A 123,303-nucleotide genomic window follows, 5' to 3' on the forward strand; every position below is an offset into this window, starting at 1 on the left:
GAGTTGCCTATTGGCCACCGAATAATAACATTACAGTGGCACTGGCAATAAACAGAGAAATATCTGAGGTATGTAAGAATGGAACAGCAGTTATCGTGGGGGACTTTGACTTGCACATAGATTGAGTGAGTGAAGTTAGTGGAGGCATTCTTGAGGAGGACTTCATAGAGTACATCTGTGATGGCTTTCTTGAACAGCATATTACTGAACCTACAAGGGAACATACTATCGTAGATCTAGTCCTGTGCAACGAGACAGGTAAAATTAGTGATCTTGTAAATACAGAAAACCTACATCACAATACAGTACAGGTTCTTCAGCCCACAATGCTGTTCCGAACATTTGCTTACTTTAGAAAATACCTAGAGTTACTCATAGCCCTCTATTTTTCTAAGCTCTATGTACCTATCCAGGAGTCTCTTAAAAGACCTTATTGTATCTGCCTCTACCACTGTTGCTGGCAGCCCATTCCACACGCTCGCCACTCTCTGCATTAAAAAACTTATCCGACATCTCCTCTGTACCTCATTCCAAGCACCTTAAAACTGTGCCCGCTTGTGCTAGCCATTTCAGCCCTGGTGAAAAGCCTCTGACTATCCACAAGATCAATGCCTCTCTATCTTATACCCCTCTATCAGATCACCTCTCATCCTCTAAGCTCCAATGAGAAAAGACCGAGTTCACTCAACCTATTCTCGTAAGGCATGCTCCCCAATCCAGGCAACATCCTTGTAAATCTCCTCTGCACCCTTTCTATGGTTTCCACATCGTTCCTGTAGTGAGGTGACCAGAACTGAGCACAATACTCCAAGTGGGGTCTGACCGGGGTCCTATATAGTTGCAACATTACCTCTTGGCTCTTGAAGTCAATCCTGCGGTTGATGAAGGCCAATGTATGCTTTCTTAAACACAGTCAACCTGCGCAGCTGCTTTGAGAGTGCTATGGATTCTCACCCCAAGATCCTTCTGATCCTCCACACTGCCAAGAGTCTTACCATTAATACTATATTCTGCCATCATATTTGACCTACCAAAATGAACCACCTCACACTTATCTGGGATAAATGCCATCTGTCACTTCTCAACCCAGTTTTGCATCCTATTGATGTCCCGCTGTAACCTCTGACAGCCTTCCACACCATCTCCAACACCCCTACCTTTGTGTCAACAGCAAATTTACTAACCCATCCCTCCACTTCCTCATCCAGGTCATTTATAAAAATTATGAAGGGATGGGGTCCCAGAACAGATCTCTGAGGCACACCACTGGTCACCAACCTCCATGCAGAATATGACCTGTCTACAACCACTTTTTGCCTTATGTGGGCAAGCCAGTTCAAGCCAGGTCCCCTTGGATTCCATGCCTCCTTATTTTCTCAATAAGCCTTGCAAGGGGTACCTTATCAAATGCCTTGCTGAATTCCATATACATTGCATCTACTACTCTACCATCATCAATGTGTTTAGTCACATTCTCAAACAATTCAATCAAGCTCGTAAGGCATCAAACTAAATACGCGACCATACAAAGTTGCTAAGAGTGGTGAGAAACTGGAAGATTGAGAAAACTTTAAAAAGCGACAAAGCCATTTCGTGAGCAATAAAGGAAGAGAAGCTAGATTATGAAGATAAACGAGCACAAAATATAAAAACAGATAGTAAAAGTTTTTATAATTATATAAAGTAGAAAAGGGTGGCTAAAGTGAATGGAGGTCTCTTGGAGGAAGAGAAGGGGGAATTGATATTGGGTAATGAAGAAATGGCGGAGGCTTTGATTAACTATTTTTTGTCAGTCTTCGCAGTGGAGGACATGTCTAACATGTCAAAGGGAAATGTTATTGATAGTCGAGGACCTCGATACAATAGCTAACACTAAAGAGGTTGTGCTGAGCAAACTTATGGGCCTGAAGATAGACAGGTCCCCTGGTCCTGATGGAATGTATCCCAAGGTACTGAAAGACATGGCAGAAGTTACAGTAGAGGCTTGGGTGATAATTTACCAAAATCCTCTGAACTCTGTGCAGGTCCCAGTGGATTGGAAGATGGTGAACGTTATGCCACTGTTCATAAAAGGATATAGGCAAAAGGGGGGGGGGGAAGTATAGGCCAGTTAGTTTAACATCTGTTGGGAAAATGCTTGAAGCTATAATTAAAGAAGAAATAGCAAGGCATCTGGAAAGAAATGGATCCATCTGGCAGGCACAGCATGGATTCAGTAAAGGATATAACAAGCACAGTGGATAGAGGGAAACACATGGACGTTATTTACTTGGATTTCCAGTAGACATTCAATAAGGTGCCGCATAAAAGACTTATCCAAAAGATAAGGATGCACAGAGTTGGAGGTGATGTATTAGCATGGATAGAAAACTGATTAATTAAAAGAAAGCAGAGAGTTGGGATACATGGGTGTTACAATCGGTGGAGAGGCGTGTGCCACAGGAGTTGGAGCTGGGCCTGCAACTGTTCACGTAATACATTAACGATCTAGAAGAGGTGACCGAGTGTAGTGTATCCAAGTTTACTGACGATACTAAATTGAGTGGAAAAGCAAATTGTGTAGAAGATACAGAGGTTCTGCAGAGAGATATAGATAGATTAAATGAGTGGACAAGGGTCTCGTGGATGGAATACAATGTTGGTAAATGTGAGATCATCCACTTCGGAAGGTAAAATAAAAGAGCAGATTATTATTTAAATTATAAAAAATTCCAGCATGCTTCTGTGCAGAGAGACTTGGGAGTGCTTGCGCGTGAATCACAAAAGGTTGGTTTGCGGGTGCAGCAGGCTATCAAGAAGGCAAATGAAATATTGGTCTTCATTGCTAGAGGGATTGAATTTAAGAGCAGGGAGGTTATGCTGCAACTGTATGGGGTACTGGTGAGGCTGCAGCTGGAGTATTGTGTGTAGTTCTGGTCTCCTTACTTGGGAAAGGATATACTGGCTTTGGAGGCGGTGCAGAGGAGGTTCACCAGGATGATTAAAGAGATGAGGGGTTTTGACTATGAGGAGAGACTAAGTCGCCTGGGACTGTACCCGCTGGAATTCAGAAGAATGAGAGGAGATGTTATAGAAACATACACAATTATGAAAGGGGCAGATAGGCTAGAGGTAGGAAAGCTGCTTCCACTGGTAGGTAAGACTAGAAATAGGAGATATAGCCTTAAGATTTGGGGGAGTAGATTTAGGATGGAGATGAGGAAGAACTGCTTTTCACAGAGAGTGGTGAATCTGTGGAATTCTCTGCCCAATGAAGCAATGGAGGCTACATCAGTAAATATATGTAAGACAAGGTTGTTTAGATTTTTGCATAGTAGGGGAATTAAAGGTTATGGGAAAAGGCAGGTAGGTTGAGATGAGTCCCTGTCAGATCAGCCATGATCTTATTGAACGGCCGAGCAAGCTTGATGGGTCAAATGGCCTGCTCCTATTTCCCTATTTCTTATCAGAAATAGGCCCTTCCAGCCTAAGAAGCTGCACCGCCCAGCAACCAACTATTTAATCCAAGCCTAATCACATGACAATTCACAATGACCAACTAACCTACTAACCCTTTGGGATGTGGCAGGAAACTGGAACACCCACAGGAAACCCATGTGCTCATAAGAGGGACATACAAATTTCTTACAGAGGACGTCAGAATTGAACTCTAAACTCTGGAATGCCCCAAGCTGTAATTATGTTGCACTAACTGCTATGCTACCCTAGCACTGCAAAATTGAGAATGTATGACAATAATTTTGTGCTGAATGGTCATTTACCAGGCAGTAATTCAGACTCTTAATCTCTGGGGAAAGAGATGTTGGATATTTGAGAGTAGGCTGATTAAATAGGGTAAATGCAATATTTTCTAGGGGCCAGGTGAGGAGGAAGATGTGTGGATGGGGAAGGGGGATGAACTAAGAAGCTGGGAGGTGATAAATGGAGGAGGTAAAGGACTGAAGCAGGAATGTTAGAATACAGTTTGCCATGGAAAAAAGGGGAGGAGGAGGGTGTTGTGATGGAAATGAGAAAGATTCTTCGGGTCTCAAAGGCAAGAGCTCTGGACACAGTGTTAATAATGAGTTTATTTACAAGGGGAGAAAAAGCTTGGGAACAACACAAGCGGCTACAATATTCACACAAACGCACTTGGAATAGACGAGCATGGGAAAAGTCGGGTTGGCAATACAATACATGGGAAAACAGTGTGGGGACAGAGTACAGGTACACATACAAGCAAGGGAAAAGAAACTACAATACCTGCCATCCCTTGACTATGGACAGGCATGGCTCTTTGCTAAAGGGACAACAATAAACGCTACCATAACCCTATTCAATGCACACCTTACCATGTTTCTCCAGCGCTGTTCTGCAGTCTTCAGCCTGGAGTGAAGCACGGTGGTCCCTTGAGGATGGCAAAAAGAGAGGGAGAGCCAAGCACATGTAGCACCCTTTATAGGTCAGGGGGCTGGAGGGTCCAGCCTGGGTGATTCAGCAGGGGGCCAACGGCTTGGTGCTAGATGGGTTAATCCAATTAAGGTGGCCAATGGTTAAGTGTGCATTGATTAGTTGGGAGGGGCGAAATATTGACTGGCAGGTGGTGTGACTTCCGACCAGGTAAGGGCAGTGCTATCACGTGACAGGCACGGCTCTCTGGATACAGAGGGAAACCAGAGGGTGGTGATGAACAGGTGAAAAGAGAAGGGGTAGCCAGAATAAGGAATGGAAAAAAAAAAGGTCAGTGGGAGAAATTTCTGGAAGTTGGAGAAATCGATGTTCATCCCATCAGGTTGAAGGCTACCCAGACAAAATATGAGGTGCTGCTCTTCCAACCTGCATTTGGCCTTATCATGCAGAGAGGAGGCCATGGACAGACATGTCAGAATAGGAATGGGAAGTCAATCTGAAATGACTAGCCACCAGGAGATCCTGCCTTTTGCAGTAGATAGAGCAAAGGTGCTGGACAATTTTGGAGACCCCCAGTCTTCCTGATAGCTACATCTGCATGAAGTGAATCGAGCTCTACCTCCTCAGAGACTGTGCTAAGAAAATGGAGCTGCAGCTCGATGACCATCGACTCATACAGATGAAATATGAATGTAAACTAGCCAATAACATAAAAGAGGAAACAAAGATATTTCAGATATACTGTATAAAGAGTGAAAGAGAGTCAGAGTAGATATCAGACTGCTGGGAAATGACACTGGAGAGATAGTAATGGGGGAAATGGTGGAATAAGTATGGAATGAGTATAGAGTAAGTATTTTGCATCAGTCTTCACCGGGAGACACTAGCAGAATGCCAGAAATTTGAATGCCAGCAGGCAGAAGCAAGTGTTTATATTACTAAGGAGAGGGTGTTTGGGAAACAGAAAAGTCTGAAGGTAGATAAGTCACTTGGACCAGCTGGACTACACCTCAGGATTCTCAAAGAGGTAGCTGAAGAGATTGTGGAGACAATAGTAATGATCTTTCAAGATTCACTAGATTCTGCCATGGTTCCTGAGGTCAGCAAATTGCAAATGTCACTCCAAGAGGGAGGGAAGCAGAACAAAGTAAATTATAGACCAATTAGCCTGACTTCAGTGGTTAGGAAGATGTTGGAGTTTATTATTAAGGATGAGGCTTCAGGGTGTTTGGAAGCACATGATAAAATAGGGCAAAGCCAGCATAGTTTTCTAAACGGGGAAATCTTACCTGACAAATCTGTTGGAATTTTTGAGGCAATAACAGGCAGAATGGACAAAGGTGAGTCAGTGGATGTTGTTTATTTAGATTTTCAGAAGGCCTTTGACAAGATGTCACTCATGAGGCTGCTTACCAAAATAAGAGTCTATGGGATTATGGAAAAGCTACTAGAAAGGATGGAAGATTGGCTGACTGGTAAGAGGCAAAGGGTAGAAGTACAGAGGGCCTTTTCTGGTTAGTTGTTGGTGACTATTGGTGTGCAACAGGAGTCAGTGTTGGGTTCATTTAGTTTCACATTGTACATTTCATTCTACATTGTGACCAAGTTAGTGGACAATATGAAGATATGTGGAGGGGCACTTAGTAGTGCAGAAGGTCTCTGCAGAAGGACTTAGACTGAAGGAATGGGCAAAGAAGTGGCAGATGGAATATAATGTAGCAAAATGCATGGTCATGCAATTTGCAGAAGGAATAAAGGCATGGACTATTTTGTAAATGGGAGAAAATCAAAAAATCAAAGGTGCAGATAGAGGGGCTTCGGAATCCTTGTACAAAACTCTCCCTAAAGGTTAACTTGAAGGTTGATTGAGTGGTGAGAAAAGGAATTGCAATGTTAGCATCCATTTCAGGAGGACTAGAATACAAAAGCAAGTATGCAATCCTGAAGCTTTACAAGGTATTGGTCAGACCACACTTGGGAGTATTGTTAGCAGTTTTGGGCCCCTTATCAAAGAAAGGGTGTGCTGGCACAGGAGAGTTCAGAGGAGGTTCACAAGAATGAAAAGTTTAACATATGAGGAACATTTGATAGCTCTGAGCCTGTATTCACTGGAGTTCAGGAGAATGAGGGGTAATCTCATTGAAATGTATTGAATATTGAAAGGTATGGATAGAGCGGATGCAGAAAGAATGGTTCCTCTAGTGGAGGAGTCTAAGATTAGAAGGCACACCCTCAGAATTCAGGGATGTCCATTTAGAACAAAGATGAGGAAACATTTCTTTAGCCAGAGGGTGGAGACTTTGTGGAATTCTTTGCCACAGATGGCTGTGCAGGCCAAGTCATTGGGTATATTTAAAGTTGAGGTTGATAGGTTCTTGAATAATTGGGGCCTCAAAGGTTGTGGGGAGAAGTAGGAGAAAGGAGATTGTAAGGAATAATAAATTAGTCATGGGATAAATGGCCTAATTCTCTCCAAGATCTTATGGTCTTTTGGACAAAGTGGTCTCCCAATCTGCATTGGGTTTCACTGATGTAGTGGAGACCACATCTGGAGTGAAGTGTACAAGTGCTGGATATGAATCAGCAAAGGAGGTGAAAATGGGAGTCATTAGAGAAGTGAGAGGTGAATGGCTGTTGGAAGTGGGTGAAGCCTGTACTTTTATTCTTTTTGATATAAACTCCAAGATATGTTAACATCACAACAAGTGTAAAGAGACAGAATTAGAAAATTGACCAGGTTGTCAATTCCTTGCAAAGTTGAACATCTTGATAAAGAAAAAATGCATAACTTTTTTTAAAGAATGAAAATACTTATAAACCAGGCCTCATCCGTAATGTAAAAAAGGTGTTTTCTGAGACTATCAAAATAAAATGCAAGCTGGAGGACTAAAATCCTTGGAAGGGGAGGTTTTCTCAGCCACTTAAGACAAATCAATGGAAAAATACTTTTCACTCTTTGTAAGCAATTGGCTCTGCAAAATTTCAACAGTCTGATTTAAGTCCAATTTGATATTGCACTCGCAACATTAGAAATTAAGTGGGCACTATGGTCTAGTTTTAACTTTCTTGCAGGTGATCATTTCCACATATCTAACCCTTCATGTTAGTGCAGAATTTTTAAGTATCTTCCACAATTCATAGAGCACGCTGCAACTAAAGGTAAGCACAAATTTGAACAGTGAGCTGCTAAGATATGCATTCATTGGTGCTTCAAGTGGCAGTCCAATTTTCTACAAGCTATTATTCAAGATTGTGGTAGGGCAAGACTAATCACTCAGGCTGGATTAGGGATCTTGGGGCAAGAGGTGGAGATGTCTTCATGAATTGGGCATCTACTACCAGTGAGTCTTCAGAGACACCATAAGCTCACCTGATTTCTTGGATGAGAACATATATTGTCAGATTCAGGTTTTCCAAGGCTGTCCACTTTAACCAACGGTTCCCAAAATGGGCTAGCATCACGTTAGTGGCATCTTACTCATTACAATACAGCACCTCCACTTGGACTACAAACAGCAGCCACCTGAAAGCACAAGGGAGATGGCATCCAAGGTATCTCTGCAAGCTCTTGGGAGGACAAGCAAACCAATATCAGTGTCCAGGACAACATTTTCAATTTGTTTCAATGGGCAGGGTCCAGCACCTTTTCCACCTACCGAGATCAATTCCACAAGGGATTCTGTTCTCCATCATAAACAGGCCAGGCTGAGGGCTGATTGCAAATCTGGCCAAAGATTATTTACAATAATACTAATTGTAGGTCCCATAGCCTGCACTTTCAGCAGTCCTAAATATTGTTCCATTTTCTGTACTATTTTCTCTATTCTCCTAGACTCACCTCTACGTTGTTGTGTCTCCATAATCTTTGACCAATTAGCCTTTTTAGGAAAGGCAGTATATGATGCATTATACATAGTTTTATAAAATCTTCATTTGGCATGGTGGCATTCCTGGCCTGGCACTATTATGATCGATATACACCACTTGGTTCCCCCACTGCCCCAGCAAGGAAACACCTTAAGGGGAACACGCACACCAGGAACTGATCCCGGTTGATCCGATTGTCCTTCCTGATCGTAACCTTGACCAATGTTCAATGCACTCCATATTTCCATATCATACTGAGACTTGGAAGGATGTGGTTTGGGTTTTTGAGGTTGCTGAGTGACAGGTTATTCAGGATAAACTGATCGAACATCCACTGGGATTTGGTTTGCTGAATTGGAGGAGTTTTAGGACTAGGTGACGTCACTCCTCAACTTTGTGTTTGGGGAGACATATATAGAGGAGGAGCGAAATTCCAATCATCATCCTCCTTGGGAGCAGCCAATGCCATAGTAGCCAACCTTCCCTTCCTTCTTCTCCAGTTTTCTAAGCTCACTGGCATTTATACTAGAGCCTGCTTTTCTCATGATGCTATTGATTCTTTCTCCCAGTCCTCAAACACTGGCCATCTCAAACACTGAATTCTTCTCTTAAAAGGGTCCCTTTTCTCCAATACAATTTTTAATTGCTGAATCTTATCCCAATTTAAAGACCCATCTGGTGGGAAGGTTTTGTCAGTATCCCTTGTGAATTGAACCCATCTAGACAGTTCTTCCACTAATCCCTTCCCATAATTATTAAACATATATCATGCTTATTTGCGACAGGGAAGGACCCCCCCTTGTCCCATTACTACCAATTTCTAGTCTCTCCTCCGCAACCTACTTTTTGACCTTCTCTTATTCGCTACAGCATCATGTAGGGATTAAACTTATGAGCTCAGTTTCCACAAATTTCACTCTTTCTTACCGATACCGTTGCATCCCATAACAAGCTTTGTTCACAGCAATAAATAACTAAAGTGAATGAAGGAAATGATTGAAAAATAAAATCTTTAAAAAGTGTTGACTTTGCCAGCTACACCAGGAGCCCCCAGAACTGCAGTGAAATCCAGACTTTCTTGATGCTCTACAGGTCCACTTGGACAGTTCTCAGAATAAGAAGAATTAAGTAAAGTCCCATCTCTTTCCATCAGGTTTGATATTTCTTGAGTGGAGTTTTTAGGGGGCGGGGGGTGTTGTCAACTAATGAATTATACAGGCTAATCAATTAGAAGTAACAATTGATCTGCTTTACCAATGCAAATTCCAAAACATGTCTGAGTTACATTCCTTCTTTCAGAGAGGTTGAGGTAACAAGTAAAGGCATATCTGAGTATTGCCAGCCACTGCCTGAGAAAGTAATGACTAACTGCACATTACACAATTTTTGGAGATAGGAGTATTCCTGATGGGCTAGGGCATACAGTACTGTGCAAAACTTTTAGGTGTATATATAACACACCCTAACTATATATGTGCCCAAGACTTTTGTGCAGTACTGTATTTGTCAATGTGGAGTGGAGAGCAAGTTTGTTAATCTGGCAGGAACAAAGGATGTTGAGAATGGTGAGGGTGGAGTGGTGTGGGAGGAATATGGGACAGGTGGCAGAGGAGGAGCGCCGGGGGTGGAGGAGTGTTGTGGGTGCAGACATACCCAGCCCTGAGACACCAGGCAAGGTCATTCGATTCCAAACAATTTATTTATTGATCACTACGGAATGTCCGTCTGATGTTTTCCACTCTCAGTCCACAATAGAAACTTATATCAGAATTAGGTTTATCATCACTCACATATGTCATGAAATCTGTTTTTTTTGTGGCAGCAGTACAGTGCAATACATAAAATTACTACAGTACTGTGCGAAAGTTAGACACCCTAGCAATATAAATGTGCCTAAGATGTTTGCACCATACTGTAGAACTACTCATCTGGAACGTAGCAAGCAATGCATTGCTGCTATGTTTCTGACCACAACATAAGCACAAACATTATAATGGTTTCATCAAAAAAGTGTTGAGCTGATACAGCACAGATGATGTTAAATTATGTGTATGAGTGAATGTCTGCACAGTAGCTTTGAGAGCGTGATATCCAGCAGTTGAATACAAAATTATTTAGTGTAATGAGGAATTCTCGTTTATTCAGGGGAGCATGTGGCCATGACAACCATTCACAATTATCAATAAACTAAGATTTGGCTGAGAACATGCTAGAAAGAATTTAAAGAAAGATGTCTGTTCTTGTGGATGATAAATGGCAGTGCAGACTGCTTGCACCAACCTACCCCCTAAACTTCACCTTGCATGCAATAAATGCATAATAATGGGGAGTTGCAGAATTTTGATGTCCAAGAATGATGATGATACACCCAAGTTAGGATAGTCTGGACATAGAAGAAAATTTGGGAGTGACCATGTATTTGTACCTTGTGCCCTTGTCCTTCTAACTGGTGGTGAATATAAGTTTGAGGAGTATTGTCAAAAAGGAACACTTGCAATTACAAACCTTCAAGCATGATGATCTCAAACAACCAATGAACTTTGACAACTACAGTAAGGGTGGCTTCCACTTCGCATACAGTAAGGTTCCAAAAATATCATTAATAATAACCATATAATTCTTTTTTGCCAGTGAAAGACTCCTTCAATATGATCCTGTATTGTAGACCTAAAGTATACGTTCAGGTATCTGGAATGGGACCTAAACCTAAAAACTCGTGCTTCATTTTGTTGTTGCCAGTGAACAATAGCTACTACCAAAATAAAATCCAGAATAAATGGGGGAAATAGCAATTTTTTTTCTATTACTATTGGTGCTGTTAATCTGTAATGTATCCTAGAGCTAGGATACATTGTATTTACCACTGGACATCACGGAGGGATGGATATTTTGCACTGTGGATGAGCTGGTGTGTATGAATATTTTGTCCCGAAACTACACAAATTCCCATCATACATACGTGGAGTTAGGAGAGTCATTCACTACAACAGTGTCCAGCCTGTTTCAGAGACCATTATGTTTATCTGATTGATTCTATTGGCCATCATACAGGATGTGTGTATATCTGATGGTGTGGTTAATACCGATGGATGCTCCACAGAACAAGTACATTTCATCCAAATATGGTTTATGTGTCAAAAATTATAAATTTAATTGAATTTCAGACAATTAACAACCAGAAAGAAAGAACATGGTCAAATGAGCTGAAGGATTGAGTCCTAAAACATAGCCTCAGTTCCTTGCTGTGATATCCCAAGGCTTCCAATTGTATCCTGATCGACTTTCAACAAATGTAACCATTTTTAATTCAAGTAAACCTTGAAGAATAGCTTGTCAGCTCTTCATCCCAATAACTCTTACAGACTTTATACTCAAGTTCCATTTGTGATATAGCAGTTGATTGTTATTTTGATTTCTGGGCTGTTACCTATCACCCATGACATTCAATTATTTTGTCCATATATGGTCCAAGGCTATAATAAAATCTGTAAGAAGACATCCCAACAAGGGTTTAGTGAACAAATTGCAAGACTAAAGGACTGCCATTCTCAGCAGCCTAAAATCTTGCAAGTTCATCAAATTGTTTGAATGACATTTCACCATTGCATGTTCCACAACAGATAAGATTCTCTAAGTAAACATAAGTTTGCTTTCTGACTGCTGTTACTTCTGAGCAGGTTTAGATGTGTTTTTATACTGACGTGTACTTTCTGGCAAAGGCATGAACCCTGCAGGTTTTTTTTCCTGTCAGCTGGTTCAACATGCAAAATTTTAAAGTGACTTTTGCTTAAACACAGATTGATTCAAATATATATACTTCAAGTTTTGTATTCATCAATTTTAAATTGTTCCATGAAAAGTTTAAAAATGAACCCATCTGCAACTAGCTAACACAGGATAATGCTAACTATATACATCAGTGTGATCACTTTCACATTAGTGCAAATTAAAATTTATATTCAGATTTATGAAATACTTAAAATAACGTTTAAGGCTCACATTATGATCAATTTTACTTCTACACAAAAGGTCTGCTCTCTACTCATTCAGTATAACAAAAATTGCACTTAAATAAATTACATTTATATAGCAGCTCTAATAGAATGAAACATCCCACAAGACAATGCAGAAAATGTCCTTAACTGCTCCAAAGCCATCAGAAGATAAAGCGAAGAATGGGGATGGCAAACTTTAAATAAATATGCATGTTTTAAAGAAAGTTTTGAAGGAGAAGGAATTTCTGAAAGTGAAAGTTAGGTAGCCAAGGGTTAATTATAGTAACATTAGTCAATCAGTAATTAAATAACTCTGGGATTTATTATACAAATAGGTGAAATAGGGACAAGAGCGTGGAATGTTGATAGCTTGGAGACCTTGAATAAGTATAGGTTATCTGGGAGAATGATAGGGTTGAAAGAGACGGTCGGGGAATGTGGAAGAGGTTGGCACCTTTACAAATATATCCATAATAGGTAATAGGTTGTAAGGTACAGGAGTATTGGGAAAAAGGTTACAGGGCATGCTGAGTAAAAAGGTGAGGGTAGGAGGTGGGAGCAAATGACCAAAGAACAGTGGTCTCAGTTCAAGGAAAATATTTGTGCTCGGGTGAGTGCAGTATTAGGGCCAGAATGGGGTTTTTATTCCAGATGGTTCAATGTTTAGTCAGTGGTTTAGAAACGGTGAGAAGATTAGGTGTGCCAGTTACAGCAGATATCTATATTGGAAGGCAGGATGGTACAATCTAAAGTAAATGACCCTGTAGAGAACAGTGCCAAGGAAGCAGGTTGTTTATCAACATAACAGTAAATATGCTTCACAAATACAGTCTAGTTGTCAAAACTGCTTTGAGATATTGAGATTTAAATCCATGATGGTCATAAATAAAATTCATCATGCAAGATTGTTGTACTAAAAACAGTTATGGCCGGCCAGTAGTGTAGTGGCATCTGCACCGGACTTCGAAGTGAGTGGTCCTAGGTTCTAATTCAGCCGGCTCCTTGCACTCTTTCCATCCGTTCTGGGTTGAGCATCAAGCTAGCAACTTGGCCTTGTATAAAACAGCCACAAGGCCCAACAAGGAACAACAAAAACAAACAATGATGCCTTGACCCCTTCCATATAGTTACTATGTGCATTCATTCATGAGGAAGGGCAAAAATCAGTAATGAACATGTACAGAAAATTGGTTACACTTGAGTACAATACTTGGGTCCACGTATTCTTACAGGAAAATGTCAGTTTGTCTGACATCACTTGCAGTAATCCCTCACTCCAACTTGGTTTTAGCCTCTGTGGTTTTGCAGAACTTTGAGCGAATAGAAATCATATGTAAAATAGCCAGCAACGCCAAGACTGCCCCGAGCATCGGTGGACCACATATGCTCACCTCCTGAACAAGTCCAGAGAGCAACGGGGCAAGTATGCGAGCAACCGCAGTCACTGACTGTCCAGCTCCCATCAGCGTGCCTCTGGCCTGCCTCTCTGTCCTGCTCAGTTCCACAACAGTGACGCACATACGGCCAGTAGCAGTTGAAAACCCTAGTAAAGTTGTGCACAGTACAATGACCTGAATGGATGTAGCAAAAGAGTAAACTGCCATAGTGCAGCAGGTGAGGATGCTGGAATGCAAGAGCAATAAGGAAGTGTTATTGTTGTACAGTCGAGCAACAGAGCCTGCTATAAAACCCGACAGGGCTCCCATTATTCCACCATAACTGATGAGATATCCTATTAGGCTTGGTGGCACACTAAATCTTTCTTCAATGGCCAGAACAAAATTGCTGAAATACAGGAGGTTAGCTAGAGCCATCAGAAATCTTACCAGAAAGACGTCCCATAAATTAGAACAGACAAGTCCTTTTATCTTTAGTCCCACAGATATACACTGACTCCAGAAAGGATCTGATGCTTTGTGTCTCGCTACTCCATTGCTTGCTGTGTCCAACAGTTTCCTGTTGTCTTCTTTACTGAGACTAGTGCATGTGCTTTCACAACTGGTTTCTGTCCTTAAATGCAATTCTTTTGTTGGAATGTACAACCGTTCTTTGTAAGGCAACCAACAGACTACACCTATAATGGAAAAACATGAGAATAAAGACAAAATACACTACTGGAATCTCAATAAGTCAATTTATACACTTACAGCAGTCCTCAGATACAGATAGATATCACATCAGAAGGTAAAGAAGAGAAAATCTGAGCAACACACACAAAATGCTGGAGGAACTCAAAAGGCCAGCCCCCATCTATGGAAAAAAAAAGTACAGTCAATGTTTCGGGCCGAAACCCTTCAGCAAGTGGGTTGCTGCTGAAGGGTTTCAGCCCGAAATGGCAACTGTACTTTTTCATAAATGCTGCCTGGCCTGCTGAGTTCCTCCAGCATTTTGTGTGTGTTGCTCACATCAGAAGATGCCGAACCCTGAACAATTACAGCAAGTGAAGGCCATAAGACCTTTTTTAGGATAGGTGAATGCAGATTTGTGGTTGTACTGGTTACTACAAAAGGACATGGGTCCAATGTCAAGTGGTGAATAAACACTCTGCCATCAGTTTTAATGTGAAATAGAGATTCAGAGACAAACGGCTAAGAGTTTCTTCAGAAATGCAGTGCAGTTTCACCTGTCCACAGTACAGTGAATATGATTTTCAATATACTCTAGACCAGGGATTCCCAACCTTTTTTATGCCACTGACTAATACCATTAAGCAAGGGGTCCATGGACCCCAGGTTGGGAACCCTTGCTCTAGACATACAAATCCACAGTGGGGGCCCCATTAGTATGTCAACAGTTACCTTTGAAAGTGTATCAACTCAGCCAGACCCCAATACTAATTTGATACAGTGAAACAACTATAGAGAAAATGTTGGAAGTACTCTGCATCTGTGGGAAGAGAAAAAGAGCTCATGTTTCAGGTAGAAGACCCTTTGATAGAACCGGGAAGGAGCTGAAAGAAGTCTGTTAAACTGAAGAAAGGGTGAGGGAGGATGAGTCTCTGATAGGGTAAAACCAGGGTGACTATGGAGAAAAGCCGTAAAAAGGGTTATCTGCTCAATAAGTGACTGGGAGCAGCAAGTGAGTGGAAACAGACAAAAGAGGTTTATTTAGTTGAACCCTAAATATTTTGAGGAAATTATGTCAAGGGTCTTACCGGACCAACAATTGCAAGAGAAAGGTTAGAAGTGATGACTTTATTTGAGAATATGCACGATGAATATACCATGTTACACACAGTGGAAACATACCTGCATTAAGCAAGAAAATGAAACAGCAAATGAAGCATGTTATGTAGAAACCTCCATCCAGCTCAACAAGATACCCACTTAGTATTGGGCCCAGGATGAATCCAACACTGGAAGCTGCACAGAACCTTCCAATTACATGTGGGCGTTTATACCCAGGAACCAGGTCTGAGAGAAGAGCTTTTAAAATAGTCTGTGTATGCTTGAAGATACCTGGAAAGTACACAAAACATCAAGACAACGGATAGCATAGTACTAACTGATACAAGATGACAATTCTGTCTGACAACTGTCTATATATTGGATGCAGATCTACAGGTTCAATAGTAAGTGTAGTGAGATGTCTATCTAGGACAAGATCTGAGTGCAGCCCAGACCAGTCAGAAAACAAGTAATAACTAAAGATTTCCTGGTATTTATTAAGGACTTGATACACTATATATTGTAAGCTAGGGAGATTATTCAATGAAATGAAATACTTACAGCATGCTCATGTAGAAGTATACGATAAGGATAGCTATAGGAATCAGTTACTGGAAAACTCTTGCAACTCTTATGTAACCTGGGGTCTGCCTGTACTTTTTCCTCACATTGTACTTCTCAGAATGTACAATGTACTTATCGGGTACATCTGTAGACATTCCTCTATTAGTTTTTAGATACAATCTCAAGAAAATTCCTTGAATGACCCATGCTTTACAGATTGGTTTAGTCAGTTGATTTTTCTCAGGTGCTCTGTCCTCAACTGTTTTTTGTAATTTCAAAATATATTGCACAATGAGATTTCATCTCTTAAGTGGATCATTGCTAATACAATATCTTAATCTAAAAGAACAATTCTTCAATGAAAGCAGATCTGAAATTTAGAGTGCACCTTCACCAATCCTGTTTCTTTAGCCTGTCTTCAGTTATGTTTCCTGCTGTGGGTGCAGTTTCATTTTTCAGCATTGTCCTTTCAAGCTGAGGATGTGGTTTTGTGTGGTGTTTCTTTAGACAACAGTTCCCCCGTATTAATATAAAAGGAAATGAACTGGTTAGCAACGCTCCCTCTATTTTTTTTTTTACAGCTACTCTGAGCAGGAAATTTTTACAAGTCCTGAAAACTGAGTGGCACTTTAATTTTTTTTGTAATATGCATTCCACGAATATTTAGAAGGAAAACTGAAAAATCATATTCTTTTGATTAACACTTAGCTACTGACTTCCATTCTGGTGTTTACTGTTACAATTTGTAACTGAAACACTGATAATGTAAGTATGTTGAAGCTCTAAAATGTTTCAAAGTGCAAGTTGTGGTACCTTTATTATTTAGAAAATGTATGGATTATTAAGATATAATTAATATACTGGGAATTTCACAATTATATTAGCATACTTTCAAAATTATGTTAACATTATACATATATAAGAAAATTCCTGCTGCATGGCACCAAAGGCTCTGTGCACAGTTACAACTGAGCAGCTTAGAGGAATGGTATTGATCAGAAATGTAGAGATTTCTGCCTGCTGTGGAATGTGTTTTGGGCTACCCACATAGGCAGGTGAGGGATTTGTAAGCACAATTACCACAGGCCTGGCAAGAATCCACTCATGCAAATCAAATCACAGCTGGATTGTGACTAAGAAACGGCAACAGGAAGAACACAAAACAGCACAATCATAACATGCAGGACATAAGGCACATCTTTGAAACTAATTAGTTGTGATGCTTCGTCACACCTTCCTTTCATGGGTTTTGAAAATAAGTTGCAAAGAGCTAAGAATGTAATGAAAAAGGAGCCTATTTTATAAATTATCTTTCACCTCTCTATACAGTTCGACTATGTGGTTTACAAAATTCAATGACATAATCTATTCAGTTTCTGACTATTCATGATATGGACTAACGTACCATCAGATTTACACAGTTTGCGGTTTGTAGAAGTTACCATTTTGAGACTAAAAGTCAGAATAACTATCATAACTTGCTCACTGTGTGTGAAATGGAAACACACATGTAAATTAACATGATGTGTGAGCAATTTTATATTTCATTTTTGTGAAATACAGTTCCATTAACTTCAAAGGCTAAATGTGGTGTGCCGCACATTCAACTTTGAAGAATCACACTGATTTAAAGAAACAAGCAGTTTAAAATCAAAATTTCCATTACACTATTGGACTCACTGTCACAACTTACAAGCTATTAAATCCTCTTTATCTCCAAACTATCTAAAGAAAAGAAACAGTTCCTCATGGACTGGGTAGGTCAAAAGGCCTGTTTCTGTGCTGTAGTATTTTATGACTCTATTACATGCATAGGGCAAATAGTTTGCAGACAATGAAGTTTTATGATGACATTACAAGCTTACCTGTGGGAATCCTAGCCAGTGTAACCAAACAGATATTACTGGAGAAACCTAGCAGGCCATAGCTAAATCCACTAAGAATCAAGGTGACCAATAATATGCTCTGTCTTCCGACAACATCGCTCCAGGAACCCTAAGCAAATAGAAATAGAAATTTAACTGCTTATAATTTAAATTAATGTCTTGTACTTAAATAGATGATAGTTTCCTCACTGTGAATATGACTTTAAGTTTCAAGAAATACAAGCTCCTGTGAGGCTGGTCCCGAATGAGAGTGGCCAGCAATTAAGGAACAAACTATGAACTGATGATGGCTATGTTCATTTACTACCCGTACTCCATCACTGGAGTTATACATTAAGGAAAAAATAGATCAGTTTAAATCAAATATTCATAGCTTGTAATGATAATCTTTCAACATCTTGAATAAAGTTTTCAGCAATGCTTTCTCACTAGCAGTACAATGTTTGTTTGAGAAACAGTGGCTTATCAATGGGGCCCTCTGCTGGCTAGCTGACAACTTACAATACCTGAGAACAGCTACATTAAACATACATGTCAGAACTCTTAAGCAGTAACAGTAAATAAATATATGAAAAGGAAGAATAAGAGGTATAGTTTGAATGTTATTGCGTGTAGACTGAGGGGTATTGAGTGTTATGAGCTTAAATCCTTGAACGTGGAAGTATATTTTGGGAAAGTGATTACTAAAATATCTGCGATTCATGAACAGAAACACAGATTATAAATCCAGGCAAGTTAGATTCGAACTGTACTAATACCAATTAGGCCACATCTAAAATACTGTGTTCGATGCTGATTGACACACGTTAGGGATAATGTCAAGGCTCCACTCAGAAAAGATCTGTCCCCAGCTGTGTCCTGGATGTGTTAGTTGGAATTCAGACAACACATTTCACTGGTATGTTTCAATATACATGTGACAAAAAAAACTTGAATCTTAATTGAATATTTCGAGAGGTCAGAGATTTCAGCAAAAATCTTAAAATGAAGAAATAGGGTGGTTTTAGAGCTAATAAAGATTGAGAGGTGAGGTGTACAGGATTATGAATGATTACATTGGGAAAACAGAAATGCAGATTTAAAGTTTTAGACAATAAAAACAAAAGAGATATGGGCCTCTCATAAGGATGATGAAACCAGAAGGACCTTGATATGCACCTCAGAACAATTTCTGAGTCTTATAGGAAAGAATGGGGAAATTGGTTTGATGGAATTGAGCTCATCAGGCAGTGATGGCTTAGAGAGATTTGTCATTGCTAGAGTTAACTTCTGCTCGAGCAAGGAGCTGGACCTGCTGTAATTTACCAACTGCCACAACAGGTCTACATTTGACGCAATCTCACTAGCTCTCTACTAAGCTTTGGACAACCTGGACACCAGCAATACCCATGCCAGGCTGATGTTTGTTGAGTACAATTCAGTGCTCAACTCATCACTACTGCAAGTGACTTCCTCATTGGGAGACCACAGTCGTTGTTACCTATAGCCCACTATTTTTCTAAGCTCCATGTACCTAGGAGTCTCATAAAAGACCCTATCGTATCCGCCTCCACCACTGTTGCTGGCAGCCCATTCCACGCACTCACCACTCTGTGTAAAAATCTTACCCCTGACATCTCCTCTGTACCTACTTCCAAGTACCTTAAAACTGTGCCCTCTCGTGTTCACCATTTCAGCCCTGGGAAAAAGCCTCTGACTATCCACACAATCAATGCCTCTCATCATCTTATATACCTCTATCAGGTCACCTCTCATCCTCTGTTGCTCCAAGGAGAAAAGGCCGAGTTCATTCAACCTATTCTCATAAGGCATGCTCCCCAATCCAGGCAACATCCTTGTAAATCTTCTCTGCACTCTTTCCATAGTTTCCACATCCTTCCTGTAGTGAAGTGACCAGAACTGAGCATAGTACTCCAAGTGGGGTCTGACCAGGGTCCTATACAGTTGTAACATTTCCCCTTGGCTCTTAAACCCAATCCCACGGTTGATGAAGACCAATGCACTGTATGCCTTCTTAACCACAAAGTCAACCTGCACAGCAGCTTTGAGTGTCCTATGGACTTGGACCCCAAGATCCCTCTGATCCTCCACACTGCCAAGAGTCTTACCATTAATACTACATTTGGCTACCATATTTGACCTACCAAAATAAATCACATCACACTCATCTGGGATGAACTCCATCTGCCACTTCTCAGCCCAGTTTTGCATCCTATTAATGTCCTGCTGTAATCTCTTACAGCCCTCCGCACTATCCACAATGCCCCCCCAACATTTGTGTCATCAGCAAATTTACTAACCCATCCCTCCACTTCCTCATCCAGGTCAATTATAAAAATCACAAAGAGTAGGGGTCCTAGAACAGATCCCTGAGGCACACCACTAGTCATCGACCTCTATGCAGAATATGATCTGTCTACAACCACTCTTTGCCTTCTGCGAGCAAGCCAATTCTGGATCCACAAAGCAAGGCCCCCTTGGATCCCATGTCTCCTTACTTTCTCAATAAGCCTTATATGGGGCACGTTATCAAATGCTTACTGAAATCCATATACACTGCACCTACTGCTCTACCTTCATCACATTCTCAAAAAATTCAATCACACATGTAAGGCACGACCTGCCTTTGACAAAGTCATGCTGACTATTCCTAATCATATTATGCCTCTCCAAATGTTCATAAATCCTGCCTCTCAGGATATTTTCCATCAACTTACCAACCACTGAAGTAAGACTCACTGGTCCATAATTTCCTGGGTTATCTCTACTCCCTTTCTTAAATAAGGGAACAATATCTGCAACCCTCCAGTCCTCCGGAACCTCGCCCGTCCCCATTGATGATGCAAAGATCATTGACAGAGGCTCAGCAATCTCCTCCCTCGCCTCCCACAGTACCCTGGGGTGCATCTTGTCCGGTCCCGGTGACTTTCCAAAAGCTCCAACACATCCTCTTTCTTAATGTCTACTTTCAAATTAATGGAAGTGTTCTGCAAAGTGGTCACCCAATATCTGGTTATTAAAGGAATTAAGGGATAAGTGGACACTGCAGGTAAATGGCACAGGAGCAAAAGGCTGGCTATGATCTTGATAAATGGTGAAGCAAGCTCAAACACACAGATGGTTTAAGATTATTTAATGTCATTATCAGTACCCAAGTGCAAAGGAGAAAAAAAAATTGTTAATCTGGATCTGATGCGGCAGAGAAAGAAACACAATAAGATAAAGAACACATAATCATTTTAAAAAGCACAATAAATAAATACACAAGATAGTTTACATACATAGATTGATTGTACATCTGTAAAGTGATGTACATCAGCATCTGTACATAAGGTAAATGACATGCTTCAATGTCTGGCAGCGATGACTCCAGGAGATTCATCATCATGGATGTGAGATGCCCCATGGGAGATTCCAATCGGGACTAAGAGGAACATATGACCAGCACCAAAGACTTCATTTTAACTGGTATTCCTTTTTCTATTCTTAGACTTGCATGGAAGGTCAGGAAAACTTAGTAGATGTGCAAAGGTATTTGGATATGTAAGTTCATGTGTTCTTCCATTGAGACATTAAAGGTACTTATCGGCAGTGACAGATTCTTTCTCTGCCTCCCTGATCATTATTACAAAGGGCAATTCTTGTAACAGGAACCTTTAATCTTTGATGTGTATCAGCTACCTGGCATTAAAGGAGGTTGAAACATTCATATAAATTTTCTATTCTGAACATAACCCAATCAGATTGGCACATCTGGGTGGAATCATGACCAAAAAGAACCACGATATTTTCACATAACGAGGCCGTTAACACCTCTCACCGGAAGGTGATTTCACAAATAAGTACATCCCCCCCCCAACTGAATGATTAAGTGTATTTAGTGGGGTAAGTTCTATTAACCGAGTAATTCAAAGTAACAATTCAATCTTTTAAAAAAATGTTAATTTCAACTTAAATTCTTGTTGCAATACCATGACAATGTGATACTTACAATTAGTAAACTGGAAAACAGTTGGAGTAGTCCATACAGAGAACCTGAAATAAAGATATACCATAAATACTGAGATTCTGCGGATACTGGAAATCCAGAGCACCACACACAAAATGTTAGAGGAACTCAGCAAGTCAGGCAGCATCTATGGAGGGAAATAAACAGTTGATGCTTTGGGCAGAGACCGTTCATCACAACTGGGTCTCAGCCCAAAAACATTGACTGTTTATTCCTCTCCAAAGATTCTGCCTGAACTGCTGAGTTCCTCCAACATTTTGTGTGTTGATGAAGATATAACATTCAGTTTTAATGAAACAAGCTGTAACTTCTGTATATCTGGACTTACTTAAAAGGAAACTACTTGATCACATTCATGCAAAAACAGATTGTGATGGGTGTGGGTGTATGAAGGGGGGGGGGGAAGAGTAAGGGGGAAGGTTGTGAGATAGAGAAGTAGCCACATATAGAACAATGGATTCCCTAGGAAGACTGGATGAATTGGGATTGAGCTTATGGACCAGATGGGACAGGTGTGCTTCCTCAGCACCTCCTCCTCCCCAAGTTAACCAGCAGACATCGTCATGATCTGGCCTTTAATCAGCCTACCTCATCTCCCAGGCTGTGAAGTGACTATGTGACTCCCTACACTCAAACTTCATGACTTTCCCTCAGATTCAGCACACACTCTGCCCCCCAGAATTTCAATCAAATTTAACACCTAGGTCATTACAATTATTCTGCAGCTTGGACTGCTGGTGCTGGGCACCATTAGGCAGTGACTGGTTGTTACGTTGCACAGCACTCGGAGTTGAGCAAGGGCCTGATGAACGTAGGGTGAAAGACCGTCAGGTGACGGAGGTGACTCAAAGATGGGAGATAACAGGAAAAAAGTAGACATCAATGCCTACTGAATGGCCAGCTATTACCATTCCGCCATCATCTTCTTCGCTTTCATGGATGAGATCACAACACTGCCTTGCACCACAGGTTGTTTTTAAACTGGAGTTTTAAAGTAAATGCCATGCTTTACCCAACAACTGGGCTGTTGCGTGTTAAGCCAGACATTAAGTAATTAGGGCGGCACAGTAGTACAGCAGTTAGCTCAACACTTTACAGTACCAGCGATCTGGGTTCAATTCCCACCACTGCCTGTAAGGAGGTTGCAAGATTCTCAATGTGACCATGTGGGTTTCCTATAGCTGCTCCCACAGTCCAAAGATGCACCAGCTGGTAGGTTAATTGGTCACTGTAAATTGCACCATGATTAGGTTAGGATTAAACTGGGGCTTGCTGGGTGGTGTAGCTCAAGGGCTGGGTGGGCCAATTCCACAATCAATAATAAATAAATAACCATCAATAGTGTCCCAGCTGCCTTGTACCTCAGGCTGCATATGAGGGTTACACATATGCAGGGTTATACATTATTTATTTATTTTTTTCTTTATTTTAAAGAACAAACATTTCTAAAGTGAATATTTACACAATATAAACATGCTTAATAACCATCTACTAAACATTTTACAAGGAATGCTGCATGAACACACTGACCTATTAGTCCTGCTACAGTTGAGCTTCCTCCAAGAAGCTTAATGTGTCGACTTAATAAAGGAACTACCAAACTCACACCAAATAAGTCCTAAGAAAGCACAGACATAATACAAATAAGTCTCACAAAGGATATCAGTATACACAAATATAAACACATCAACAAGGATTGAGAATCTGGAGTTTCAATACCTCTTTAAACCATTGCCAGCTGATACATCAAGAGTGGACAGGATCTGATTCTGATCCTCACAGAAAATTTACTGATCAAAATAATTTGAAATTAAACATTTAAAACATTAAAAAGTTGTCTTTTTGATTCTTTTTTTTTGTAAAGCTATTGAATATTGAAAAGCCTAGATGGAGTAGACGTGAAAGCAGTGAGTCTTGAACCAGAGGGCACAACGACGGAATAGAGGGATGTCCATTTACAACTGAGTTGAGGAGGAATTTCTTCAGCCAGAGGGTAGTGAATATGTGGTATTCATTGCCACAGACATCTGTGGAGGCTAAGTCATTGAGTATATTTAAGTGGAGTTCGATGTTCTTGATTAGTCAGGGTATCAAAGGTTATAAGGTGAAGGGAGGAGAGTGAGAATGGGGTTGAGAGGGTTAATAAACCATCAATGATGGAACTGCGAAGCAGACTCAATGGTCCGAATGGCCTTATTCTGTTACTATGTCTTTGAGAATCAGTAACATTTAATTATAGTTGTAAGGCATCTAAGGGAGTAAGTTCCCAGAATCTGACAGTTAGTAGTCACACACAGCCAGTTCCTCTCTGCTGGAACTGTGGGTTGGCTAAGTTAACCCCTACAGCAGGCACCAGAATTAGTGAGTTTGAGCAGCAGATCAGATCTAAGACAGTCATGCTCAACAAGAGTCTGATGTCATTGCCACCCCATCCCCAACCATCTTTATTTCTCATCTTCACTAGTTCACTTCTACAACTTACTGTTTGAGATAAAAGGAGCTGGCTTCACACTCCATTTCACATCAAGGTAATTTCAGAATCCTCCATAACCAATATGCCACTTCTTTTACTCTCTTGCCCAATTTGTTGGTTTACTTCTCCATTCCACTTCTATATGGTCTAATCAAATACTGTACCTCTGTGCGCTTAATGGATACAAAGATCTCCAATTTTAAATTTTATTTTTGTTTTACTTCATCACATTATTCTACTTTCATTACATTACCTCAGATACTCTGCTTAGCTCTGATTTTTGTTTTGCAGCTCATCTCTTTGAAAGATACTATACCCTGTAATAATTAATGCCTTAAGTAGATACATGCAAGAAACAGAAACGTTCTTGTACAAGGTAATTGTAACATTTTAGGAAGAGTTAATGACAAATAGGTCAAGTAAAACTGGTTACTTTTGGACAAACTAACTTACATAATCTTTAATTGTTTTCACTCTTTCTAAAGACAGCTAATCATTAAACATGGGGCTAAAGTGATATAAAATGCATTTGTACCCCGTAACACAGAGCCTGTAACACACTACAGAAACATGTTAGTTTGAGATTAGTGCACATCACAATGCAATAAACTTTAAATTTAGTATAGCTTTTCAATGTATTCTGTAAACATCGAATTTTAAGACATCACTGCACATATATACATGCACACACAAATACACAAACGGTATTACCTGCACTCCACACAAACATACATACACCCATATACAGTTGCAAGAAAAAGTTTATGAACCCTTTGCAATTACCTGGTTTTCTGCATTAGTTACTCATAAAATGAAGTCTGATCTTCATCGAAGTCATAACAATAGACAAACACAATCTGCCTAAACACACAAACAACTGTATTTCTCATGTCTTTATTGAACACATTACTTAATCATTCACAGTCCAGGCTCAAAAAACTATGCAAACTACTTAATAACTGGTAGAACCTCCTTTAGCAGCAATAACCTATACCAAACATTTCCTGCACAATGGCAAGGAGGAATTTTAGACCATTCCTCCATACAAAGCTGTTTCAGTTCATCAATATTTCTGGGATACCTTCCATGAACGGCCCTCTACAGGTCATGCCACAGCAAATCAATTGGTTTAAGGTTTGGACTCTGACTTGGCCATTCCAAAACATGAACTTTCTTCTTTTTAAACCATCTTTCTTGTAGTGGATATGTGAATGGACACAAGTTCTAGAGCTCTCTGCAGATCTTTTGCAGTTAACCTTGGATTCTTTTTTACTTCCTTTAACATTGCACATTGGGCTCTTGGTGTGATCTTTGCAGGAAGCCCAATATTAGGGAGAGTAGCAACAGTATTGAGTTTTCTCCATTTGTAGACAATTTCATACTGTGGAATGAAGAACACTCAGGTCTTTAGAAATGGTCTTGAAGCCTCTTCCAGCTTCATGCACCTCTACAATTCTTCATCTAAGATTCTCTGAAAGTTTTTTTGATGAAGAAATGGCGCACATAAACAGATCTTTCTTGAGAAGAGCAGGCTCTGTCAGTTTGTATGCCTTTTATTTATAAATAGGGTAGGACACATCTACACAACAACTCCAACCTCATCTCATTGATAGGAACACCTGACTTCAGATAGCTTATGTAGAAGACATTATCCCAGAGGTTCACATACTTTTTGAACCTAGACACTGATTGTTTAAATGGTGTACTCAGTATTGATGAGAAGTACAAATGTTTGTGTGTTACTAATTTAGGCAGATTGTGCTGTCCATTATTGTGACTTAGATGAAAATCAGACCATATGAGTAATTAATGCAGAAAACCAGGTAATTACAAATGGTTCACAAACTTTTTCTTGCAATTGTATTTTCACACATATTCCCGCTGCTGCCTTTAAGGAGTTTGTACTTCTCTCTGGGTGCTCTGAATTTCTCCCACAATCCAAAGACATATGGTTGGTAGGTTCATTAGTCATTGTAAATTGTCATATATTTAGGCTAGGATTAAATCAGGGGATTGCTAGGCCGGGTGGCTTGAAGAGCCTATTTCTTTCATTCTCTCCCTCTCCCCCGCACCCCCCCCCCCCCCATGATTACGTGGGTATCCTCTGGGTGTTTTGATTACCTCCCACAGTCCAAAGATATACTGGTTGGGAGGTTAATTGTAAAGTATCCTGTAATTAGGCTTGGATTAACTCAGGAGTTGCTGGGTGGCATGGCTCAAAAGGCTATAAGGACCTATTTCGGGCTGCATCTCAATAAATAAACAAACACACACACACCAATACATACACACATACATAGACTTAATTGGAATGCAAGTTGATATAATCCAAAGCAAGAAAATAATTATCCAGAAAGCAAAGAGCTGCAGATGTTGGAAAACTGAGGAACAGGTCTGTCGGCATTTGCAGGAAAAACAAACCTGGTATTTTAGGTTTAAGATATCTCACTTCTCACGCAGAAACCTACGCTTGTCTTCTGCAACAGTGGAAGGCCGCAAATAGAAATGCCATCTACCTTACGTCCCACTGATCAAAAAGGGACCACATAGAAGGTTTTTCTGAGGGTGGTGGTTGCTTGGAACAAGTTGCCAAAAGACATGGTTGGATAAGCTATAATTATGTTTAAAAGTCATGTGGATAAGTATGCAGTTAGGAAATGTCTAGGGGAATATAAGACAAATGTAAGCAATTGGGATTGGCATTGAAGGGCACCTTGAACAAGTTGGGCCAAAGTTCTGGTTTCTGTGCTGTCTAACAATGAATTTATGGATTTCCTTTGACTCGAGAAAGACAATCAGATGAGCTCCAAGAAAGGGTGAAACTTTATATATCACTTGTCTAAACCTCATACATTATGTCCTGATGTCCAAAGGAAGGAACAATTGTACTGATTATTTATATCCATCACTTGAGTGTCAAATATATTCTCTATAGCCAAAACCACCAAAAATATTCGATCACCCTTCCGAAGTTTATAACACTCTTTGCTTCTGACTTTTTGATCATTAGTGTAGTGCACAGAAATCCATCTTAAATAGTTATTTCACATCTAAAGCTGAACTCATGAAACTGCATTCTAGAGTACAGGTCAAGCAGAAAATTCTCAGTTGATTGCCTTTCTTCTCATAATTATCTTTATTACTTAAAGTTCAGAATGTCACGAGGGACAGAAATTAATTTCTTAACACTAGTCAGCTTTGAGAAATTTCTGAATCTAGGCTTTTATTTGCTATTCCTGCTCCAAGAACGAGCGAGGACAGTGGAAGTTTTAGTCAATAATCAATAAATAATGACTGCATAATTATTAAACGTGCATCTCATCATATGGGAACTTCAAATTAAAATTAAATGTAACTGTTCAAATCCAATTTGTAAATTGATTTAAAGTGCTTGCCTGGCTGAGTATTGAGACGTCCTTGAAATGTAAATAATGCTTTAACTTCCTCCTGTATATTGTTCTTCACAGTTCCCTTCGATTTGAGCAAATAAAGACTTCAAATCTCTGATCATAGTCTGTGTAAACAATACTTAACAAGGCATTTCAAGAATCATGAAGAAACTTCACGCGTTTATATTAACTGCTCATTAAATGGAAATCAATAAAAAGCAATATTAGCTTTGCCAATTGTAGAGCTGTGATGTATTGATTTAAAAAAAACTTGCATCTCTAAAGCTGTAAGGTTTGCAGTTTATTCCTACTTCAAATTTACAACCGTTCAGTAGTTATATCAGAATGTATGAAGAGTGCTTGTTTCTAGGACCAAAGATTAGAGATGCTGTTAAAGGAAGAATCTACATCCTTAATTTAAGTTCCACTTCCTGGAAGAACAGCAGCGCAAGGTGCCGTTCATTGAAGCAGAAAGGCAAACCAAGCAGTCACAAAGCAGGTGCACCTTACCAGAAAGCCGACCAGATACACACACGGTATAAGAGGCAGACGGCCGGGAGAGCGCGAACGGCGACAGCATTCCGCCTTCATTAAAGCGGCCTCCGGCCCCGGCACGGCGAACTCGCCGCCCGACGCTCGCGCTTCTCGCGGCCACCGTAACCCGGACATTCTACCGCCAGGAACTGCGCGTGCGCACTGCTCTCTCCCCGCGCCGCTGCTGTTGCGGGAGCGTAGGGACAATGAAAAGATTCAAGATTGATCAATGTCTTTTCTGTCTTACACAAGTGTAAAGGGGAACGAAATGATTGTTACTCCAAAGTCGATGCAGCACCGTAAAAAGTAATAAGATGCAGAACAGTTTAATAAAAGAACACAATAAATACTTAAGTAACTTATATATATATGGATAGATTGTATGACCATAAAGTAAATCTAGGTACGTAAAGTGGCTGACAGAAAATGATAAAGTAGTGGCTGTGGGGGAGAGGCAGTCAGGCCACGTAACCTCCTTCCTAATGGGAGTGGGACCCTTTTTGATGTTACTGGCCATTTTCTGACACCTTTCCGTATATATTGTTGTGTATTTATTGTTTCAGTAATATTTTGGTAATATTCCAAGCATATTATTTGATTAAGCATTCTTTGTTGTATACATAACGCATTGCATGTTTTATGTAAAAGTATGTTAATGGCATGCATCATCATGCCACCGTGTGTTACATGAACTTTAAGTAAAAAAACAAGTACATGACTTACATGGGGCGGCACTGTAGCGTAATGGTTAACACAACGCGGTTACAGTACCAGTGACCCATGTTCAATTCCTGCCACTGTCTGTAAGAAGTTCATACAGTCTCCCCACGATAGCATAGGTTTCATTCAGGTGCTGTAGTTTCTTCCCATCGTCCAAAGTCATACCAGTTTGAAATCTTGTCCTGTGATATATCTGGGCAGTACAGCTCGAAGGGCCGAAAAGGCCTACTCCACACTGTATCTCAATAAATAAATACATTCAAAAGCATACTTGAAATTGCTGTATCCATTGAAACCGCAGACAGTGATGCAATTGAGTTGCAGTCAGGAATGAAAGTGAGTGTAAACAAAATTGCGGCATCTGAACAGAAACCAATCTGGCTGAACAAATTGTGTTACCATTGTGGCAGGGGCTCACATAAGCAGAGCAATGCAGGTTTAAAGCCAAAATTTGCAGAAATTGCCACAAAGTAGGAAGCATACAAAAAGCATATCTGACACACAAAAATAAGTGGACTACATGGAAGAGAAAAAGATAAAAGGTCAAGTTGCAGTTTCAAAAAGAGCACCAATCTGCATGATACTAATGAAAAATCTAATAATGATGAGTAATGATTTCAGGATTATTTGAGTAACATTGTAAATATATTATTTGATTAAGCATTCTTTGTTGATAGCATAATGCATTGCAGGTTATATGTAAAAGTACATAAACGGCATATGTCAGCATGCCACCACGTGATACATACTCTTAAAGTACAAAACAAAGTACACAACTCCTTCCTTGTTTTCCTTTTGATTAATTTTTAAGTTTTGGAGTTACAAATCAAATCATAACGGTGGGTAGGCTGATGTGTTGGACAGTTTTGACTATACATCATAGAGCCTCCCTGGCTGCCACAATACATTTTCCATGCTGTGCAGTGATGCAGCATGTTTGGATGCTCTTTGCTGTGCATCTGTAGAATGGTGAGTACAGATGTGCATGGTCCAGCTCTCTTCAGCCAAGTAGGGGTGAGGTGAGCTCCACTGATTGTGTGGAATATGTTCTGAGACCATGAGGTGTGCACTCTGAAACTGGTTGCAGATGTAAAGAATGGTGTGAGAAGTACGAGTTCTCCTGAAGTTGATAACTATCACCTTTGTCTTGCTGACATTGAGGAAGAGATTATTTGCCACCAGGCCTTCCACCTAGTCTCTGTTAGCTGTCATCATCTTTGTCCTGTCCCGTGTTGGCCATGCAGTCATGTGGGAGCAGTGTACAGTGTACAGCCCTGGGAGGCACCAGTGTTGACGATGATGGCGTGGGAGGAACACTTGTGCATCTGACTATCTTTGTACAAACTGTCCTTTTACTGCCGTTATAGACTTTAAACGTTAACAACGTTTTCTTTATTCCAAAACAATTACAACACGCCGCTTTAATATACGGACGCCATAGAGTTATACATCGGGAGACGATATAGCTCTAAATGCCTCACATTTCAGAAGATCAGTTGACCCTTCAAGCTTGCTCGGAATTTGTGTTCCTATACTGACACGCACTGCAGCTGTCAACATTGCACAAATTGTTCGATGTTAGAAATCAGAACAACTGTTTTTCAGAACCCAGGGGACTTTCAGTCGCCCCATAAACAGTATTATCCAGAAAATTCATATATTCTGGGACTACATTTTAACATAATGAAATGCAAATTTGGGACATTCCTATTTTAAGATACCGCATTTGTTTTTCTCCATTCAGTCGGGTTAGTATCTCATTTGCGCGTTCATCGGGGGCGGCTGCTGCCGGGTCCTCCAGTTGCTGTCGCATTAACACAACACAGCTTTGTACTCTGATGAAGAGTTTCGGCCCGAAATGTCCGGCAGTTTATTGCCCTGCATGGATGCTGTCTGACCTGCTAAGTTCCTTCAGCATTTTGTGCGTGTTGGTCACAGTGGTCAGCTGATACTGCAAGTAAAAACTTCAGTTGCTAAAGCAAGGGTGACATTTGGAGATCCAGCAGATCCAAGGCTGAAATAAGCGGCAAATCAATTTCAATGGAAATTCGAATCAACCAGCACATTAATGTTTCATTGTTTGGATATTTATTCAGAATTCAAAATTCAGGAATTTGGTTCTCCTGACGTGTCAATAAATTAAAACGCTGATTTTGTTTCTTCGTCCATAGTTGCTGTTTGACTGGACAATCCAAATCTCCTTCAATATGCCTCCATGAAAAATGGATCTACTGAGGACACCACAAGCTTCCTTGCAATACTTACAGCTCTGAACTACCTGGAGAATAAGATGTGATATTGCCAGGATGTTATTCAACACCATATACCTAACAAGCTCATCACTAAACTTATGGACGTTGTCCTTAGAAATTCCAATCTGAAACTGACTTCTGGACTTCCTAATCAATAAACTTTAATTGGTTCAAATTGATTATAATTTCATCTACCCTGGCCCTCAGCACTGATGCTTCTCAGGGTGGCTTGCTCATTCCCTCGCTCTGCTCTCTGTACATACATGACCCCTTGGCCATATAGAGTGCTAACCTTGATCTTGAAGTTCACCGATGATGTTGTTGTTATTGGATGGTTCAAGAAAAACAATGATGAGATGGAGTACAGGAAAGAGATATCAAATATTGTATCATGCTGTCAGAACAACAACCTAGCATTTGAAAGATGAAAGAAAGACGAAGGAACTCATTGTTAACCTGCTTACAGATATGGGGAGGGGTTGTTAGAGGAGGGAAGGAATGATGGGGTGAATTCAGCCCTCTCTATGTAATCAAAGATGTGGAGAGCAAGAAAGTATATCAGTGTATGTATTTTCTTAGGTATTTGAGAAGGTTCAGCTTGAACTACTGCAGATGTGCCTTATGCCATATCCCATTGTAGCCTGGAAAGAGTGGTAAACACAACTCAGTCCAGCATAGATATCACATCGTTCCACCATCTAGTCCATCTTTATGGCATGTTGTACCAGGAAGCATAACCATATTGTCAAGGATACCTGACAGCCTGAACATTCCTTTTCTTTCTCCTACCTTCTAGTAGATACAGAAGTTTGAAATGTTGGATAATTAGACTTTCAAATAGCTTCTTTCCACGCTTATCAGACTTATCAACCAATCACCTTTTTCACATCCACTTCCCTCTCGAGGGGAGAGTCTCAAACCTGTAATTCAACATTCTCTGTTATTATCACCTTAGCATTTCTTTTTTCACTCCTTCAGTTTGTACTAGTTTACTAGTTCTTGTGCCACTTGGTGTATTTATTGTATTTATTACTACTTTGCATACTGTTTACTCTGTGAGTTTCATGTGAGAAAAAGAATTTCATTGCCCTGGGGTTAATGACAATAAACTAACCTTTCTCACCTTATAGGGTGTGTGCGTGTGTGCGTGTGTGTGTGTGTGTTTAATAAGGAATTGAGATTCTGTGCTACAGCAGAAATGGTGGACTTCAAGCAGACTTTAGATTAACATGCAAATTGATTCTGCTCGAGCTAGCCAATAAGCCAAGGAGCTTGTTCTTGTAAATTTTGCCAGATACTGTTGATAAAAAAAAAATCAAACTGAAAAGCTAGTCTCGAGACCAGCTCTTTCCAAACATTATGACTAATGGAATGAGGCAGGGCAGGTGACAGAAGTTTGTGTAGGGGAACACTTTGCATCTAATGATCATTAGTTTCAAAGTAAATTTGGAAAAAGAAAGGTCTGGCCTGTAGGCCGAGATTCTAAATTGGAGAGAGGCCAATTTTGATTGGACCAGAAAGAAACTGGCAAGTGTGGATTGGAGCAGGCTGTTTTCTGGCAAAAGTGTAGTTGTTAAGTGGGAGAACCTTAAAAGTGAACTTTTGAGAATATAAAGCTTGTATGTGCGTGTTATAATAAAAGGTAAAGATAACAGGTTTTGGGAATCTTGGTTTTTCAAGCAATTTTGTGGAACTGGTTAAGAAAACAAAAGAGGTGTATAGCAGGTATAGACAGGTAGGAACAAATCAGGTACTTATGGAGTAAAGAAATGTATGCGAGGTTTGTCAAGAAGATTCATTCGCTTGGCATTCAAGAAGATGTAGTAAATTAGATTAGACAGTGGCTTTGTGGAAGAAGCCAGAGAGTGGCAATAAATGACTGTGTCTCTGACTAGATGCCGGTGACTAGTGGAGTGCCGCAGTGATTGGTGCTGGGTCCATTGATTTTTTGTCTTCTGTATCAAAGATATGGTTGATAAAATGATGGCAACCATATCAAAATTTACAAGTATTTCCAATTCAGAACTCTATAAGATTGAAACAAGAGTAAACCATCAATGTGCTGTCTCGACCCTGTCCCTACCAGACTTTTGAAGGACTCTTTGAATAGTGCTTTCAATTTTGACATATCAGAGATAAGTTTTTCACACGAAGAGTGGTGGGTGCATGGAATGCATTGACAGCGAAGGTAGTAGAGGCGGATACAATAGGGTCTTTTAAGAGACTCTTAGATGGGTACATGGAGTTTTGAAAAAAAGAGGCCTATGCGGTAGGGAAATTCTAGGCACCTTCTAGAGTAGCTTACATGGCTGGCACAACATTGTAGGCCATGCTGTAGATTTTCTATGTTCTATATCCATTGAATCTGGAGTTTTTCCCAGTACCTTCAAAATTGTGGCTATCAAACCCCCAGTTAAAAAGCCAAACCTTGATATTGAGGCATTATCTAACTACAGACCTATATCAAATTTTCCTTCCGGGACAGGATTCTTGAGGAAGTCACTTTCAACCAACCTAACAACTTCCTGAATGAGAATAATGTTCTAGAAAAGTCTCAGTCAGGTTTTAGAGCAAACCACAGCACGGAGACTGCCCTTACCAAAACTGTCAATGACCTTAGACTCAGCACTAATGCCAACAGATCCTCAGTTCTAATTCCCCTAGATCTAAATGCTGTTCTCTACGCAATTGACTACAACATTCTCCTAGATTGCTTTGAGAACTGGGTTGGCTTATCTGGTCGTGCCCTTAATTGGTATCACTCATACATCTTAGAGATAATTTTTTTTCTCTCTTTTGTAGATTATTTTCCTAAGAGAGACAATATACCTTTTGGCGTTGCTCACAAAAGTTGTCTTGGCCACCTACTCTTCTTCTATTCCTTTAGAAGATGTCATTAAAGAGTATTAACTTGATTTCCACAGTTATGCAGATAACACACAATTGTATATCTCAGTTGAACCTGGTGATGATAACACCCTATCTTCTCTGACTCTGGTATGGCTGAAATAAACAAATGGATGAGCAACAGTTTCCTAAAACTAAATGAAGATGAAACTGAAATAGCTGGTCCTAAAGCCAAAGAGATAAACTTCTGTATAAACTTGGGAACTTGGCTCCTCCTGTAAGTTACAAGCTTGGGCATTATCCTTGATTCAGATGTGAATTTTAAATCCCACATAAAGCAATTGACCAGAGCAATATTTTTTTCTTAACAGGTATTGCAAAGGCACATCCACTTCTGTCACATAATGATACTGAAAATGTAATTCACGCCTTTATATCAAATAGACTAGGTTACAGCAATTCACTCTTTACTGGCCTTCCAAAGCAATCTATTGACAAAACAATCTATTGACAATCTTCCGGTAAGATGGTGGAGCAGCAGCTGCTCAGGGGCCAAGCAAAGGTGCACTTGTCTTTTTAAAATGTGTTTTTTTATGACCGTAAGACTATATCAGACTCCAAGAACTATGGGTACAGCAGATGTACCACATCAGTGAGCCGTTCATTGTTCACAGCAGCTGCCGGGGCATCGAAGGAGCCAATGGACGTGTCAGAGGAGAAGAAGCCGGCACACGGGTTGGAGAAGTAGAAGTGGGTGGGAGCGGTCTTCATGTTACAACTTTCCAGGAATATATCAAGATGAGTCAGTCTGTCCTTCCATTAACGTTGGCCTGCCTTCATCGTTTGCTACAATGATGGATGACTAAATTTGCGGCCTGTTGTGTAGCTCTGCACACTCCGTAGAGTCATGGAGTCATAGTAAAGTACAGCACAGAGGCCTTTTGGTCCATTGAGTTTATGCTGAACATTGAAACTGCCTTCTCCCATTGATCTGCACCTGGACCATTGCTCTCCATACCCTACCATTCATGTACCATACCTATCCAAACTTCTTTTAAAGATAGAAATCGAGCTTGCATGCACTACTTCAACTGGTAGTTTGCACCACACTCCCATGACCCTCTGAGTGAAGAAGTTTCCCCTCATGTTCCCCTAAACCCATTACCTCTGGTAGTAGTCCCACCCAACCTCAGTTGAAAAAACCTGATTGCATTTACCCTATCTATACATCTCATAATTTTGTATATTTCTATTAAATTTTCTACATTCTAAAGAATGAAGTCCAAAATTATTCAATCTTTCCTTATAACTCAGGTCCACCAGTCCTGACAACATCCTTGTAAATTTTCTCTATTCTTTCAACCTTATTTACATCGTTGCTATGGTACTATCTATGACCTCCAATTCATTCACCCTGATGGTTTCTTTATTGTTGCTGGTGATTTCAATCATGTCAACTTAAAAACAGTCTGGCCAAAGTTCTACCAGCATGCCAACTTTGCAACCAGAGGAGAGAATATATCAGACTTGGTCGATACCAACATTTGTGGAACCTACAATGCTGTCCCATGCCCCCACCTCAGATAATCAGACCATATCTCCATTTTACCAATCTCTTCATACAGATCGCTGGTTAAAAGAGTCAAACTAGTTTACAGGACCTGGCCAGGAGTTGCGAACTCAGCACTGCAGGACTGTTTCAAAAGCACGAACTGGAACATATTCAGGGAGGCAGCTACCTCCGAACACCACGTCAACATGATGGATATGTGGGATGGGTGACTGGCTACATAGGAAAGTGCATCAGCGATATTAACATGATCTAACACTACACTGCCAAGGCAAATCAGAAACTATGGCTGACTGTGGAGATTCATGCACTGCTTAGGGATTGGGAGCTGCTTTCAGATGGGGAGATAAGATGACTCCAAGGTTGGCAACTCTCCCATAGCATCAGGAAGGCAAAATGAGAAAATTCACAGGCACTTTTGTGACACCAGAGACACGTGCTGCATGTCGCAAGGTGTACAAACCATGACAGAAAACAGGTACACCCCGCGTGTCAATGACAGCGACACCTCCCTTCCTGATAGGCTAAAATCCTTCCATGCATGAAGTGATGCAATGAATGATATTTATTTTTGGGGGATACAGCATGGAATAGGCCCTTCAAACCATACCACTCAGCAACCCCCAATTTACCCCAGCCTAATCAAGGGATAATTTACAACAAACCAACCAGTACATCTCTGGATTGCGGGCGAACCTACAGTACCTGGAGGAAAGCAGCGGTGGGAATGTGCCATTGAAGACGGCCCCTCTCCGCCTGAAGAACTGGCATCCGTCTGGTTGTAGCCGAGGTGAGGAGACTACTGACCGGGGTAAACCCTTTCACAGCTGCAGGATTGGAAACATACCTGGTCAGGGACTAAGGAATTGTGTGGTCCAGTTAACAGAGGTCTTAATGGACATCTCTTTGCAACAGCCCACTGTCCCTACCGGCTTCAAGGCAGCCCCTATCATTCTGTGCCCAAGGGTAGCAACTGGTCTAATCTATTACTGACCAATGGCGCTGACCTTAAAAATCGTGAAGTGCTTTGAGCAGCTGGTAATGGACGATATAAAATCCCACATTTCAACTACATCAGACCCTTTCTAGTTTGCCTACCACTCAAACTGGTCCGTGTATGATGCCGTTGCCTTGGCGCTCCACCTTGTCCTGTCCCACCTACAAAACGATAGTTCATAAGCCAGGATGTTGTTCGTCGACTTCAGCTCGGTGTTTAACATGATCATCCTTCAGAGGCTGGTAAGTAAACTGTCCTCACTGGGACTCAACATCCCTCTCTGTAACTGGATCTTGGACTTGTTGATGAAAAGATCTCAGTCAGTCTGAGTTGGCAGCGACATCTCAAGCTCCATCACGCTGAGCACTGATGCCCCCTCAGGGCTGTATGCTCAGCCTGCTGCTGTTAATGCTGTCTACTCACAAATGCACTGCCAGTACCAGCTCATACCACACCATCAAGTTTGCTGATAGTACGACAGTGGCTGGCCTCATCGACAATGATGTGCCAGCGTTCAGAGAGGAGGTAGAGAGGCCTATGAAATGACGTGAGAACAACACCCAGTGTCTCAATAGGGACAAGACAAAAGAGATGATTGTGGATATCGGGAAGGTGCTGTCACGGTATGCACTCACTGGATTGGACCCAAGTGCGGAGGAAAGCAGACTCTCTCTGTCACAGGGGTAGCTGGTATCAGCTCAACCCAGGTGTGGCAGAACAACAGATTCTGTCACGGTAAGCACTGGCAATGACTAGACTCCATAAACAGAGGACAACAGACTCCCTGTGAAGAGACAGAAGCAAGAGATTTGACACAAGAATAACAAGAGAGCATCAGAGGCACAACAGATGCAATACTGTGAGACATTCTCCAACACACTGTAGGACTCCGTGTCCAGAGCACAACGAGAGTCCCCTTTAAATAATCATAGAGTCTGGGAAATGTGCTGGTCACAATTCTCCCTGACAGGACCAAACAGAAAGCTCCTGGACTTAATGTCTGTAACAATTAATAAAGACAGGTGCTATAGAAACACAGAAGCCCAAAGTTCTACGGCAAGCTGCAGAGTCATGACAGTACCTTCCTCCCTAAGGTCGACACCCGATGGCCCAGGGAGCCCTGGAGAACTAGAGAGAGGACTGGAAAACCCAGAATAGACTGGGCTGGAAAAACCAGGAACTGCATGCGTATAACTCGGGAACAGTGTGCATAAATTTGGGAATATTTGCACTACAGCTCAGAAACATTGATTTCAGCACACAGCTTGGAAACTTGGCATATAACATGGGAGATCCTACCAACCTTGTCGACCTAGAGAACCTCAGAAAAAGTTGTGAATGTACTGGAGAAGCTTGGAACAATGCCTTCGGGAAGCCCTTGGAACAAAGCCTTTGGGACATGAACTGAGTGAAGAATGCATCCTAGCCTCCAGCTAACCAATGTCCAAGCCACTGTAGTACTTCCACTGAGTCCAATAGACAGGGAAGTCCATCTGTCACAGAGCACTCTTGCCGGACTGGACCCAAGTGCGGAGGAAAGCAGACTCTCTCTGTCACAGTGATAGCTGGTACTGACTCACCCGAGGTGTGGTGGAACGGCAGACTCTGACATGTTAAGTGCTGGCTACAACTCAACCCCAGGAGCAGAGGTAGGCAGACTCCCTATGAAGAGACAGAAACAAAAGGTTACACATAGGAATAACAACAGAGCCAGGGAGGCACGATCGAGTGATACCGCAAGACAAATCATTCTGCAACACACAGTAGGACAGGTGCGGGTTGATCACTCTCCATTGCATGTCAGTGGCTCTGCTGTGGAGAGAGCGAAGAGTACAAAGTTCCTTGGTGTGCACATAACAGATGATCTAACCTGGACCACATCACCACCTCATTATTCAAGAAGACACAGTGCTGTTTACACTTTCTGAGGAGACTGATACATGCAAGGCTCCCCATGCCTATTCTAACAACTTTCTACAGGAGTTCCATCGAGTGTCCTGTCCGGGTGCATTGTGTGTTGCAGAAGCTCTAAGGCAAGACCCCACAGATAATAAAAACCTTCAAGAGAATCACCACAGTGTCCCTCCTCCTGATTTGTGATATTTACTGGGAACATTGTATATGAAGAGCCCAAAGCATTATTGAGGATCCCTGCCATCCAACCCACAATCTCTTTGACGCACTACCATCAGGAGGAAGGTATGGGAACATCAGGATTAGGACTGCTATTCTGGCTGTGAATACCCTGTCACCACCAAGGTCTCATCACTAGGACAGTGAGCTGTTTACTGTACTGTTTACCTGTGCTGTGCATTTCATATGCATTTTCAATTCTATTTTCTTGACATTTATTTTTTACGTGCTGTGTGTGATATATGTATTTGGGTACACAGTAGTCAGGAGGAAAACTAGTTGCAATATACGTACAGTCAGATGACAATAAACTTGAATATTGCTGAATAAGCCTATATGCAAAGGAAACGTTAGTATCAGCTGATAACAGCAGATGTGGAGGGCGACTAATCTTTCACTATGCAACAAAGGACTGCTTTGCTGTCAGAGTCATTTGCAAGTAAATATTTTCAGAAAGCACTTGTAGACTTGTATGAACAGGGAATGGCAGTTTCCTGGTCAGACTGATAATCACTCAAAGGAAATCAAAGACTCTGAAAACTGGTTTTGAGTAAATTAATTGCTGTTAATTAATGGGTATGTTAACCATTTTTCACAGTTTCTTGAATAAAAGTGGGGTGGGAAGTTGGGTACAACAATAAACGTGGGCTTGCTTTCTCTCTGTATCCATTTTGTGTTCATACTGTGATTTCTATTAGACAGCAGAGTCATGCGGCCCGTGTCGGTAGAACTCAGCAATGTCACAGAAACATTTTATTTCTCAACTTAATGTCTTGACATATAAATATTAAAGTGTGAGACTTGCATTAAACCAACAGGTGCCCTAATATATTTCTGAAGTCTACAAAAATTAAGAAAATCTACTATTATAAAATCATGAGAAGTGAAGATGGCTAAATTGCAGATGGAAATTTACTTCTCATTGGCTCTCCACTCAGCTTTAGATCACCTGGACAATAATAATGCCTACGTTATGCTGATGTTTATTGACTACAGCTTAGCTTTCAACATAATCATAGTCTTGGTTCTTATCAACAAGCTCAAAAACCTAGAGATCTATACTACACTTTGCAAATGGATCCTTGACTTCCTCACTGGGAGATCACATTCTGTGCAGATTGGAAATAAAGTCTCATCCTTGCTGACAATTTACACTGACACACCTCAAGTATGTGTGCTTGGTTCACTGCTCTACTCCTTCCACACCCATGATTGCCTGGCTAGGCACAGCTCAAATCCCATCTATAAATTTGAACCCATGAACATGACCCCTCTCATTTTGCACTACGTATTTAATTTTGTAGATATAGTTTTTATTATTATGTATTGCAATGTCCTGCTGCTGCAAAACAACAAACTTCATGACCTCTGCCAGTGATATTGAACCTAATTCTGACTGATGCTTTCCATTGTTGTTACAATTTGGTGGCAGATCTTTGTTTTATTGGGAAGTTGAACATTTTGAGATACTAGAAGGACCATATGGAGGTCATTACATACCAATAGAATGGTTAGAATGCTTGAATAATGATTAAAATGAACATCTGAAGCCACTTAATTTATATGCCCTTGTTTCTATATTAGGAACAGTTAAGCTTTCTTCTTGCTTCCTTCTTTTTTTTTACACATCTCTACATTGTTGCACATTCTTATTCTTTATAATCATACATTTTGAATCTCAGTTTGCAGGTTATCTGCAAGCAATTTACTTTATTAGTTGAAATACTATTATCAGTTAGAGTTGGAGTTTAAGAACTGAAGATAGAGACTGTGGAATTGATAATTTGCTATGTTAGCATGAAGAAAATGTTTTTCTTTTGGACATACTCAGGAAATCATAGCACACATTGAATTCTTTTTCAAATATGTGGACATAAAACTAACTCTATTTTAAGTTCATCTTCAATCAAAAGGAAGGATTAAAATCATTATTTTATATAAGACATTAATAATTGTTTGTAAGGATCAATACTTTCACAGTACATCAATACATTGACTCTAATATATATTGCAACAGAGAGTCTAGAGCTTACATGAATTTGGTCAAACATCTATTTTCTAATAACACTATTATATTAAAACTAGCTAATATAAAATAAGCCATATTTGTAACTAATAAATTGGCATAGAAGGGACCTTTGAGGATAATGGTTAATATTTTATATCTTCTTGATTTTTAAAGAAAAAGGTGGATTTAACAATTGGTATAATATAAGAAAACAGACTATGGTTTGGAACAGGGCAGTACAGACCCTCTGATCCATGATGTTATGCTGACCTATTCCACAATCAATCCAACCCTTTACTCCTCCACAACCCATATCCCTCCATTTATCTTACATCCGTGTGTCTATCTAAGAGTCTCTTAAATGTCTCAATTGTATCCGCCTCTACAACTATCCCTGGCTGTGCCCACCACTCTCTGTATAAAATGCCTATCTCTGACATTTTCTCTGAGCATTCATCCACTCACCTGAAATGGATATCCTCTGACATTGGCCATTGCTGCCCTGGGAGAAAGGCGCTGGCGTTCTGTTCTATTTATGCCTCTCATAAGCTTATACATCTATATCAAGTCAGCTCTCATCCCCCTTCACTGCAAAGAGAAAAGACCTAGCTTGCTCAACCTTTCAACATAAAGGATTGCAATGTAAAATGATTAATACATTAGTGATCTCTCTGTTTCTTACTTACTTTGAACTATTCAAGTACAGACTACAAGTACAGACGTATGTATTTAAGCAATGTGGAAAAGACAAACCAGCTGCTAGGAAAAGAACTAACCTGCAAAATGCCGTGTAGATCAAATTACTGGGTGTGCACAATATCACAATCAATAGCACTGGATGACCTCATGCTTTTAATTGATAAATTAAGAAGAAGAGAAAAAACAAATGTTAAAAGAAATAGCACATTAGAAACTTACAGCTAAGGCAACACTCAATGTGAGAACATCATATGACTTGCTTTTCAGTATAGCCTCTCTCAAAGATGTAAACACTACTTAAAGAAAGATTAAGTTGGAGAGGACATAGGAAAAGACAGAATGGCTTTAGAATTTGTAAAATCGGAGCAGGAAGAAATTATATATGTGTGAAGGAAAATGAAACACAATCAATTAATTTAAATTCAAAATCACACATGGAAGACTGAAAGGAAACTATTGTTTCTGAGTGGGAAGCTTCATGAGGAGATCTGGCCGACTGCACCACAGCTGCCTGACTAGAACCAGCATCCTTAGGCTGTTTAAAGCTCTGGGCCTGTAAAGATCAAGCTGCTCAGAGGTTATCACATCTACGATGAGAGATTTTTTTTTTGCAGATAAGGCTTTGGCAGAGTTTCATAGTTGCAAAAATAAGAGCCTGGAGAAGAATTGAGTGGAGTTGCTTGGAACCAGTCTGTTTGGAATTCAGATTAATATGTTGAATTCACAAACTGATTCCAAAATGGAAAGGCCAATGGACATGAGGAGCTAGCACGTTGAAACTTGAAATATAAAATAGCATGGCATAACAATAGGTTTCAATAGGTACATTTAATGTCAGAGAAATGTATACAATATGTCACATGGTTTGGATATGGCAGAAGTGTGGAGTGAGAGACACTGAAGCAGGTCAATAGTTCACAGAGCTTAATGCAAACAGTGTTAAAGGGAAAAGAAAACAATAAATGCTAGGCCAAACAAGGCCATTAACTAAAACTCTCAAATGGAAAACGAAGCCTACACTGCAGCTGAAAAGAACCACTAAGAATAAAAACGAATATCACTGGTCTTCAGGGTCAGTTGACTTGACAGTCCAATTTCTCAGGCAAGGCAGAATGCAAGCAGGCAGCAAAGTGTTGCTGTGTTCAAGTCTCAACAAATACTATGATGGAATAAATGGAGTTAAATACTATCACAACTAAATAATAATTAGCTGACACATGCATATTCACAAGCATAATTGCCGTATCTGCTGCGCTGCCAAATCTGTGGTTGTGACACATTCTGCATCCTGGAATTTTTTTTCTTCACAAACATCCATGAAAACAGATGAAATTTAACACAAGCATGTGTAGAATGATGCATAGTAGAGTGTTTGCATTGCAATTGTGGAGCTTAAGACTGTTAATGAAATGGCAATGGATTAACTTCAATAAATTAGAAATCATACTAATCTCATTGTTCACATATCCAAATAATTCAGTTATTTTTAGAAACAACTGAATGGAGAATAGACTTAAAAGTCATCTTTTACTTGCTCAGCTACATAGAGAACAATCTTTCATCATAAGAGCAATTTGTAAAGTTTTGTTGTGAAATGACTTTGCAGTAAATATGAGACAATGGTACATGTTTAGAGCAGGGTTAGTACATGTTTAGATATCTATTCTGGATAATATATTTGCCATACATGGAAGGAGGGTTAACAACATAGTGAGGTCACTGTGTTTTAAATTTTATAAATTAGATTTTGAAAATGGCTTGAACCAAATGAACTTTCAAGGGAATCTCATCATTTCTGAGACTCCAATGTCTAATGTCTGATTGGCTCCTACTGATCACAATATTATTAGCAAACATGAGGAAATCTGCAGATGCTGGTAATTCAAGCAACACACACAAAATGCTGGTGAAACACAGCAGGCCAGGCAGCATCTATAGGGAGAAGCACTGTCGACGTTTCGGGCTGAGACCCTTCGTCAGGACTAACTGAAAGTGTCTCCTCCAGCAGTTTGTTTGCTGCTGTTGAAACAAGTATGATGTTATAAGGTGTTGTTCCTCTAACCTGATTATTATTTCACTTTTCATATATCCAAGTATTGTAACTTAAGAGAAAATGCAAAGAATAGTCATCGTTCTTTTTCCTTTGATTTTCTTTCCAGTTTATCTTACTATTTCTAAGTAACAATCTACTTTAAGGGGTTCTGGAGGCAGATTTGATATTAATGCATGAACATGGAATCGGTTGGAATAGGTGTGATAAAAAATCAGGTAATGGATAATTCTTTCAAAACTGAATGGCCCCTAACCATGTTGCAAATTTCTATGATTCTATAAATAACACTTCATATGAAGTCTATTTATTCCAATGTAGCTGGACATCTTTTACTATGTTTCTGTGCAATGAACTCCTGAATTTCTTCAAATGTCTTATCATTGCTACGTCTTATCATATGCCACAAGATCAAGTAGCTTTATCTTGTTCATTTTGGATCAGTAATGTTCTATCTGCCCATTTTCCTTTTTTTGTAATTTATTTTTTTATTGAAGTTTATCATCAAACAAACATTTCCATAAGATGTATTTCAGACGTTGTACATGTATATCATATAATCATATGTCACAAATCTCCACATAGTATTTATCTGAAGTATACACTTATAGAAAAGAGTGGAAAGAAAAAACAAGCAAAAGGAAAAAACTATGCACAAGTAGGGAATGATTTTTTTTACAACATATTCACTGATTTGTGAGAGTAAAATCAGGCCTGTGAGGCATTATGTAGTTAAACCATTTTTCCCAGTATGAATCAAATTGTTCCAGCTTATGATTAACAGATGCTGTTATCTTCTCCATTTTGTAAATGTCCATTGTAATTTCCATCCATGCATTTAAAGTTGGGCTCTCCTGTGATAACCATTTCCTAGTAAGAGTCTTTTTACCAGCCACCAACAGTATATTCATTAAATATTTATCTCTTTTCAACCATTCTTGAGGTATATACCCAAAATATATGGTCTTACTCTCTAAGGGTATTTCACATTTAAAGATGTCTTGTAGGGCATTGTGTATCCCCCTCCAATAGTCTTTGATAACAGGGCAGTCCCAAAAAATATGATAATGAATTGCATTTTGATTTCTACAATTTCTCCAGCAAACAGGGAGGTTACTATCATAATGGGATTTCTGAGAGGGTGTAATAAAATATCTTATCAAGTTTTTCCATCTGAACTCCCTCCATTATCTGCCCATTTTCCAATGGTTAGGAGAAAGTGAAGTTTATCCTTCATAAAATCCAGAGAATAACATTTCATAGACCAGATGGGCCAAATAGTTTCCTTTTATGTTGTTAGAACATTTGGGATATGAAGTAAATATGACATAAACAGGGGTTACTGTTAATCATTGGCTCGCAGGTGAATTAAAATAAAGGACAGACTTGATTTTTTTATTGGTAGTTATTAATTTTTCTCTGGTTGTTAATCATTGGACAATTCATAAAAAAGTCAGATCAAGCTTAATGGGGCAAAGGCGTTGATTTTACCCCCGATTCCCATTTGCGTATTCTCTACAGTTTATAACCCCAGCTTCGCACACAGAATCAAACCTACAGTAAGTGCATGCTACCGAAAACCGAATTTTGCTTACAGGTTCGGATATGTAACAGTCATGCCATTGTAATTAGTTACACTTTGGCACGTCTGTTGTTGATGTTGATTGTTTCACAAACTGCTAAATGCAACTCGTTGCTGAGATGTGGGTTTTCAGGGAACAGCATTCTCTCGAATTCTACTTTTGATAAAATAAAAAGTGAAAGGTGGGCAGCCCCTTCCAAGCACGTGGGAATCGGTAATTAGTCCCTCTCATGGTTACAAGAAGGTCGGTTATTTTTGAATCACCGCACCCGTGTGCAAAGAGGAGGAGTGTGGTATCAGATTCCTGAAGAGGACGGAGACGGAGAATGAGAGTGAAAGAGGGATCTTCCTGGGTAACGTCCTACAGGCAACTAGACAGAATTTATTAATTTTGCGTAAAGCAAGTGGATAACCATGAAACTCAGTTTAGCTTTGTTCTTCGCTGGAATATTTGGAGCTCTCAGCGTTCTACTCTTTCTTCTGGCTTTTGGCACGGATTACTGGCTTCTAGCCACTGAAAGATGTCCGTCAGTCCAAAATAGAATGGAATCGGTCACTGCAGAGGTTAGTGTCAATCTCCGTTACTTTGCTGCCTGCAGCAACTAGAACGAGTGGAGTGACAAACAATGCGAACTTCCAGAGAGCAAGGATATTAGTGCCTGGTTTAAGCATCGACAGCAAAAGACAATTAAATCAATGCATTTAGTTATTCATGATCTTTTTAAAAAAAAATTCGAGGCAACTAAATAAATTTTGCCCAGGAAATCACCAAGTTGTGCGGGAAAAAATGAGTTCAGTAAATGGTGCGGCTTCAAACGGAATTGTTCAGCATCCCATAGATGTGCACGCATATCGTTGTTACGCCTTTAAGATTTAAATAACAGAAACATACTTAGGCAGGTGGAAGAAGATTTGTATTCTTCTTCAAGAGGTCTTTGCGTAAGAGTCATCATGTTAATTCTTACGATTTTATAGCAATCCAATAAAAGCACTAATCGTGGGTCTTCAAATGTATGGCAGAAAACCGGTATTCATACTGTGGTATAAAATAACTGGATATATTCAGAAATTAAACCAGTTTATTTTGCGTGGCTAACCATCCAATACTGTATTCAACTTTCATTATTAACTTTTTTCGAAATCTTTATGGTTTCAGCCCACACACAAAAAACTTATTGCATTTTACTCTATAAAATGAGTCCTGACGAGGGGTCTCGGCCCAAAACGTCGAATGTACTTCTTCCTATGTGTGTTGCTACATTTTACTCTCTCCCGCGTTATGGACATTTCTCCAAACAGCGTAAAATCATCAGTTGATCGCTCCGTGCCCTAGTCCCACCTATGAAATATTAAGTAGATCAGTAAGTATACAGCACAGTACAGGCCCTTCGGCCCACGATGTTGTGTCGTCCTTTTAACATACTCCATCATTCTAACGTTTTCCTCCCGCATGTAGTACAGCATTTCCAAGTCTATTAATCAAAAGTTGTTCAGAGGTCTGGCGAAGTTTTGAGGAGGTCGTGGTGCTGGGAGTTCAGCTCCGAGTGAACAGTGGCTTTGAGGAGGCAAGCAATGTGGAGCCGACTGAGTTAACGGTTGGGAATTGCAACTAATGTTTACCAGGCTAACACCCTGACAACAAAACAATATTGAAAACTTGGGTAGAAGGAAAGGTTCCAGCCGCCTCTACAAAATGATCTTACGAAGGTAAAGAACCAAAGGGACAATTAGCTGCCAAGCGTAACGCGAAAGTTGCTCCGGCCACTTTCAGATAAAATCAATTGAGGCAGTAGAACTGACCTAGACGATGGAAGAATAGTCTTGGAGGAGAATAATGTGGTAAGCATTCTCAAAAACTGCAAACAGATGGAAGAAAATTAAAGCTCCATCAAAGTGTAACATCCAGAATGAGTTCTCAGCTGTTCAGCTTTCGTTCAGCAGTATATTGATAACTTTGGGTAGATAACATTGTTTTTTTTTGCCAATGTTACATTAAAGTTTGAAAAACATCCCACGGAAACAATGGAAGAATTGTATCAAGTCGCATAAAATCAATGTAAAAGGTACAGTGTATGTATTTAGATGTTACTAAGGACTACATGATTCTCTTTAAAAATGAAAAAAGTATGTGAATCCTAATTTTCAAATGGGTAGGTTTGGCAAATATTATCACAGCAGAAGTTTAAGTATGTAACAAAATAGAGGTTTAGGAAGTAGCTAAAGCATTGTGAGGAAACTTATCTTCCAGCATAAAGATTAGCTTTATTTGTCATATGTATATCGAAACACTGAACCATACAGTGAAATGGGTCGTTGGCGTCAACAACCAACACCGCCCGAGGATGCGCTGTGGGCAGCTGCAAGCGTTCCCATACTTCTGGCGCCAACATAGCATGCCCACAACTTACTGACCCTACCCCTAACCCATACATTATTTTTAAACGTGGGAGGAAATCCACTCGGTCACTGGGACTTATTGACAGTGGTGGTGATTAAACCCCTATTGTTGATCGGTTGCGCTGTAATATCAACGATATTACTGTGCTCCTCTCTTAGATAGTTGAGGAAGTAGAGTGCGGAAGGATGTCAGGCACACTGCATCAGAGAATGTAATCATTTTCCAAAATTCACATGTAATCCAGAGACGTTTGCTAATTATGAAAAATCGATAGAGTATATCATAAAATAAACGAAATATTGAAATGCAGATGATGGTGTAAAATTGAAATACCCACCAAGTTGTGCAACATTTATAGAAAGAAACAAATTATCATTTCCCATGAATGCCCTTTCAAAACGGCAGTTTTCATTTTCACAGGACCAGGTTCATTTAGGATTACACAATTTACTTAAAAACTTATTGCAATGCATTTTTGTATCCACCAATTAATATGATTTATGATATAAAATATAGTTAATATAATGAAAACATAATTCAAGCATATTGATTGAATATGCTGCATTTCAAAACTGCTTTTGAATTTTTTTTGAAATGTTAACATTGATTTTTCTAGTTTATATATTCAGTCTATTAGAATTGCAATTGAAACTTGAGAAAATATAAATATAATAAACTTGAAATTATGAACCATACATATGTCATAAATGAATAGTCCATAATTGTTGATACAATCACATTTTTCTGTTTGTGTTTAGAAGGGAGATATCATAATTTCTCCTCATGAAGTTGGTGGAATTTTCCATCATGAAGGATTTTTCTGGCGATGCTGGTTTAATGGAGCAGTGATCGATAACTTCTGGAAGTTCTGGTTCAGTGAGTAAAACAATCTTTGAAATGGCAGAGAAAACTATTAAGTTGTAATTGAAGGCTCCGTATTTCTCAAGAGCGTATAACAATTGATGTCTATATGTTGGGAGACAGCAGTACTGAAGGAACCAATTGAGATCTAGACAAAACTAAATCAAGAATAATAAATAAATTCCTTACAAAATTAGTTTGCAGTTTATTTATTGAGAGAGACAGCAAAGAATGGGTCCTTCCAGCCCAATGAGCTGCACAGCAGAGCAACCCACCTATTTAACCCCAGCATAATCACAGGACAGTTTACAATGACCAATTAGCCTACTATCCAGTACATCTTTGGACTGTGGGAGGAAGCCGGAGCACCCGGAGGAAACCCACGCACTCATGGGAAGAACGTACAAGCCTTCTTACGGAAGACACCAAACTGAGCTCCGATCTCCGATGCCCCGAGCTGTCGTAGTGTCATGCTAACTGCCACGCCCCATGGCACCACCATTGTGTAGCAAAATCAATTGTAGACCCACAAGGTATTAAAATGATTGAAACATTGATGAACCAAATGCAAAGAAAAGCTTTTCAATTACTGCAAAGCAGGCTACAGTCGGAGCATGGACAAGCCATTGCTATATTTGTATACTTCCCATTACCTCACACCCAATAAGATCAGAAGAACTTCTCTGAATGTAAAAATGATCCTTACAGAGTGTGGCATTTCAATGCATATGTCACTTGTGAGCAATTAAACCTTTAATCCAAAATGTCAAGCAATTGCATGCTATAAGGTGTTTTTTTAAAATGTTGCTGTTTGAATGTCTACTGTGTTGGAAAAGGCACATTATATTTTCTCTCACCCGATGGTAGTTATTGTGTTTGGTCGCTATTGTGAACCAGAAAGTGATGTAAATGATGAGGAGTCTTCACAACAGTGAATCTTTTGAAGAGCTCAGCGTCAGAATGTCATTGATCATCTTATACTAAACTGTGTAGGATGTTATCTTACAGTCAGTAACTTAGGAGATGTTGCTAAACTCTGCAGTTTTTGTCAACATTTCCTCATAAAATCTGGGTACTGTTTCTGTCACCATTTACTGTCCAGCTGCCATCTTGCTATCTTGCATCCATCCTTTGAACTTACCGTATATTCCAGAGTATAAGCCGACCCCCATTTTCAAGGTTAATAAAGTGACTTTTTCATGTTACCTTTGTATAAGCCGACCCCTTTTGTAGAGGTTTTTGATTTAACCAGAAAAGATCACAAGATCTCACATGCCGGTACTCAGCTTTGCCGGATCCGGAACCTGGAAATTTTGTGAACCAGTACTTGCTAAGAAAACAGGGCCTACACATTGATGAGCATTATAAGCGAATTCTTAATAAAAAATCAGGGAGGGAAATTTTGGATTAGGTTTCAAATGGTAAAGAATCCTCTGAAATGTAACCCCTGTGAAACTATTTAGCGCCCATCGTAATCTCGTTAACATATAACATGGGGTGGCGGGATCAGTATGTGTACTCAGTATTGAGTTTGTGACCACCATGTACAAAAGATTAAAACAAATGCGATATGATGCTGGCTTCAAGCTGAAGGTTGTTGATTTTGCTACAGGAACAAATAATCCTGCGGCTGCTAAGAAGTTTAGTGTAAACGAGAAACAAGTGAGAGAGTGGATGTTATGGTCTGGTCTGGAGCCCGCGGTCCGGTTCTTGATCCGGTCCATGGACTTTAGACTCCGCGTCCTCTGACCGTCCCTCGGTTTGCTTTGAGCTCAAATAGTCACACCTGAGGATCATCTTTGCTTGTTTGGGCTCAAGGAGGCGCACCTGATGCCTATCGGTTGACGATGTATATAAGGGACTCTGGGACTGAGTATAGTTGTTGGGGCTGAGGGTGTTGGTGTTGGTGTTGGTGTTGGTGTTGGTGTTGGTGTTGGTGTTGGTGTTGGTGTTGGTGTTGGTGTTGGTGTTGGTGTTGGTGTTGGTGTGTTCTGTGAGTGAGTCTGGAAGTCACCCTGGACTGAGCTCCCTTCCTATACCTTGCCTCTGTTGGGTAAGTCAGGCGGGACTGCCGTTGCCTGGTGGGGGACTCTGCCCCTTCCTATCCCTTGCCTCTGTTGGGTAAGTCAGGCGGGACTGCCGTTGCCTGGCGGGGGACTCTGCCCCTTCCTATCCCTTGCCTCTGTTGGGTAAGCCAGGCTGAACTGCTGTTGCCTGGTGGGGGACACTGCCCCTTCTGATCCCTTGCCTCCTATGGGTTGTGCCCTGTGACCTGCCCAGGTGCCCTGCGACCTGCCCAGGCCCCTGTGTCCTGCCTGAGAGGTCTGGGCCCTGCCCAGGAGTTCTGCAGCCCACCCAGGGGGCTATCCTTCCAGCATTCCTAGTCCCAAGAACCAATCCTCCAGCCTAGCCTTGTGACAACTCTGAACTCCAAGATCATCTCTGAGCTCCGGGACCATCTCTGAGCTCCGAGATCCTCCTCTGGACTTCAGGATCCTCCTCTGGACTCTGGGATCCTCTCTGAACCCCAGGATCACCTTAAATGCCACATTCCTCACACACGCCACGGTCTCCACGTCTTGTTCTATCGTTTATCTGTTCCCGTCTTGCCCCTAGTACTTCAGTGCCTGCGTCCTGCATTTGGGTCCAGTCTCATGTCCCCCTATGACAGAAAGGCAGAGGTCACGCTAAGGGAAACGCCAAAGATGAAATTTGGAAACAGCGGGAAAACATGCCAGTGGCTGGAACTGGAAGAAAAAGTTTTAGAATGGGTGAATCACCAGCAATCGTCTGGATACGTCGTTACCAGAGAAATGATTTGAGTTCAAGAGTTGAAATGGGCTGAAAAACACCGTGAGGTCAGTGAAAATTTCAAAGCTATGCGAAGTTGGTGCACCTGATTTATGAATAGACGTGATCTTGTGTTGGGACAAAAAACAAAGATCGCTCAGAAAATTCCCGCGGGGTGTTGTTGTTTACGTTCAAGAATGCTGCTGGATTGACAAAGCGGGTTGCTTGAAGTGGGTTAAAGAGGTGTGGCATCGACATCCCGAAGGTTTCAGGAAGGAAAAGTCGCTACTTGTCTGGGACTTGTTCAAAGCGCACTTGTCAGGTGAGACAAAAGCAGCACTGAAAGCTGAAAATACGGACATTGCAGTCATCCTCGGTGGTTTGATCTCCGTGCTCCAGCCACGAGATGTGAGCTTAAACAAACCATTCAAAGAATTCATGCATCGACAGTGGAACAAATTTGTCTCAAAAACAGCCAATAAATATGACCAGTCTTCCGTGTATTTGTTTTTCCAAAGTTGGCACCCTGTGTATAAGCTGACCCGCTAATTTTAGGACCAAAATTTAGGGCCAAATTCTCAGCTTATACACCAGAATTTACGGTAGTTAGTTAAAAGAGAGTCTGGTATTTCTTTGTGTTTTCTACTAATTTTGGGTGCTTTTGCATATTTTGTATCATTTGCTGGTTGTTACTTTCACATGACCTCCTCTCTTTTTGATCTGGTTGCCAAGGGAAACATTCCACGTAGATGTTTAAAGGAAGAAACAGCATTTAGATGTCAGACCCAATGCATCAGAGAGTTATTTTTGAGAACACACATTTTAGGCAACATCTTCTCAAACTTGGCTGCCTGTAGAAACTTGTCTCTTTATATTCACTTTGTGATAAATACAAATCAAGATTCTAACCAACAAATTCAGAAAAGAACCATTCTCACTGAGGGCAGGTATCAGGTAACAGCTGGGGTATTTTAGCCTTCCTAGTCAAAATATGTGTCATCTCCAACAAGTCTTCTATGGGACAAATAGAACATTGTTCAGTTTATGGCACTGATATTCCAAAACCAGTTTCATCCCAGCCCCAGTAATCAAGCTACGATATGAAGAAATACTTGTATTTACACACCTTAGGAGGCTGGATTCCAGCTCATCTATTTGTAAAGAAGCATAGCAGAGGGTAGACCTTGCACTCAGCAAGGCAAAGATACTCATCCAATCTACCATGACCAATTTGTTGAAACTATGGACTAATTTTCATATCTCAGGGGTCACTGATCAGTGAGAGCAGACATTGATGATCTCTTTTACTTAACCAACTGAGGAAATGGACGTTGGGAATTCAAGATCCCAAATGTGGCATAAAACTTAAGATCTGTAAAGGAGCAGTAATCCCTGCCCTTCAAAATGCTACTGAGACCTGGACTACCTACAACGATCACCCCAAAGCTCTATAAAGATGCCATCAATGCTATCTCCATAAGATCCACCAAATCCATTGGAAGGATGTGAAAAACTGTCAGTGTCCTTTCTGAAGTTAACATTTTGCATAATGAGGATCTAACCATGCTCAGTCACGCATGCTGTGCAGGCCAGTAGTCTGTCATGGCAAGATGGAACCAGCTAAATAGAGGAAAAGATTCAACTCCAGTGACTACTGGTAATCCCTAGCCCATGGCCACTCAAAACAGAGGAACATTGTGGATGGTAAGCAGAATCATGCGTCCATGAATTAGAAGCACACATTAGCCCGCCATAAAAAGGGAAGGAGTTCATCATTTCACGAAATTCTCACAATCTGTCTCGTCAGATACTTTCTGTCCTGACTGTGGTTCCTACATCGGCTTCATCTGTCATTAGAGATCTTAGCGAAAGTGCATCTCTCTGGCACTACATTCCTCCTTAGAACACCTGGAGAATAAAGACGCATATGTAAGGCTCCTTTTCATTGACTACAGCTCTGCCTTTAATACCATCATTCCAAATAAACTGATTCCTAAGCTCCGGAACCTAGGTCTTAGCACTCAGATCTACAGCTGGATCTTCAACTTCCTCACAGACAGGACCCAGGCTGTAAAAATAGGGGACAAGCTCTCCTCTACAATCACTCTGAGCACCAGTGCCCCACAAGGCTGTGTACTCAGCCCCCTGCTGTACTCACTGTACACCCATGATTGTGTAGCCAAGTTTCCTTTGAACTCAATATATAAGTTTGCTGATGACACCACAATTGTAGGCCATATCTTGGGTAATGATGAGTCTGAGTACAGAGAGGAAATTAAGAACCTGGTGGCATGGTGCAAAGACAATAACCTATCCCTCAACATCAGCAAGACAAAGGAATTGGTTGTTAACTTCTAAAGGAGTAGCAGACCGCACGACCCCATCTACATTGGTGGTATGCAGGTGGAACAGGTCAAACGCTTTAAGTTCCTCGGGGTGAATATCACAAATGACCTGACTTGGTCTAACCAAGCAGAGTCCACTGCCAAGAAGGCCCACCAGCGCCTTTACTTCCTGAGAAAGCTGAAAAAATTGGCCGGTCCCCTAAAACCCTCACTAATTTTTATAGATGCACCATAGAAAGTATTCTTCTAGGGTGCATCACAACCTGGTATGGAAGTTGTCCTGTCCAAGACAGGAAGAAGCTGCAGAAGATCGTGAACATAGCCCAGCACATCACATAAACCAATCTTCTATCCTTGGACTCACTTTACACCGCATGCTGTCAGAGCAAGGACACGACCCACCCAGCCAACACACTTTTTGTCCCTCTTCCCTCCGGGAGAAGGTTCAGGAGCTTGAAGATTCGTATGGGCAGATTTGGGAACAGCTTCTTTCCAACTGCGATAAGGCTGCTGAATGGAGCCTGACCCGGATCTGGGCCATCCTTCCAAATATCCGGACCTGACTTGCACTACCTTACTTTTCCTTTTCTATTTTCTAATTATGATTTATAATTTAAATTTTTATTATATTTACTTCAATTTGTACTTCAGGGAGCACGAAGTGCAGAATCAAATATCACTGTGATAAATGTATGCTCTAGTCTCAGCTGTTTGGTGACAATAAAGTTAAGTATAAGTATCATCAACATTCGCAACAGACTGCTTAAGAAGAGCATCAAAAGACTTGCAGGCAACAATTTGTATGGACTTTTCTGAGGCACAGAGTATGTGTGGGCTGGCTTTCACCCAGGGGACTGATATAGAACAAATCCATTTGCTTTCAAAGCACAAATCTCTGAAGATTATGCCTTGGGCTCATTCAGTCTTGTTATCAGCCACATCTCCTTGCTGAGGAAGTATATCAGGTGAATAGACAATTGAATGTTTTCTGAAGTCACCATCTTCATTACTTTCACCATTGGCAATCACCAACAGCATGCAAGGTCTCACTTTACAGTGTACCTACAGAACACAGTTGAGAGTTTCACAGTAAACCACATCATGGAACTATAAAACTGAGACTCTGAAATCTAAACAGATGCAGGTTGTCTGATCATGTGGCTAAATCACTGTTTCCTCACATTTTTATTACCTACAGTGGTGCTGCAAGAAGTGCTGGTATCTCACAGAACTAGTAAATTCCTCTTTATCTCCATCCTAAATAAGGTGAATTCTTTATTGTGACACTATTACCTTGGTTCTAGATAATCCCCTGAGAAGAAACACCTCTTGAGTATTCACCCTGCCAATTCACATTAGAACTTAAAATGTTTCAATAAGTTCACCTCATTCTTCTAAATTCCAGTAAGTATAGGCCCAACTTGCCCAACTTTTCTTTGGGGATCTATCCATTCATTTTAAGAATCAAACCAGTGAATCTTCTCTGTACTGATTATGTCGGTCACTTTCATACCGATTCATGCCGCCCCACTTTCCCTCTTGATTTCCTTAATGTTAAATATCCACGGATATCAACTTTGAATATGTTCAAAGCCTGAGTGTCCATAGACCTTTGGAGTAAGGAATCATTACTCCTCTGTGTAAAGAAATTGCTCCTACTTGTTTGTAAATGACCAACCTCTTATCCTGACCTTAGTGGACCTTATAACCCCAGTTCGAAGTGTTCGCTAGCACGTGCAGTCATTACTGGAGTAAGAAGAGGAAAAGGGAGGGTGGGTCGGAGCACATCAGAGTGCCTAAATGTTATCTTATGATGCAACATTTTGAGTCAATTTTAGTTATGTCCGTGCTTCTGTGAAGTGCTTTGAATTTCCCACCGTTACATAAAAAGAAGATGGCATGGCATTATTGAGCTTCTCACCATTGACTGTTTTGACATGATCACAAGATGAAAAAGGAGACTGGAAAGTGGAGGCCATTCCTGGAGATGGAGTACTGTCCTGTGTGTGGAGTGGGAGGGGAGAAAGGGGCTTGTTTGACTGCTGTCTTCTGTTGCTCATTGTGCTCTATTTTGTTATGTTCTGTGTTCTGCTGAGCATCGTGGGAAAGTTATGCTGGTGCCAGAATATGTGATGGCACTTGTGGGCTGACCCCAGCACATCCCTGGCTGGTTTGGTTGTTAATGCAAACAACGTATTTTACTGTAATATTTCGATGTACTGCATGTGTGATAAATAACATTGAATCAGAGGAGAAAGGAGCAGAACGTTTGATGGACATCAGAGTCCAAGTTCCTTATGGAGTAGATTACAGACTCACCAGCAATATTCTGCACCATAAAAATAGGGAAGATGCCAAAGCTGGCTTAAGGATCATAGAGGATCCTTGCTGTCCTTGCATTAGCATAGCTCAGTTGCATGCAGTGAACTTTACTTGGCCATTCTTGATCAGATCTTTTTGTTTAGACAGACCCTTGGGATGATTCGCTCCCAATTCATTTCTATAGGTTTTGATTTGGTAACTATAAACTTTGCACAAATGGAGCAGGGGTATTTCATAGGGTAGAAGTGTAGGTAGTTTGGGAATTGCTGTGTCCTTTCCACAGTTTGCACCAGACTTCTGTTTGTTAACAGAAGTTTAGTCCATTTGCTACTGCCACCTTGTAAATTTCTTTTATATTTCGAGCAGTCATAGTCCACGGATTCCAAGGAGCCTTTGTGAATATTACTCTAAGGACCCTTTGTGAACATCCTTGAATCATTTCCTTTGTCCAGCTGAAAATTTCTTGTCATGATGGAGCTCAGAAATGAGTCTCTGTTTTGAGAGATTGGTGTTGGGTCTGTGATCTGCCCAGCAAGAAGGTCTGAGGTTAAGTAGCACCACAGTGTCCTAGGATTGTGCTGAGCTCATTGGGCTTGTGCAGGGAGCTAGACAGCATTGGGATCTGATATTTTTAGAACACCTGAATTGGTTAATTGTTGTTTAATAAGAGTCATTAATCAATTCAAGTACTTTGTTTTTTTCTTGAGTTGCATACTCTTTGTAATGTAGTCTACTGGTGCTTTTGTTTAAATTTGTTAAGGTTTTTTGAAAAGCTTGGGGATTCTGTGCTACTTGTATTATTTAAACAGATACTTGATTACCACTAATTGAGGTATCTTAGTTTTGAGAATGTTACATCTGGCAGTGTTGCTTGGCCATCTATACTTTGGAGTCTGTCTTTCCTCTGGATTTGGTTTCTGATCATCTCAGTGCACATCATGACAGAAGGACCCCATCAATTAGTGGACCCATCAGAGGCTGAACTACAGCGTTTTGATATTGGTTGGGTTGGGTGAGAATGTCATCTATTCTGAAGTCCACATTCCGAGTTTTTCAACTTTGCATTCCAAGTGTCTCTAGTCTATATTCAGAGTTTCTCAAGTACATGTTCTAAGTCCACATTTTGAGTATCTCTAGTCTACATTTCAAGTTTCTCAAGTCCACGTTCTGAATATACCTTCCAAGTTCTCAAGTCCACGTTCCCAGTATATAGACTGAGTTTCTCAAGTCCCTTTCCAAGTCTACATTCTGAGTGGCTCGAGTTCACATTCCAAGTTTCTCATGTCCACATACCAAGTCCCATGTTCCAAGCCTCTCTTTCTTCAAGGCTTTTTCCACATCTAAGTGTGCTGGGTATAAGTATCCTTGGTCATCAAGGTTCTCTCAAGGACTTTTAAAGGTTTTCCAAGGACTTCCAGATCTACCATGGCTCACCACATCTCCCATGACCCTCTAAATCTCTCTTGAGTTCCCCAGGCCTTCCTCGGCTGTCAGCTACCGGCCACCGGGGGGTAATGAACTTTTCAGGCCTGTGCAGGGATCCAGAAAGTATTAGGCTCTGAGGGTTTTAGGGCACCTGAATGGTTAATTGTTGTTTAATAGGAGTCATTAATCAATTAGCATTCCTTGTGTGTTTTCTTGAGTAACTTGCTCTTTGTAATGCAATCTCCTGGTGCTTTATGTTAAGCTTATTAGGCTCGGGAATTCTGTGTTCCTTGTATTTTTTAAGCAGGCACCTGATTAGCGCTAATAGTGGGGTCCATGCTTTTAGAATGTTATGTCTCGTGGTGTTGCTTAGCTGAGCCATTGATATTTTGTTGAAATTCTTATGAATAAGCTCTGGTTGCTTCTCTACATTGAAGACTATCTTGCTTCTGCATTTGTGTTCTGGCATTGCAAGCACATATTCTGACAGGGAGAGTATGCTGCTGTTTGTTTGCTTATTCCCCCAGTGGGTTTGAAGAATTTTGTGGTGCTCGTGATGTGTCAGTTTAGCCTTTGAGTGTATGTTGAAAATAGTCCATGACTCTGAACTGCACATAAGGGCAGGAATCAGAAATGTACTGTAGATCATGAAAATTATCCCTAGTTTGAAGTCTTGAGATTTTCCTCAGATGGAAAAATCCTGTACTGTTCCACTAAAGGTACTGATGAATTTCACTGCCAATTATGTTTTTGTAAAGGCATGGCTCCTATGATGTGGGAAGCTATTATGTTTCTAAGCTCTAGTCAGGGACATTACTATGAGAGTGCAGTGTGCACAGCCAGAGAAGTAAGTTGAGGACTTTCGTTTTGCTGATGTTAAGTGTAATGTTTGTTCACTTGCATGTAGCTGTATCTTTGCATGCTCAATGAATGAGTCAGATATCATGTGGTGCACCCTGTCCATATATTTGCATAAACATGCATCATCTGTGTACTACACTTCAGTAACTAAGGTTAGGGTGACCTTGATTCTGGAGTGAAGGGACAATAGTTGACATTTGTCTTGCACATTAGCTCCAGTGGAAACATGTTGGATTAGAGGTTCAGGTTCAAAGTTAGAGTACATTTATTATCGAAGTACGTATACATTACCCAACCTTAGATTCATCTTCTAACAGGTGGCCACGAAACAAAGAAATCCAAAAATACCTATAAAAAAGGATTGTCAGATACCCAATGTGCAGAGAGAAAAAAACAATTTATTCAGACAATAAAAACAAGAAAATAGCATTCAGAACTGAGTCCGTTCTCAGACCCTTAATTCAGTGCAAAGCAGAGCAGTGAGCTGAACCAGCTGCCCCTCACCTCAGGCCACAACATCCTGACACCTTTCAATCTGATCTGGCACCTAAATCATTGTTCAAACACAGAGTTCAGTCACTTCAATAAGCTCTGGGGCCTGAACCCCAACACCTCAATTCAGTCTGTACCCAACTTTCCTGATTCGGCCCGGCACTTACATCGATTGAACCTAGGGCCTTCCTTACCCTCGGTGACAGGCCCACTGCCTCACCTTGCCTTGGTTCTGCCTCATGGAATTGCCTGCATGTCCAAAGGGAAGTTACAGACTATTGCTTGTGACATATTAAAGTGTATTGCAGTATTACAGTGAGAAGGATTGAGAAAAGTAATGTGGTGACAATGCTGCCTGTGTGAAATGTATTTTTAGGAAATAGGAGGGAAAATTAATCTCTAAATGGAAACCCATGGACAAAATGCCTGCAAGAGGAATTCTCCCTTAATTCATAGAATTTCTATTGGGCTTTAATCATTTGATACCTACAGTGATGTTACCTTTCAATTGAGGCAAAGTGAACTTTCCAATTCAAGAATGCCTTTTGATTGAAATTAATTAACTCCTGGTTTTCATGTTCATTTGCATCATGCCAGGCCTGATGTATTCTGGTAAAGAAGCCATTCTGCTTCAAATACCCTCCCTCTAAGCCAGGCACCTTCTGTTTTGCTCCCTGTTCCTTCATCCCCTCTTTTCTTCCCCACTTTGAAAAAGAACTAAACACATAATATTGCAATCTTTTTTCATTCGTCTTCTGCTGTTGTCTGCAACTTCTCTCCTCTGCCTACTATTCATCACATCGTCCAGAGTTATTCCACATCCTCCCTTATTCTATGGCTCTGAGGGGAAAAAAATCAAACTCTGTGAGTGGTGTTCAGCAGTAGAGTAGGGCAGCTGATGATGGTGCACCCAGGTTAGAAACCAGAACAATGGATACCTCTGGGGCATCTGCTCTTTGTGTCTTTTTCATTCACCCTTTCCCTCTAAGATGCATTTTCTTTCTTTTCCACTCTGTTCCCCAGCTTTAGCCCCCTGTAGTGTTATTTCCCAGGTGTTGGCTGCCGGCCACTTAGCCCGCAGGCAACTCTGGAGACTGAACCCAACTTTCATTTTGTACCAACGAGACAAACTTCTTCTGCCTTAATCTTGATGTCCACACTGAGCAGAGATAACTGAATTTACTTAAGTGACATTTCTTAGGGTATGATGCCCAAATCATTGGGTAATTAACAAAGAACTTGGATCATAGAACATAGAACAGCACAGTATGGGGCACTTCGGTTCACGATGTTGCGCTGATCTACATAAAATATACTCCACAATCAACCTAACCCTTTCCTCCTACACGGCTCATAATCCTCCATTTTTCTTATATCCATTTGCTTATCTAAGCCTCTTAAATATTCGTTTTATATCAGCTCTATCACCATGCTTGACAGTGGATTTCCAGCAACCAAAATTTTGTGTTTAAAAAAAAACTTATCACTGACATCTAGACTTTCCTCCACTGAATGGATGTGCTCTAGTATTGGCCATCGGCACCCTGGATGAAAGGTGCTGACTGTCCACTCTATCTTTGCCTTTCATAATCTTACACACCTCCGTCAAGTCACTTCTCATCTTCTGTCAGTCCAAGCTTGCTCAATATTATCTCATGTGACATGTTCTTTAATTCAGACAGCATCCAGTAAATTTCCTATGTACCCTCTCTAAAGCTTCCATACTCTTCCTATCTTGCGTTGACTAAAACTGAACCCAATACTCAACATCTAGTTGAACTAGAGTTTTATAGAGTTGCAACATTACCTGACTGCTCTTGAACTCAATCACCTGACAAATGAAAGCCAACATCCATATGTCTCCTTAACTACCTATCAACTTGTGCAGCAACTTTTAGGGATCTATAGATGTGGGTCCCAAGATCCCTCTGTTCCCCTACACTGCAATGAATCCCTGCCATTAACATTGTATTCCAACTTCAAGTTCAATCTTCCAAAGTGCATCATTTCACACTTTTCCCAATTGAACTCCATCTGCCACTTCTCTGCTTAACTCTCCATCCTCTCCATATCCCTTTGTAATCTACAATTGTTTACACTATCCACAACGTCTCCAACCTTTGTGTCATCTGCAAACTTACTCACCCACCCTTCCACTTCCTCATCCAAGTTATTTGTAAAAACCACAAACAGTGGAGCTCCAGGACAGATCTGTGCAAAACACCCATTGGTCAGCACCCTCCAGGCAGAATATGCTCCATTCACTACCATCCTCTGCTTTTTGTGGGCAAGCTAGTTTTGAATCCATGCAGCTAATTTTCTCTGCATGCCATGCCTCATGACTCTGGATTAGCCTACCATGGGGAATCTTGTCAAATGCTTGAATAAAATCCACATTCACTGCTCTACATTCATCAATTTGTTTTGTTATCTCTTTGAAAAATACAATTTGGCTTGTGAAGCATGACCATACCTAATAATACTTTGCTTCTCTAAATCCTTATAAGTCCTGTCTCTAAGAATTATTTCCAGTACTTTCCCACAACTGACATATGACTCACTGGTCTATAATTTGCAGGATTATCCCTATTTCCTCATGTGAACATAGGAACAACATTTACCAGCTCCAGTCTTCTGGTACAGTCATGTAGCCAGGGAAGACACAAAGATCATTGTCAATATCTCAGCAATATCTTCCCTCTCCTCCTATTGTAACTTGGGTCCATTTTGTCTGGCCACAAGGACTCATCTAAATATTTTGCACTACCTCTTTCTTAACATTGACTTGCTGTAGCACACTAACCTGTTCTGAGATGATCTCCCATTCACCACAGTCCTTCTCCCTGCTAAACGCTGAGGCAAAGTATTCATTAAGGACCTCCCTACCTCCTCCACCTCCTGTCACTTGTTCCCCTTTTATTCCAGGGTGGTTCTATTCTTAATCTAGTCATCCTTCTATTTTTCACGCACATGTAGAATGCCTTGGGTTTTTCTTAATCCTGCTCCCCAAGGCCTTTTTATGTTCACTTCTAGCTCTCTGAAGTCCCTTCTTAAGCTCTTTCCTGGCTACCTTATAATTCTCAAGAACTCTGCACTATTTTTGCTTACCAAACCTTAAGTATGCTTTCTTCTTCCTCTTGATGAACTGTTCCAACTCTCTCATCAACCATGATTCCTTTATCCTACTATCCTTCCCAGTCTCAGTGGGACAAACCAATCCAGAACAAGATGAATAAGACATAGGAGCAGAAATGGACTAATCTGCTCATTGAGTCTGCTAAGCCATTCCATTATGGCTGATTTGTTATCCCTCTCAACCCCATTCGCTGGCCTTCTCCCCATAACATTGATGTCTTTACTAATGAAGAAGCTATCAACCTCTACATTAAATATACCCAATGACATGACCTCCATAGCCATCCATGGCAATTCCTTCTTCATCTTTGTTCTAAAGGGAAACTCTTCTATTTTGAGGCCGTGCCCTCTGGTCTTAGACAGTCCCACTATAGGAAACGTCCTGTCCACGTACATTCAGTTTAGGCCTTTCAATATTCAGTAGGTTTCAGTGATTCTTCTAAACTCCAGCGAGTACAGGCACAGAGCCATCAAACATACCTCATATGTTAACCCATTCATTCCTGGGATCATTCTCATTAACATCCTCGGGACTGTCTCCAATGCCAGCGCATCCTTTCCCAGATAGGGCTTCCAAACCTGCTTGCAATACTCCAAGTGTGGTCTGACCAATTCCTTATAAAACTTCAGCATTACATCCTTGCTTTTATATTCCAATGCTCTCAAAATGAATGTTAACATTGCATTTGCCTTCCTTACCACTGACTCAACCTGTAAGTTAACCTTCAAGGAATCCTGCACCAGGACTGCCACATCCCTCTGATTTCTGAATTTGCCACCCATTTAGAAAATACTCTACCCATTTATTTCTTCTATCAAAGTGCATGACCATACACTTCACTACACTGTATTCCATCTGCCACTTCTTTATTAATTCTCTCAATCTGTCTAAATCCTTCTGTAGACTTCAAGCTTTCTCAACACTACCTGCCCCTCCACCTATCTTCGTATCATTTGTAAACTTGGCCACAAAACATCAATTCCATCATCCAAGCCATTGACATACAACGTGATTAGAAATGGTCCCAACACAGGCCCCCCATGTAACACCACAAGTCACAGGCAGCAAACCAGAAAAGGCCCCCTTTATCTTCAGTCTTTTCCTTCTTGTTAGTCAGCTAATCTTCTAACAATACTCGTATGTTTCCGGTAACACCATGGGCTCTTATCTACCATCTCTCCTTTGTTCTATCTGCCTGTTATTTCCTCAAAGAATTCAAATAGAATTGTCAGGCAAGATTTCATCTTAAGGAAACCACGCTGACTTGGGCCTGTTTTATCATGTGTCTAAGTACCCTGAAACCTCATCCTTAATAATGGACTCCAACATCTTACAAAGCACTGAAGTCAAGCTAACTGGTCTATGATTTCCTTTCTTCTGTTCATCCTTCTTAAAGAGTGAAGTTATATTTGTAATTTTCCAGTGGTTTCATTCTTATTCTGGCACAAAGAAAGGGAAAGATAAAGAAAATAACTGTTACAATGTTGTCCTTGTAAAAACCCTGTCAGTTTTGGCTGTTGGAATGTCACAGGATTTGGTCTCGACTCCAGTATTGCTGTGAATTCCAGGGAGAAAGCGACTCCACAAGAGAAAGGAACACAGGAGAACTTTTATATAAACCTGGGGAGTGGCAGTGCTGCTTCTTTCCTCACTTCTTTCCTCTTTTCCCAATAGCTCCTGGAGCTGACTCACTGCCGGGAGCAAGCCATACTAAGGGATAGTTCATGCCTTCGCTGCAATGAGTGATAGCTATAAACGTAGCTCCATCTGGAGAATTATAGACGTAATTACAAGTGAACTGATTCTGTCATAGAATAGAGTCATAGAACAGTACAGCACAGAAACAGGCCCTTCATCCCTTCTAGTCCATGCTGAATCTGCTATTGACCAGCACATGGACTACAGCCCTCCATGCCCCTCCCATTAATGTAGCTATATGAACCCACATCCACAACTTCCGCTGACAGCTTGCTCCACAGTCTCACGACCCTCTGAGTGAAGACGTACCCCTCATGTTCCCCTTAAATATTTCAGCTTTCACTCTTACCCCATGACCTCTAGTTTTAATCTCACCCAACCTCAGTGAAAAAAGCCTTCTTTCATTTACCCTACCCATAACTCTCATATAACTCAGATCCTCAAGTCCTGGCAACATCCTTGCAAATTTTCTCTACACTCTTTCAAATTTATTGATATCTTTTCTGTAAGTTGGTGACCAGATCAGTACTCCAAATTAGGCCTCACCAATGTTTTATTCAACTTCAACATAACATCCCACTCCTGTATTCAGTACTTTGATTTATGAGGTCTAATGTGCCAAAAACTCTCTTTTTGACCCTGTATACCTGTGACACATTTTCAAGGAATTATGGATCTGTATTCCCTGATCCGTCTGTTCTACCACACTCCTCAGTGCTCTACCACTCATAGTATAAGTCCTATGCTGACTTGTCCTTACAAAGTGCGGCATCTGACTCTTGTCTGCAATAAATTCCATCTGCAGTTTTCAGCCCAGTTTTCCATCTGATCCAGGTCCTTTCCAGACAGCTTTTCTTCATGTCCACTTACACCCTCGATCTTGGTGCCATTCACAAATTTGCTGATCCAGTTTACGATATTATAATCCAGATAAAGCTGACAAATAACAACAGACCCAGCACCGATCCCTGTGGCACACCACTGGTCACAGGCCTGCAGTCAGAGAGGCAACCCACTGGCTTCTCCTGTGGAGCCAATGTCTTATCCAAAGTACTACCTTATCCTGAATGCCAAGCAAGTGAACCTTCTTGACCAACCTCCCATGTGCAGCCTTGTCAGAGGTCTTGTTAACGTCTATGTAGGCAACATTCACTGCCTTGCCTTCTGCAACTTTCCTGGTATCTTCTTTGAAAAACTCTATGCGGTTGGTTATACATGATCTACCATACACAAAGCCATGTTGACTATCCTTAATCAGCCCCTCTCTATCCAAATACTTACAAATCTGGTCCCTTAGAATACCTTACAATAACTTAATGATGTCAGCCTCATTGGCCTATAATTTCCTGACTTATTCTTAGAGCCTTTCTTAAACAATAGAGCAACATTAGCTATCCTCCAATCCTCTGGCATCTCACCCATGGATAAAGGTATTTTGAATACTTGTGACACTGCAGTTTTCGCACTAGCCACCCACAATGTCCGAGGGAATACCTTATCAGATCCTATGGATGTATCCATCCGAATTTGCTTCCAGACAGCAAGCACCTCCTCCTCTGTAATCCATATATGGTCGATGAACTCAGTTGTTTTGTCTCAGCTCTATAGACTGTGTCCGTCTCACAGGTAAATACAGATGCAAAAAATCCATTTAAGGTTTCCCCAGTCTCTTTTAGCTACATGCGTAGATGGCTAGTTTGATTTTCAAGGGGACCAATTTTGTCACTTACTATCCTTGTGCTCTTAATGTATCTGTAGAAGCCTTTAAAATGCTCCTTCATTTGTCTAACAGAGCAACCTCATGTATTTTTTTAGCCTACCTGGTTTCGTTCTTAGTGTTCTCTTGCAATTCTTGTATTGTTCACATCCCTCGTTTGTTCCTTGCTGCCTATACCTGCTAGGAGCCTCCTTCTTCTTCTTAACCAGGGCCTCAATATTTCTCTGAAACCAAGGTGCCCTAAACCTGTTATATTTGCCTTTTATTCTGACAGGAACATAGAAGCTCTGTACTCTCAAAATTTCTCTTTTGAAGGCCTCCCACTTATAGAACATAGAAAAGTATAGCACAGTATACACCCTTCGGCCCACAATGTTTGCTGACCTTTAAACCCTGCCTCCCATATAACCCTCCACCTTAAATTCCTCCATATACCTGTCTAGTAGTCTCTTAAATTTCACTAGTGTATCTGCCTCCACCACTGACTCAGGCAGTGCATTCCATGCACCAACCACTCTCTGAGTAAAAAACCTTCTTCTAATATCCCCCTTGAACTTCCCATCCCTTACCTTCCTCTTGTATTGAGCAGTGGTGCCCTGGGGAAGAGGTGCTGGCTGTCCACTCTATCTATTCCTGTTAATATCTTGTATACACCTTCAAGCACACCTTTTCCAGAAAGCAACTTGTTCCCATCCACACTTGGCAGATCCCATCAAAACTGGCCTTCTTCCAATTTAGAATCTCAAACTGAGGACCAGATCTATCCTTCTGCATAATTGCATTATGATCACTAGATCCAGTGTGTTCCCCACATACACATGTCACCTGCTCTGTCTCATTAGATGGGACATCAAAATATTGATGAAAGAAAACATTTCAAACACATTTGACAAATAATCCTATGCAGTATGGGAGACCCACTCAATATGTGGGAAGTTAAAATCACCTAGCATTCCTATTTTATATTTCTAGCAGCTATCTACTCCTTCAGCTTAATCATGCTCCTTTATTTTCATTTATCTGGTCATATAGGCAGTGAACTATTTATATATTTAAACTATTTAATACATACAGAACAACCAATACCCTTGTACAATGATTTTGTGTGTGAAACCATTGAAGGCATGATTAAGCTAAAGCTTTATTATAACTAGTCAATTTCATGTGTTCTGTTGAGTTCTAGCTATACTACAGTATAAGAACACCAATTAAAAGCTGTTTTAGTTCTACGTATTACAAAAATGAACAAGAGCTTAGGAAGTAGTATATACTTGAATTATCTACTTTGTAGATGTGTAGCAATGACCTGACACTTTGTCAATATAGCCCAGCTTCTGCCCCTAATTCCAGGTCACCCACATTGAAATGATCTAGCTGCCAACTCCGCCAAGCATGTCGCACAGCAGCCCTCTGCTGGAAAGGCCCAGAAGAGTCAATAAGCGTAGTCGGATACACGTGTAACTGCATCTCCACACTGCCAGTTATCAAAAGGAGTTTTGAAGCGTGTGGGAGAAAAACTGGACCGAGTAGGACGACTGGCATGGGATTTCAAATGAGTGGCTTCATGGAGCTCATGCAGGACACCTGCACTTGGACAACAAAGGTTCAAAGTACGTTTATTATTGAAGTGTGTATACCGCATACAAATCTGAGATTCGTCCTCCTGCAGGCAGCCACAGAATAAAGAAACATCATGGAACCCGTTCAAGAAAACACCAAACACCCAATGTATGAAAACAGAACAAATAGGGTGTTACATACCCTGTGAGTATCTTGTGACTGCCTTATGACCATGATGTAATTGTCTTGTGATGGTGGGGTGATGTAATTTTCCCACCAGTGTGAGGTCACATGATGTAATTTTCCCGCAGGTGTGAGGTCACGTGATGGCATGTTCCAGTAGATATATAAGGGGAAACCCCTGTTGTCACACGGTTAGTTTGTTAGTTAGTTTTGCTGCGTATTCATCTCTTGACTCAGTTTTGTTTTAAAGTGGAGTTTTACCTTCTATTTTAAGGTGCAAAGGTTGTTGCCAGCAGTTTAGCCAATCGCTGCCAGTTTTTGTTTGCTGCCCCTTTGTTTTACCTCCACAGTCTAGTATTAGAGAGTGAAGATCTTACCAAAGTACGGGAACCTAAAGGATTGAGTGAAGTTGGTGTCATTTGGTGGTTTTATAAAGGAACGGCCTTATTGAATCTTCGTTCAGGAATAGTGGCCTGCATCTGAGATAACCCTGCAAGATCAGGAAGGCTTGTGCAGTGTTCACCCTCCAGCAGAAAGGTCAGTTACTTTAAGCTGTTTTATTTCCCTCATTGTGAATTCTTTGGACAAGGCATCTCTCGGCTGGGATCAGCAGTAACGTCACGTCTTCGAAGAAATCAGTTTTCAAGGAAGTTTCTCCTTACTGACTGTATAAATCACTTGGACTTTCAAATTTACAACTTTAAGACCGTATTTGAATTTACCACTTTAAGAACTATTCCAGAGTTTGGCTGTTTGTTAAATTGCGGTATAGCAGTTAACTTCTGGACTTCCGGTTAAGTTAGTTGCTTGTTTACTTCTCACTTTTGTTGAGCCGAGTTTAATAAATGTTTATGTTTGTTTATAAAACCTGACTCAATTCTATATTCATTGTTGCCAACCACATAACAGAAATCAAACAAAAAAATCGGGTATTTCCCTTTTCCAAATCAGATTAATAATTAAACAAGCACTTAAGCTCAAAATAGGAAGAAATCGCAGACAAGTCCCCAATTTCTGTTACATGGGCTTATCTCAGATGCAGGCCACTATTCCTGAATGGAGGTTCAATAAGGCCGATCCTTTATAAAACTGCCGAATGACACCAACTTTACTCAATCCTTCGGGTTCCCGTACTTTGGTATGGTTTTCACTCTCCAGTACTAGACTGTGGAGGTAAAACAAAGGGCAGCAAACAAAAACTGGCAGCGATTGGCGAAACTGCTGGCAACAACCTTTGCACCTTAAAATAGAAGGTAAAACTCCACTTTAAAATGAAACTCTGTCATGAGACAAATACGCAACAAAACTAACTAATGAACTAACCGCGTGACAACAGAGATTTCCCCTTAAATACCTGTTGGAACATGCCATCACGTGACCTCACACCTGCGGGAAAATTACATCACTCCACCATCACAAGAAAATTACATCATGCTCACAAGATACTCAATTACATCATGGTCATAAGACAGTCACAAGATACCCATGGGGTATGTACCATAGGGCAAGTGGCATTCGCTGAGTGAACAGTACATAGAATATCAAACATCAAACCAGGAGTGCAGTAGTATTCATTTTATTTCAGTTCAGTGCCATGCTGCTGGCCCAGTGCAGGCCACAGTGCCATTCTTCACCAAAGCACCCCAGTACACGTTGATCAAATCGCACAAAAGCAGCAAAACAAAAGAGTACCAGAATTGAGAAACACACGCAACATGAACCTCAAAGTCCTCCAAAACAAGTCCGTAGCCTCGGTGAAACTCCTGCATTTTCCTCTGACAGAAGACCAGTCAAATGTAAGCAGATGGAGCCGAACACCTGCCCAATCTTCACTCTCCTCGTTGCCGACTTCAACCTTGTTTGGCACCTCAATCAGAGAGAAGACATCATTAGTATTATTGGAGTAACTGGCTGGCACCAACTGCAGTTCAGATTCCTGAGTGATGACAGAGTAGAAGTCATCCAGACCAGTGGGTGCCAGTTGCTTTTTTTAAAGGAAGTAAGTGATGACCATATACCTCTTGTAGAAGAGTTTTCAGTGACCATCCTGAAGCTTCAGTGAACCGGAAATTATGACTTCCTAATTTCTATCACTGTAGCCTGGAAGGAGGCCTTACAAATAACTTGAAATTTTGGCTAAAACTGGTAAGGCACTTCTTGTCTTCTGTACCCATAAATGTCTCTCCTTTGTAGAGAAATCTTCTAAGCCATTACTTCTCATTTAGACACACATCTGAGGACTTGATCCTTACAGCTCCTGTAGACCAGGTTTCCTGCTCAGAGTTCTTCTCCATCTCTTTCATTTTCAACAGTTGCCTTGTTTGTTGGGGCTTCAATCTGATTCTCTCTATTATGCCACACTCCTAATGTCAACAAGTTCCCTTATCTGTCATTCATAGGGTATGGATGAAGATTTCACACAAGACTCACTAGCAAAAATTAACACCTCTGTCCATCAGCTAAATATCCACATGTTCCCCAACAAACCTTTCTCTTAGTCCCAAATGGCAGGCTTCCTGTATACATAACATGGTGTATCTGTGGATTGCCTCAACCCATTTGGCAAGTGCTGGTGTCAAATCAGCATTGCACAAAGAATTGGTCCCAGTATTTACTATGCATGCTTCTGCAGTCCATGAATTTGTTGCTATTTGTGTACTGAGCAAAAGGCTTATCAGCATCAAGAACATTGCATAAATCTGGCTATTGCAAATGTTCATCAGTTAGCTGTTATTTGTGCATTAAATAGAAGGGTTATCAACTTTCTGACACCGACAAAAACTGCATAAAGGAGCACAAAGTGAGTAAAATCTGCAGGTGCTGGAAATCCTATCAACATACACAAAATGCTGAAGGAACTCAGCAGGCCAGACAGCGTCTTTGGAAAAGTATATAGTTGACGTTTTGGGCGAGACACATCGGCAGGAGAGTGTTGCCTGCACAAAGGAGCCTTATTTTTACATCACTTACCTACCTCTCCATTTACTCTTTCCATGTTTTTTTGTGGTAGCATTTTATTTTGGCATGTACTTGTGTATAACACAGTTTTGAAAGTATAAAGAAGTAAGCACGGAACATTTATTGTCATAAATAGACCATAACTATTTTTTGTTTTGCCTAAGAGCAGGCAAATTTCTCTTTAATTTACTCTGAGAGCTAAGTGTGGTGGGGGGGGGGAAATGCAGTGTACAGTATTTAATATTTCAGTAATATTTGAGTAATACTGTAAATATATTTTTGATTAAGCATTTTTTATTTGTTTACAAAATTTATTTTGGGTTTCAAGTAAAAAGTACGTGAAGGGCATCCAGAATCTCATTACATCACCACATCATATGCAAGTGCCTCACTAAAAAAAAAAGGAAAAAAAACTGAGTAGATAAGTATCCTGACTCCTCTGTTTCTCTTTCAGTTAGTTTCTGGAGTTACAAAACATAATGGTAACCATGTCAATGGTGTGTGCTACCTAACAGACTAGCCAGATCTGAATGCTCTTGGTATTGACTGGATGGACAAGCTTGAACTCTGGAGCATCCCTCTGGGTGATGTCTGTACGAAGACATCGGCAGTTCAAGAAATGTCCATTGATGCCATACCACCACATGTATGCGAGGCTGTAGAACAAGTGCAAGAAATTCCTATGCAGTACTGTTTCAAGAAGGTTTAGGTTGCCACACCAAAATACAGGCAGAACTCCATTTCCGTCCAAATGCAAAGCCAATCTTCTGTCCCAGAAGACCAGTACCGTACTCATCCTCACCAATTGTGGAGCAAGAGCTGGATGACCTGTAACAAGCTGGTGTCATCAAAGCTGTCAGCTACTCATGTTGGGCAGCTCCGACTGTCATTATCAAGAAAACCAACAGAACAGTGAGATTGTGTATAGATTTCTAAACTGGTCTTAGTGTGGCCCTATAGACACCAGTACCCATTACCGGGACCAGCAGATAGATCTCTTTGCAAAATTGAATGGTGGTTGCGACTTTGCGTAGTTGGACAGCTAAAGACTACCTTCAGGCAGAAGCGGCAGAAAATTCACAGGAGCTTCTCATTATTACAACACATGAGGGGCTGTTTTCCTTCCTCCACCTGCCTTTTGGGGTAAAGGCAGCTCCTTCAGTTCTCCAGTGGCTCATGGACCCCATGCTGAGAGGTGTTGATGATGTTGCTGCTTGTCTCGACGACATCAGGGTGATGGTCACAGATCAGACAGACCTTTGCCAATGTCCGGACCACATTTTCCACAAGCTGCAAGACCGTGGATAGCAACTTCAGACAGAAAAAGTCAGCCTCCTGATGTCTTCAATCGAGTATCTGGGATTCATCATAGGTCAGCATGGTCATTACTCAGATCCTGAAAACATCACTGCTAGCTTAAGGATGCCTCCACCAGCAGATGTCAGCACTTTCATCAGTCAATAATGATCAGTTATTATTCAGCATTTCTCCCAGCAATGCACCAGATGAGGGAGCCACTCAATGCCTGCTCAACAAGGGTGCCATGTAGAAATGGTACTGAAGCAATTCAACCGTGATCACTCAGGCATCAATCACGTGAATGATCGAATCAAATGAATGTGCTGGCTGGGCATAGATGAAGATATTCAATCTCAGTACTCTATGGCAGGAAGATTCCAAGTAGAAGCAATGCATAACCATGGCCTCAGGCTGCCAGATTTTAGAATCGAGTACATATTGCATTCATGGACCTAATTAACAGGTGTATCAATGTCGTCTTGGATGATGCCTATTCCAAATTAAGTAAAAAAAAAAGGCTACCATTCCATAGCTGCTGTAGATCTATCTGCAGCTGCTTTGGGATGCCAGACATGGTTGTTTCCGACAATAGCACTGAATTCCATTCACAGCAGTTGCTGCCTTCTGCCAGAACAGCAGAATTATCCACATCCATTGAATCCCATACCATCCACAGTCCAAAGGCCAAGTAGAGAAATTTATGAATAACTTCAAATGGTTGCTTCTGAAATCAAGAGGGGAAGGTTCACCAAATTACACCACATATACAATGGCTATAAAAAGTATTCACGTCCCTTGGATGTTTTCATGTTTTATTGTTCTTCAGCATTGAATTGCAGTGGATTTAATTTGTTCTTTTTTGACACTAATCAACAGAAAAGACTCCCTTGTGTCAAAGTGAAAGCAAATTTCTACAAATTGGTCAAAATTTATTAAAAATATTAAATACAAAACAATTGATTGTATAATTACTAAGTCAGTATTTAGAAGATGCACCTTTGGCAGCAATTACAACCTTGAGTCTGTGTGGATAGATTTCTATCAGCTTTGCACATCTGGACATTGCAATTTTTTGCATTTTTCTTTACAAAACTGCTCAAGCTCTTGTATGGGGATCGTGATTGAACAGCCCTTTTCATGCCAGCCAGCCACAAATTCCCATTTGAATTGAGGTCTGAACTCTGACTTGGCCTCTCCAGGATATTAACTTTGTTTTTAATCCATTCTTGTATAGTGTTGACTTTATGCTTGGGGTCATTGTCTTGCTAGAAAACAAGTCACAGTTGTCTTGCAGAATGCATTTCCTCTGGAATTTCCCTGTATTTTGCTGCTTTCATTTCCCCCTCTTCACAAGCCTTCTGAGGCCTGCTGTTGTGGAACATTCCCACAGCATGATTCAACCACCACTATGCTTCATTGTAGGGATCATCTGTTTTTGATGTTGTGCCTTATTTGGCCTATGCCAAAAATTGCATTTTATCAGATAGCCAAAAAGCTAAATTTTGCTTTAATCAGACCATAAAACCTTCTTCCAGCTGACTTCAGAGTCTCCCACATACCTTCTGGCAAACTCCATCTGAGATTTCATGTGAGTTTTTTTCAACGCTTCCTCTTTGCCACTCTCCCATAAAGCTGCGACTGGTGAAACACCCGGGCAACAGTTGTTGTTTGTGCAGTCTTGCCCATCTCAGCCACTGAAGCTTGTAACTCCTCCACAGTTGTCATAGGACTCTTGGTGGCCTCCCTCACTAGTCCCCTTCTTGCATGCTCACTCAGTTATTGAGGATGGCCTACTCTAGGCAGATGTACAGCTATGCCATATTCTTTCCATTTCTTGATGAGTGACTTAAATGTACTGCAAGGGATATTCAATGAATTGGAAATTTTGTTGTGTCCATTTCCTGACTTGTGTTTTTCAATAACCTTTTTGTGGAGTTGCTTGGAGTGATATTTTGTCATCATGGTGTAGTTTTTGCCAGGATACTGACTCACCAGCTGTTAGACCTTCCAGATAGAGGTGTATTTTTACTAAAATCAATTGAAACTCCTTGATGGCATGTAGGGCTCCAGAAACAGATCTCCATTTAACTAATTATGTAACTTTTAAAACCAATTGGCAGTACCAGTGATGATTTGTTGTGCCATATTAAAGGGGTGAATACTTACGCAATCAATTATTTTATGTTTTATATTTGTAACTAATTTCTATCACATTGTAGAGATCTGTTTTCACTTTGATACAGTAGTCTTTTTCTGTTGATCAGTGTGAAAAAAGGCCTACTATGATTCAATGTTGTTAAACAATAAAACATGAAAACTTCCAGGGGGTGGTGAACACTTCTTATAAGCACTGTAGGCCTCAAGGGGAAGTCTCCATCTGAAGCACTTTTGGGAAGAAAAAATATTCACATTACTGGATGTAATGCTGCTATAGCATCCAACATCCAAGACAGCAGATGGTCAGGTGCACAAATGCAGCCACACTGACCTTGTTCGACAGGTGAAGTCACTCAAGCCCAGAGCCGCAGTATGGTCCAGACAGTGTCACAGTCAGTAACATCTCTGCATACCAGGTGAGATTGTCATACAGACAGGGAAAGTGTTCTACAAAGTTACCATAGATGGATGTTGCAAGTGTCGCCACATCAACCAGTTGTGGCATGTTCTTCCAAAGTTGCAACAAGTTCACCAGGCAGATCATTAAACAGAGTTGGACTTCCATCTGCTCCTGGAAGGGCTCGGTTTACCCTGACTGAGCCAACCACCAGCACCAGTGTAGCCACAAGCAACATCGTGATGAGGAAGTGACAGCCTGCAACCATCAAGGACTGATCAACAGTGTAAGCTAGTTGTTCCAATCCAAATCAACCCTCAGCTCAAATCCTAGAGGCAATCATCTTCAAGAGGGAGGTGTTACAGTGGGAAAAAAACAACACCTATTGCTTAGTGGACAACCAACCCTAGACTGACTTTTACTGATTTGTCATTGTTCCTATCAACATCTTGAATGTTCTTGGATAAATCATGTAAATAAATGCACTTACAGATGCACTGTTGAGTTTTGAGATTTTTGTAGTTACGTTGTTTATACTGTATAAAGGTTTATTTCATGTTCTGACTTTGTTCTATCTCCAGGCATTAGTTCTCACAGTAGTTACAGGTGAGGCAACACAGCAACATCTCAGAAACAGAAAGCTACCATTAGATAGCTCTTTGTACTCTTCCATAATGAAATGAAATGGAGTTTTGACTAATAACATGAATGACTAGCATAACTTTAAAATTTTTAACAAATGTGGTCATTATGTTATCAGGTATGATGCGTTGAAATTAGATTGTGGGATTAAAATATAATAAGATTGTATCAGGGAATAACTGAAATATTTTAAATGGTTTATGTAAAATAACATATCTGGCAATGCTGGTCTCAGATGCTTCTATTTCAAAGCTATAAATCATTAACTGGATAAACCAGTTTATCATCAATGGATGGGAGACCTTGGCAGGCAGATGTTATAATCACTAGATGTTACTCAGACTCTTGTATTTTCTTTATTCCTCAGCTAACAAACCTCCTTCAAAATACTGTACACAGGCTTACCTTCTCCCATTCCCTTTGACAACAGAACCTCATAATTCCACAGTTTATGAGACTGCAATCAGTAAGTAAATACAAACAATTACACTAAATTTTAGCAATTTCTTAGCAAATTTCAAGGATAATGTTAATGTAACAGTGGTTATAAGAGACTCAGGAATTTGGCTTGTTGAAATCGCAAAGCGACTCGTTTTTGTTTATTGATACTAGAAAAGTTGTTAAGTAAGAGAGATCAGAATGATGAGATAATTCATGTAAATTTTATATTTTTCATGGATTGGTTTTATTGTTTTTGTACCAATATTGGGACTAACAGCAACCAGTCTCAATTCTACATTTTTAGCACTATCATCACCCACCATCAACGTCCAGGGTGAGAGGCTAAGCAAGAAATTTAATTTAAATTGCATCATGGATACTGTGACAACAATAACAGGCCAGAATCTGAGTATTTTATGCTAAGTGATTCCCTTTCTGGCTCTCCTAGGCCCTTCTACCATTTACAGAAGTTTTGCATATAATTAGTTTTTCAAGTGTATATTAAACAACATTCAAAAAGCTCTCGGCCTAAAGTTGACAACCAAATCATTATAATCAGAAGAAAAGATGCTCCAAATAGGATTTCACTTATAATTATATAACCTTAGCCTGAATAAGTATAACACAAATCAGGTCAAATATTTATTACATGCTCCTTGGGAAATGGGGAACATTTCATGAATTAATATAATGCCCAATAGTGTTTATGATCTATCTGAAAGATTTTACAACTCTCACTGGTGTTTAATGGGAGTTTGCACCAAACAAAAATTTCATCTTATGCTTCACTCATAAATGATCTGTTCCAACTGATTGTCATTGCACTAATGGCCTGATGTTACCATGACAACAGCATCTCATTAGATTATAGGTTTCCATCCTTTAAACTGGTTGAAAGCTTTTATATTCCTCACGAGCTAGAACTAGGTATGGCATATTGACTCGGCTTCAGTCATGCAAAGATAAAATTCAGGAAACTAAACAATTCTGGCACAAAGAATTACATTTAACTGCCACCGTTGTTAGTACTCTGAACACTCATTCCCCCCACCACCAGTGCATTATAACTGCACTACAGTACCACCTACAGTAAGTACTTCACTAACTTGTCAAGATTTATTTAGTCTCATCTTTTTGAGCTGCTGTGATAGGCTAATGGTAGTAGATATATGGTAATTCTAACAATTGTAGATCCCCATCCAAACTTCACATGATCCTGCGTTAGAATTAGATCAAAGTCCTTCATTGTTGCAGGGCCTAAATGCTTTGGGAATTCCTTCAATGCTTGGAGCTGCCTATCACATTTTCAAGAGCAATTAGGGTGTAGTTGCAAATGTAAACTGTTTAGAATTACACATACCCCTTAAATTAATAAAACAAAAGAGCCACCTACTGTATCATTGAAATTTAAAAAAGGATTATATCTATGAGATCATCCCAGGGATGTTTCATACTTTCCATGGACGGATATTATTTGGTTCAATGTCAAAAAATTGCTGACATCTTTTCACATTTCTTTTTATGTATAAACAAATCATTACATGCCAATGAAAAGCAATATGGCCAAATATGAGTTTTGCATTACCATTGGAAAAGATCATAACTGAACTCTCCAACCAAGTGCTTAGGTATTTTGTCAAAATACACTAGTTTTCACTTCTTGATTCCGTTTACAACAATTTTTGGTGATAAATTGCAGTAGATAATACTGGTTAAAATTATTATATCAAATTATTATGTGTGATTGTAAAACATTTGGAGAGAAATTTGTCATTGGTCTCCACAGCTATGTGAGAATATCTGACACAGATTGTTGTGGAGGTGAGTCCAACTGGCAGTACATGTACATGTAACCATTCAACTCAATGTTGAATTTTTGACTAGTTTCCCCTTTATCTTGAGACTGTCTTTACTTTACCCTATCGGTAAGGAATGTGATGGGAAATGATCAAGTTGCATCAATGAGTTCAAATCCAACAGCTTTCAGTTTGACTACATCCAGAGAGTCATAGCATGGAAACAGATTATTTGGCCTTTCTCATTCATGCCAACTAACTCAAGTCCCTGCACTAGACCCATTTGCCTGTCTGTGGCCCATACTTTCCTATCCATTTACGCATCTGAATTTCCTTTGTTAATTTATTTGTAGGGCTTTATCACTTACTTTGGCAGTTTGTTCCAAATACTCACTAACCTCTGTATGAAAAACTTGCCCCTTAGGACCCCTTTAAATCTTTTCCTGCACATTTTAATCCATGAGCAAACAGCCCATTAAATCAACATCTTTTCCGCTAACTTACACATGAATGTCTGCAATCATTGGTGCATCTTTCTGCAATGTGACCAAGTCAGTATCATGAAATTCCCATGCTTCCAACCCTGTGGATAAAACAATACTACACTAAATATTGTAATATTCTGGAACATAAGAGATTCTGCATATGCTGGATATCCAGAGCAACATAGACAAAATACTGGAGTTACTCAGAAGGTCAGGCAGTATCTATGGAGAGAAATAAAGATTCAATCGTTTTATGAGTTGAACTAATGCACATGCTGTTTGTGCTTTTAGTTTACCGTGGTTTCTGGTCTGTATTCATGCTGTTGGGTGTCATTGCTGCCATAGTAGGAGGCTTCATTATCATCTGTGCTGCTCCGTTTTCCAATTATAACCTCTACAAAGCAGGTGGCGGACTATTTCTATCTGCTGGTAAGTGGAATCTTTTGTAAATATTTTATAGGACCAGGCTATTTTGTGTTTATGACATAGCAAACACTCACTCAGCTCCAAGTTTAACAATGAGTAGTGTGGCAAGAATTTCATGTGACATGGATGTTATTAGATTGAATTAGATAATGAATTTTTTTTCCATTTATGGGGCATCAATAGCTCAAAACATTATAAAATATTACTTCTGTCATCCATATTTTGATTAAGTAGTTAAAATAAGCTATGTGCAGTGGCACAGGCAGTGGAGCTGCTGACTAGATTTCCAGCACCCTGAGTTCAGTTTTAGCCTCCAGTGCAGTTAGTGTGGAGTTTACAAGTTCTCTCTGTGGCAGCACGAGTTTCCTCTGGCTGCTGTGGTTTCATCCAACATCCCATAATATGCAGGCTGATAGAGTCATTGAGTGCTACAGCATAGAAATAGGCCCTTCAGCCCACCTAATCCTGGCTTGGTCTTCTGCCTAGTTCTACCTACCTTCACTCGACTGAAGTCCTACCCCTCAGGCTCCCCCGAATATCTCACCTTTCCGCTTAAACCTATGACCACTAGTTCCAGTCTCACCCTACCTGAGGAATAATGTCTGCTTGCATTCACCCAATGGACACCATTAATAATTTTATATACCTCATTCTCCTCTAATCCTGGGAATATAGTCCTAAACTATTCAACAGTTCCCAATAATTCAGGTCTTTAAGTTCCAGCTCTAGCATTTCTAATATTTCAGTAATATCTGAGTAATATTATAGATATATTGTTTGCTTAGCATTCTTTGTTTAGATAGCACATTGTGGGTTATAAGTAAGAAGTACGTGAATGGCATAAGTCATTATGCCACCATGTCATATGTGAACACCTCACTTGGAAAAAAAAGAAAGAAAAGGACTAAGTAGGCAAGTATCCCAGCCGCTAGGATTTCCTTTTGATTAGTTTCTTGAGTTACAAAACATAACAGTGGTGGCAAGAAAGTTTTAAAATGAACCTGAACCAACTACCTCCCTGTTTTGCTTCAGAAGGGGCTAGAGATGTTCAAGTACAAAAATGTAGAAGACAGACAAAATTAACAAGCAACAAGTATGTCCGCTTGTTGATACTGAACAAATTGAGCAGCATTTTGAGGCAAATGAAATAGCTGATGAATAATCATTGCCAGTGTTGCTGAGTACAATGGGTGGAAAAGCATGCAATTTACTAAGAACTTTAATTGCTCCAACTAAACCAGCCAAAATGAGTTTTGCTTCTATCCTGAACATAGTGCAGGAATATTTAGAACCAGAGCCATTGTTGACTGAAGAATGCTTTAGGTTTCATAAACGGAACCAAAAGGAAGGAGAGTCCAATTCAGCTCACATGGCTGAATTGAAGAAATTGTCATTTCAGTGATGGACATAATGTTGCACTGAGTGATTGCTTAGTTTGTGGAATTGTACACAAAAGCATTCAAAAATGGCTATTAATTGAAGCACAACTCACTTTTAAAAGAGCAATTGAAAATGCTGTATCAAACAAAACAGCAGCCGGAGAATGAAAGTGAGTGTGAACAAAATTGCAATGTCCAAACAGAAACCTACCAGACTGTACCAACTGTGTTACCATTGTGGCAGGGGCCCACATACACCAGATCAATGTGCAGGTTCAAAGATAGGAAATGCAACAAAGTGGGACACACACAAACAGCATGTCAGGCATACAAAATTCAATGGACTGCACAGGGAAGAGAAAAAGTTAAAACGTCAAGTTGTAGTTTTTAAAAGAACATTAATCTGCATGCTGTTGATGAAAAATCTGATGATGATGAGAGTGACATAGGGCTCCATAGCCTTAAGGTTTACAATGTGAAAACTGACAATTGACAGGCAATATGGCTTGCATCAGAAGTGAATGGAAAATTAATTAAAATGGAATTGGGCACTAGCTTGGCTGTTCCAGTCATTCCTCAAAATGAGCTTGGCGGCATTTCAAAGATACTGAAATGAAGCCTGCAGATATCCAACTAAGAGCTTATACTGGAGGAAAGATACAACTGTAGGAATGACATTTTTAGCAGTGAAATACAACAACCAACAAGCCTCATTGTGCGTCTATGTGGTAAAAACAGGAGGGCCAGCATTTTGTGGTTGTGATTGGCTGAGACAACTAAAGTTGGTTGGAGATCTATTTGCATACCATAATCCTGAAATAGTGAACTGAAAGTGAATTAAGAAAGGCACTAGATATACTATACACAACCTTGAGAATTATTTCCTTACAGGCAGCCTCGAGACAAGGAAACCCTATATAACCCATTAAAAAAAGACTGTTAAACATCCAACTTGCAAAAACAAAAAATCATTCAAACAATAAAAATAAGCAAATAGCAATCAATACTGAAATTCACTAAAGTGAGTCCATAGTCATGAAGCCAGTCAGCGGATTCAGGGACCCATTTAGTTACAGATCACAGCCTAAATTCAGTACAGAGACAAGTGAATCTTGCCGGTCAGCAAGCTGAACACTAGCCCATCCACCACCTCCGGACCCGACACCCTGACCTTTTCAATCAGACCCAATGCTAAAATTGGCCAAACCTCAGATTGTTCCTTGCTCTTGGTCCCAGGCCCCGCCACTTCAATGCACTCTCAGCAAGCTTGACTTGAAAAGTTAAGGCCATTGACAGGGTTTGCCTAATGTGGGGATTGAGAATTGTACTCTCCAAGCTGAGAGATAAAGTGTTGAGGGAGCTACAAGATGGTTATCTAGGAATGGTCAAAATGAAAGCATTAGCTAGAAGGTTTGGTGGCCTGGGATAGGTCAAGAGTTTGAGTAGCTTCCCATACACAGTTCAGAATACCAACACTTCCAGGAGATGCCAAGAGCAGTACTTCTCCTTACCGTGGCAAAGAATTCATGTGGATATTCATGGACACATATTTCTTGGTGGTAATGGATACAGCTATAGTGGTTAGAATTGTTCCACTACAGTCTTGCCCACTGTTGATGTGTTGAGAAGCTTCTTCTCAAGGACGGGTCACTTAGCCAGTGACAGTGTCTGTTGAGGAACAGTTTCGGCCTTTCCTGGAATAAGGTATATGCCATCTGCACCGTACCACCCAGCTCTACAAATGGCTTGGCAGAAAGGTTTGTCCAGAGTCTAAAGAACGCACTGCGAGCAATGTCAGTAGAATCAGAAGCCCACCAGTTTCCTCTTTGCATATTGCAATACAACACACTCCGTAACCAACAGTTCACCAGCTATGCTGTTCCTGCGTTGTTCTTTGCACTCATATTGCATCTCCTCAAACCCAGTTTTAGAAGGAGTATGCAGTCCAAGCAGTTGTGACAAATTGAGGGCTCCTCAAACAAGGATGTTTGATGTTTCACTCCTGGTCAGGACTACAGAGATGATCAAAAGTGGGTACTTGGAAAGATTAAGGACAGAACTGGACCGTTCTCCTAAACAGTGGAGTTTGTTTCCGATGTCATCTGGAGATGATATATCAATCAGTTGAGGAGAGCAGAATCAATTGCTAGAGAAAGAGGGATTCCACACTGTCAAAACCACTTTCTGTAGACCCGGAATCAACTCCTACAACCACCATGGAGGAGGCCGCACAGCCTGAGATAGTTTCAAAGCCACAAGCCTCACCTGCCGAGCAAATTGACCATCCTTTTCAAGGAAGACATTATCCGCCAAGAGTAGTGTATTTAATATTTCCATAATATTTGAGTAATATTGTAAATATATTTTGATTATGCATTCTTTGTTTACATAATTTATTGCTGGTTATATATAAGAAGTACGTAAATGGCATACGTCATTACACCACCACATTATATGTGAGCACCTCATTAGAAAGAATAGGGAAAATAAAGTAAGAAGGCATGTATCCCTACTCCTGTCTTTTTCTTTCAATTAGTTTCTGGAGTTACAAAGTATATCACTAGCAACATCCTTGTAAATTTTCTCTATGCTTTCAATATTATTGATATCTTTCTTGTTTGAGGTAATCAATACTGCACACTGTACTCCAAAGTTGGCCTCGCCAATATCTTATATAACATCACACATCCTGTACTCAACGCCCTGACTTATGAAGTCCAATGTGCCAAAAGTTCTCTTTATGACCCTATTTACCTGCAATGCCACTTTCAAGGAATTATAGTTCTATATTCCTAGGTCCCTGTATTCAGGGCTTTACCATTCACTGTGGAAGATCTACTCTGGTTTGTGCTCTTAAAGTACAGCACCTCACACTTGTCTGCATTAAATACTATCTGCCATTTATCAATCCATTTTTCCAGTTGGTCCAGATCCTGTTGCAAGCTTTGATAGTCAACTTCGCAGTCCACTACACCCCAGTCTTGGTGTCATCTACAAATTTCCTGATCCAATTTACCATATCATCATTCAAATCATTAATATAGATGATGAAAAACAATTGACCCAGCACCAATTCCTGTACACACCACTAGTCACAATTCTACATTAATTGTGCACTGAAAACCACCCCGGATGTGTAGAAGACTGATAGAATCAGTAATTGATGGGAATCTGAATGAATAACATAGGATTCATGTACAAATAATGAAAATGAGATCTTGGTGTTCAGTCCCGACTCAGTGGGGTGAAGGGTCTGAATTCACCTTTTTTCCAGTCACATTTACAGTGTTTAACTTATAGTGGTGAATACTCAGTCCCCCAGTTCCATCTAACAATTTTTTGATCATTTTATAGAATTTAAAGAATTTATTCCTGACAAGTACATTTTTGAAAGGTCACATAGCGTAGGGCATAGTAGGCCCAAGGGAGTGTTGATGAACCTTGGGGTACAAGTCCATAGGTCCCTGGAAGTGACAGGACAAGTAGATAGAATGGTAAGGAAGGCATAAAGGTTAATTGTCATTATCAGTTGTGACAAAGGATAGCAGAAAAGGGATGCCATTGGTTAGGCCACACAAGGAGTATCGTGGGCAATTCTACCCCTCACAATATAGAAAGGATGTGATTGTTTTGGAGAGGGTACAGAGGAGATTCATCATTAGTTATATGAATTGAAATATTTCACTTGTAAGCAGAGATTTGATAGGCTGGGCCTGATATCCCTGGAGTAAGAGGGGCTGTGAGGTGACCTGATACAGGTATGTAAAGTCATGGAGTAGATATTAAGAATCTTTTTCTCATGGTAGAATGTTGCAACAAGACAGCATAGGTATGAAATGAGAAGTAAAAGATTCAGTGAGACTATGAGTGTGTTTAGAATCTGGAGTGAGCGGCTAAGGAGCTGGTAGAGGCAGGTTCTCATTCTTTTTCTGGCAGTTCCACATCAGACATGTGGACACTGCATGGAGTACCAGAAAGGTATGTTCCTGTTTGAAAGGAGGACAGGGATGGAAAGATGAGAACTTTGGATGTCCAGAGAGGTGATGAATTTAGTCAAGAAGAGAAAGGAAAAGTATGCACAGCTTTGGAAGTTAGGATCAAACAGAGCACATGGGGAGTATAAACAAAATCAGAAAAGAACCCTGAAGTGGTGTAACCTGGGTTCAAAGATTCAATGAGTGGAACAGGAGACACAGATTTAAGAACATGTACATTAAGTTTTTATTTCAAAATGAACAGTGAAACACTAAACCATTTGTCTAGCTAAACAGGTGTTCAGTTAAGGTAACTAAAATCAATACACTGCACATTCAGTTACCCTTTAATTGAACGGATATTCTGCTAAATCTTTTCAAATTATAAAACCCAAGAAGTATGCATACTACAAACAGATACTTAACTGAACAAACCATGGGGGTGGGGGGCATCTACACCTGTAATGCCCTTTCTCAGTGATCCTTCAGTGGTGGTCACAACTTCAGCCTGAATTGGGCCCTGTGGATGACGGGAAAGAAAGTGGGCATACCTCCAGCACGTGCTACCTTTATATTCCCGAATGTGACCAGAACTGGAAATATGCACAAGCCATCCAATGGGAAACAGCATTATAGAACTTAAACCAACCAATCACTGACTGGCATGACAGAAGTGGTTTTCAACTGGCAAATAAGCCACGCCCCTTCACCCCTTCACACTTCACCCCTCGAAAGTCGTGGCATTGTGACAATCTGGCCCTCAGGCTAGTAAACCCCTCACAGATCCCATTAAAATAGAGGTACAAGACAAAAGTATAATACCCAGTATTATGTCCAATAGTTACAACTCAGTGTATTATAGTAGTCCAGCAACTTTCCAGTGCTCCAAAAGGCCACCAACTTCCCCCTGGAGCAGAAAGGTTATGGAACTACTCCTCTGCTTTCATAATTTTGTTCACCAACTGTCTAATATGGTTAGCCAAGTGAGTGATGTTCCCTGACTCATCAGGAATGTATGCATGGCATTCTTCACCAATGACAGCACAAGTGCTACCTTTCTCTGTGAGGAGGTAATCTAAGGCCATGCAGTCCTACAAGGCAACCATTCAATTAACTATTACCTTGGCCTATATCCGAGTCAATGCTTCCTCAGTATCTTTGTGAGCTATGGCCGTCTCATTAGCCAACATTTCCATCGCAAAGACCATGTGTATAATTACCCGGGACAACCTAGAGGCACCATACGTGTGAAAAACTACCACCCAAAACCATTCTGTCTCTTTTACTATGCCAACCATCATAGGCAGGGTGCTCATCCAGAGCGCTGATGTGTATGTACGACACCACGTATGGATGGCAGCAACCATACCACCCCGTTGGAAGCTACAGATAGGCCCGAGAGCTGCATACCCACTAAGTGCCATTCAGTGTCCTAGGAGTACCCAGCTTTACAGTACCACACAGCATAGACATGGCCATCCCGGGGTACCGTCCCTGCTCCCACTCACTACATCCGGCCGACTGTGCTAAATGTAACGTGGGAGAACAGGTTTGAGGATCCAAAGAGTGGAACAGGAGACGCAGATTTAAAAATGGGTATGTTAAGTATTTATTTAGAAATGAACAGTGGAACACTAAACTGGTCATCTAGCTAAACAAGTGTTCATCTAAGCTACCCGAACCTCTCCGCTGGACATTCAGTTACCCTTTAATTGAATAGATATTCCTGAATTATAAAACCAAAGAAGTAAGCATACCACAAACTGATACTTAACTAAACAAACATGGGGGATTGTCTCTGCTTGCAATGCTCTTATCTCAGTGGTCCTTCCGTGCTGGTCCTGACTTCAGCCTGACCAGAAAAGAAAGAAGGTGAACCTCCCACACGTGCTACCTTTATATTCCCAAAGGGCCATGAAAAGTCCTTGCCAAGTAGGATTAAGGTGAATCCCAAGGCATTCTATACATACGTCAAGAGTAAGAGGATAATTAGGGAGAGGGTGTGACCACCCAAGGATAAAGAGGGGAACATTTGCTTGGATGCGGAGAATCTGAGGTACTTAGTGAGTACTCTGATTCGGTAGCTACCAAGGTAAAGGAAATGAAAGACCTGGAGATCAGTGCTGAGTGTATAAATATGCTTGGGCATTTGGAGGTCAAGGAGGAGGAAGTATTGGGCTTCCTAATGAGTATTAAGGTGGATAAGTCCCCAGGGCCTAATGGACATTACCCCAGGTTATTGAAGGACACAGAAGATGAGTTTGCTAGGGCCTTGACCAGTATCTTTGTGTCCTCTCTAGCCACAGGTGAGGTCCTGGAGGACTGGCAAATAGCTTATGTTGTACTTCTGTTTAAGAAGGGAACAATTGAAATTCCTGGGAATTTATAAACCAGAAAGTATCACGTCAGGTGTTGGGAAATTGTTGGAGAAATTCTTCGGATACATTTGATATATGTGGAAGCCCATGGTCTAATTAGGCAGAGCCAGCATGGCTTTGTGATTGGCAGGTCATGGATAGAGTTTTTTGACAGGGTGATAAGAGAGCTTGATGAGGGTAGGGTAGTGGATGTTGCTAACATTGGATTTTAGTAAGGTGTTTGACAAAGTTTCTCATGGGAGACTTACACAGAAAATTAAGATGCATAGGATCCACGGTGAATTCAGAACTGGCTTGCACATAGAAGGCAGAGGGTAATGGTGGAAGGGACTTATTTGAGCTGGAGGTCTGTAGAAAGTGGTGTTCTGCAGGGAACTGTGCCAGGAACTCCCCTATTTGTGATGTATGAGTGGGTTAGAAAGTTTGAAGTAGATACCAAGATTGCTGGAGTTGTGGATAGTGTAGAAGACTGGCAAAGAATACATTGCTGTATAGATCAGTTGCAGATGTGGGCAGAAAAATGGCAGGGAGTTTAACCCAGGTAAATGTGAGGTGCTGCACCTTGGCAGGGCAAATGCAAAGAGACAGTACACAGCTAAAGTACAGTAAACAGGCAAGACCCTTAACAGTGTTGCTGAGCAGAACGATCTTGGAATCCAAGTTCATAGCTCCTTGAAAGTGGCCACACAGTTCAATAAGGTGGTTAAGATGGCTTATAGAATACTTGCTTTTATTTATGGAGGCATTGAATTCAAAAGTCCAGAGGTTACATTGCAACTTTTTAAAACTCTGGTTAGGCCACATCTGGAGTATTGCATACAGTTCTGGTCGACCCACTATAGGAAGGTTGTTGAAGCTTTGGAGAGGGTGCAAAAGAGGTTGCTGCCTGGTTTAGAGGGCATGTGCTATCATGAGAGGCTGCATAAACTTCAGTTGTTTTCTCTGGAGCGGCACTGGCTGAGGGGAGATCTGACAGAGGTGTATAGGATTCTGAGAGGCGTAGACAGAGAAGACAGGGAATATCTGTTTCCCAGAATGAAATTACTAAAACCATTGAACTTTGGGGGGGGGGGGGGGGTTAGGTTCAAGGAGTTGTGAATAGGAAGTCTTTTACTCAGAGGGTGGTGGATGCCTGGAATACGTTGCTTGGTATGGCCGTAGAGGCAAATACATTAGAAGCTTTTTAGAGATATTTAGATAGGCCCATGGATGTAAGGAAGATGGATGGATATGGACATTGTGTAGGTAAGAGGGATTAGTGCTTGGGTGTTTTCGATTTGCTTTTTAGCTGGGTTGGCACAATCATTGTGGGCAGCATGGCCTATTTCTGTGTTGCACTGTTCTATGTTCTATGTTAGAAACATTGAAGAAGCATTTAGGCAAGCATGAATCAGCACGGCAGAAAAATCCATAGACTAAATGAGGGTAAAAAGAGACCAGGATAAATAAATACAATGTTTAGCAAGGACATTATAGGCCAAAGGGCCTATTCTTTGCTGTGCAACTCTAACTTAATGACATTTTATAGAAACATAGAAAACCTACAGCACAGTACAGGCCCTTCGGCCCACAAAGTTGTGCCCAACATGTCCCTACCTCAGAAATTACTAGACTTACCTATAGCCCTCTATTTTACTAAGCTCCATGTACCTATCTAAAAGCCTCTTAAAAGACCCTATCATATCCGCCTCCACCACCATTGCTGGCAGTCCATTCCACGCACTCACCACTCGCTGAGTAAAAAATTTATCCTGACATCTCCTCTGTACCTACTCCCCAGCACCTTAAACCTGTGTCTTCTTGTGACAACCATTTCAGCCCTGGGAATAAGCCTTTGACTATCCACATGATCAATGCCTCTGATCATCTTATACACCCCTATCAGGTCACCTCTCATCCTCCGTTGCTCCAAGGAGAAAAGGCCGAGTTCACTCAACCTGTTTTAATAAGGCATGCTCCCCAATCCAGGCAATATCCTTGTAAATCTCCTCTGAACCCTTTCTATGGCTTCCATATCCTTCCTGTAGTGAGGCGACCAGAACTGAGCACAGTACTCCAAGTGGGGTCTGACCAGGGTCCTGTATAGCTGCAACGTTACCTCTCGGCTCCTAAATTCAATTCCACAATTGATGAAGGCCAATACACCATACACCTTCTTAACCACAGAGTCAACCTGCGCAGCTGCTTTGAGTGTCCTATGGACTCAGACCCCAAGATCCCTCTGATCCTTCACAAGTCAAGCATCTTACCATTAATACTATATTCTGCCATCAAATTTGACCTACCAAAATGAACCACCTCACACTTATTTGGGTTGAACTCTATCTGCCACTTCTCAACCCAGTGTTGCATCCTATCAATGTCCCACTGTAACCTCTGACAGCCCTCCACACTATCCACAACACCTTCAATCTTTGTGTCATCAGCAAACTTGCTAACCCATCCCTCCACTTCCTCATCCCGGTCATTTATAAAAATCATGAACAGTAAGGGTCCCAGAACAGATCCCTGAGGCACACCACTGGTCACTGACCTCCATGCAGAATATAACCCGTCTACAGCCACTCTTTGCCTTCTGTGGGCAAGCCAGTTCTGGATCCACAAAGCAATGTCCCCTTGGATCCCATGCCTCCTTACTTTCTCAATAAGCCTTGCATGGGGTACCTTATCAAATGCCTTGCTGAAATCCATATACACTACATCTACTGCTGTTCCTTCATCAACGTGCTTAGTCACATCCTCAAAAAATTCAATCAGGCTTGTAAGGCACAAACTGCCCTTGACAAAGCCATGCTGACTATTCCTAATCATATTATACCTCTCCAAATGTTCATAAATCCTGCCTGTCTGGACCTTCTCCATCAACTTACCAACCACTGAGGTAAGACTCACCAGTCTATAATTTCCTGGGCTATCTCTACTCCCTTTCTTGAATAAAGGAACAACATCCTCAACCGTCCAATCCTCCGGAACCTCTCCAGTCCACATTGATGATGCAAAGATCATCGCCAGAGGCTCAGCAATCTCCTCCCTCACCTCCCACAGCAGCCTGGGGTACATTTCATTTGGTCCCAGTGACTTATCCAACTTGATGCTTTCCAAAAGCTCCAGCACATCCTCTTTCTTAATATCTACATGCTCAAGCTTTTCAGCCTGCTGCAAGTCATCACTACAATAACTAAGATCCTTTTCCATAGTGAATATTTGAAGTAAAGTATTCATTAAGTACCTCTGCTATTTCCTTCGGTTCCTTTCACACTTTCCCACTGTCACACTTGATAGGTCCTATTCTTTCTCGTCTTATCCTCTTGCTCTTCACATACTTGTAGAATGCCTTGGGGTTTTCCTTAATTCTGCCTACCAAGGCCTTCTCATGGCCCCTTCTGGCTCTCCTAATTTCCTTCTTAAGCTCCTTCCTATTAGCCTTATAATCTCATAGATCTCTAACATTACCTAGCTCTCTGAACCTTTTGTAAGCTTTTCTTTTCTTCTTGACTAGATTTATTACAGCCTTTGTACACCACAGTTCCTGTACCCTACCATAACTTCACTCTCATTGGAATGTACCTATGCAGAACTCTACACAAATATCCCCTGAATATTTGCCACATTTCTTCCGTACCTTTCCCCGAGAACATCTGTTTCCAATTTAAGCCTCCAATTTCCTGCCTGATAGCCTCATAATTCCCCTTACTCCAATTAAACTCTTTTCTAACTTGTCTGTTTCTATCTCTCTCTAATGTTATTGTAAAGGAGATAGAATTATGATCACTATCTCCAAAATGCTCTCCCACTGAGAGATCTGACATGTGACCAGGTTCATTTCTCAAATCAAGTACAGCCTCTCCTCTTGTAGGCTTATCTACATACTGTGTCAAGAAACCTTCCTGAACACACCAAACAAACTCGACCCCATCTGAACCCCTTGCTCCAGGGAGATGCCAATCGATATTTGGGAAATTAAAATCTCCCATCACGACAACTCTGTTATTGTTACACCTTTCCAGGATCTGTTTCCCTATCTGCTCCTCGATTTCCTGTTACTATTGGGCAGCCTATAAAAAACACCCAGTAAAGTTATTGACCCCATCCTGTCCTTAACCTCCACCATAGAGACTCCGTATCAATCCCTCCATGGCTTCAAGCTTTTCTGCGGCCATGACACTATCTCTGATCAACACTGCCACGCCCCCACCTCTTTTGCCAAATTTTAATTTTTATTTGTTGTTAAGCTATTCAAATTATCAGCTGCGGTTACTGAATTTGAGCCAGTATTCTCTAGCTCATTTATAATACTTTGGTAGTTATGTTACGAGATTTCTGAGCTATTCAGAGTTCTGCAATTAGCATGTCTGTTCAATTTCACCAGCTCTGTAATCTGATAAAACAAGGCCATATTTGTGAAATAATATACACTGTTATCGTTCTCTCTTAAAATGGATTAAGTTTATCAGCTCTCGGCTAGAATATTTTAGGTCTGTGAAATTCACACGTATTAAACAGATTTCAGTAGCAAATTCTACCAAACTGATAAAAGAATAAAGGCTGGCAATCATTTTGCTTCTGTCTTAATTTTGGGCTTCTCAAACTGGCATAGAGCCATTTAAGTGTATCTACAGCACAGGCACAGTTAGATGTAAATCCAGCTGTCCCACAAACAGCATTGTAATAATAATCCATTAATTTGTATTTGGTAGTGTTCATTGAGGGTTGCATATCTGCTGTTCGGATAATTTAAACTACGGCGCAGATAGTCTGGGAGCTCCTCTCTCCATGACGTCTCAGCTGTGAGACCGTCCCCGGCCGCTGTGCTTCATATCTGTGAATGGTGCAATGACTTGCCCCATGAATATGATGAACTGAATACCAAGGCTTTTGGCCTACTCTGGCTGTTCCGGGGTTTTCGATCTAAGGACTCAATTTGGTTTGGAATGCTGTTGTTGCTCACTTCTACTGTGTGCATGATTGGTGTTATTTTTCCCTTTCTCTGTGCATATTGGGGGTTGGTCTTTATTTTTGAAAATCTTTTTTTTTTGGTTTCTGGCTTTGCGATTGCCTGTAAGCTGCTGAGGAAGTCATTCTTGACCTCTCCAAATTGGCTTGATGCTTAGAGTGATCCAGCCTCGCTTGACCCTCAACACCCTGCTGTTCCAGTTTATTTGGGCCGCCGTAGTAGCTTGTGTTAGGACCTAGGCCCTTCTGTGGTGAATTGACATCGTTAAAACAGCTGTCGATGAGTGTGTCCTCACTAAATCATGCAGAGTCTTCCCCAGTCAGAAGCTCTGGATGAACTATGAGATATGAGATCTGCTGGGGGGCCACATTAGAGGCATTCAAGTCTGGAGACCAAGAGAGCTACAAGAGGTACAGGTGGGATCTCCGTGAAGCATCACATGGGTGAAGTGGAAATTCCAGACCAAACTTGAATCGATGAAGGAAGCTCGACAGCTTGAATGCTATCGGCTCCTACAAAGTTAAATCAAGCGACATAGGAGACAGCAGGGCTTCACTTCCAGATGAGCGCAATGCCTTCTATGCTCACTTTGAGTGTCAGAACACGGAGAAACCATCACAAACCCTCATATCCCCCAATGACCCTGTGACATCAGTCTCTGAAGTTGAGGTGCGGCCTGCTTTCAGGAGGATGAATCCATGGAAAGCTTCTGGACTGGACCAAGTACCTGGCCACGTAATAAAGCCTGTGCTGACCAACTGGCTGGCATGTTCACTGAGATCTTTAACCTCTCACTTCAGCAGTGCATGGCACCCATCTGCTTCTAACAGGTTTTAATTATACTGGTGCCCAAGAAGAGCATGGTAACCTGTCTAAGTGATCATCACCCTGTTCAAAGAGTCAAAGTATGTTATGAATGTACCACAGCTCTGAGGGGCCGAAGGGTGCAGGGGTAGCCCCCTCCTTTGTGAGAATCGCAAGGTCACTATTGACTCAATTCAGGAGACACAAGAAATGAGAGAAAGACATGCAGAATCCACAAAAGGGTTAGAATGTGTCCTGGCCTCCGAAAGGCGGACCCATTGATACCAGCTATTGTCTCTTGGAGACGGACTTGTGGATTGCATCCTGGACGATGCAATCAAAGCCCCAGGCAATGAACCAAGGAGGAGGTTGGTGGAGGGATTGCATCATCCCCAACCTGATTGACACCTGAGACCCTGTGAGTCAGGATAAAAAGAGGGTCTGTAGGAACAGCCCCTCAGACGCACCAGAAGTAACGCTAGCGATCCCGTAATAGCGAAAGCCGGTGGAAGGCCACGTGCGTCCGCTTCCATTTGCCCGGAATCGGTGACCTTTGCCACGGAAAAACGGTTTTTAGCTAACAACGGGGAACTCAACTCTTAATGACTCTCAAAGGATTGACATCATAAACAGAATGGGCAAGTTTTAACCCATCTCTCTCTCTCTCCAACAATTGCCACACAGGGTCCCCAATGGCTGCAGCCTGTATGAACTGAATAAACTATATATTTCCATCGGACAATTCATTATCCCCTAGACAACGATACAGCTTATTTCTTATTGATTATTATTATACCCGCGCGTTTAGATTTAGTATTGACGACATATATTATCTGTGTGTTTGCATTGATATTATTTTTGTGTATTTCTATCAATAAATACTGTTAAAAATAGTACCATCAGACTTCAACGGACCTCTCTATCTTTGCTGGTAAGTGACCCAGTTACGGGGTACGTAACAAGTACATTTAGTATCAAAGAATGCATAAATTATACAACCTTGAGACTGGTTTGCATACAGGCAGCTGCACAGCAAGAAACTTGAAATATCTCAATTAAACAAAACTTAAAGACCAACTCCCAAATATGCAAAGAGAAAGAAAAAAAACAAATCATGCAAAGAGCAGCAGCAATAGCAACAACAAGAACATTCCAAACCAAATTGAGTCCTTACATCCAAATCCCCAGAGCAGTATGGAGTAGGCCCAAAGCCTCGGCATCAGTTCATCATGTCAGTGGGGCAAATTGCCTCAACATTCACCCGGGTTAGTTAGATGGGCATCAGAACTCCTGTGCCTCATCTTCTCCTCTCCGAATCGTTCTCTCTAACCAACAAGGCTCCAACTCCAAGTGCATTGTTTTTGCAGTGCACCAGCAGGGCACATCTCCTGATCTTGCTCCATCCTTACTCACTTCCTCAAAGTTTGCAGTGATCATTTACCACAATTTACTTAAAAAAAAGATACTAATAATGATTTTAATTATATTCCTTTGCTTTTGAACTACCAGTAAGCTGTCACACATCTTATATTTCACTGATGGAAGTTTCACTTAAATCCAGCGTGAGGATGGTGATGAAATATATCAGCTCCTGCCTGAGAAGTGACTTGGATCTGCTCCATTGTGCATGCTGGAGCAAAAGGTCCACAGCAGATGCCATCTCATTGTCTCTTCACTCAACGCTGGAACACTTGGACAGCAAAAATACATGCTCGTTATTAACTACAGCTCTGCATTCAATACCATCATCCCCTCAAAACTAACCAATAAGCTGCAAGATCTTGGCCTGAATACTTCCTTGTGCAATTGGATCCTGGATTTCTTCACTTGCAGACCCCAGTCAGTTTGGATTGGCAGCAACATCTCCTCCACGATCTCCATCAGCTCAGGTGCACCACAGAGCTGTGTGCTTAGACCCCTGCGCTGCTCACTTTACACCTGTGACTGAGTGTCTAAGCCCAGCTCCAAAGCCATATTCAAGTTTGCTGATGATGGCACTGTTGTGGGCCGAATCAAAGGTAGTGAGGAATCAGCATATCTGAGGGAGACTGAAAAGTTGGCTGAGTGATGTCATAGCAACAACCTCTCACTCAATGTCAGCAAGACCAGGAGCTGATTATGGGAGAGGGAGACCCGAGGTCCACGAGTCAATCCTCAATGGAGGATCAGAAGTAGAGAGGGTCATCTACTTTAAATTCCTGGGTGTTGGTATTTCAGAGGACCTATGCTGGTCCCAGAATGTAAGTGCAATTGCGATGAAAGCATGACAGCACCTCTACCTCCTGAGAGGTCTGCCGAGATTCAGCATGACATCTAAATCTTCTATAAATTTCTATCGATCTCTAGTAGAGAGTATATTGACTGGATACTTCACAGCCTGGTATGGAAACACCAATGTCTATGATTGGAAAATCCTACAAAAAGTAGTAGACTCGGCCCAGTGCATTACAGGTGAAACCCTCCTAACCATTGAGCACATCTACATGAAATGCTGTCACAGGAAATCCACCACCCAGGTCATGCTCTCTTCTCGTTGCTGCCATCAGGTAAATGTACAGATGCCTCAGGACTCGCACCATCAGGTTCAAGAACAGTTACTAACACTCAACCATCAGGCTCTTGAACAAAAAGAGATAACTACACTCATTTGCCCCATCATTGAAATGTTCCTACAACTAATGATCTTATATTAAGGACTCTTTATCTCATTATCTCCTGTTCTCATTAGTTATTGCTATTTATTTATATTTGCAGTTTGTTGCCTTGTGCACTTTGGTTGATCTTGCATTGATCCTGTTATAGCTACCATTCTATAGAGTTTCTGTGTATGGCCACAAGAAAATTAATCTCAGGATAGTAAATTGTAACACTTATGTACTTTGATAATAAAATTTACTTTGGAATGGAATTTGAAATGATATGCTCATGTCAAAAACATTGCCTTCTTACTTTATTAGAAACTCCATCCTATTACAAGAAATAATTTGGCCACTTTCCAGCTTCATCTTGGTCAAACTCCCATTTTCAACTTAGACTTAAAATGCCACAGCTGTTCCAACATGTTGCAGAATGAACAAGTACATCCAAAAAAAGCATTGTGCTGGAATCGAATTGTATTTTGAGAAAATTTAGTTCATTCCACAACATTTTAATGAAATGATCCCCAAATAATCAGCTAATGTCAATTTTTCTTTCTAATAAACAGAGCTAAAAATCAAAACATCTAAACCTTGAGGAAGAAGTTTGACTGTTGCTGAAATTTGCCAATGTGGTACATTTGTAATACCTCGTGGTCTAATTGCAAAAACTCAAATGAGATCTCAGTTCTGCCACCAGATGGAAGACCAAATAAAGTTTCTGCACTGTAAATGAAAGGAAGTAATAATAGTTGCAAGATAAACACACAGATATTCCTCTCAATGTGACAAATATGTTCAGCTCCAAGGCATCAGGGGTCTGTGAAAGCAAGGGTAAATTTTAGTTTAAGCATGTTCAGTAGAAAATTAACACAATCAGATTAGCTATTCACAGTACATGCTACTGTATGAGAGATGTGCTAAAAAGAGAGGGGTGACTTGTTTAAATTGTTTGTGTGGCGAGTAGGTTAGTACACCAAGCAGAGGGTGTTATCTGTGAGCAATATCTCCATCTTGCTTGGTGAAAATGGCCAGGGGAATTTAAGGTTAGTCTGGATCTCTGGCAAGTCTGAGGCTGCAACATACCATCTGGTGACATCTCTTTACCATCATTTATTTTGAAATTAACTGCAGTTCCTGCTCCACACAGACAAGTTTCATTTGGGTTTAACATTCACGGTGCCAAGACATTAAATTTTTGGGTTCTTTGAGTCCTGACTTGTGCCTTCTCGCTTGTCTCACACCTGCTCCTTCAAACTCATGTTGAATACGGAGTGATCAGGGGTTCTGTTCCCTGCACAATATTAATGATCCAGTAACTTGCATTAGCATAGCAGCTTAAATGCAGTTAAATATCACAAGCTGCTTCATAAAAATAGTAGCAAAAGAATGTGGCACTGTGTGTTTTAAAAAAATAAGTGTTATATATGATCCATCCATTAAATTTGAAAAGACTTGGAGGCCTTTTATTCAACACTTTCGTATGATGTGATTTGACCTTTCTCCAAAACTATTTGTTTGTTTTAATATATGCAGAGAGGTTCGGAGTTGATGACACAAATGGTTCTTTCTTTTATGATGTTACAAACAGCCCATGTTCTTTTCTTTTACTTAGATTTTGGTTAGTATTGTTTGGATTAGTTTTTTTGGGGGGTATATTTTTTTTCTTTTTTTTTCCTTTTTGGATATGTTAATCCTTTTTTCTTTTATGTATACTATATTTGTATTTGAACGATTTTGGGAGGTTTATTACCCTTGTATTAACTGATTATATATTTATATATGTAACCATTAACAATGTAATCCCAATAATTCTGTAGCAATACTATGTTATATTTTCTATTTTGATATTAATAAAAAGATTGGAAAAGAAAGAAAAAAATAGTTTAATTAAATAAATATTTTCCAGGGAGAAATACTGAGATTATATGTTCAACCATATCAATCACTGTTGGTAGTTAGGAGGAATGAGGCAGGATAAAACATTTTTGCTCTTGTCATTCTGGATGCAATTATTAATGTTGCTAAAAGCTTTTTTGATAACATGGTGAGTGGAAACCCAATTGGAGGATATAGACAGTTCATTCTGGAAGAAAAAAGTTGCTATTATGGATATAAATTCAGACAGTTTCGATATATTCAGAGAAATTGGAGAGGAAATGGAGGCTGGAGAATTGATGGTGGTTTGCAAAGATGGAGATCATTCCAAAACACAAGTTCATGAAGGTAGTAGAAGCGAGAGACCCTGACAGAATGCAGAATGTTGCTAAGTTTACGGAGAAAGTACAGTGCAGGCAGACAATAAGGTGGAAGGGCCATGACAGACTGAGAAATCAAGAGATCATCTTTATAGTACTAGAAGCTGCTTCAAGACCATAACAATAGGGAAGAAGCTGTTCTTAGCCTGGGACTGTGTATTTTCAAGTTTTTTGTAAGTTCTGCATGATAGAGAGGGAAGTAAGAATGACTCGTGTGGGAGGGGTTTTTGAATATGTCGGCTACTTTACTGAGCCAGCAAAAAATGCATATTAAGTCCTACATATGTATTCTGCCCCAGTTCCTGAAGTCAATGACCAGATCTTTTGTTTTGCTGACATTAACAGAGGCTCTCTCTCTCCTTTCTGTATCCTATCTCATCATCGTATGAGTTCTGGCCCACTGCAGTGGTGTCATCTGTGAACTTGTGGATGGAGTTAGAGATTAATCCGGCCAAAATGTCATGAGTTTAGAGAGAGTAAAGTAAGGGGCTAAGGATGCAGCCTTGCGGGATATGAATGTTTGGAGTAACATGGGGAGGACCTCTTGTCTAATGCTTGGCTGAGTGTTGGAATTGCAGGCTCTAGAATAGTAGAACTGGGTTACCAGACAGCAGGGAGAGACGGAACTTAGCCAAAAATTTCCATTAAGGATATTGGAGGAGGACTGGTGTTACAGGAAGGTATGTGGGGAAGTGCCGACCTTGTGGATGAGAACGTTACTATAATAAGTGCTTATCTCCTGCAGCCAGCTGTTCCTGTCACTTCTGAGCTACTTGGGCTTGCCTTGGAAGCAAACATACATGTACACACGCACACACACACACACACGCACACACACACACACACGCACGCACACACACACACACACACACACACACACGCACACAGACAGACACACACACACACGCACACACAGACACACACACGCACACAGACACATACACACACACACACACACACACACACACACACACACACACGCGCACACAGACACACATACACACAGACACACACACACGCACACAGACACACACGCACACAGACACACACACACACACACACACACACATTCCACTTGACCCTTTTATATAGAGTTTATGTAGAGATTTATTAGAAGCAATAGTGATTTTCCCTAAAATAAATGATCCCTACTAATAGTCAATTTTTAGCTATCATTTCCTTTCTTCAGTTTCCATGTCTTTTCCCGATGATCTCTTAGCCATCTGTCCACCTCCCAACAGCCATTAGTTTCACAGGAACATAATAGGAACAGGAATAGGCTAGCTTTTCCAATATGTAATATGCAGCTGTTCTAAGAGATGATCTAAAATGAATATCCTAGTTGATTCTCTGCTCCTATCTTTGACCTGTGTCTGGCTCCCAAAATACAGTTCTAATGTGGACAAAAGAGATTAATATAGCTGGGCCAAAGCATCTGCTAGGACAGGGTGAGTCGAATTGTCCATTTCTGTACTGTACAACACAATGACACTAAAATGGGCATCCAATTTTGTGAATGATAATGATGCCTCTTTTTCCTGTTCACATCTTAGGAATTTTCAGATTTCCCCCAACATGCCCCTGCTTTGTCCTTCATGTTTCTCTCAAAATCATCAGCAGAAAATGTCATGTTGCATGGTTCTCTTAATTTTATCCTGTACTCTGACTCCTTTTTAATATTTATTTGTGTCTAAAACAAAATAGTGAGCTAAGCTAAAATAAATTGTATGTATGTAACTAAATTTAGAATCTGGTGCTTCTGGCTGGCGGAGAATGAAAAGTAATCAATTACTCAAAGCTGATGTTGGCAATGGTACAGAGTAAATACAGACAAAATAGTATTTAAAAAGAGTTACAATTTAAAGCAAACAATTAAAGAAAAACTATTTTATTTTCCTTCCAGGTGTTTTATTCACAATACTCGTCATTATGTATGTCATCTGGATCGAAACTGTCATTGATATTCAGGAATACATTCAAAAACAGAGAAATCAGCTCTGTTTTGATTTTGATCTGAGCATTCAGTATGGATGGTCCTTCATACTCGCACCCATTGGGATATTCTTCTCTCTGCTGGCAGGCTTGCTGTTCCTCCTTGCTGGTCACGCCATTCAAGTTCATTATGATTAAAAGGCAACTTTTTTTTGCATTAAAAATATAACTCAATGCTTTTAGTACAATGAGGGTGGCAATTGTTGACATTAGAAATGAAAATTAATTTTTCTGTACCATCAAACAGCATTCTGGTGATTTACCAAAAACTTGTTTTAATTTAAGTTTATTTACCTGTTGACTTGATTTAGAAGTAGTTGCAAAAATGAAGTTGTTGTAAAATTAAAAATAATATCAAATCAACTATCTTAAAGCCTTGCAGTGTTAGTTTGAAAAGTAATAATCACTTTCTATATAATAATGAAAGAGACAGTATTGCTTTACTTGGTAAGTTATAACTGACTAATGACTGTATAGTAAGGAATTCATTTTCTCTTGACTTCTCATAAGGCAAATATTACGAGACAGCTGAATAAGGTTCTTGCAATGGTTTAATTTGTAAGAATTATTGGGGATGACCTTTCGGTTGCTGATATTACTTATAATATAAACATGATATCAACAATGGTTTTCATTTCCATATTAAAACAGCTATCCATTGGTGATGTTATTTACCAGATATTATAAATTCATGGCAATAGGAGTCCATGTATGAACTAGTCTAAAAGTTTATTTTCAGCCCATACTTTACTCATCGAAAATTTGTTTTGCAAATTTTGAGCATTTAGTATTTCCATAAATATTTCTTTTGAGCTATTGACCACACATACAACTCAAAACTGGTGCCAATGGAATAAACCAGTTGTCAATCCCAACAAGAGGACACAATAGTGAATTTTAATTAAATTGATGGTTAAAGGTAGCAAAAAAAACATTAATTTCAGATTATATACTGGAGTTATTATACCAAATAACGACAGTCAAAAATAACTGCGTACACTTGAAGGCAGGCTTTCTGTTCCATTTAGTTGTCTGGCAACTACCGTCATTGCAAGAACTTACTGTTCTCTAGTCAGAAGCTCTTAGACGAAGCAATGTAAAGATCTTTGTATTTTAGGAGAATAATGAATTGCGCATGACTGTAATGTGTGTACTTAATGCATGACCCCACTTTACCTTACATACACTGATAATACCTTCTACAACACTATTTCAGCGATTGTAGATAGTGTTGGAGGCTCACTCAGTTGGGCATTTTAATTCATCCTGATTGGCTAGATGATCAACACGTCATAATTCATCCTATTTGGTTGAATGATCAACACAAGGAATGTTTAAAATACTTATTATAGAAACTGAGAAAGAGGCATGCCAATAATCTTAGATCAAATGTCCAGTATCTAATAGTCCCTGCTTGCACCACTTTGAAAAGTACCTATTCATTAGTGATAGTGATGTTTGAGAAGAATCCACTTCATACTAATAAGCTTAGAATTCCATTCACTTACCATAAACTATATGTTCTCTCTAAGACTTCCTAGCTCTGACAGTAGGGTTAATTCAATGTTAAGCAATGTGAACTGAAGCATTTTCAAGCATCTGCCATGTTGCTAAGCCTTGATGGCAAACATTTGTTTCATTTACAATGAGTTATATTCAAATCATTCATTGATACAACATATTGAACTTGTTTGTAAAAGAGAATTTGTTCCTGCTATGAATTTCTGCAAAATGTCTTAATGTCTACAATATTACAGGTGTCTTAGTGCTCCTGTAGTTTAATTTGCCCCATATTTAAAAGTGATGTGATCTTAACAATATTTCTTTAGAGATATTTTATCCTTTGAGCTTATATTATTGTTTATGCATTTTTTGATTTGGTCTGGGGCAGGAATGGTAATAATGTGAGTGACAGCCATCAGGGTATGTATGATATAGATTTCTGTATGGGGCACAGTTAGAATATTCCATTGGGAGAACAAAACTGTAGATGCTAACCATTACTGTAGTTCACTCTGCAGACAATCCAAGCATCACATTTTCATAATGGTTTAAGAGAATATTGAGCTCCCATAGCTCACTATTTGGAATCAAGTATAATTTGTTTTATTAATTCAAAAATGTCTCCTATGAAAGATTCAAGTGACAAGTGCAAACTGGCCATGTTCTTGGCATGGACTTTAAGAACTGCATGCATACAGCAAATCAAATAGCCTGTTCTCATATTGACTTCACAATAATGGGAATATGTTGCTTCTTTATTAGTATTCTTTGAACTAATTCGAAATCCCTCAACTTCATTTTTGATCAGTGGCCATTTATTTTGCTGTTGAAGAATTTATTTTCTTCTAAGATACTAAGAGTGGCAACCAGAACCATTTCTGGTTGCTTTGCTAGCTTATGTGAGCAAATGACAACATGACATCATACAGAGGAAGTGTTTTTGCTTGTGATAAAATTAACCCTGGCAAAGCAGACATGAATTCCCTTTGGGGATGATCTGCTCAGCTCTGTAAATTTGGTAGAGATTGGCAGAAATCTCATCACCACAATTAAGTGTGATCTCCACTGATATTCCTGTGATGGACATATTGACCAGGAGAAGTTCCAAGGAAATTCCTTGTTATATTGTTGTAATCATGGAGAAGTTTGAAAATGTTCTGTTATTTCACATAATATTCGGCAATTGTGTCAACATATACTGCCAGAGAAAAATATCCAATGTTACAGCTGGTTGACTGGTTACCTGGTAAAATGGGACATTCACATGATAGATAACCTAACTGTTTTCAGTATAATTAGTTAAGTTGTTTTTACACAAGGAATAAGTTTCTTCTGCAAAGTTACAATACTAGTATCAAAATTTTAAATCATCCAATTTCTCTTGAAAGCAAGTTGGGTAAATTCATATTAAGTGCAATGTGAAAAATAACAATTGTAGCTCTCCCCTTCATCTCAGAAAATATGTCCATAGGTGCTGCCTGGCCTGCTGAGTTCCTCCAGCATTTTGTGTGTGTTGCTTGGATTTCTAGAATCTGCAGATTTTCTCTTGTTTCAGAAAATCTGTCCAGCTGTTTTGATATGATATGATTTGATATGATATTTTGATATATAGGCTTGGGATAGATCTGTGAATCATTGTTAAGCAAAACAGATAGCAATATTATTACATTTTTACAGAAGCATAATTCTCATTTTCTTTATTCAATTAAATTGATGTATGTCTTTACCTGTCATAATCACCAAGAAACTTAGACAAAATATTTAAAGGATATCTTTCCGTAATATGCACATTTACCTAACCTATTTGTTTGATACTTTATGTTTAATTTTCCTTTAAATATTTTTCAACAGGAGTATTAACCAATTATTGTATTGAATTTCTTTGAACTGTTTACATAATATAATGTGTAAGTCAGATTTGTGCCCTGTTGCTGTGTTTGCTTTTCTTTGTTATTTATTAAAAATAATTTGAGGCAATTGTTCCCTTCAACAGCTGGGAATTTATTTCAATAAAATATTTGCAACTGATGTCTTGTTCACACTTTTCCCACTCATTTTTAGAAACAAGTTTCACATGGCAAGTTATTTACAGCAAGAATACAGAAAATGCTAAAACAAAATGTATTACTGAAAAGTTCAGCATTTTAGCAATTACTTCAGTTTCACTTCCAATAGTAAGAACTAAAGGACACAGCCTCAGAATCGGAAGTATGTTTCTTTCAATATGAAATGGGAAGAAATGTCTTTAGTCAGACAGTGGTGAATCTGTGGAAGCCAAGGGCATATTTAAAGCTTTGATGTTCTTACTAATCAAGAACCTATCAAGCTCCACTTTAAATATACTCTTGGCTCCACCAGTTGATCATAGATGATTTCTTTTCTCTCTCACACTCAAGGCTGAAGAATGGGTTTAAGAGAGAAAATAAATTATCTATGATCAAGTGCCGGAGCAGGTTCAATGGGCAAAATGGCTTAATTCTGGTCCTGTCTTCTGGTCTAGTTTCCAGTTCTCATGTAGAGAAAGTCTCTAAATCAGCAAATCCTTTACTTGCTTATGTAAACCAAAGATGAGGAAAAGGATGTTTGACATATAATGATTTAGTTACTAGAACAATAGACAAATTCTCTACAAGTATGTGAATTTGAATCCCACATGTGAAAACAGGGTGGGGAACTTACATAAATTTGCAATTTTGTAGCCAATAGCCATGATCTTGATAACCGTTCCAATTGCCTGGCTGGTTCAAAATGTCCTTTGGAAAAGAATATTTGCCATTCTTACCTGGTCTAGCCCATGCGTTCTTCCAGGTCCACTAAAAAATGGTTGACTCTCAATTAAAACATCTCATTTAGGGAAAAAAAATTAAAAATTAATTGAATGTCCTGTCTGGCTGCATCATTGTGTGCTAATAAACTGTGAGGCATCAGACTGCAAAACCCCACAGGGAACAGTAGAAACCTCTGAGAGGATCACCGGGTCTCCCTTCCCCTCCTATTTGTAACATTTACAGGGAGCGTTATAGATGAAGCACCCAAAGCATTGTTGAGGATCCCTACCACCCATCCCATAATCACATTGACCTTCCACTGTCCGGAAGGTGGTACAGAAGCATCAGGACGAGGGCTGGCAGACGGGTAACAGCTTCTTCCTTCAGACTGGGAGGCTAAAGAATCAGAATTAGGATTTATATCACTGACACATGTTGCAAAATTAGTTGCCTTTGTGACAACAGTGCAATGCACTATATAATAATGGAGAAAAAAGCTATGAATTACAGTATATATATATAAATAGTTAAATTAAGTAGTGAGGTAGTGATTATGGATTCAATATTCATTCAGATATCAGATGGCAGAGCAGAAGAAGCTGTTCCTGAGTAGCTGAGTGTGTGCCTTCAGGCTTCTGTACCTTACTTCTCGTCACCAGGACAGTGAGCTGATTCCTGCTTAGTGTTCTGTTTACTGTTTATCTGTGCTGTGCACTACCTGCATTTTGAGTTATATTTTACTAACTTATTCATGGTAATATTTTGTTTTTTATGTTCCGTGAGTGATATATGTTTTGTGGGTGCGCCATGTTCCGAGGATTTTTGTTTCATTTGGTTGTGTACATGGACAGTCAGATGACAATAAACTTGAATTTGAGGTGGCTGTGAGAATAAATCTTATCACAGTGACCTGTGCAGAAAACCCAGTGCAGTACTAAGGGAGTAGTACGCTCTCGGAGATGTCAGATCTCTGGTGCATCAGAGGGCACTGTTTCAGTGGTTTCAGGCAGTCTTTGGTCAATGTGTGTTCTTGGGCCCAAAGTGGTGACCAGGTTTCCTGCAACACCTCAGCCCTGGGTCTCAACAAGTGCCTGATAGGCTTCCAAATTTTCCAAAACATCCTGAGGAAAAATGCCTACTAAAAGCATATCTTTTATCCAGTGTCATGCTATGACAAAAGGTTACAATTCAATGTGGTTTTTAATTGTGATTGTGATTTTACAGCCTGAAGTGGTTTTGAACAGTGGTTGTGATTTTATATCCTGAGTAAATGTCAATTAATAATGGGGAAATAATTCAATTAATCCAAGTAGCTCTATTTCTTTCAAAACACAGAAGTTTAATCCTTTTATTTCTGTTCTTTCCTTGAATATATAATGCAGATTTAGGAGTCAAAGTGCAATGTTGGGTAAATGGGAATGCAAAGTTGAGGTTACATTCAAGTCAGCCGTGATTTTATTGAGATGCAACCTTCAGGACCACACGACTTATCCCTGCTCCTAATTTGTATGTTCCTAAGAACGGATTCTGATACAGCTCATACTTTTCCTTATAATTTCATCTTGCCGTACTTAATCAAATATTTTCACACATTTTGCAATCTAATAGGCCAAGTTGTGAAGCTTTGCATTCTTGTGGCTGGATTTCTTCCGTAGCTTGAAACCTTATCAATGGAAACCATAATACCCTAAAAATTCAAATTCTTCAGTGTTGAACCTTTATTCTAAACACTTCCATTGTTTTGGGATACAAGTCAAGTTCATATAATCTTTCCATATAAAATAATAATTTAAACCCTGTGACTATTCTGCTGAATCTCTCTATCCTTACATCTGAAATTCTTCTAACCTTGCTAAAACCTCTAATACAGCATACTGCATTGAAATGCATCCTTTATCTTTATATGTGGTGAAGCCACCAGGTTTTGGTTTTATACTGGTGCAGTAGTGGTAGCTACGTGAGTGCCTTCCTTTACAATGTGTGATGTTATATGATTCTACATCTTGATTGTTTGAAGAAACAAAATAGAAGTTAATGATAATGTGTACATCATTCTCTGTAACTTCTGTCATTTCCAAAAGAATCCTATCACTAAACATGTCTTTCCCTCCCCTTGATCTCTCTGCTTTCTGTAGGGATTGCTCTCTTTATGGCTCCTTTGTCCATTTATCCCTCTCCATTGACCTCCCTCCTGCACTTATCCCTGCAAATGTGACAAGCACTACACCTGCTCCTACACCTCTTCCTTCACCACAATTCTGGGCTCCAAGAAGTCCTTCTAGGTGAGGCAACACTTCAGCTGCAAGTCTGTCAGTGTCATCTACTGTATTGGGTGTTTCTGGTGCAGCCTCCTCTACAACAGTCTGACACAATGCGGATTGTAGATTGTCTAGCTCCTTTACTCCATCCACCACAAAAGGCAGGATCTCCCATTGGCTACCCATCTTACCTTGACTTCCCATTCCCATTCTGATATGTCTCTCTATAGCCTCCTCTATTGTTATGATGCCAAACTCAGGATGGAGGAGCAACATCTCCTATTCCTATACCTCCAAACTGATGGCATGAACATAGATTTCTCCAACTTATAGCAACTTCTTTCCTCTCCTTCCTTCTCTCTTCTTCCATTCTCCAATCTGGTTACCTTCTCACCCCTTTTCTTTTTCTCACATTCCCATCACCTCCCCCTGGTTCCCTCCTCCTCCCCTTTCTTCCATGGTCTACTGTCCTCTCCTATCAGATTCCTTCTTCTTCAGTTCTTCACCTCTTCCACCTATCATCTCGCAGATTATTACTTTATCCCCTCTCCCACAAGTACACATCTTCCCCCCTCACCTGGTTTCACCCATCATCTGGCAGCTTGTATTGCTTCCCCTCCCCTAACTTTTTATTCTGCCCTCCTTTCCTTTCCTCAATCCTGATGAAACATCTCAACCTGAAACATTAACGTTTATTCACCTCCGTAGATCCTGCCTGACTTGCTGTCCCCCTAGCATTTTGTGTGTGCTGCTCAAGATTTCCAGCAACTGCACAAACTCTTTTGTTTATTGACAATGTGTTCTTAATTTGCTTTCACTTAATCCCAACATTCCCACTCAAGGGGTGCTGAACTATTGTGAATCATTCTGTGAAAATAAGCAGGGTTGAAAGTGAATTTGTATCTTATTTTTTCATATCCCTGAGAAGCATTTTCTGACACCTAAAGTTTGCAACATGGTATCAAGTGAGTTGCATTGCTAGGATTGCTTCTGGGAATTGTGTTTGTAACTTCAAAGTGAAGGATGCAATTCAGTGATCATAACTTTTTCTATTGAAATTAAACTGAAAATAGCCTAGAAGTCTTCAGCCATTTAATAAGTGCTCAAAAGTGCTGCTACATGTGTGACTTTGGCATGCTTGACCCGAGATTAAAATGCCATTTGGTACAGTATGTCTACTTAAGGAGGACTGGTAGCCCATAGGGTAAATATCTGTTGTCCTTTCCTGCAACAACAATATTTGCTCCCTTACCACTGGTACTCTGTGAATGCCCTCGGAGATGCTACCTAGTTTATTAGTTCAGGCTGCTGCTGTACCACAGGGCAGAAGCGTCCATCTAGGATTTATATAGTCTTTATTCATTTAAACAGATGTACATAGTTGTTGTCATTACAAAGTCACTTATGTAAGATATATAAAGAAAATTGAGGCAGAAATTCGACCTGCTTTATTTTTGTGATGGATAGTGCAGCTTTCCCACACAGCTTTTGACAGAGCTATTAAATAATTTGCCTCTCTCCAATGATCTGACATTTTATAAAAATTGTAATTTATTTGGTCCTTTCCTAAACATATTTATTTTCTCTTTATTAAAAATAAAGTGTTAAAACTGCTCCAAGACGTAATTAGCAAATCATCTTGTCAAAATAATTGTACTCTATTGTATCAATGCTTGGATTTGTGTCAGGAACGGGGCCGGATGGACCCAAACGCAGGACGCAGACACTGAAGTAATATGGGGAGGACAGGATGGGGATGCCATGGCAGTTAAGGGTAAAGCTGGGGTTCAGGTAGATAGAGTGTCAGGCAGGCAGAGCGGAGCGGGCTCCCGGAGTTCGGACAGGCAGAGCGGAGCGGGCTCCAGGAGTTCAGGCAGGCAGAGTGGAGCGGGCTCCCGGAGTTCAGGCAGGCAGAGCGGAGCGGGCTCCTGGAGTTCAGGCAGGCAGAGCGGAGCGGGCTCCCGGGGTTCAGGCAGGCAGAGCGGAGCGGGCTCCCGGAGTTCAGGCAGGCAGAGCGGAGCGGGCTCCCGGGGTTCAGGCAGGCAGAGCGGAGTGGGCTCCCGGGGTTCAGGCAGGCAGAGCGGAGCGGGCTCCCGGGGTTCAGGCAGGCAGGCAGATAGACAGGTCCCAGGGGTTCAGGCAGGCAGGCAGGTCTAGGTGGCATGATAGGCTGGCGGAGAGCCCTCCCTGGGCGGGCCACATATATCCCAGGTAGGGCCGCCTCCCAGGCGGAAACACTGGAGGCCTGGGAACGACGCGGACCCCTAGGTGGGTGCGGGGCACAATCCCCGGGTTCGGGTGGAAGAGGAGGATGGGGCAGAACCCCCGCCGGGACGCGGCGGGTCGGCCGGGCCTGCCCGACAGAGCCAAGGGGTAGGAACGGGCATAGGTCCAGGGTAACCAACACAACAGTCATGATAACAGGAAAATCGGGAACGGCTGGCAGATAGCGTGACCACGCAAACAAAACAAACGAGCGGAGAAGCGGGACCAGCACATGGGAAGAAAGGTAGGGGAGAGGACCAACCTGGCAGTACTGGTACGGGGCAGAGAAGAGTTCGGAGCTGGCGGGGAAACAGAACAAAACGACCACCCGCCTGGTCCCAGTCCCAAGGCCCCTTATAAACACCTGCAGCTCAATGAGTTACAGGTGTGCCTCCTTGAGCCAGGAGGGTCCTAACTAGATCACGGGTGATGGGAGGGACAACTGCAGGACCCGGAATCCAGAGCCCTCGGACCGGATCAAGACCCGGAACGCGGATTCCGGACCGGACCCTGACAATTTGGGTGCAGGAATAGGGAGTCAAGCTGCAAAAATGTATATTTTTGAGCCATTTTCACATCACTGTCTTCCACATTTAAATAGAACATCTTGAGTATTTTGAATGCAATCTCTTGGGAAAGATAGGCTCTACAATATATTTATTATAAATAATTTGTTATTAAGACAGGTTGATAAATATGTTATTAAAACAAATTTACTACTAAGCCGCAAATAATCCAGGATGTTTGCCTTAGACAGCAATTGGCAATATTGTTCTGTTAAAATATTTGGGTTTCATGGGGGATGGGCATAGTTTAGACACAAGAAAGGGGAGTTAACTTGTAGGATCATTATCCACTTTGAACTCACTGACCTTTATGCTTAGCTGATGTATTTTAAACTCCTTATTTGCAAGCTTCTCACAACAGGTGGCTTTCCCATTAGCTCATGCTAATTGCTCAACCGTTCAACTGCCTTAATATTTGGCGTCCGTCTACGGACATTTTGAAATTTATTGCTGAAACCAATGCAAAAACTCAGAAGCAGTCAAAGGGCTGAATAAACCACATGGACTTTCAGTATCAAGTACTATTCTATCTACTGATGTAAAAAGGTTTACTTACAAGGTAATACACACAAAATGCTGAAGGAACTCAACAGACCATGCATCATCTATAGAAGAGAGTAAGCAGTTGACATTTTGGGCCAAGACCCTTCATCATGACCCTTCTGCAATTTCACTTGCTTCAACAACTTTATCTGGCAGCCTTTTCCACATACCAATCACCATCGGCTGGTGGCGCAGTGACATCAGCGCCAGACTCTGGAACGGAGGTTCCCGGGTTCGAATCCAGTCGCTCTGTTCCCAAGTACACTTTTCACCCGTGCCGGGTTGAGTGTTGAGCTTGCAACTCGACCTCGTAAAATAAAGAAAAATACTGCCAAATACCTGTGTGAGGAGCGGCGTACTACACAGTCTTTCATTCCGCGTCTTGTAAGGCAAGAAAATGCCTGACATTGGCCTCTCAGGCCTGAGTCATCATCATCAATCACCATCTGTGTGAAAAACTTTCCTCTCAAATCCCCTTTTATTTTTTCCCTTCTATAATAATAGATGAGCCCTCTAGTTTTATACTCCCCTACCTTCGGAAAAGACTATGATAATCCACCCTTGCCGTGCCCCCTCATGATTTTAGAAGCCTTTGTATGGTCACCCTTTAGTCTCATTCAGGCCCGAGTAAATATTCCTAGACTAAATAGTCCCTCTGCCTAACTCAAGTCAGGACAACATTGTTGTCAAATCAACACGTACAAAAGCTTTCATGCATGCTGTCAATCTTAAACATATCCTTTCAATAGTACGATGGCCATGAAAGCAAACTACTCTATAATGATGTTGTGGCCATTCTAGAAACTTTGTCGAAAGAGAGACAGGAATGGGTCCCTTAATGCCCCAGGGTTTTGTTCTTTTAGAAAAGATAGATAAAAGAAGAATTGGTTTGTGAGTTGTACTTCTGATCAGGCACAATATCACAGCTGCAGTCAGGAGGACATAATAGAGGGCTTGTTCACTGAGTCTATATTGGCAGAACTCAATCACTCTGATAAGATTATACTACAGACACCACAATGGACACCAAGATATTAGGGAACAGATATGCAGGCAGGTTAAGAAAGGGTGTAAAAACAATAGGGCTGTTGGCATGGGGGACTTCAACTTCTCTAGTATAAACTGGAACCTTCTTAGTGCAAAAGGTTCAGATGGGGCTGAAATTTGTTAGGTGCATCTAGGAGGGTTTCGTAAATCAAAATGTAGATAGTTAAACAAGAGGAGGGGCTGTACTGGACCTGGTGTTGGGTAATGAGCCTGAACAGGTGACTCACCTTTCACTGGGTTAGTGGTTAGGGAACTGTAACCACAAATCTTTAAGATGCAAGAAAGTTATAGATAAGGATAAGTATGGATCTTGAGTCAGAGTATTATGTGGGAACAGGCAGAAACTAGAGTGAGTTAATTTGGAACAGCTGTTTTTTGGCAAGTCCACATCTGACAAGTGGAGGGTGTTTAAAGATCAAATGTACAGTGTACAGAACAGGCATGTTCCAATAAGAAGGAAGGACAAAGATGGCAAGGTAATAGGACCTTAGATGTTGAGAGAAGTGTTGAATTTTGTCAAATAGGAAAAGGTTAAGTATGTAAAGATTAGGAAGCTAGAAACAAACAGAACCACTGAGGATTAAAAAGGAGCCAGAAGAGAACTCCAGAAGGGAATTAGGAGAGTCAGGAGGGGTCATGAAAAATTCTTGGCAAGCAGAATTCTATACATCATACATCAAGAGCAAGAGGATAACTAGAGAGGGGGTAGGACCACACAAGGAAAAAGGGCTGGGGGACATCTGCTTGGATGTGGCAGATGTGGTTGAGGCACTTACTGAGATTTTCACATCAGTATTTATCAAGGAGAAGGATGTGGGGACAGGGAGAAACGTACTAAGCATATTAATATGCTAGGGCATTTTGAGGTAAAGGAGAAGGTAGTGTTGGGTCTCTTAAAGAGCATTAAGATGGATAAGTTGCCGAGGCCTGAAGGGTTCTGGAGCGAGGCGAGAAATGAGATTGCTGGGGCTTTCAGCAATATCTTCGTGTCCTCTTGAAGCCACAGGAGAGTTCCAGGAGGGTTGGCCTTATTCAAGAAAGGAACCAGGGATAATCTTGGAAACTATTGACTGGTGAGTCTCACATCAGTGGTAGGGAAGTTACTGGAGTGACTTCTTAGGGTAGGATTTATGAACATTTGGAAAACCATGGCCTAATTAGGAAGAGCCACGCACTATTTGCACGTGGCAAGTTACATCTTATCAACTTGATTAAGTTTTCTGATGAGGTGACAAGGGTGACTGGTGAACCTAGAGCTTTGGATGTTATCCACATGGATTTTAGTTTGGCGTGTTTGACTGGGATCTGTACTGGGACCTCTGCCGTTTCTGATGTATATAAATGACCTGGATGAAAATGTAAAGGTGTGAGTTAGTAAGTTTGTGGATGATACTGTAGGTTTTCATAAATAAAATGGGAGGGGCATTTTAAGTTTAAAGGAAATTATAATACTTCTTTACTGTCCTCCAAATACAGAACCTAAAGCGCGGTAAAGAACTTCATGTCATTATATTAGACCAGCCTCTTAAAGGGAAACCCCACCCATGACATTACTCTACACAGCCCCCCCCCCAGTGGTGCCTGAACATAATGGCTAATTTTTGCCCGCTGCCACTCCACACAGGCTGCAGTCCAATCATGCTTGTCATTTCTAAGGCTGTGCCACACAAACAGGAGAGAAACCCCAGCTTCCCCAAACGCAATGTCAGCCAACCACAGGCCTGTGTCTCCTGTTTGGTAAGTCTGGACCTCTGGGCTGGTAGCTTGGTGGGCTGTAATGCTGTCATAGTCAACTCTTATATGTGTAGCCTCAACTACTGGCCATGGCAGGCAATCAGCCATAGAATTATTTTTTCCCTTGATGCGTTGTCTATCAGTTGTTTACTCCGATACATTGGCCAGGTGGCGTTACTGCTATGCGGATCAAGGGTCTGATATTTTGGCCATCGCATGCACAAGTGGTTTGTGGTTAATGAATGCTGTAAAATGGCAGCCCTCTAGAAGAAAACAAAAATGCCAGGTAGAGACCGAGAAGCTCACGGTCAAACGTGCCATACCTCCTTTAGTGGGGGACGGAGCTGCTGGCTGAAGAAGGCGAGCGAGTGCCTCCACATGCGTCTGATGAACTGTTCGTGCACAGCACCCACAGCATTGTCTGAAGTGTCAGTAGTAATGGCTATGGGTGCATAGGGGAGTGGGTGCACCAGTAGGGTCGCACTGGAATAAACTCATTTGGAGTCATCAAAATCTCTGGTCATGTCCACTGACCAGTCAAGCATGCAATTAGGGGCACTACACAGGGGGAGCATCAGTTCAGCAGCCAGTGGAATGGAGCAATGATAGAAAGTTGTCATACCTAAAAGCTCCTGTAGATTTTTGTAGTGCATGGTGGTGGAAAATCCAAAGTAGTGGAGATTTTTGATGGGAGGGGTTTTGCAGCTTCTGCTGAGATGCGATGGCTGAGGAAGTCAATGGTTGACAAACAAAACTGGCATTTAGAAGGATTAATAATCAACCTGCGTTGGCTTAAGTGCTCAAAAAGTGTGCGGAGATGAGAAACATGTTCATATTTGGATGCACTCGTGACAAGCATGTCATCTAGGTAAACAGAAAGGAAATTTAAGTCTTTTAGTACAGAGTCCATCAGCTATTGGAAAGTCTGTGCTGCATTTTTCAATCCAAACAGCATGCACAGAAACTCAGAGAGGCCAAACAGGGTTATCACAGCCGTTTTGGTAATGTCTCCAAGCACACAGGCACCTATTGTTAGCCCATAACTAAGTCAACTGTAGAAAAAATTAACTTTATGGCTAAACATGCCAAAAAGTCTTAGATGTGTCGGACAGAGTAATGATTGAGGTGGTGGATTTGTTAAGGTTTCTGGTGATGAGCTTCTGAGTGTGAGTTTCTGATAACGGTCCGGCAAAGGAATAGCTGAACCCCGGAGCTATTTATGTTGCAGGCTCGAAATGAGGATGAGGTGCCTCAATCAAGGTGCCCAATGGAACACAGGGAACAGGAAATGTGGAGTCTATGGACCGGACCGTGAACTGGAATGCGGAGTCCACAGACTGGACTGTGACACTTTTCCATGTTGGCAAACTCAGCCTTCATGGTTGCCAGCTTTTCTGAGTCCAGTCTACACCTGTGGGCACAGACCAGTGGGCCAGTTGTGGAAATGTGGCGCATGACCTCATGTTTTGTGACTGTAGTTGAGAATGTGGGCTTGCTGAGGGTTGGGAATTCACCAGCTGTTGACAAGCGGTGGTGCATGCGCTTGACAGAGTCGTTGTGGGGAACTTACTGGGGGAGCAGGGTAATGATCCAATATCCTTGACATTCTCAAGCCAGTATTCCTTAAGAACAACTATCTGTCCTTCTATACACAGGAAATCTGCACCGAGCAGAGGTCTAGCCAATTTAGCAAGTCCCAGCTGTAACATTGCATACTGAAGCAGAGCGTCGCCTGTCGTGTCCTGCAAGTATGGATCCTGCTGCCTCTAGTGAGGTTTTGTCACTCTTTGCCTTCTGATCAATAGGCAATACTGGCAGCACACTCATTTGAGCACCTGTGTCACACAAGATGCGTCTACCTGAAAGGGTGTCCATAATGAACAGTAGGCAACCCAGGCAGCTGGAACCCATTGTGGTCACAGACCTTTGATGTCCAAATGCACTGGCACTTCCTGATATTCATACCAAGGTGAGTGTGGTAAAAGCACAGACTTGGCACTGTCTGCTTCACAGCCACATGCATGCATGTACCTGTCTTCTACCGTTCTATGTTCTATCTGGTCTCACTAACATCCGAGTGTGCTGTAAAATAACACCTGAATTCTTTTATTCAATGCTGATTAAAATGAGCGCAAGTATACTATATGTCAATTTACCATCCTGTTTCCACGTATTGCCACTTTCAGGGAACTACGTACTTGCATCCCCTAATTTGTTCTGTTCTGTGGTACTCCCAGGGCCCTGTTATTCCTTGTCTGTATACTGCTCTGGTATAACTTCTCAAAATGTGTTATTTTGCACTTGTCTGAGTTAAATTCCCTCTTCTGTTATTTTTCCTGTTTTCTCAGTTGATCGACATTCTGTTACAACCCTTACTGTGTACCACACAAACAGTTCTGGGGTCATGCCACCTTCATTCTCACCCAGATCATAAATATGAATGACAAACAACAGGTGACCCAGCACAGTTCCCTGCAGCATTCTGCTATTCACAGGTCTGCAGTCTGAAAATTAATCCTCCACTGGCTCCCTTCCACTGCTTTGATCAGGCATATTTTGTATCCAATTGGCTAGCTTGCCCTGAATCTCATATGATCTAACTTTCTGGAACAGCCTACCATGTGGGGACCTTGGCCTCATTACCTCCTTGTGCAACTGGATCCTCGATTTCCTCACTTGTAGACCCCAGTCAGTTTGGATTGTCAACAACATCTCCTCCACAGTCACCAACAGCACAGGTGCACCACAAAGCTGTGTGCTTAGCAAATCTCTTCCCAGTTGATACTTATTACTGTGAGGGTAAGTACAACTCCAGTGCCATATTTAAGTATACTGGTGACGCTTCTGCTGTTGACCGAATCAAAGGTGGACACAAATCAGCAGATAGGAGGGAGATTGGAAATCTATCTGAATGGTGCCACGACACCATTCAACATCAGTGGAAGCAGCGACCTGATTATTGACTACAGCAGGAGGGTATCAGAGGTCCATGAGCCAGTCCTCATCTGAGATGGAAAGGGTCAGTGACTTTAGATTCCTTGGCATTATCATTTAAGAGGATTTGTCCTGGGTCCAACATGTAGGTTCCATTACAAAGAAGGCACAGCAATGCCTTCACTTTCTTAGAAGTATGCAGAGATTTGGCATGTCATTTAAAATTTAAACAAATTTGTGAAAATGCATGGTGGAGAGAGTACTGACTGGTTGCATCACAACCTGGAATGGAAACACTGATGTCCTTGAACAGAAATGTCTTTTAAAAGTAATGGATACATTCCTGTCTATCACAGATCGAGCCTTCTTCTAACTATATAGAGAGCTTGTTTGCAAAGCTGCTCTATACACAGTACTTTGTTTTAACTTCAATCTGATTACTGCTTGTCATTTAGAATTTAATAAGCAAAATTAGTTGGAAGTATACTTACAACTGACTGACCTTGACAAGTGTCAGTTGCTGTGTTTAGAAAGTAAGCTTGACAAAATATGAGAACCCCTGTCCCAGAAACAAATATCCATTACTCTGGCTGCTGAACCAGAGTGGATAGTTCACTTACCCCAACACTGAACTGATTTCACAACTTATGGACTCACTCAATCTACCACTCATGTTCTCAATATTTATTTATGTGTTTGTTTGTTTGTTTGTTTGTTTGTTTGTTTGTTTGTTTATTTATTTATTTATTATTTTGGCTTTTTATTGTATTTGCACAATTTGTTGTTGTTTTGCACATTGGTCATCTTTGTGTGCAGTTTTTCATTCATTCTATTGTGCTTCTTTGTAATTACTGTGCTGGCGCACAGCCAAGAGGTTAAGGCGTTCGTCTAGTGATCTGAAGGTTGCTAGTTCGAGCCTTGGCTGAGGTTGCATGTGCGTCCTTGAGCAAGGCACTTAACCACGCGTTGCTCTGTGACGACACTGGTGCCAAGCTGTATGGGTCCTAATACCCTTCCCTTGGACAACATCGGTGGCATGGAGAGGGGAGACTTGCAGCTTGGGCAACTGCTGGTCTTCCATAAAAAAAACTCTGCCCAGGCTTGCGCCCTGGAAGACACAAATCCATGGTCTAGCGAGACTAACGGAGGCCTACAATTACTGTGAATGTCCTCAAGAAAATAAATCTCTGGGTAGTATATGGTGATGTGTATTTTGATAATTTTTTTGAACTTTTGTCAAAAGCTTTGCTACAACCCATATATTCAACATTTACTACCCTGATCTCGTTAATCCTCTTGGTCATGTTTTCAAGAACTGAAATTATCATTGGAAAATTAATGTTTATGAAATGGTGACCAAGAGGAATTCCTGTGTCCAAAGCTATGTTGAGAACATCTAACTTTCCTTTGCTTTGGAGATTTACTGAATTATAGTAGCAGTAATTGTTGTTTAGTGGATCTAGAATGGAACTCAAATAGAACAAATTTCCAATTTTGCCAGTACACTGGCCTTGAGAGACAATTGCGCTTTTGTCTCAGTTTGCAACAGCCTTCATCAGCAAGCTCTGTAAAAAGGTCAAAGTTCCAGTTACAATCTGTTTTCCTTCTTTAAGAGGATCACTAATTGTAAGTTATTACCTTGTTGACCAAATACAGACATTTCAACACCAAGGGGCAATGCAGTCAAAGATCAAAATGGTCTGGACTATTTGCAAGATAAATGATTGTAAAACTACTGTGAAACTGGCAAACAACTTTGAGAATTTCATTCACGCCTGACTTAAGGATAAAATCTTGAATTTCCTCTCAATGTTCCTGTAAATGTTCATGTGCTATGCTATTTTCAGCCTCCTTTGTTCTTGGACAAATAAATAAGTAGATAAGGGTGTTTCTTTAATTAGGGTAAATAATCTGCCCATGGGATAGATTTTCAAGGAAAAAGTAATATTACAAAAACAAGTACTGTGGTGTTAAAAGGTAGATAATAGGAACTCTAAACTGTTTTGCATTATGCTTCATAAATGACATTTTCTTAATTTTTAAGTGTGTTAAAACCTTGAATGTGCCAGAATTTCACTATTTTGGGTTTGTCCCCTACTCAGACTCTGAAAATTTGTCATCAAAATAAAGTAAATAAAATATAGTATTACATTCATGAAACTTTTAATTTGTATTTTCTCTTAAGAAATTTTAAAACACATGTCAAATTCCTCTGGGTTATTGCACTGTCCCCAATGCTTTCTGGCATTACCAACACACAACACATTTTAGAGACCAATCAAGTTTTTTCGAACTGTTTACATGGTGGCTATAAAAATAAGAGACAGGGGAGCATGTGGCTGTCCTGGCAGAAGGCCGACATTTTGATGTTCAGAAATGTGAGTAATTTCAAGATTTATACCTCCTTATCTGAGAGCATGTTTATTATGTGTCATTACCAAACAAGTTACGATGAGTGCTTTAACGAAAAAAATAAATAAGTTCTCTTTATTTCTGTATACTTAAATTACTTTTACAAGCTAGCTTTCCAGTCAAGTTAGCAAGTGCAAAACTTAGCCAACTTTTTCTTTAAAAAGTGAGAAATGTCATTACCATTGCATGTCTATACCATCACAAAACCGTTCGTGAAGTTGTCAAGATGGCCCAAAAATCATCAGCAGAACGATCAAAAAAATTGAGAGACACAATTAAAGAAGACCCAGTGAAATATCCGCAGTACCTTAAAAAAGAAAAAGAGAGATACCAAATAAGAAGGGAGACAGGAAAACTTAAGATCATCTCACAGTTACCAAGAGTGAACAGTAAAGAAGCAAAAGGGCTGCTGATAAGAAAAGACAGTCAGTACAAAGTTTTATAGCAGAGATACTCTGCCAGAATCTCCAGTAGGCAAGAGCAGAAGGACCTCCATCTTCCTGAGGCTTTGTCTGTACACTAACGGAGACTTCAAGAAGTTGCTTCAAATTTCAAGAGTTGCTTTTTTCAGAGTTGTTGAGATTTTTGTGAAAGTTTCATAAAGCTTACTGATAAAAAAACAAGTGTGTAGAGCATATATGTCAAACTCAAGGCCCGCGGTGGAATTATCTTTGGCCCGCGAGATAATATCTAATTACTATTAAAGCTGGCCCCAGTAATCGAAGCGCCTATGGAGTATGATATGGCTAATGCTGAGTTTATTCAGGTACCAGGTTTTCAGGGTTTTTAGTGTTTATTTGGCAGTCTTGCTCGGCAGTCTTCTTCATAAGAAACGGAATTTGTAAAGTGAAACACTTTGTAGTTATAGCAGAGACTGAGACACATGAGAGCAGGCTGAAAAAACGGAGGCAACGAAAGCTGCGTTCGCACGCGTCCGACTGATCCAGCCCGCATGAAGCTGCATTTTTCTCAATCCGGCCCGTGACCTAAAATGAGTTTGACACCCCTGGTGTAGAGGGTAGAGTAAATATTTTCTTATTGTTAATAAAGTGTTCTCTCTTATGGACAATTGAAAAATAATGATCTCTCTAATCTGTTTGAAATTTGAATTGCTGCTTATTCCAGAGTTGGGGAGGGTTAGGCAGATGTTCTATAAGCATTATTCTTTTTGTTTAACAAAACTAGACAATGTCCAGTTTGAATGGGCCATCTACATTTATGTTTCCCATGGATGTCTTTAACAAGGTTCTCTAGCCACCTGCCTTAAAAATCTGTGGTCCTCTGCAGCTTCTTTCTGTCCTGTGCAGTAGCCCCCCCCCCCCCCCCCATACCAGAAAGTGATGCAGCCCGTCAGAAAGCTCTCCACCGTACATATATTTTGTTGACATACCAAATCTCTTCAAACTCCTAATTAAGTATTGTTGCTGTCTTGCCTCCTTTATAACCGTATTGATATGTTAGGATCAGGTTAGGTCCCCAGAGATCTTGACACCCAGGAACTTGAAACTTCTCACTCTCTACACTTCTGATTCTTCTATGAGGATTGTTTCGTGTTCCTTCGTCTTACTCTTCCTGAAGTCCACTATCAGCTCTTTGGTCTTACTGACATTGAGTACAAGGTTGTTGCTGTGACACAACTCCACTAGTTGGCATATCTCGCTCCTGTATGCCCCCTTGTCTCCATCTGAAATTCTACCAACAATGGTTGAATCATCAGCAAATTTATTGATGGTATTTGAGCTATGCCTAGCTACACAGTCATGGAATAGAGAGAGTAGAGCAGTGGGCTAAGCACACACCCCTGACGTGCACCAGTGTTGCTTGTCAGCGAGGAAGATGTGTTATCATCAATCTGCACAGATTGTGGTCTTCTAGTTAGGAAGTTAAGGATCCATTTGCAGAGGGAGGTACAGAGGCCCAGGTTTCGTAACTTTTCAATCAGGATTGTAGGAATGATGGTTTTAAATGCTGAGGTATAGTTGATGAACAGCATCCTGACATTGGTGTTTGTATTGTCCAAGTTGTCTAAGACCGTGTGCAAAGCCATTGAGATTGAGTCTGCCATTGACCTATTGAGGTGATAAGCAAATTGCAGTGGGTCCAGGTCCTTGCTGAGGCAGGAGTTCAGTCTATTCATGACCAATCTCTCAAAGCACTTCATCACTGTAGATGTGAGTGCTACTGGGCGATAGTCATTAAAGGCAGCTCACATTATTCTTGTTAGGCACTGGAATAATTGTTGCCTTTTTGAAGCAAGTGGGAACTACTGCCCATGGCAGTGAGAGGTTGAAAATGTCCTTGAATAATCCTGCCAGCTGGTTGGCACAAGTTTTCAGAGCCTTACAAGGTACTCCATCAGGGCCTTCCGTCTTGTGGGGTTTCACCTTCTTTAAAGAAAGCCTAACATCGGCCTCCGAGACAGAGATCACAGGGTCACCGGGTGCAGCAGGGATCTTCACAGATGTAGTTATATTCTCCCTGTCAAAGCGAGCGTAGAAGACATTGAGTTCATCTGGTAGTGAAGTATCGCTTTCCATTCATGCTATTGGGTTTCACTTTTTAGGAAGTAATGTTTTGAAAACCCTGCCAGAGTTGTCATACATCTGATGTCGCCTCCAACCTTGTTCAAAATTGTCTCTTCACCCTTGAAATAGCCTTTTGCAAGTGATACCTGGTATTCTAGTACAGACCTGGGTCACCAGCCTTGAATGCCACAGATCTAGTCTACAGCAGACAACGTACCTCCTGATTCATCCACGGCTTTTGGTTTGGGAATGTACAGTAAGTCTTTGTAGGCACACACTCATTCATACAGGTTTCAATGAAGTTGTTAACAACTGCAGTATACTCATCCAGATTCGAAGATGAATCCCTGAATATGGTCCAGACCACCAATTGAAAGTAGTCTTGTAAGCGCTCCTGTGTTTCCCTTGTCCATACCTTCTTGGTCCTCACTACTGGTGCTGCAGTCTTTACTATCTGCCTATACTCAGGGAGTAGAAGTACAGCCAAGTGATCAGACTTCCTGAAGTGAGGGCATGGAATAGCATGGTAGGCATTCTTGATGGAGGTGTAACAAGGTCAAAAGTGTTCTTTTCCTCTTGTATTGCAAGTGATCTGTTGATGTTAATTGCTTAGTGATTTTTTTTTCAGACTGGTCTGGTAAAATCCCTCAGAACAATGGTGAAGGCATTAGGGTGTGCTGTTTCATCTGTGTTGATCCCATTTCTCAGATCATCTGAAGCCTGATTGACATTGTCCTGAGGTGGAATGTATATCACTGCCAAAATGATCCTGAAAATCCACTGTGGTAGGTAAAATGGATGACACTTAACTGCAAGATATTCTGGGTCTGGTGAGCAGAATTGGGACAGCACTGACATCTTTGTGCACCAACAGGAGTTGATCATGAGGCATACTCCTCCACCTCTGCTTTTGAGAGACTCTATATATCATCCTGACAGTGTATAGTAAACCCGTTGATTTGAATCGCTACATCTGGTATGGAAGGGGTTAACCAGGATTGCATGAGACAAAGGACACACGCGATCCTGATGAGATGTGGTTTAATTAGTAAACAAGTGTTGCCTTGTTTAGCCAAGGAAAATATTGACATGATTAAGAAAATAAGTTTCAACAATATATTCCAAATGTACTTAAAATTGAGTTAAAACAGATTTATCAAAGGGCATTGTTTTTATTTGCAGGATTAACTTTGAAATCTTTGTTTGTCATCTTATCTTAAATTCTATTTAGAATTTTGCTGGTGTAAAGATAATGACAGTCATCCATGAAAACTGCAAAAACACCTTAAAATATACAAAATAGAGGTTGATTGATGCCAAGATCTGGTCTTCATTTCAGAGCCTAAAATAAAGCTTACAATATAAGCAAAACAGAGTCTAACAAAATTTCATTTTTTTTAGAATTTCAAGTGGTCAAAAGTAACCCGAATTGAAGAATCACCCACAGATAAATGGCAGAAGCAATATAATGTGAATACCACACCTGCACCATCCACCATGACTGGGTCTTCTCAGTGGCCAAACATCTTAATTCCATTCCCATTCCTGTTCCAATGTGTCAATCCATGCCCTCCTCTTGTGCCAAGAAGAGGCCACCCTCAGGGTGGAGGAGCAACGCCTCAGTTTCCATCTGGGTACCCTCCAATCTAATGATATGAATATCGATTTCTCTTTCTAGTGAACAAATCTCCACCCCCTCCCCAGCTTCCCCTCCTTCTTCCTTTTCTCCAATTGCTCACTCTCCTCTCCTAACAGATTCTTTCTTCTCTATCCTTTGACCTTTCACACCCATCTGGCTTCACCTGTTATCTTCCAGCTAGCCTCCTTCCCCTCCCTCCACTATTTAATTCTGACATATTCCCCTCTCCTTCTCGGTCCTGAAGAAGGGTCTTGGCCAGAAACATTTACTGTTAACTCTTTTCCATGAATGCCGCCTGACCTCCTGGGTTCCTCCAGTATTTGTTTGGGTTTCTCAATAGCCTGCCTGTCTCGGTTTATGATGATGTAGTCAAAAGCTTGTGTATTGCTGCTTAGTTATTTTTGCTGTTCTCAAAAACTGCCTACATTTTTTTGTGTCTGTGGACTCATTATACATCTTGTCCTCAGACAATGTGTTCAATTCTCATGAACAATAAATGTGGATTCGTAACTTTCAACATCGAGTTTCATGCATCAAGTCAGCCTTTGAATGAGCAAAAAGGGCATCTAAATTTCAATACTACATGCTCATTTGGGAATACTGTAGTTTCACCATTATTTACTTTAAGGCAGCAAAACATTTCTGAAGCAGTGAATCAGCAATGGAATTTTATCTGATTTGTAAGAGCACACTAATCAAAAAGCACAATAATCTTACTATTTTCTTTGTCATTTTTCGCAGTACAGCCATATAGTTCAAACAATCCTAATCACTCTAATTCATGAAGTCCTTGTAAACTGTGACGTTCAAAAATTGCAGCTTATCACACAATCTTTTTATGTCCTGAATTTGTGATTTTCACATAACTTATAGCTATATCCTGTATTAATTAATTTTAACTCCAGAGTAATCAAACATATTTTATTCATTGAAATTCCTTGGAGCATAGATGTAGTAAATTAAGAGAAAGAACATTTCCTTACAATTAATTCAGTTAAGAATAAAAGATTCTGACACCTCTTTTCCTAACTCATGCACACAGATGTCAATTACTGAAAACATGCTGAATCGGACAAGGTCAACATCTGTATGTTCTTTTTCATTTTTTAAGTTAATCATGAATCCGAGGACTAAGTATTACAATGAGAAGCTGAAGAATGGGGATGAAAACTCAGCCATGATTGAATGACCGAACGTATTTGATGGATCATATGGCCTAATTTTGCTGCTATATATCATGGACATAAAAAAACTTAATATTTTTACTCAGAATACAATTTATTTTTATTTTTGTTTTTTTTTGTATTTACACAGCTCGTGGTCTTTTCAGCTAGATTGTCACTTGTTGTGTATGGTTTTTCATTGATTCTGTTGTGTTTCTTTGTATTTACTGTGAATGCCCACAAGAAAACAAATCTTGAAGTAGTCTATGGTGACCTTGATAATAAATTTAACTTGAACTATATGGAGTGTTGGATCTGACCGCTTAATGTCATGACCTTTTATCTGACAACACATTATTGGTCTTTATGTTGAATCATCAGATGCTGCATGACTGTGGCGTATTTCTTTGATGGCATTGGGTTTTCTCTCCGTGATGGTCTGAACTCAAATGAAGATCTTAAGTCTTACCTGATACAGAAACTTGTAGCTATCCTCACTAAAGGCAGATTATACTGTAGCTATCTGTTTTTCAAAGACTAGATCACCTCCCCACTATTCTTCATGGTGAGCTCAGCTGCCAATACCCACTACTTATGCAGTGGGCCCCTCCCTACCATGGAGGTCATACTTCCAGCTAACATAATAGTTTAAACACAGTTCATTTATGTTTAAATTTAATGAAGATTCTTAAAACACATTTGAAACTCACAGAGGATTTCTATCTTATAAAAGATTTCCAAATTACAAATGACTTCTAAAACACAGGTAGAATGCCTGTAAGCTAATAAGACATAACAACAGGTTGCAGGTAAACGTGTTGTCTGTCGCAGACAGAGTAATGGATTTGAGTCACCCGCTTTTCTATCATTTGCCTTATTGTTCCTTGACCATTCCAAACAAGCCTGACTGTTCTCTTACTCTCATAGTTTTTTGCTGTCTGGTGGCTTCACATGCATGTGATACGTCTTTAGATAGCTTTTCGTACAGATGGTCTAAAAGCCTCTGCTGACAGAAATACCAGACATAGAGAATTAATGCTATGAAAGCTGACCCTCTGAGTACGCAAACCACCCAACTATTGATAGATCAGCTATTTGATAGTACCAGTGGTCTGGAGGCTATCTTGAACTAAATAACTTAGCCAATGTTTTTTAACTTGGTGCAGACCCAATTAACATTACCCTATTGTTTCATACTGCATCTCAGAGCTGTGGGCCAGCAGATGTACTCTATAGACAGTGTTGTTTGTTTGCAAAGTTGTCTTTTAAATTTCAAACTGGTTATTGCTTGCAAGTTGCATACGAACTGAAGACTGGTTTTACTTATGAAAGGGAGCTGAGCAAGGAATATTGGTCAGGAGCTTAACTCACTCAAAAGCAACTCTGATCCCTGGAAGTAGTCAACAGCATTATTAGAAAGCTAACCTTGAAGAAAACCCTCCCCTCCCCAGCCCTGGACAGTGAACATCCATCACACTGGGAATCTGAGGTTAACTTCATTAAGGTTTATTAACTTATGAGGGGCCAGTGACAGTAGTCCAAAACTAGAGGAGGTAGGTTTAAAATGAAATGGACCTGAGGGGTAAGTTTATTATACAGAGTGGAGGATATGTGAAATAAGCTTCCAAGTTATCTGGTAGAGACTGCATAACTGTGAGACTTAAAGACCATTTGAACTGCTACATGGATATGCACCAAACAAAAGCAACATTGTCTAGGTCTGTTAGGCGACTTCTCAGTACAGACAAGTTGGGCTCAAGGGCCAATGTCCCTACCATATATATCTCTGACTTTCTGACCTCAAATCTGGCTATTGCTTCTGCTTTCCTCCAAGGCAACTCCACTCACCTACCTGACTCTCCAGTAATATCCACAATGATATGCCTGTTCGAGAGGATATTGTCCACTGGGGACTATTGCTCTTACTGACTTCCTTTCTTGGTGGTCACCCATCTGTCATTACGGAACCTGGAACATGACTCAATTTGTGATGTTTTCCAGATTTTGTATGCTTCCTAGGGAATTCAGTTGGAACACCAGCTGTTCTTTGC

At 40.6% G+C, this 123,303-nt stretch overlaps 2 protein-coding genes and 1 long non-coding RNA gene across 4 annotated transcripts; 2 read left to right on the forward strand and 1 right to left on the reverse strand.

The window, feature by feature from the left end:
- Window positions 1–9,897: 9,897 nt before the first annotated feature.
- mfsd9 (major facilitator superfamily domain containing 9) lies at window positions 9,898–28,400 on the reverse strand. Of its 2 annotated transcripts, XM_073043520.1 has the most exons (7): window positions 28,250–28,400; window positions 23,408–23,495; window positions 21,860–21,903; window positions 17,848–17,977; window positions 15,500–15,709; window positions 14,078–14,325; window positions 9,898–13,874 (listed from the first exon to the last, which is right to left on the reverse strand). In XM_073043520.1, exons 1-7 carry the CDS (start codon window positions 28,328–28,330, stop codon window positions 13,539–13,541), a joined length of 1,137 nt encoding a protein of 378 aa, XP_072899621.1. In that variant the 5' UTR covers window positions 28,331–28,400; the 3' UTR covers window positions 9,898–13,538. The 2 variants fall into 2 exon arrangements, with proteins under 2 accessions (XP_072899621.1, XP_072899620.1); XM_073043519.1 differs by having other exon boundaries at window positions 9,899–14,325.
- A 16,998-nt stretch (window positions 28,401–45,398) lies between these two features.
- Window positions 45,399–101,426, forward strand: tmem182a (transmembrane protein 182a). Its single transcript, XM_073043521.1, has 5 exons — window positions 45,399–45,695; window positions 48,288–48,405; window positions 74,740–74,838; window positions 77,386–77,523; window positions 97,807–101,426. The coding sequence occupies exons 1-5, from the start codon at window positions 45,546–45,548 to the stop codon at window positions 98,031–98,033; spliced, it is 732 nt and encodes a 243-aa protein (XP_072899622.1). The 5' UTR covers window positions 45,399–45,545; the 3' UTR covers window positions 98,034–101,426.
- A 5,016-nt stretch (window positions 101,427–106,442) lies between these two features.
- On the forward strand, window positions 106,443–121,515 carry LOC140726744 (uncharacterized). Its single transcript, XR_012098707.1, has 3 exons — window positions 106,443–106,933; window positions 112,235–112,548; window positions 119,079–121,515. It is a non-coding gene; the product is annotated as an uncharacterized lncRNA (long non-coding RNA).
- The last annotated feature ends 1,788 nt before the right edge of the window (window positions 121,516–123,303 follow it).

The sequence above is a fragment of the Hemitrygon akajei genome, chromosome 4, assembly GCF_048418815.1.
Source record: "Hemitrygon akajei chromosome 4, sHemAka1.3, whole genome shotgun sequence".
NCBI classification, from domain to species: domain Eukaryota; kingdom Metazoa; phylum Chordata; class Chondrichthyes; order Myliobatiformes; family Dasyatidae; genus Hemitrygon; species Hemitrygon akajei.

What these genes read in the sequence shown, in the direction of transcription:
- tmem182a (XM_073043521.1), top strand. Translation starts at nt 45,546, where the DNA reads ATGAAACTCAGTTTAGCTTTGTTCTTCGCTGGAATATTTGGAGCTCTC. An exon ending in TGGAATCGGTCACTGCAGAG is followed by an intron (nt 45,696 to 48,287) that starts GTTAGTGTCAAT and finishes GTTTGTGTTTAG; the next exon opens with AAGGGAGATATCATAATTTC. An exon ending in CGGACTATTTCTATCTGCTG is followed by an intron (nt 77,524 to 97,806) that starts GTAAGTGGAATC and finishes TTTTCCTTCCAG; the next exon opens with GTGTTTTATTCACAATACTC.
- mfsd9 (XM_073043519.1), bottom strand. Translation starts at nt 28,330, where the DNA reads ATGAAGGCGGAATGCTGTCGCCGTTCGCGCTCTCCCGGCCGTCTGCCT. An exon ending in TGTTTTCCAGTTTACTAATT is followed by an intron (nt 17,978 to 21,859) that starts GTAAGTATCACA and finishes CTATTTGCTTAG; the next exon opens with GGTTCCTGGAGCGATGTTGT. An exon ending in CATTTTCTTGCTTAATGCAG is followed by an intron (nt 14,326 to 15,499) that starts GTATGTTTCCAC and finishes TTTCCATTATAG; the next exon opens with GTGTAGTCTGTTGGTTGCCT.